The sequence below is a fragment of the Cupressus sempervirens genome, chromosome 5, assembly GCF_028749045.1.
Source record: "Cupressus sempervirens isolate cs-2001-9-10 chromosome 5, ASM2874904v1, whole genome shotgun sequence".
Classification (NCBI taxonomy): domain Eukaryota; kingdom Viridiplantae; phylum Streptophyta; class Pinopsida; order Cupressales; family Cupressaceae; genus Cupressus; species Cupressus sempervirens.
This window is the reverse complement of record NC_143122.1, coordinates 446,412,604-446,556,782: the sequence shown is the minus strand read 5'-3', so window position 1 is coordinate 446,556,782 and position 144,179 is coordinate 446,412,604. Positions and strand designations below refer to the sequence as shown.

The following is a 144,179-nucleotide window of genomic DNA, read 5'->3' as shown; positions in this document are numbered from 1 at the left end:
TTAAAAAGGATTTACAAATAAGACTATTAACTCCACTCCGTTAAGAGGTTTCTTGCTACAATTTCTAAAGAGTAACAATTTAGTGATATGATAAATAATGCAACTAATTGTTAGAAATAGAAAATATTGAGAGGGTTGATGGGGGGGAGTGAATAACAACATTTCACAAACTTTTTCCCAACTATGGATATCTTTTATAACCTTAAGAAATGCACATGTGGATATACTAAAAAGTATACATAACAGTAACACAATGCTACTCATAACACCATTATTTGTTAAATAGGGAAACCCTAGCCAAGGGAAAACCCCAGTGGGGATGGTTCCCACAAAATGATCCACTAATAAAAAGTATCTTGTGAAAGATCTTGACCCTGTTAGGAGTCTATTACAGTCATGTAGTGTCTTGGTCCTTGCTAGAAGCCTCAACACTATTAGGAGTTATCATTACAAATACAAAATGTATGCAAGATGAACCCAGTGCCCAAACATACATTATACAATAATATTCTATACACAAAAGGTATAGATACAAAAACCTCTTGTCAATGTTGATATCTTCAATATCTAATTTGACCTTTGTAGATCAATGTACAATCTTCACATATACCATCTCTTACCTCTCTCAACATCAAATTTGCATCATAAAACAATAGCATTACAATCACAAAAGCATCACAAAAATACTGCACAACTTCACATATGAAGTTTTGTTATACCAAGTTATTATGTTTTGTCAGCCTTCATGTCTTTACACATGTCCCAAATTACAAAAATATACTTTTCTCACTTAGGGTTAACATCTAAAATGTCGTCCCTACCTAGTTAAGTAAGTGTTTTTCTAAGAAAAATAATTCCTTAAAATACCTCTTCTCTTAACTTTGTCATGTTCTGCAAGCACAAACCTACAATCACTAAATCCTTGATATCTTTGCCTATATTGCTCATACTGACTCGCCCTCTCACATGCATGATCTTTATACCTTGTTCTTTCTTCCCTCAATTGTGCACATTCCAATTCACAGTCTATGAACTTTGCAAGCCAAAACTATATTTGTGCTTACAATTAAATTATGTGATAGACAATTTTCTAAGTTATCAACCCAAAATTGTATCTTCATAATATGTTGACTTTATACAAGCAATATGTTTCCATAAATGACAACCTAAATACATTTTCGTATTCTTCTCTTAGCCAAATTTCCAATGATCTCCCCCTTTGGCATTGATGGAAACATATGGGAAAATTGGCTAAGTCCCAAAAACTCAAAATTTCAAAATTTGTGAAGTTCTTTACATGTCATACAAAATTTAAAATGTGGACTAGTTTCTATTTTACATACCATATTTATATTTGTATATCTCCTTATTACAATATTAGTCCCCTTTTGACTATACTATGCCATATACCTCTTCATACATATAACATTTACAATATTCCATACACAATCACTCCCCTTTTGACATCAATGACAAAGGTGAGTCAAAAACTATATACGAGTCAAAATTTTGGATCTACCTTCTCACCTGTATGCTGACTAGTTTGATATGTGTGTAATGCAATTAGAAAATTTTGTCTTTAAGTTCTTGAATTCCCTTTCCCATGAGTATTGGACAACTTTTGATATACTAATAAGGGTGCATAGTCCATAGGATGCTACTCCAACTGCATTCAAGTTTGAATATACAAATTTCTGATAAAATGTCTTAGCTTTAAGGCATTCATCCAGCTATTTATGAATATGATTGATTTTCAAAGTGAGATATTCTCTCAACAATGAAAACCTCTTGACTATCCTCTCTCTTATCAACTCTATCAAACTTATACCATCACTGACCTTCCCAATTCTACTTTTGAAATCTTCAATCTGCATATTGGCTGACTATAACTCAATTCCAATATTTTGTAACTCTTCTTGTTTTCCTTTTAGCTCTTTAGTGATATCATTAAATAAATTGTATGACAAGGCACACTGTCCATACAAGGTCTTTCCCTCAGTTAAGTGTCTTCTTAACTCTTTAATGCAAGAGTCAAGACTCACTAAGTCTCCAATGATGTTCTTACATATAGTATAAAAATTTTTTGCATCATGCTTTATTAATGCCTTAGTAGATGAAATTTTCTCAAGAGTGTTGAACTGATTGTCAAAAAAAATTATCACCTCTTCAATTTTTTTCTCTGGTTCTAATTCAATGACCTTTATTCAAATGATATCTTGCAATTTTTTTGTCACTCTTTCAAGAACTTCTTGAGTCCTCTTTATGCCTTTGGTCTTCTCCACAACTTTACTGGTGGAAAGTGTTGCTATCTAGTTGAATATATCAATCTCAGGATCACCAATAGGAGTCAAAGGTGCATTATTCATCATGTTAGCTAAGAATAACTCCCTTGGTGTCTTTGGTGTGCTTATGCTAGGAATTTATGAACTTGGTGCCTTTGTGGGAGTGACTAACTCAATTTACAAATTTTGATTGTTCTTGTGTTCTTTGCTCTATCTTTCCTATTTTGTCACTATCTTATCTGTTTCATCTTCTCTTTTTCTAGTGCCTTCTAACAATGTCTCTACTGGCTACATGATTGCTTCCTCTTTCTCTATCTTGGTATGTCTCAATTATGGTGTGAAATGAGAAGTCTCTTGAAAAATTATTTTCCATTTATTTTATAACTTCTTATCAACCCTCTTAAACTCATCTGCTAAGGTAGCTAGGTCTTCCTTCTCATTCTTATTTTCTTCTCCTTCCTTCTTTTTGTCTCCTTTCTCATCTTTTTCTTCCTTATGTTCATCCCCAGAGCTTGTGTATCTAACCAAATTTTCAACAATAGGTCCATAATCCTTAAAAGGATCTTTTGATTCATCAACAATAATATTGGTGTTTTTAATGTTCATTGTGTCAATTACAATTGTCATCTGTGGTGTCTTTGATGTAGGCATCTATGAAATTATGTCACCTTCTACATCTTTCATCTATGTATCCTTTGTTGTAGCTATAGTAGTAGTAGTAATTGTAGGATCGTCTCCCCCTAACTTCATGCTCTCTTCTTCCTGACTAGGTTTGGGTATATCAGACATTATTTTATCTTATGAATTCATGTGTGCCTTTGTCAAAGAATCTTTAAACTCTAGCATAACCTTAACAACTACCTTCTCTATTCTTTATTATCTTCCTCATAGAATTATGATTTCTCTTTCTTTTTCCGCTATAATGGTTCTAAACTTTTCATAATCCTTTGAAAGTATTCCTCATTCTCAATTTCACATAGTTTTATGACAACTCTCTCCCTTTTTAATTTATCTTCTTCCTTAACTCTCTTTTTCCTATTTTTCAATCTTTCATATAAATCATTAGGAATTTTTCCATGAATATTTACAAACTTCTTCTTGAACAAAATCATTTATTTGATTATTGAATGTTCTAATTACAATTTTTGAAAACTACCGTATAAATGGTAAAAAAATTCAACTTCATTAAATTTCCCTCTTTAATGATCATACAATTCATGTTTTCTATCTTTGGATTCCATTTATTTCTACTTTCAGTTGTAGCCTCAAGTTTTTCTTTTTCTTTCATCTCTTCCTCTATTTTAGTTACTTTTTCTTGTGATTTATCTTCCTCAGTTTCAGTTTCTTTCTTTTTTTACTTGCCCACATACGTAACTATAGTTTTATGTCTATTTCCTGAACCTATGGAAATTTATTTTACCCACTTGTGTTTAGGAGGTTTTATTGTCTCTTGTTTTACTTCAATTAACCTCACAAACCTTCTTGTGTTGCTAGGTTTCACTATGCTAACATCTTCCTCTTCACTAGGATAATTTGGTGGAGATGGGACAAAATATGGTTGTATCGTGCAACTACTACATAGGGTGAAATGGATGACTACATAGATAAAACTACAACTGTGACTCTCTTAGTAGATACACTTTCAATTGCTAATGCCTTTGCAATTAAAATCTTAGATTGTTCATTTTTTTTCATCTCTTTTGCTATCCCCATAGATTCTTTGAATTCTTCCTTGTTCATACCAATTTCTTTCGACATTTCATTTATTTTCTTGTCTACTTTCTTCTTAATTTCTTTGTTGTATAACTAAATTTCCACTTCTATTACTTTATCTTCATAGGTGACACTCTTCATCCTTCTTAGATTGAATACTTGTCTACTCATACCCTTCAATCAATTCCTCTTTCATCTCATATCCCATAGGGTCAATGATTTTCAATCATTGTTTAACTACTTCCATACAAGTTACATGTGTCTCTACCATAAAAAAATCTCATCCTTGTATTTTTCTACTACAACGGGTGGAATTCTAAATCTCGATTTAATCTCTACTTGGAAAATTTTCATCATTCTTGAAATATCTTCTATGTTTCTTTCTTCTTGCTATTTTCTATAATAGTGGGTAACCAATTCCATTGTGCATATGTTGGAGTTCCATTCATAATCATGCATTCTAGGAAATTTTTTCATCACTTGACAGAACAAATGCATTAACAAAGACTCAAATATGAATGTTGCATTTTATGTTGTCAACTATCCACTACATAAGAATCTCACACATGTTAACTCTATCTCTTCCTATAATAATCATGAAAGATGCATAGATGAATCAAGTAGGTATAGAGTTAATTCTTGTTTTGTAGTTCATTTTGTAGCTAATTGTCTTGCTAATCAACCTCACATCAACTTGTTTGATCTTATCTACTTTCATGTTTCTTCCATCAAATGTTGATCCAATGTTTTTTTCAACCAATGTATTAACATTCTTTTCATTTACTAGTTTATTGTCATCATTTCTACACACTCTTTCAGATTTTCCTTTTGACTATCACTACTATTTTCATTCCTTCTGACATTTTTCACATTCCTTCTAAAGTTTGGTGTTCTCATATTGGTCCTCATGTTGTTTGGCATTATTATATCGTTCATTCTATAAAATATTGTTGTGTGTCCTAAATTATTAAAAATTCGACATGCTATTGCATTGCTTCCATATCTAGGTCACGACTGATTGATATGTAATCTATAATCCCTAGTAATATGTCCAAAGTTGTTGCACTTATAACACATAATTATATTTCTCATGACATTGGTTCCTTCAATAGGTCTAGTAGCTCTAAGGTTAGTACCTTGATACACATTATTATTAAATCTAGGTTTTCTACATTCACTAGCTCTATGTTCATAAGAATAACAATTATAACAATAACCAAAAATAAGGTTATTATAGTTACATGTACATTCATTCTTCATATGACCGAATTCATCGCATGCATAACATTTTCCAATAAATTTCCTCCTTACTCGTTTAGGTGGATCAAATTGTTTAATTAAATCTTCAAATTCATTCGACTCAACCTTGTTTAGATCTTCTTGTTCTTTATATTGTTGGATCACAAGGTTTGGTTCCTTTGTAACCTCAAATCCCTTTGATGATTCACCATCATAGTATCCAAGAATAATCTTATCATAGGAAGGTCTTTATACCATGATCTTCTCATCAAGATTTTTACTACTTGAATACAACTTCTCAAGATATTTCTTTGTTTGTGTAATTTCTCCTTTCACAATGGTATTTTACTTCTCAAGCTCTTCATATTGTAGCTTTGAATATTCAAGTTTAGATGTCATCTTGGTAAGTTTGGATTTCAGATCTACATTCTTAGATCTCAATCTGATTCAGTCTTCTTGTCATCATCCTCCCAACTCAATTTTAGGTTCATAATCTTCACCTCATGTTTTAGGATCTCATTTTCTTTCTTAAGCCTTGAACGTCATTACTGTCATTGATATGATCATTAAACTCTTTCTTAGATCTGATAAATTCAAGCTTATCTTTAGCTTCTAAATGTAATAATTTGTATTTTCATATTTATCCTTAAGAATATCTCTTCCTTCTGTGAGTACATCAAGTTACTCAAGAGCTTCTTCCATGTTCTTTTGTAACTATTTTATATCCATAGAGATCTTACTCAAGTTTTTAGGCCTTCTCTGAGTAACTGTGATCAGATATCAATTGTTAGAAATAGGAAATACTAAGAAGGGTGAATCAATATTCCACAAGATTTTTCCCAACTATGGATATCTTTTTAACCTTGAAACATGCAAATGTGAATATACTGAAAAGTAAACATAATAGTAACACAATACAACTCATAATACCATTATTTGTTAAATAGGGAGACATTGGTCAAGGGAAAACCCCGGTGGGGATGACACCCACAAAATGATCCACTAATCAAAATTATATTCTAAAAGATATTGACCCTGTTAGGAGTCTATTCCATATGTATAGTGTCTCGGTCCTTGTTAGAGGACTAGGCCTTGTTAGAATCCTCAATCGAATCAGGATTTATTATTAAAAATGCAAAATTTATGCAAGATGAGCTCACTTCCCAGACATGCAATATACAATAATATTATGTATGCAAAAGGTATAGATATAAAAACCTCTTTTCAATGTTGATATCTTCAGTATCTAATTTGACCTTTGTAGCTCATTGTACAATCTTTGCATATACTATCTCTTACTACTCTCAAAATCAAATTTGCATCATAAAACAATAGTATTACAATCACAAAAACATTACACAACTTCACATCTAAAGTTATGTCCTTTATATGAAACTATTATGTTATGTCGGCCTTCATATCTTCACATATATCCCAAAATACAAAATCATACTTTTCTCACTTATGGTTAACATCTAGGGTGTCATCCCTAATTGGTTAAGTAATTTTTTTACTAAACAAAAAAATTCCTTCACTTAAAATATCTATTTCCTTAACTTTGTCTTGTTCTACCTATGCAAACCTACAATCACTAAATCCTTAATATCTTTGCCTATACTGCTCATAATGACTTGCACTCCCTTATGAAATATCCTTATGCCTTGTTCTTTCTTCCCTCAACTACACACATGCCAATTTTTAGTGTGTCAACTTTGCAAGCCAAAACTATTTATCTGTGATGAAAGTTAAATTATGTGATACTTAGACAATTATCTAAGTTATCAACCCAAATTGTATCTCTCTTATATTCTAACTTCATACAACTAATATGCTTCCATAAATGAAAACCTAAATACATTTTCATATTTTTCTCTTAGCCAAATTGTGAACACCACCTTTTTGTTTAAGATCTCCATTGCACACATCATTTGTCCCAATTTATTCCACTTCGGTTGATCCACTCACGCACATCAAATTAGTACTTCGCTTGCTTGATCTTGCAATATAGTTCTACTCAATATCCTCTTCTATATTCACCTTCACAAATGAATTTGATAAGAATTAGTAAACATCTCTTTCATCCCTTAGATGGATTGATTATTTCCACTTAATCAGATTCTCCAATGTTCTTTGTGCTTAATCACAACTGTCTAATCATCTTCCAACTTGGATACATTGAATTTAGACACTTGATCAACACAGTTTATCCTCAAAATTTGAGCTCTTTTTTAATTCATTGAATCTCCACCATCATATCATAACTAATTCAATCTCTTTATTAAATTCGCTTATTTACTTTATCCTTATGTTAGAAACTTCTCAATCAAAGCATATTTGTGCCAAATATTAGCCTCAAATCAATTCTTCCATAAATTGTTCCTCTTTCCCTTGCTCGATTAACATTGTGTTCACTCGATCAATGCTAAGCTTAGTTAACACTATACTTTTTTGGTCAATACTGCTTAGTCTTCACTTTCTTAACATGTGTTCAATGACTACTAGTCTTTCATTTACTGACCTAACTGACTAGCTCAATGCAACTCATTGTTTCTTTACCTTTACACTTCATAACTTTTTTCCTTCCTTTCCAATCAAAATAAATTGCTTGTGTAACATCTCAACACTTAATCAAATCATGTAAAATAGTCAAATTGATATTATCTTTCCAAAGTCTAACTCATCAAGTTCCCATTGAAATTCACATACATATAAACTCTTTGTTCCATTCTATTTCTCCTTCCTCATTATTTCTACCAACCTCTATTAGCATTAATGTTGATGTATTCCTATTGGGGAGTATCCTAGTAGTGCTAGAGACATGATTCAGAGGATGCATGTTGTATTTATGATAGAGTTTGTCATTGATGTCAACATACTGATTATTATGTCAAGACTAGTAGAGTAGCAGACATAGTTTTTCTTTGCACGGTTTGAGGAATGTAGATGAGATTTTGAGAACTTGGGATAATATTCTACAGAGTGTTTTAATGTTATGATTAAGAGTATGCACAAAAATATGAAGATTGGATATAATTATGATGATTTCAGTGAAGGTAGTATTTAGACAAAGTTGTTGGGAAGTGGTTACTAATGTCTTGATTATATCTTCTAATAGAATTGGAATCTAGTTAAGCAGCCTTGGAAAAAGGTAGAATACATGATGAAGATGTTGTTGTCAAATACACATATCTAGACTAGCGTCGAGTGAAGAGTTATGAAGACTGTAAGATGACAGTTTGTTTGTAATTGTAAATAATGTAATATTGTAATGTAATGTGTAAATGTAATATATTAAGTTGGTCCTATACTATCATTGTAAATTAGGAAATCCTCAAAGCCACCTAAATTATTTTTTTAAGGATTTGGTATAAAGGAAAGATGTTTCCTTGGTTGTAGTCATTAGTGAGGTCATTTTATGCTATCTGAACTTGAGAGTGAGATCTAGTGAGGATTGTACTGTGTGAAATTACATGCAAATATCTTTTGGATTAGAGAAGTGGTTGGTGTAGTTAGGGCATGGTGAGCTTACAAGGAACCGTATCTTTATAATTTTTTTATTCAGTGAGTATAGTACAAAGGCTATTTAGATAGTGGGTTCAATGGTCTTCCTATCAATTTCTAACAAGGTTGGAATCTCCTAATAGAGATCCAAAGTCTCTTAATAGGGACTAATAGGTACTGAATGTATTTCATTAACTCCTAACATAGTCCATCCTCTTACAAGGAACTTTTATATTAGTACATCATTTTTTGGGTACCATCCCCATCGAGGTTTTCCCTCTAATCAAGTTTTTCCCTAGTTAAGAGAGTTAGTGTTATTGTGTGTGGTTATCTTTTTGTAGTTATTACATCTAGTGTTTACATATTTAAGAATTAATAAAGATATTAAGAGTTTTTTTTTAACTGAATAACAGATTCCCCCCACCCCCTTCCTCTTAGTTATCTTGGTAAACTTTACTTTCTAAAAATTGGTATAAGAGCATCAGGTCCTTGAAGGAAAAGCTTAACAACTTAAGGAGATCTATGACACATTTTAGGAAAGTTTGGAATTTGATGAAGTTAATTATGACAATTGGAAAGAGAAGATGCAGACACATTTTCTATGCATGGGTCTACGATATTGGTTGATTACTAAAATTCTAAAAGATGTGACTGAAGAAGACAAGCTTGAAGGTTGTGCAAAAGCTCAAAAAGATGTTGTCATGTTCAAAATGCTTGCGAGAGAAGCTCTATTATCAACTATTCTTGAAAATAAATTTTCTCAGGTAAAAACTTTAATATTAGCTCATGAAATTTGGAAATATTTACAAAGTACATTTGAAGGTGATAATCAAGATCAGAAGGTTAGATTACAGAATTGGTTATGCTTATTTCAAGATGCTCAAATGATGGAAGATGAATTTGTGAGAAGCTATTTTGGTAGAATATTAGAGATTTTTACAAGGATTAAAACTTGTGTAGGAAAGAAATTAGAAGATGAAGTTGTATGGAAGATATTGAAGACTTTGACACTTGCATATAGATAGGCAACACAAATGATTGAACAAGTCATACCTTTGACAAAAGACTTTCCAAGAAAAATACTTCTTAGGAGATTACAACCAATAGAGATGTGGATGAGACAGAGTGTGGAGAACTTCCTAGAGTTGAAACTTATTTTAGCACATTGAGTGTTGATCTTATGTTGACAAGGAGTGGAAGTATGATTAAAGATCATTCCAATAGCAGCCAAACAAAAGTTGAAGAAGACAAGAATATTGAGGAAGGTATTTCCATGCTTATGAAAAGAGAACCTAAAGGTAACAAAATCTTTAAATGTGGACTTGCAATGAATATGGTCATTATTCTTCCAAATTTCCTAAGAGAGTAAACAAGTATAAGATTAGTGACAAATCAAGAATGCCTAAGGATTTCCATTTTGCAAATAATGAGGAATTTCATGCTAGATTAGAAGAATTCTTGAGTGAAAGTGATGAAGAGAATAACAAAATAGGATTTTTTGCTAGTAAGGAAGAAAGCCCTGAAAAAGAAGTAGGGCAAAAAAAACATCAGTATCACAAGTTGAAAAGATGAAATCTGATTAGATTATTGATGGTGGTTGTTCCCATCACATGACTAGAGATATGAACAAGTTTGTTGAATTCAACTCTGATGGAGGAATTGTTATAGTTGGAAATAATGCAGCTTGGTATATAAAAGAAAAATAATCTATTACACTTGATTAAAAGACTAACATTGATGATGTTTACTTTGTGGATGGTTTGTAACATTATCTTTTGAGTGTTGGATAGCTAGTGGACAATGGTTATGTGTTGTAGTTTACATAGAAGACTTGCATTATCACAGAAAAAAATGGTTCATTGATTGGTACTAGTACAAGGACAAGAGGTAATGTATTTCAATTCAATCCTACTGAGATGACATGTTTAGTTTCTAAAGTTAATCATAGTTGGTTCTAGCATAAGATATTTTGTTATAAGGATGCTAAAAATTCATACACAATCTAAGCTAGAAACACATACAAGAATTATAATGGATTGTGGAAATCTAATGCTATGAACTTTGATAATATTGTGAAGGTCACTACTACATTTCTAGTTAGAGAGTTGCCTAAGATTGTGAAATATACTAATGTGATGTGTAAGGAATGTGTAATGGAAAAATAGAATAAAAGCTCATTTCCAAGAAATAAATTTACTAGATTTGCAAAATTGGAGATTGTGCACACAGATTTGAGTGGTCCTACTAAGAAAAGATCATTCTATGTTGAAAGGTATTTCACGATTCTTGTTGATGATTTCACTAGAATGGTGTGGGTAGCATTTCTTAGAGAGAAATATGAAGCTTTTGAAAAGTTAAATATATTTAAGAGTAGATATGAAAATAAATATGGTTTGAAGATTAGATGTTTGAGATTTGATAAAGGAGGAGAGTTTACTTCAAATGATTTTAACAAATTTTGTGAAGATAATGGTACAAAGAGATAGCTTCCAGCTTGTAAAATTCCTAAACAAATGGGATAGAAAAAAAGGAGGAAGAAAATAGTGACAGAAGAAGAAAAATTGATGATGTTTGAGAACAATGTATCTAAGATCTTTTGGAGAGAAGTGGTGAATACTGTAGTATACACTATGAATAAAGTATAAATCAGACAAGGCACTAGTAAGATGCCTTATGAATTTTGGTTTGGACATACCCCTTCTATAAAATATTTTAGAATCTTTGGAAGTAAATGTTACATTAAGAGAGATGATGATATTGAAAAGTTTGATTCAAGAAGTGATGGAGGTATGTTTCTTAGACTTTCATTGAAAAATAAGGAATATAGATATTTTAATCAGAGAACTAAGACTATTGTTGAGAGCACAAATGTGAGAGTTGAAATTAGAATTGAAGTGGTGACACCTAACAAAAACTTGATAAAGAATCATCGTGTTGATCATATTATTGGAAGAAAAGACACATGAGTTATGGCAAGAAACAAGGTACAAGAAGAACTATGCTTAATTTTTCAAGTTGAATCTAAAAGTGTTGATGAAGATAGTAAAGATGATTTTTGGATTAAAGCTATGAAATAAGGAAGTTAGAGAAGATTGAGAAGAACAATACATGAGAATTGGTTCCTAGACCCAAGGATAAAATTGTTATTGGAACTAAGTGGGTATATAGAAATAAGATGAATGAATAAAGTGAGGTTCTAAGAAACAAAGCAAGATTGGTATGTAAAGGTGATTCATAGCAAGAAGGAAATGATTTTGAGGAAACATTTTCACATGTTGCTAGATTAGAAGCAGTAAGAATGTTTATGGCATATGAAGATAACCAAATTTTTTAAGTGTGTCAAATGAATGCCAGATCATCTTTTCTAAATGGTGAATTAGAAGAAGAGGTTTATATTGAGTAGCCTAAGGGATTTATTTTGACATATAAAGAGGACATGGTTTTTAAATTGAAGAAAGCATTGTATAGATTGAAACAAGAAAGTAGAGCCTAGTATGTGAGATTTGATAAGTATTTGATAAATATGAGATTTGTAAAAGGTAATGTTGATAGTAACTTGTATTTGAAAATGATTGACAATGGCGTACCAATTGTTGAGGTATTTTTAGATGACATAATCTTTGGAGGAGATGATGAAGCATTTGCAAAACAAATGAAGAAAGAATTTGAGATGATATGATTGGTGTGATGAAGTATTTTTTGGGATTATAGGCTCTTCAGAAGAAAGACAACATTTTTATATCACAAGATAAGTACCTAAAGGACTTGTTCAAAATATTTGGTTTGGAAAGTTGTAAACATGTTGGAATACCTATGATTGTGAGTATTAAATTTGGACCTCTAATTCAACCACACACTTCAACATTATCATTATTTTTCAGTAACATCTTGAAATGAACATGAGATTATTCATTTGGTATGTCTGCATAAGGTGATATGTTGCCTTCTAACTAGTTGGAGTATTACTATGTGCTCCTAGAATCAAGAGTTCAATAACTAGACCAAACTAGTACGAAGGATTTGAATGAATGTAAATGCAAGATTAATCTATTTTTTGATACTTTTTGTATGCAAAGATATGAATTGATCTAGATGATATTCGAATTAATCTAAGAACAATAATAAAAAAAATTAAGCTAAATGAATGCATTGTAATCTAGATGATGAGCATTGAAAAAGAATAGAGATTCGAATGCAAAATGCTTGAGTGATCAATCCAACATTGGTTCTATACTCTTTAATTGTATCCTCTTCAAATGGCAGGTCAGGGATCTATTTTATAGATACTTGGACCCAATCAACAGTCAAGATTAAACTGAGTGTATGCTTCAAATCAATTGAGAGATTGAGTCCTCATTTTTTTATGGAGTTGAATGAGATGAAATATGGGATAACATTGATCCATTCAAATATGAGCTCATTTTTATTATTCTAATTAATTAAACAATTACTTTCAATAATTATGATGACTATATTTGATTAAATCAATATATTTAATTCCATTTTCATGTGAGATGAATTAGGAAAGAATATTGATCCATTCAAACATGACATCATAATCTAATATCCTAATTAATTAAATAATTAGTTTCAACACTTATGATGTGTATATTTAATTAAATAAATGATTTTAATTCCTTTTTATGCGCATTAGCTAAAGAGAGTGTTGGATTTAATTTAATTAAAGTACTTAGGACTTATAATTAAGTTGATTCAATTATAAGATTAATTTAGCCAATTTCAATCAATATTTTGGAATTAAATAAAGTATGTGATTAATAGAAATTTTCTACATTTGACACTTAGGTCAAGTAAAGATGATTAGAACCAGAAATGCATGACTTAATTGATCAAGAAATATATGTTGTGAGATTTATTCACCAAAATTAGTTCAGAATGCCAATGTGCCAATTTAGGGGTATTACATTTTCCCCTCTTTCAATAAATGTATGAGTAGCACATTGATTCAAATAAATTGAAAGTCTAAAGTATAGAACAAGAACTAAGTTTGATTTTGAGATTGATGACAAGGAAACCAATTGATGATATTTTTAGGGTTATCTCCAGAATGAAGCCTAACCCTCCAAAGTCCAGATAGAACACCTAGATACTAGTCTTAATAGAACAAAGGTTGTTAAAATTTATAGGATTGTTCCAAGAAAAAAACTTGATCCTCAAGAATCAAAGTTAGAATGCCTTGATACCTATCCATTAAAAGATGACAAGATTGATCATGATTCATAGGATTATGTCTAGAACGAGGCTTAATCCTCAAAAGTCAAGGTTGAAATGCCTCGATACCTATGCATTAAATATTGATTGAAAGAAAGCTTAGAATTATCTTCAAAATGAAGCTTAATCCTCCAGAGTCCATATAGAACACCTGAATACTAGTCCATAAAGAAAAAGGTAACAAGACCTAATCATGAGTGATAGGATTATCCCCAGAATGCGGCTTAATCCTTAAGAGTCTATAAAGAACATCTAGATACATGTTCATCAAGCTATGAAAAGGACTGTTATGAGGTTGATCAGTTGATCAATAAGTAAGATTAAATAGCATATGATGCCAGATAAAGGGAACAATGATGCCTTGAGTGATGAGATGCCCCTAACGATTAAGACATTATATTCAAATTAAGTTGAAGCTAGATTTGAAAGATTTAATGATGTAATCATTCTTCCCCCTCAGGAGAAAAATCGAAAGATGACACATCCAAGCAATACAATTTGAAGATAATGGTGTGATCAAATATTTAGAAGAATATAGAATAGAGTAGAAGAGCATTTAGAAAATTTTGAGTTGATTCAAAGTGATTGAGAGGTCCAGTTGACCAAGTTTGAACATAGTTGACCAAAGTGATTTTTTGTTTTTGCAAATTTTGAAAATTTTGAGAATATGGTAAATTGAGAATATTTGAATATTCATAGAGTATCAGAAAGATAGATTGCACAAGTGTTCGATCATGTCACTCCCAAAATTTTCAAATAAGCTTTTTAGCTATTTAAGCATGTCAAATTTTGATTTTGATCCCAAAACTAAGATCAAAGTGATCCATTTAGCCAGGGGGTGATTTTCACGTCCATTAGAGCATTTTTAAAAATGAGGTCAAAACCTATATAAGAGCCCAAAGGGTCATTTTGAAATCATTTGATCATTTGTCTTTTGTGGAGAAGGAGCTTTAAGGAAAAAATGGTGGTCCCCATGCACTCTCATCATTTCAAGTGATCCAGACAACATAGTCAGCCAACAAACTATGGACCACCTGTGAGTAGTCAACAAACCTCTTATTCACTTCAAATTTGATGCATTTAGATAGATTTTTCATTAAATTTTGGTCATTTAGATTTCAATTGTCTTGGGGTCTTCAGTACTTGAGAACTCATTTTCTCCCACAAGCCCTACAGGATCTCATGCAAACAAGTCTTATTACAACACAATCTTGCATGCATGTCACGGATTCTGCGTGTTAGACATGCCCTTGTCTCACACATGAAACCCTTAGATAGGGTTTATTTTTGCATGTCTTAAGGAAATCTCGCATGAAGTTAATTTTTTGTGCAACTTACAGATTCCTTGTGTGAGGATATACCTCCTGTGCATAAGATTCAGAGAAGTTTTGAGTTAGTTTGATGTAAAATTGTATGTTTTTCATCCTTTTTGCATCGTCATGAGTTTGTTTAGCATGTTTTTAGCATGTTTGTGTAATAGTAGTATGAAAATAGTGTGTTTTTGTTGTGAGAACATATTGATCGTGCTATGTTGTTTTTGTGTTTGCAGGTTGACTTTTTGGATGTTGGTTTTAGATCACATTATCCAACCATCAGGGCACTGATCAGACAACTTATTGCATTCAAGTTGACCCACATTGATTCACTTGATCTCTCATATTTATGTGATATCCCTAACATTAATCATGACTTACTGACTACATTGGTGGAGCATTTCCATTTAGAGACAGATACTTTCCACTTCCCCTTGGAGAGATGATCATCACATTGGAGGATATCTACAGGATTCTATAGATCCCATTCCATGGGCCTTGGATAGAGTATGATACACAACCATGACTGGGGACATTGGCAATGAAGGCCATATTCTAGAACAATATCATTATGGGTAGGGTGATCCCCTAGAAGGAATTGGTATAGGTTTATGGTCCTATACATAGATTGGAAGTGGTGTTAGGAGCTTTCCTTGGTTGCTACCTGATGCCTACTAGAGGCCAACATAGACTAGAGTGTGTATGGGGTTACATGTTGCAGTGGATGTTAGAGAAACCAACACATTTTAAGTGGGGTCGATGTATTTTGGCCCACATGTTCCATGAGATGCATGAGATCATCTATAGAGAGATGAAGAGCATAGCGACAAGGGTTTATGTTCTGCAAATATAGGCATGGGAGAATTTTCCTATCACTAGACTAATATGTGAGGACATGAGACAACCTCATGAGCCCTATATTTGAAGATATAGGGGGAAGATGACCCAACTACACTAGGTAAGACTGAGTAGTAGAGAACTCAGCTAGGTGACCTTGTAGTGATTGTATAGAGGCCCTAGCAAGAGATAGAGGCATGGGATGATGCTCGAGCATAGCTCAGTTATATGTTCACTTCTTGGCCACTATCATTCATGTTATTGAGAGGTTTCCACTGACACACATGTGGTCACAATATGGTCATCCATAGGACATCACTTAGGAGTATTGTGCATGCACCTACTTCACCAAGGAGGTGAAGAAGGGTTGGTCAGTGAGATTGGACCCTAGGAGGTTAATGATAGATGTTTAAGGGCTTACACTAACCCACTGGGATTATATGCTAGATATAGTTGATGGGGGATGACTCTAGAGTTTAAGGAGCATTTTGTGAGTCATCCCTTCCCTTGTTTCACAGATCTAGTGGGGATGGTAGTACTAGTGCAGCCAGTGTGGGCTCCTCAATAGGTAACACAATAGTAGGGGCCTTGAAAAAGGACTACACAAATTCTTATTCTACCTTGATAGAGAAGGGGAGATCTAGGTGTTGGTAGGAGTGGGTTGGATTAGAGGAGACCTCGTGGAGAGATGGGAACCTTGGGTTCTGTTGGCCTGGTTTTTCACTAGATATTCTCAATACACTCTGTAGTGAAAAAACCATTAGTCCCATGTGTTTAAAATTTTGAAATGTGTCAAAACCCTAGTTGAAATTATTAAAATTTTGTTAAACACTTTTCATGTGCCCTAGCTTTTCAAATTTTTAGAAAGTAGGTTTTATAAAAAATTATGCAGGAAGGTTGTTACCCTAAGGTTTTATTTTACCACTTTTCCTCTATTTATTTTAAGTTACTTTTTTAAAATTTAGAAAACCTTCATTATAAACCTTGTTCTAACAATGTTTTTACCTTTGTTATTTCCTTAGTACTCTACAAAATATCTTAACCATTGTGGTTTACTCTTGTCAACTGTTGATCTTTGAAAGATCAATGATGAGCACATACCCACATTGAGAATTTTCTTGACCTTTAGCAAATGTAGGAATGTGCATGTCTGACACGTCACATTTGGTGGCATCTACCTTAAAATGTGTTGCAAAGAAGTGGGGGTGTCAGAACATTCTTAGAGTTGCTAGAGCGCATTGAAATTTTCAATCAATTTCATTGGTCGAGCTGAGTAGTGGGGTCATCTTTTTGTATCATATCATTGAGTCATTGAACTTGGGAAGATCTACAGTTGGCATATTACTGCTTCATGAAGATGCATGAAGTTTAGTTGAAGTGGAGAAGTGCCTACTTTCCACATGTACTCAATAATGTCATGCCTCTCAATTTAAAAGGGTGTTAAATTAGTTGACGACCATCAAAACATGTTGGATAAAGTACATCATTCTATTGGTTGACTTTGTTGACTGGGTTGTAAAAAAGATAAAGTGTATAACACCATTGATCTTTGAAAGATCAATACAAGGTACTTGACCACAATATGAAAATGACTAAATTTTAACTAATGCAGTAAAGTGCATGCTTTTCATGTGGACAAGTAGGGTTGGTTACTCAGAAGGTTTCCTAGTCATGCCAGGGTGGAAGAGCATGGTGATATGGAAAATGATTGGTGGGAAAATCCATGTGTTTGCCGAGCTGGATAGTGATTGTACCAGTAGGCCCATAATTTTGAAGCCAAAATTATAAACTTAGCAATATTTTTCATGATCATCGATCTTTGGAAGATCCATGACCAATGCTTCACCGCTTTGTGAAAGTGTTCAAACTTAATGAAATGTGGCAATGTGCCCTGTTCACACGTGACAATTTCTAAAAGGAGTTAGTGCGTCCTTTTTTATTTTAAACTAAGTCATTTGATGCTTGATGATCAATGGTTAAAATTTAAACTTCATGGCACGATGCAAAATTTTGACTATTAGAATATTAATTCTGATGAATGCCACTTCATGTGAGCTTAATGCTGTAGTAAAATTCCAAATTCACCATTATTGAGCCATAACATTGCAAAATTATCATAGCACAAATATTTCCAAAGCTAAGGGAAAGAGTTTTCAAGGTTTTCAATACATCACAGAGTGATTTAAAGAGAGAAAGGGACAAGAAAAGGTGGGTAAGACATTTGAACTTCTAAAAATTAAGAAATTGTAATTGCACTAGGGTGAACCACAAAAATGCCTCCACACAAGGATTTCTTTGGAAAAGTAGATTACTTAAAGAGGGTAGTTAACGATGACTTTTTAGAACAAATATCGATGTCAATGAATGAATTAGCTAGGGGTAGAGAATTGATTCCAAAAAGCCCTAGGTTACTAGTTGGCAAGGGTTTCTATGAAAAAGCAAATTGGTTAAGGGATACAAAGCTATCTATGGGAGGATTAAAGCTTTTTGGAAAATGGTTTGCAGAAAGGAAATTGGATACTCCAGTAAGTAATTTCAAGGAATTCGACATAGGTAAATTGATTGTCCCTAGAGTCTTCTTCAATGATGATCTACTGGGAGACATGGCAAAGAAGTATAATCTAATTACTAGAGTGGTATAGAACCATGTAGGAGATAACCTTTTTAGGGTTTCACCTGAATTGATCATAGAGGTTTTCAAGCTAAATCCTAATCATGTTATTAATGAGAAAATTGACATGGAAGACCTCCAAGCTAGATATGATGCACAAAGGATGTATCTAAGGGGAGGGCCATTACACCAACATTTTGTTAAAATTGGATCATTGGTCACACAAAATACTCGAGCCCTTGTTGAAATTTTTTTATAACCCTAGGGCACAGGCCTTGTACTTTTCTCTTTGCAAGATTTTTGGTATGGATGAACAAGATCACCTTCCAAGTTCTATTGTTCTTATTATTGCTCAAACTCTTCAATATGGAATGATTTCAATCCTTGATTTTGCTACTTTTTTGGTTGAAGAAATTCATGATGGCTTGATTGGAATAGAAAAGGCTAAAGTTGACAAGCCCTTCTATTGGTATTCTATGTTGATGTATATTTGTTTATACAAAGGAGTTACTTTTTTCTCCAAGAGATGAAACTAGAATTAGAAAGAGATGGAGAGAGACTCCCTATTCAGTTATAGAGTGTAGACATGACATGGGAAGTAAATGATGCCAACTTTTTTAGATTTGACAGTTACTTTGCCTCTAGGCTTAGAATGTTGCTAGTAGGGGAGAGCCCTAGAATACCACAACCTCTATTAGAGTTGATAAGACCTAAGGGCCATATTAGAGGATTGTTGGTAAGCCATAATTGGGGTGATATAGTTATGTATCCTATTTTTAGAGTTTATGGCTTTTTGGGAAAACCACGTGTTGCCATACTAGGTGCCTTTGAAAGTGGGGATTGCTAAATTATTATGGAAAATTGGATCAGTTGAGGAGAGGGATTTGCTTGGTAAATCTAAAGGTACTTTCTTTCCAATGATTACTATTATTCACAATTTTTTTTTTGTCAAAAAGGGATGGAGGAACTTGGGAAAATTCTTAGATAAATATCAGATGACTCAATCCCATGTCCACTTTTTAGATTATGAAGGATTTTATGACCTCCTTAGAGAAAGGAGTAAAGCCAAAGCTCAGAAGAAAATTGTATACTTTCTTGGCGATATAATTAGGAATAGGTTCTCTTTACAAGAACAAGAGCTTAGGAAAGAGAAATGGATAGTATATAGTAAATTTCTAGATTTTATAAATGCTTTTGAACCAAATCATGATCCTCTATCATATAGAAAGAATTGGGGAATGAAGATAGATGTGTTAATGGATAATTTTGCTAGGATTATGCAAACACTGAATGAGAAGAAAGAAATCATAACAAAAGAATACCCAAACAAGGCTATTGATGTTGAGAGGAGGATGGCCAACAGAATGATTATGACCCTGGAGCAGTATACGTTGCAAAAACATGTCGGGTATGTGGTGGCCAAGAATATACAGGATGTTCCCCCATACAAGAGGGAAAGGTTTGAAAGCCCACCTAACACACATGTTTCAAAGAAGCAGAGATTAGAAAAAGGGTCATCTTCTCATGTGGAAGAATATTCACCTACCCAAACTCTACTTAGAATAGATGATGAAGCATCTTTGAGAGAACAACTGAGGCAAATTGGAGGGGAAAGGGACATTGTGGTCATAATTGCTAACATTGAAGGAGGAGAACCTAAAGAGCCTCATGTACCATCTTTTGATCTTACTATTGTAGATTATTGAGGTAAGGAAATAGACCCTATGATAGCACAAGCCACCCAAAAATTCATTGATGATGAAAATTTTGTAAAGACTAGAATTTTTGCCCAATTTTCGTGGAGAAGAAATATTGGTAATTTTGAGAATAAGTGCAAATTAATAAAAGTAGAGCAACCTAATAAGTTGGACTCTAAAATTGAAGAAGAAGTTAGAGCTAACTTCATGGAGGAATTTGCACAATTAACCCCTAAAGGGGGAAGGCAATCATTGAAAGATTCAAGATTTTTAATCTTTCCTGAGTGGGACATAGCCAATGTTATGATTTTTTATTCTATTCGGAAGGCAAAAGATACTCAATTTAAAACTAAGGAAGAGATCCTATAGGCACATAGAGGATTAAAGTATAGCAATGATCACCAAGTATTGGTGATATGGTCTATTAAAAAGAGAGATAAAACTAGGCTATAGGAAATTTCAAGTGCTGAGCATACAGGTAGCCTCATGGTCTATGTAGTAGATGAGGTTGACAGTGAAAAAGTGTCTAAGATGACTAGGGAAATGATGGACTTTAGGGTGGTGGTTGCTGAAAAAGATACAAATAAATTCTTGGAGCCCAAAGCCAAGTTTAAAGAAATATTGAAAGCATACGAGGAAAGAGGGAACACGATGCATCAATTGGAGACCCAAGTAGCCCAAATGGACAAGCAACTAGGAAAGAGAAAAGTGGGAGAGTCAAGCCAGCCCCGAATTACTTATCCCTATCCACCAGTTGAACCATTTAAATCAACTCCTTTAATAGAAATACTAGATACTCTAGAAAGGCTAGAATCTTATATTGTAGAAGATTTTGAAAAAGAAAAGAGTAAACTATGGGCATTACATGTGGAGCTAAATATTCAGTATGAGGATAAGTTATGGAAAGCCATCATGTATTTAGTAAATAAAATTGATTGGCCATAATTTTATGAGAAATTAATAAAGGCAATAAATATATGGGATGAGAGAAAAAAAAATGATGAAGTCGTAAAGACAATTGTCAACAAATGGAGTAGAAGGAATAAAGGTGTTACTCTTCTATGTTTTTATGTTATCAGTTTTATCTTGTGAATATATAGAAAAGACTTATGATATGACCAATGATCTCTCAAAATTTGATGATGAAAGAGTTGAATTGCAAAAGAGGATCATAAATTATCTTGACAAGTACAAAAGTATTAATTTTGAACTATTCCAACATGCCATAGATAAAAGGGATAAGTTGAAAAATAAGGAGGAATGGGCACATGAATTGAATGACCTATTATGCCTTCAAATGAATAAGGTCATAAATGAGAAAGGAAATGCATGGTGTTCAGCTACAACTGAAGAAGTTGTAAAAGTGCAATTATTTTATGATTCTTTGAGGAGAGATTTTGGTGAAATTGATAAAATTAGAGAATATGTAATTAAAAAGCAGCATGATATTCTAAATTTTAATTGGCCAGATGTTACACTTTTTGATAAGTGGATGGCAGATTTTGTTCATTCAAAATAGTTGGAACTTGAGAATACGAATTTGACATTGTAATCATAAGAATATGAATTTGACATTTGTCTTAGTTTTTTTGGAATTAGATGTAACCATTAAAGCACAAGAAGTTAGAATGACTAGAATATTTGTTCCTTTTAATGTAGCAAGCGAACATAAGCATCAGAACATAAATGCTAGGATGATGAGAATGTTTATTGCATACAAATACACTAGACACATGAGAGATCCTTCTCATGCTAAGTAATTAGTAAGTATTTTGTTCGCAATGACCCTTGCATTCGTAAACATTCAACAAACATGATGAAGATAGGAAGAAAATAGCGTTTTAAGATATGTGAAAATCACAAGCATCTACTTGGACACTGATGCTAATCGCTACGCCCTAGAAACTGTAGAGAAGAATCCCTCCTTTCAGAACCTCCTCCTTTTTGAAAATTCCTTCCTTCTCCAAAATTTGCGGTCCATTAAAAAAAATGAACCCCCAAGTTGTGATATGGAGTTCTCTCCCAAAAATTGGGGCACTAATTGTGCATTCACCCTAGAGAACTCCTTGCTCACCACTCTTAACTCAAAATTCACTTTTATTTATCTTTCTTTTTATCTTTTCCATGCACATTGATTAATTAATTAAATTACTTTATTCTACTTTTTACTTGACTTCTATTTTAATTGATTTATTAAATTTAATCTCATGCGCACTTTATACAAATAAAATATCTTTATTAAATATACTTGTTTTATCTTTTTAATTAATTTCTTATATTTTAATCTCATGCACGCATCATGCGAACTTAAAAATTTTAATAAATTAATATATTTTCACTTTTAAATTTATTTTCGAAACTTAATTAATAAAATATTTATTAACTTAAATAATAATATTATTTAGCATTTATTTAAGAATGAACTCTAAATATATTATTATTAAATTAAATAAATATTATCACATTCTAAAATTATCCTTATAACTTTTATCTTCAAATTTAATTCTTTTATTTAATTAATTTCTCAATTAATTAAACATAATTAAATATTTAAAATACCATAATAATTTTCCATTAAATTAAATCATTAATTTAATCTTTTAATTAGACATAATTAATAGAATATTTACCAAAGACTCATAAGACAACATATGAAAACCCATCATAGTAAAACACATACAAACTTGAACTAAAGGGTTATAATCATGAATTAACATCATCTGACGCATTCGGAGGGTACTCAACTCAAATACTTGTCCTAATTTTCAATTAGGAAAAATGGCTTAAAGGTTTAGGATTTGGACTCAAGAATTTATCTCCCCTCTCTTACCATTGAGATAATGCGATAATGTATGCTCATCTTGGCAATTTAGGGAAGTCGATACTTGGTACCTGCAACCTACATATAATCATTATGCATGCATGAAATATAGAGTACCAAGTAATCTCATCATATAATAAATTGGATGTAAAAACAATATCTAATAATCTTTTAAAAATGCCACTAATCATAAGCATACAACTAGCCTAAAAGAGTTCGATAATGATAACATAAATGTGAACTAGGGGCAGGCACTACATCCACCCCTCTAGACTTAGGCTTACTCCTGGAAGCCTACAAGGATGGTAAATCTAAGAACTCACTCTGCAGGTCCCATTAGACCCTTTCCCCCTGTAGGAGAATATGACTCCACTGAGAACACTACAAGAATAATATCTGAGATAACAAGGTACTATGATAACCATATAACATACTACTTTCAGTCACATAGAGCAATATGATTCTGGTTTAATAGTAAATTGAAAAACATATTGATCCAACATTCATTCTTTAAAAAAATATTGAAATAGATCCCCAAACACTCTAAACAAGAATAACATAATGTTCACAAAGATAATCAAAGGCATACTACTTAAGCATAGATGAAAGATACATGTTTTGAAAATAGAATAAGTTTCAACTTTTAGTTTTGCCTATATTTAGGTTTATGTATAGTTTCAATTTTGAAGTCTAAGTGTTGAAGTATGAAAAATATACAACTAAAAGTTTAAGTTCTATGTCAGTTCAACTAGTTCAAGTTTCAGTTTAAAGTTGATATACACAACAGTTCGAAGTTTCATTTTTGTTCAACTAGTTAACACTAGTGGCATTTTGATATACCCAAAGCTCCCAATGTAGAAACTCGGGCTCTGATACCAGATGTAACGCCCTGCCAAGGGATACAAAAGAATTAACCTAAAGTTTTACTAAGTTTGCCAAACATTTTTTTATTAAAAAAAAACAAGAAAGATAATCATACACATCAAACACATAGTAGCGGAAGCAATAACATACAATCAACTAAAAGCATACATAATAGGTTACATTCCTTAAGGATCCCAAGACGTTGAGTCACATGTAAATTAATTAATTCTAAGTCTAACAACTACCACATCCACATGAAAGAATAATTAGAAAGTCCAAAGTCTATAATATACATTTGTTTTGAATGCCTCTTGGCAAATGAAACTGGGAATGCTCAATCAACCACTATACATGTCATAATGTATGAAAGGCTAAAAGAATATACATATGTAGAAATAAGGATACATCCTCCTCCTCGAATCCATGATACAAGTACAATAAAATAAATGAAACCATCCACTATACATGATACATCCATCCATCATAAAAGATATAAATATCCAACATGAAATACAACTATCCATCATAAAACACAACTAACTAAGTACGCGGTTCCTCCCAATCGTTAATAGCATCATAAGACCAGTGTGGGCCCTAGCCATCCCTCGCACGTAACATCCCAAACCATCGATCAGATCGTTGGTACTATCGTAATAGGGACGTCACTACTAAACATACTACAACATAAACATAAAAAAATCTAACATGCTAGAATAAAGCATAAGATGATCCTACAAAGTAGATAACATCACCTATCACATGTTAATCATCAATATAAGGAAATGCGTTAGTAAATAACATCATCTAACATGATAAAAAAAAATCCCACGAAGCACCAACCACAGTGATTATGAACGGATCTCAATGATAAGAGTGAAAAAGCACTACCACCCGACTGCATGGAACCTAAATGGCCCATTCCCACCACACTAAGGAGATAGTCTCAAGTCCCAAACAGGATATCAAATCACATATCACAAATACTCTCTAAGTCTAGGAAATCCTAAAAGTATTCTAACTCAAAGGTTCTAATAAAGAATGACATCTAATCCTAGAGGCACACAAGACACATAGGGAACCTACTATGTAAGAGAGCAAGTGTCATCGCATGAATCATGTAGGACTTACCCTGGCAGTTTCTTAGGACTCCAAGGTCTCTATTGATCCCCATGCAACCACTAGGATCCCCTCGTACTAACAAGGCATACTACAAAATGCAAGGTCGCAACCAAGCATTCTCTCTACTCCCATCCTAGTCTGTACTAGCACTTGAGGCATGGGTGAGAACATACAATTATCTTATTAGGTTCATTTTAATCCCCATTTAGTGTAATGTTTTTACTTATTAAAAAAACTTACAATAGGTTACCCCTAGGACCACTTAAGGTCCCCAGCCCCCATTGTAAGCCACTTCTCGACACTACAAGTAGATAACCTACCCTAGGCTCATAAAATCACAAATCAAAGAATCATAATATATCACCTTAGTCTTGTACAAGTGACTAGAAAGCACCATAATATAATCATAATAATCACATCAATTCTCTGTGAGCAACTGGAAAGCATCAAAGATAGATCACAATATCCATCGATTCTCAACGAGCAACCAGAAAGTATCCCAAAATAATACTGTTCAAAGACTCCAAAATGGTCAAGTCAAACATGTCACAACATGACATCACCAAGATCAAGAAAACACTTCAGTCCCATCAAGGTGACTAGAAAGTAACCCAAGTATAACTGATCGAGTACTCAAAAATTGTTAAATCAAATATCTCAAAACATAAGTCTCGCTAATCCATAAGGCACTGAAAACAATAATCAGCAATATAAACACACTCAACATAGATCATACCATCACATAACATGGTTGGGTTAAAAAGATCGAGATCAAAACATCATAACATCACAGTCACATAACTCTCGAGCCTTTGGTAACAACCTAAACTAGTCAACACCTAATCAACCCCAAAACCCCAATCATAAACATCGCATAGAAGACAAGGTGTAAGTTCATATTTTTTCTTGTTTTAAATCACATGGTTGGGTTAAAAGATAAAGGTTTCAATTTTGGTTCCAATGTATATTCCAAGTAAATAATCTTACAGTTTACCCTTACAAATAACCCATTCTTGTTTTTAAATAATTCACAACGTTGCTGATTTTCAATGTAATAATCTATGGCTTTATTTTTATTTTTAAATCTGTATTTTAATACTTAATCAATTATCTTTCATTATTAATTAATCCTAGTTAAATAAAGTTTAACTAAATTAATTAATAATCTCCTATCTTAAAAAGATCCATATTAATATTAGTTAATACTTTATTTATTAATTAATATTAATATAAATGCTTATTAATTACTTAATAATAAATATTAACAAGTTTATTAATAATAATATAAAATTGTATATTAATAAATGAATTAATAATAATAAGCATACTAATAAAAATTATTAATAAATAACATAATAATTTAAAATTTATAAATTTTAAATTTAATATAATCTAATTTTAACTTTTTAATAAAACTTGAAAAAAACTTGCAGCTTTAAATATACGTCGACCCTTATAAAGGGTGGTTGTCGTGCGTGGCAAGCCTGCTGATGTAGGGCTTGTGGCAACTTCGCTAACACAGTCCTTGCACCAGCAGTGACTGTTGGTGACTTAAATGCCAAAGGGGGGTGGGGGAGGTGGTTGCCCCCACCTCCCACTTATTATTTTTAAAATTTCTTTTTTATATATAAGAAATTTTATGATAACATTTTAAAATATATATATATATATATTTGATTAAATCTGTATAACAATAACCCCCCATTTAAAATTAATTTAAAATATATATTTTTTAATAACAATCCTGACTAATCTCTGATAGGAAGAATACGGCCAACTGGTCAAAATTTTCCATTTAAATTTTTGATTTCAAAACAAACCCTTCTCGATAATTTCCCATTCCTTAATCTACTAAAAGAGGGTTATATAGATCTTATGATTTTTCAATAAACAAAGATTTAATATTCATAACAGGAATGCATATTATTGAAACCATTCATCACAAGAATTCCTCAGAAAACATTCAACAGACATGATGAAGACAGGAAAAAAAGAGCATGTTAAGATATGTGAAAATCACAAGCGTCTACCTAGACACTAATGCTAATTGCTATGCCCCAAAAATTGTAGAGAAGAATCTCTCCTTTCAGAACATCCTCCTTTTTGAAAATTCCTTCCTTCTCCAAAATTCGCGGTCCATTGAAAAAAATGAACCCTTAAGAACTAAACCATCTCTATAATGAACCCTTTAGAACTAACTCATGTACCATAGCTCAAGATCCATATCCATGAAAGATAAACATAAATATAATGTACCTAAGAGAAACAATGGGTTATACCTCTCAAGTAAAAAAACTGTCGAGTGGACCAAGAGTGGGGAATGAGAATGCTCATCAAGATAGCCAAGTCTCCAAGAAAGACTCAACTAAGAACAATCTCCTCTAAAGTCCATATAAGGTGAATGCCCCTTAAACTTCCTGTTGAAACCATCAACCGTCCCAACAAATACTTCTCTAATCCAAGAGAAATCAACATCACCACTATCTCTAAGTATCCATGGGCACCTATAACCAATAAATACATGCAAACTCCAAATGCAACATAGCAATATCATGAAGTATCCAGCAAATGATCAATGTACTCAATACCAAGAAACTAAACTAAGATCAATGTCAAAGTTCCAACCATGGCCTTAGGAACATAAACATGACAACATGATCTTACCATCTCAAAAGAGACAACATGTTCCACATGAACATACTATAACATGTCAAAAAAATCTAAACGTGTATCAAGAGTATACCATGACATAATAATGAAACCATCCTCACACCAAGGATAACATGTCAAATAAAAGCATAAACCACACTTTTACCAAGAACCTCACAAGTCCTCAAGATGCAATCATATCCACACAACATGAATACAAACCATGTCCACATACCATGAAGAACCATCTACACACACCATGAAGATAAAAAGTGCACCATGAAAATGTCATAGATGCTTCTGCAAAAACAAGATCTAGGAGAAACCTCGAACATGGGTAAACACTCAATAAGTATATCAATGCTAACAACTCCCACTCAACTGTGGTACCAAGTCACCCATGGAATCATAAATCCATCTCCTACATAAAGATCCTCCAGGTCTATAGACACAACCAAAGTGTCAGTACCAAGTGAAAACCAAGATCTCCAAACCCAAAAGGTACAAACCAAGAACTAATCCTACACTACCACCTCATCACTATCACAAGCTGCCACTAAACCGTGTATCCAAGCTATCCATGACATCATGATGAAAAAACCATCCTCTAACTATGAAAATAAACCAAGGCATCAAAACATCAAAGAACTCAAAGTGCACATCATGAGCTCCTCAAAAGAAACCAAATAGCCATGATCCTCAACCAAGAAGACATACCACCATAACTAAATCAGGAATCCAAACCAATGAACATCAAGGATGTACCTATATATCCAATTATGTCATACCAAAATCCATGGCACCATGATAACATCTATGAACCAAGAAGGGTGAGTGCACTAAGATGGTGTACAAAAAGAGGGGTATAAGTGGACACCTTTCTTTTGGAATTAGGTAAACTTGAACTTGGATGAGACATTTGACGGTCATCCACTAAAAATGACAAGATGTATAAAACATATAAATTGTATGACTCTGAATCTTCTTTCTAAATCACTAGAGTTTTTAAAAATTGGATAAGATTAGGTGGATCAAACCTTGCACACATACAAAATAATCCTTGATTTTTTAGAAAACATAACATAGTTGTTTTCGTGTGCAACACAAAAAATTGAGTTATATTTAGTATCTTGCATATCCCTTTGGTAGGATGATAGTTGAGATTCATATCTAAAAGTTGTGTATTTTTTTCTAATTTTATGATGAGTATTTTATTTATTATGAATTATTGAACTCACTACATCTTGAAATTTTGGTACTTGTTCATATGTTTAGCATAACTTGTATCAAAATAATAAAAAATGAAAACTTTTTTTTAAAAGTGTATAGAATAAAGTGTAGAATACTAATATATAATTTATTTTGAATTTGGTTAAGTATATAAAAATTTATTAAAAAATGGTAGAAATATTTCCATGAGGAATGTCAAGGCATTGGTAGAAGTAATTAAAGTTTACAATGTTAATGTTGTCCAAAAAAGGAAAAATTTATATGGTTAGAAAACTAAGAAGACCTGTAAGATTATGGTGGTGATTTTAGAGATACCCACTCATTAGAAAACCTAATGAAGGCAAAGACAAGAATTCATCTTAGAAGATGAAAAAAAATTTAAAGGGAAAAAATTGGAGGGAAAACATTCTCCCAAGCCTTTGGGTCATTTCCCTCTGCTACCAAGGCATAACCCAATCAGGTTATGAAATGAAAAACTACATTCAAAACCTGATCGGGTTTTGAAGAACTAAAAGTAGGCTCTACTCCGAAGGTCATAACTTTCACATACGAAGTCTAATTGACTTCGTTCAAAATATGTTAGAAAGATATTGAAGAGACCTACAACATTATGTAGAAATCAATCCTATGTCATCAAAATTTTATTTTCCATCAATTTGAATTAAGCATAATCTAAAACAGGTAGTCATTGTTTTCCAAATGCATAATCAATATTTAAACACGAATACTAACATTGTGTTAATTATCTCTCTCTCTCAAAAAAACATACACACAATCACTCACTAACTAAATAAATCCTAAGATATATCTCTTACTTTTCCTTACCTCTCACATTCTTTAACTAACTAATAACCTCTCTCTCTCTATCTAACTTGTTACCCTTAATCTCTCTCTCCTACATCCCTCTCTATCCATCACTTCATCTCTCTCACTCTCTCCATCTCTATCTCACTTTCTTTTATTCTATCCCCTCTCCCTCTTCCTATCCCCTTCTCTCTCTCTATCATATCCCCTAATCTCTCTCTCTCTCTCTATATATATATATATCCTATTCACTAATCTCTCTCTCCTATGTCCTCTCCACCACTTCATCCCTCTCTCACTCTCTCTTATCCTATCTCATCTCCCTCTTCCTATCCCCCACTCTCTCTCTCTCTCTCTCTCTCTCTCTCTCTCTCTCTCTCTCTCTCTCTCTCTCTCTACGTGAAGTTCCCATTCAATGATCAGAGGTCAAGGAGAGAGAGGGGGATTAGGGATTATGGGTCATAGAGAGAGGGAGAGGGAGAAAGAGAGTAGGGGATAGGATAAGAGAGCGAGAGAGAGATAGAGAGAGAAAGAGATAGCGGGATAGAATGAAGAGAGTGAGAGGGGATTGTACATGGATAGAGAGAGTGAGAAATATGGAGAGAATAGGTTAGGATGGAGAGAAAGGGGGGAGAGAGAGATACTGAGAGAGAGGGGGGGGGATAGGATGGAAAGAGTGAGAAATATGGAGAGAGAGAGAGAGAGAGAGAGAGAGAGAGAGAGAGAGAGAGAGGGTGGGATAGGATAGAGAGTAAGAGAGACAAGGGAATATGTGTGTGTGTGTGTGTGTGTGTGTGTGTGTGTGTGTGTGTGTGTGAGAGAGAGAGAGAGAGAGGTTAGGAGTTAGTGTGAGAATGAGAGAAGCTAAGAGTTAGCGAGAGACAAATTAGGAGTTAGTGAGTGAATGAGTGAGTGATTTTGTGTGTGAAAAAGGGATAGAGGGAGTGAGAGAGATGATAGGAAGATAAAAACTATCATAACCTACCTATTCGCCCCATGTTTGGAAAATAATGACTATTTATTTTAGACCATGATTGATTATAATGGGTGGAAAATAAAATATTGATTACCTAATATTATTTTAGTTGCATCATTTTGTAGATCTCTTCAATATCTTTCTAACACATTTCAAACAGAGTCAATCGGAGTCTGGATGTGAAAGTTATGGCTTCCGGAGTGGACCCTATTTGTAGTGCCCACCTATAGTTTGCTTTTCCATTATATTTACCAAACTCTTTTATGCCTATTTCATGGATGTATTAGTTTCAAGTATATTATTTCATAACTTAGACTAGACATATATCAACAATGATTACTTAGTTGACTATATTTCATGTGTTGTTTAATGATTATGGTTACTGGTGCATTAATGATGCTTTAATGATTCGTAGTTAATAATATGATTTCTTTCATAGCAATGTCAAATGATTCTTTAATGACAATTACTTCATATTTGTAACGATGCATTATTTTATCTAAGCATTTGATGTTTGACTTATAATTATTATGGTTCTTACCCCATACTTGCATGGTATGGTGCATGTGTCTGTTTTATCTTTTTATTTGTCGTGTTTGATGTGGTTAAGGGAGGGAGTCGTGGCCACTTGCTAGTCAAGATCTACACAATGTACCACTCCCTGTCATTGCCTATTTAGTTTAGATATATTTATATACATGTACATGCTCATCTTTTATGCAGAATGTAAGTGCCGAACATCGACTTCCTTGAATTGCCAAGATGAGCGTGCCCTATCACAATAACTCAATGGTAAGAATGGGGAGATAATGTTCAGGTCCAATCCCAAAGATAGCCTAAATACTTGTCTTGCAAGGAGGACTCGTAACTGACTTTCCACCCTTTATTAAAACCTATGAGTTTATCTTTATTTGTGTTGTTTGATTTTGAGTTTCGATCTGTTTTGGTAATGTTGCTTTTATGTGAATTTCGCTATGTGATTTATTTGGTAAATGATTTAATTATAATATTTTGGTTAATCATATAATATTGAGAATTATTAAATATTATTTGATTAAAAAATAAAGTAATAAAGCATGAGAATATTTAATTTATTTAAAAACTAATTAAATATGTGCTTTAATTTAAAAGTCTTAATTTAGAAAATTGGTTAAAGAGAAATTATAATATGATGATATTTAATTAATTAAATATGTACTTTAGTTTAAAAGATTTAATTTAAGAAGTTGAACAAAAATAGATAATTAAAATATTAAAATATTAAAAATTTAATATTGCTTTATTATAATTATTTATTTAATAATTAAATTAGAGTTGCATTTAAAAATGAGCTTTGATTATTATTATTAATTTAAATAATAAACTATGTTGTAATTAGTGCTTGCACTAATTAATAAGTGGAGGAAAATAAAATATAAAAGAATATTTTAATTAATTTTTTTTTTAAATGTGCATGAAAGAATTAAATTTAGAAGATTTGATTAAAGTTATAATTTAGGCATATTTATATTTATTTTATTTAATAATGATTTATTTAGGAGTTTTATTTTTAATAAACTCTAAATAATATTATTGGTAAAATTAATAAGTATTATATTAAAAAATGTCGCATGATTTAATAAAGGAGAGAAAGCTTTAATATAATAAAGTCTATTTTAATTAAATTGCATAAAGTGTGTGCATGAAAATTAAAATATAGTAATTAAAGACAAATAGTTTTTGTATGATTGCATGATCAAACCCCTAATTTGGGTGGAAAAACTCTTTATTAAGAAAATTAGAGCTCATTTCTAGATACACAGGTTTTGGGGAGCAAAATTCGAAATTGGATCAAAAGAATTGTTGAAAGTTTCAGGAGGTCAAGATTTGCATTCATTCACAAATTGTCTCAGATTTTAGCTGTGATTTTGAGGTAGGGATTGAAAACCCATTGTAGAATTTTATTGAAAGATCTGTCTACTTTGTATCTTCCTAAGTGTTTGCATATTGCTTATTAATTTACTATATTGATTATTGAATAAGAAATTATGTTGTAGATTCTGAAAAAGGGAAACTTATTAATCAACATAACTTGATTGCAGAAAAATTGTAGAAAATTATTACAACTATATTCTTTTAAACTCATTTAGATAATACAAGGAAAATTTGATTATTGAAATGTAGAAAAAAATAATAAGTTGAACAGTTAGGGTTTCAACTTTAAATTTGTCATCAGAACTATGTGATTATCATGAATTTTCTAAACATAAATGAATATTCTTCTTATATCTAAAATAATTTAATTGCAATGTTTATTGGAAAAAGGAAAAAATATTAATTGAGAGGAAAGCATGTTTTAATTGAACTTATGCATGCATGTGAAAACAATTATGCTAAAAATAGAAAGCTAAGTATAGTGTGGTTGCATGCATGTGAAAACAAATATTCTAAAAATAGAAAACTAAGTGTAGTATGCTTGCATCATTTGAGAGATCAAAGACATGCAAAAATACTAATTGTATGTTTATTTTTATTTTATAAAAATATTATTTAATTTTTAGATTTATTTATTTAAAAATTTAATTAATTAATTAAAAATAAATTAGTTAATTAAAAATAAAAAAACTTAAATTATTTATTAATTTCTAAAAATTTAAATAAATATTATTCATTTATACAAAGTGAATTTTAGTAATATTAGTGATTTTTTAAATCTAATTAAACTCTTAGCTACATATAAATAATTTAATATTTATTAATGCAAGAGAGAAGTTAATAAATAAATATTTATAATTGTATTTCATTTTAAGAGATGTTGTGGTAGAGTCCACTTTCTAATCATTTAGTTAATAACTATTTGACTTTATGAGATAAATTATAAATAATTAAATTAAATTTATAATTTTATCTCTAATTGCATTATGAATCAAAGGAAAAAAAATATTAATATTAGACTTAAATAAAAGTCATATTAATATTTTAGAAATTAAAATTAATAACAATATTTAAATATAATAATATACATTTAGGTTATTAATTAAATCATTTATGATTTAAGATTATTTAAATTAATAACATGATAATATTGTATGATATTTTATATGCACAAAAAGATTGGATATTTAAATATTTATTATTTTAAATAAGTATATCAGCATAACAATTTCTATTAACATATATATTCTTACTTTATTTCTAAACACATCCTTATGACCCAAACTAAACAAGAGAAATCGGTGGATTTAAATCACATGGCTGAAAACTATGTGTTTTCTAATATTCTATTTTAGTCTTGTGATGTTTATTCATGATGATTTTTCTTTGTGAGTTGTTTAATTGGCCAAGTTAGGATGTGAACTAGAGGCGGTTTTTGAGATTTCTTTTATGATTATTTGACTAGATGTCATGATGAACTTTATTAGTTGAATTGAGATTTATGTTTTATGAGTTTTGTGCTATTGAGCGATTTTGAGAACTTGGGTTTTGAGAACTAATGTTATTTTTTTGGGTTGCCTGTTAAGAAACCAAATTCAATCAATATTATTTTTTGTGGTATGGGACACTATTGTGGTTTGTGATTTTTGAGAAGGTAGTCTAGGAGCATGTCTATGAGAGTGGCTTGCAAGGGGCGTCGGGGTCCAAAGTGGTTGCCAGGGTAACTCATTGTAAGTTGTGTAACAAGTGATAACACAGTAATTAAAATATCTTGCCTAGCTCTTTGCTTTGATATACATTAAAAAGATAAGTTAGATATTTTTCCTCATCCATGCCTTGAGTGCTTGTACAGACCAAGGATGAGATGGAGATGATACCTTGAGAGGTATGACTAGTTTTCTCATCATCACGAGAGGGTATTCTGGTTTCGCATAGAGTCACTAGGGGGTTGGGGTCCTAAGAGACTGCTAGAGTAACTCTAGATTTGGCTCATATGATGAAACTTTATAGTATGTAGTCTAAGTCTCCTTTATGGTTATATATATATATAATTAGGATTAAACCACGAACAAAAATAACAATTACATGCAAATATAACCAATAGTAGAAAATAATAGATCACACAGAAAAGAACACAAGACACCAAGATTTAATGTGGTTCACCCAATCCCTAGGCTACGTCCACCAAACAACAAGTCTGATATTATTACAATCCAATGATTATAATCTGATTACAATCTGTAATCCCTTATAGCTCAATACTGCCGCAAGAACCAACTTCACATCACTACCATGAAACAATCCCTAACCCTAAGCTCTTTTATACAAGTATATTTACTACTTTAGGGTTATAATTAATAATTACATGTCGGCCCAAAAATTTGATAAAATAGGACCCAAAAAATTTTATTTATGAAGTATATACAGTACTTTCTTGATCAGTCACCACAATCTAACAATCTCCCACTTGGGGACTGATCATGCTCCACACTAAACAATAATCTCCCACTTGGAGATTGATCTGTAGCTATGCCGCTACTCTATGAGGCTCCCACTAGATCAAACCACCCTGGACTCTGCTATTCTTTTATTGATGTTTAGTCTAGAAGATCAACTAAAGCTAAAGAGGAGTTCAACTTATCCCTTGTTACTACCTTGGTCAACAAATCTATTGGATTGTCATTTATATATATCTTCTCCAGCTTTAACTGTCCATCCTCCAAAACTAACTGAATGAAATGGTACCACAACTATATGTGTTTGGTCTTTGAATGAAGAGTTGAATTCTTTGCAAGATGAATGGCACTTTGACTATTTGTAAACAAATAATTATCTTTCTAAGGATGTCCGAATTCTTCTAAGAAGAACTGAAGCCATATCATCTCCTTGGCTGCCTCTGTAGTAGCAACATACTCTTCCTCTGTAGTGGATAGAGCATTAATCTTCGGTAACCTAGAAACCCAGCTCACAGCTACCCCACCAACAATAAAGACATAACCTGTAGTACTTTGCCTGGTATCAATATCCCCTACCAAATCTGAGTCAACATAGCCCTGTAAATTAGTAGTAGAGCCCCCAAAGTGTAGACACTTATTGGATGTTCCTCTCAAACATCTGAGAATCCATTTGACTACATTTCAATGCTCAATTCTTGGATGACTCATATACCTGCTAACAACTCCCACTGCATGTGCAATAGCTGGCCTAATGCATACCATGGCATACATCAAGCTTCCTAAAGGTCAAGCATAGGGTACCTTAGACATCTTATCCTCCTTTTTCTTGTGTCTTAAGACACATCTCCTTAGTCAACTTCAAATGACCAGGTAAAGGTGTGCTGACAGCTTTAGCATTCTCCATAGAGAAACGTTGCAACACCTTCTCAACATAATCAACCTGAGATAGTGTCAATGTTCTATTTTTCCTATCTCTACAAATCTTCATACCAAGGATTTGTTTTGCTACCCCCATATCCTTCATAGCAAATGCATGTGCTAACTGGCTTTTCAACCCCTTAATATGATCCATGTTAGACCCAACTACAAGCATATCATCAACATATAAACATAAAATAATGTAGCTATCATCATCCAACCTCTTAAAATAAACACAATAATCTAAATGACACCTTTTATAGCCATGCTCATGCATAAACCTGTCAAATTTTAGATACCATTGCCGAGGTGCTTGCTTCAAGCCATATAAACTTTTCCTCAATTTCCACACTAAGTTCTCCTTACCTTTGACCTCAAATCCCCATGGTTGAGCCATATATATTTCTTCATCCAAATCACCATGAAGGAAGGTTTTTTTAACATCAAGCTGCTCTAAATGCAAATTTTCAATAGCCACAAGACTTAAAATAGTACGGATAGAAGTCATCTTAACAACAGGAGAAAATATATCATCAAAATCAATTCTTTTTTTCTGTGCAAATCCTTTCACAACTAACCTGACTTTAAATCTTTTCTTACCTCCTTCCTCTTATTTCAATTTGTAAACCCACTTATTCTGTAAATCTTTTTTACCTATAGGCAACTTGCACAAATCCCATGTCTTATTCTTCAGCAAAGATTCTATTTCATCTTTCATTGCAAACTCCCATTGAATCTTAGTATCCCCCTGCACAGCTTCATCATAACTTTTGGGTTCACCAGCATCAGTAAGTAAAATAGAATACAAAGAGGGAGAAAATCTTTGTGGAGGTCTAATTTGCCTTGTTCACAATTTAACATTCACGGTGTGTGTGGTATTTGTTGTTGCGATTGTTGCACATAATGAGAAATGACTAGAACATCAACTTTTGGAGTAACATCCAACACTACATAATCATCTTCTTTCTTCTCATGTTGCTGCAATAGATCTTTGTACAACACTCTCTCATTGAGTATGGCATCCCTGCTTCTTACAATTTTATGATTTTCAAAATTCCAAAGCCTATAACCAAATTCATTAATGCCATATCCAAAAAATACACATTTCTTTGACTTAGCTTCTAGCTTGGTTCTATTTTCAGAATCTATGTGAGCAACTCCTTCACAACTGAAGGTCTTGAGAAAAGAATAACTCACCTTCTTACTAGTCCATACCTCCTCTGGAATACCACAGCTCCAAGGAGTAGAGGGACCTCTATTAATCAAATATACAGTAGTATTGATAGCCTCCATCCATATGTGTACGGGCAACCCAACATGCAACCTCATGCTCCTTGTGCATTCCATTATAGTCTTGTTCATGCGTTTAGCCACTCCATTTTCCTGTGGAGTCCTTGGAATAGTTTTTTGTCTACGAATACCATTAGTGGAGCAATAATCTTCAAATTCATGACTGCAATACTCACCACCATTATCAGATTTGATACATTTTAATTTTTTACCAGTCTCATTTTCAACCAAGCATTTCCATTTCTTAAAAGTTTGAAATACATCAGATTTTTGTCTAAGGAAATAAACCCATACCTTTCTAGTTGTTTCATCAATAAATGTAACATAGTAATGAGAGCCTTCAAGGGAAGATACCTGACTTGGTCCCCATACATCGGTATGCACAAGCTCTAATTTCTCCTTTTTATTTTCCTTCCTAGTCTTTGCAAAACTCACTCTCTTTTGTTTTCCATACACATAACTTTCACAGAAATCTATATTAACACATTTCAGACCTAGTAAAACTTTCTTTAAATGAAGTACTTTCATACCTTTCTCACTCATGTGCCCAATTCTATTGTGCCACAATGTTGTATCAAAATCTATAGCAACTATTTGTTCTCCCTGCTCAACTGCAGCAATTGTTCCTGAACATTCATTTTTCTCTAAAAAAATTAAAGTACAAGAAACAATATGACCTGTAAAAAGATATAAGGTGCCTACTTTCATAGCTTTTGCTACTACAAGGGAACCTTTTGAGACCTTCTAATTTTTATCAGTAAAGTAACTACACAACCCTCATCACCGAGTTGCCCTGCTGAAATTAAATTCCTACTCAACCTTGGAACATGTTTTACCTCATGTAGTAGCCAATGATTCCTAATTTGCAACTTAATCTTAATTTTTTCATTTTCAACAATCTGATAGGGTTCATTATCCCCCAAATAAACAAGCCCAAAATAACCCTAAAGCGGTAAAAATACTTGTATAAAAGAGCTTAGGGTTAAGGATTGTTTCATGGTAGTGATGCGAAGTTAGTTCTTATGGCAGTATTGAGCTGTAAGGGATTACAAATTGTAATCAGGTTATAATCATTGGATCATAATAATATCAGACTTGTTTGGTGGACGTAGCCCAGGGATTGGGTGAATCACCTTAAATCTTGGTGTCTTGTGTTCTTTTTTGTGTGATCTATTATTTTTTGTTATTGGTTATATTTGCATGTAATTGTTATTTCTGTCTGTGGTTTAATCCTAACATATATTTTCCTCTAGTGGTGTACTTGTTGGATATTACTTTTGATGGTGTATTTATTGTTAGTTGTTACTCATTGATTGGATGTCATTTATTGTTGATAGTTGAATTTTATTAATCAATGAGCAGTTATTCATTGGTAGTGTTTTTATTTTTGGAGTTAGTGATCAGTAGTTTACTTTTATTGATGACATTTTTTATCTATTAGTCATTGTGCTTGTGACACTTGAAATTGATTTTGAGGTGGTTGTATATTTTTTGTCTTGGTATTTGTATGTTGACTTGGTATGAGATGTTAGTATTGGATGAGTGTCCTTTTGATTTTGATTATCTCTTCTTCTTGAGTAGTTTGTGTTATCCTTGAGGTAGATTTGGCTATCAGGATTCCTCACCTAGGATTATTTTATGATTTGATTATTTGTGTGTAGATCGTACATTATCTCTCTTGCATGGTGGGAGTGGGAGCCTGATTAGGTGACCACATAGTCGAGAGGTAGCGTATTCTTACCATTTGGGTCCCCCTCGGATTGACAGATCTTGGATGCTCCTTGCCATAGTGATACCATTATCATTCTGCTCTTATCTTGAATACTTCTATTCATTTGATGTATCTATGTATTATGTGTTTTGAGATCCTATGGGATATTGTATTGTATATTGATGTACTTGTATCTATTTTCACATACCCTATGACATGTGCAATGGATGTTATTCATTAGATCTACTTTCATATTATTAGTTGTATTTATGCATTTGTTTATTTATATGATTATGTATGTGTTTATTCATTTTAGTATTATGGAGAATGTAATTGAGACTTAAACTTATTAATAAAATCTTCTTAAATGTAAAGGAACCCTTAAGGAATTGTTCAACTATATTTGTAATTGATTACATGTTCTTGATGTGTATGTATATATTGTTTCTGCGTTATTATTACTTTGATGATTGTTTAAATTTTTTTTTAAAAATAGTTTAGTAAACTTTGTAACATATTAGGTTTATTTCTTTTGGGTTCCCAAGAAGAGCTTTACACTATTTTTATTTCTTCAAAACCCAATCGGGTTTTGAATAGATTTTTCATCCTAGAAACATAACTGGGTTTCAAAACCAGATCGGGTTTCCTTTTTTATGCTTTTTTTCTAGGCTTGGTAACCAAGCCTAGCCACTTTTTAAAATTTTGTATAACCCAATCGGGGGGTGTCCACTTTTTTGTACACCGTCTTGGTGCACTTACCCAAAAACTAACTCTCATAGTGTCCAACTTGCCAGCATAAAATAGTCAACCACAATCCTCCACCATGACTTTACCTGGTAACAACACCTCATCGCTTCTACATGAAGATAAATTAGACAATCACGTGACTTAAGGCATAGACAACCCAAATCTAAGCCACCAATCTAAATATGCATCAAAATGAAAGATCAATGGGCAAAGACAACCCATAACCAAGATATAAATGCAACTTGTAATTATAGACCGCTTACAATAGTGCACAACTTGTAGACCCAACAAGTGATCATACATATCCAAACCAAATACTAATAACCATATCATCATGAGACCAATCTAAAATATGAAGTATACAATGACATCAAATCCAAATCTCCAAAATATACAATGTCATAAACTCACAATATTTTTGATTAGGTAAAACAGGTTTTACAGGGATCTTGAAACCCAAAGCATAAACTCACAATGTTACCATAGTCAATATATATATATATATATATATATATATATATATATATATCATAAACCATTCAGATCAATATATCACCAAATAAACCATGCCAAACCTACACCAAATCTAAACCAATATGTAGATCTCTCCAAGAGATTTTTGTTGACTATTCAAAATCCAAAATCCTACTCTGTATGCCCAAGTTATGTCCTAATTTATTCTCAAAATAAACATCTAACTTTTGAGCTCTTACAACCTCACAAAATGTCAAAATCACAAAACCAAACCTACACCATCTTTTAGTTGTTGAAAATATTAATTTCTACTAATTGTTCGATGCTTCTAGATTATTAGGTTTAGGTTTAGGGTGTGCGAGCTAAAGTATTTTCTAGAAGTTGGGTCAGTCGTAGCATTTTCTAGAAACATGTAGATATTTGTCCCTTGTCGGCTAATGTAGATGTTTCCAAAAATAAACTAACACCTCTATAAATAGAGGCATCATGTAATGCAATCGGCAATGGGGCAAACGATGAATGAAATATAATATAGTTTATTGTGTGGCAGCACATTGTGTTCTGTGTTTGGTATTTTGTATTGTTTTGTGTTTTGTATTGTTTTGTCCTCTACCCATCCAACAGATTGGTATCAGAGCTAGGTCGGATAGTTCTTGGACACATTTTAGATTGTGATAAAAGAGCAAGTGGTGTGTTGGTACTGCTAAATTGTGGGGGATTGTTTGTGTTATGAGAAGGATAATCATTTTGAAGAAGACCACATAGGAAGTGTTGAGCAAGAAAGAGGGCAAGTTAGCAAAAAAGGTATGGTCTGAATTCTTGTAGTTATTTAATGGCATTTGAGAAATTATACTTTTTTCTATAAAAGAAAGGAAGATCATAGTCAGAAAATGGTGTTAACTAAGAAGTGAGAAGTTTAGCTGTCTAAAGGTTTGTTTCAAGCTGTTTGAAGATTGAATTCTGGAAGTAAAAAAGTATTTAGAATTTTCCAAAAAAAATAGAGTAAAGTGTGTTTAATTGTTGAGTTCAATGGGAAAATATGGTAGAGTTCAAAAAGAGAAGACAAACAAGTTAGAAGAAGAACTAGTGATGGTGAAGAAAGAAAATGCCAAATTATTGTGTGAAAAAGATATTTTGCAGAAGGAATTGGAAAAAGTAAGAAATGAAATGGGAGAAGAAAAATCTAAATTGTTAAATGAAATTAGTATCCATATAGAGGCAATTGAAGAGCTAGAGGATAGGTTAAAATTTGTGGAAGAAGTACATAATTGGCAGGTGAAGGAAACATGTAAGCTTAGAGAGAAAAATAAAGAATTAGAAGAAAAGTTAAATTTGTTTAATGATGTTGAGAAAATGAACAAAGATTTAGAAGAAAATGTGAAGAAATTGGAAGAGAAAAATAGTATGCTAAAGAAGGATCTATCTACTTTGAAACAAGAGAAAGTAAAACCATTTGTATGTGATGTATCTTGTGACACAAATGATTTGAGTGAATGTGATTTTTCTGAAACTGAAAGTGTTTGTGATGAAAAGTGTAAGAAAGTAAATGACAAGAAGTTTGTAGGTTATGTTTTTTATGATAATAATAGTATTGGTTTGAAGATTATGAAAAGAATGGGTTTCAAAGGTAAAGGTTTAGGAAAGGATGAACAGGGATTAAGGAATGGGATTGAGACTACAGTCAGGTCAAAATATGCAGGTCTTGGATATGATGCAAGTAGTGAAAAGATGAATAAAAGTTCAAGAGAATCAATTGAAAGCATAAAGATTGCACAATGTTCACACTGTAATAGGAAAGGGCATACAAAGGATAGATGTTGGGATTTAAATCCATGTAATATTTGTGGCTTGAAAAATCATTGTGATAAGAGATGTTGGAATAAAGAGTGCAATAAAGATTTTATGGCTAGTTGTATCAAAATGGATTGTGGATGGAACTATGAACCAAATTGGCAGAAAATTGCAGGAATGATCATAGGGTTATTCAAGTATAAATGTTCAAGCATAAGGAAGACTTCAGTACCAGTGGGAAACAGATCCGCAAGGCATCAAAGGGGCAAAAAGTTATTGGCATTTGTGACAAATCAGGCAACATTCTTAGTGGATCTTATGAAAAGAGGAAATTGTTGGTAGTGAATCATTTGTAGAAATTAAAGGCCGCAGCCTTGGAAGACACTATTCACGAAGGCATTAATTGATATGAAGATTTTTTGAAAAATAGCTTTTTGGGATTTGGATTTGTATGCAATGTAATTTGATAGTAGAAATTAGGGGGGAGTGTTGGAAATATTAATTTCTACTAATTGTTCGATGCTTCTAGATTATTAGGTTTAGGTTTAGGGTGTGCTAGCTAAAGTATTTTCTAGAAGTTGGGTCAGCCGTAGCATTTTCTAGAAACATGTAGATATTTGTCCCTTGTCGGCTAATGTAGATGTTTCCAGAAATAAACTAAGACCTCTATAAATAGAGGCATCATGTAATGCAATCGGCAATGGGGCAAACGATGAATGAAATATAATATAGTTCATTGTGTGGCAACACATTGTGTTCTGTGTTTGGTATTTTGTATTGTTCTGCGTTTTGTATTGTTTTGTCTTTATTATTTTTTGTCCTCTACCCATCCAACAGTAGTGCTCTGAATTAGCTTTCCAATGCCTATAAGAAGTGTAAAATCCAATCTCTTGACAAAAATTTATGGTCATTTACCAAGACAACATTTTTACCATTTTCAGTGCGAATTTTTTTTTTGTTATGAAAATTTCGACAGGATTAAATTTGATGGTCATCATGAGCTGAAACAAAAAAACTATTTCATTTCCTCTACCAAACTAGGGCATATTATATATCAAAATTTATGGAAATATTAACCTAGATCCAACGGTGAGGTCTATTTTTGCCCAAAAGGTCATTTGTGCAAGCTCCCCCTAAAACCCCCATTTAAATGAAACATCTGGAAAACCCTTTTGCCTAACAATTTTACATGCCCAAAACCTACCAACATCCCATCATAACAGAAAACCCAAAACCTTTAGATTTGTAGTAAAAAAACTCATATATCGTGCCCTCTCTTTTATCCTCTCATGCATTCCCATGGACTCAATTTAGGTTTACAATAACAAGACGATAGCTCTGATACCACTTGTAAGGAAACTTGCAACCAAAAAATATAACTATTTCTACATAACCCACAATAGATTTGAAACAAATAAGCAATTAAACTCCACATGTAAGAGAATAAACAACATACCCACAAAAATTGTAACACAAGATATACCTTGGGAAACCCTTGTTGAGGGAAAAACCCAGCCTCCAAAAGCATCCATCACCATGTATTATTTAGCAAAAAAAATCATTGCAATACAACCATGGAAGCCTTCAAAGTCATAGCCACAACCAATAAATTCATGTGAAAAAGCATGAATCCACACATCCCATGTCATGCTTACAACCTTCACAAATGCTTCCTTGGCTAACCTGACAACCCTTGTCCCACTCAACTCTTGTCTTTTCACCTTATTATCTTTTTCACATCAACAACTACACTTGTGGTTGCTTATATAGTATCAAATCCCACAAGACCACCAATTGGTATTGCATAAACCATGCGCTACCTAACCCATTGACCCCACATTTGATATATGACATTTAATTTATTTTTCCTCAATATTAAATAATTACATGAAATATTATCACAATGTTACAATACAACTCATTGAATATATCCCATGGGAATCTTTACATGTTGCATATCCATCTGGGTGCTCCTAGATACAACATTACATAATCAAATAAAATAATACAATATAAATAGTATTATGCAATGTGTGCAACACCCATGATCTCAACAATAGATTGAAGTATTCCTTGTATCCCTCTTATTTGACCGATGTTTTGAGCTAGAGGCATTTCCATTATAACTTGAACCTTTTTTGGATCTACCTTGATTCCCTTTGCAGACACAATGTACCCAAGTAGTTTCCCTGATGGGATACCAAAGGCACATTTCTCAGGATTTAATCTGAGACTAAATTTCTCCATACAATCTAGGATAGGTCCTAGATCTTGAAGATGAGTGCTTCGTTGCATACTCTTGACCAAGATATCATCAACATAGTCTTACATCAATTTATACATCATGTCATGGAATATTATCATAACTACATGTTGATATGTTGCGCCATCATTTTTAAAACCAAATGGCATTACATTCTAGCAAAAAGTACCCCACACACAAGTGAAAGTAGCCTTCTCTTGATCTTCGAGCACAATTTTGTGTTGATTGTAACCAGAGGAACCATCCATTAACAAGTACATTTCATATCTAGTCATCATGTCCACTATCATATCAATGCTAGGTAGTGGAAAATCATCCTTGGGACATCCTTTGTTGAGATCCTTGAACACAACACAGACTCTGATAGATTTGTCATGCTTTAAGATGAGAACTATATTTGATATCCATTCAGCATAATCAATGGCATGAATGAAACCAACTTTCAAGAGTTTTCCAATTCAACTTTAACAAGAAGTGTCACACGAGGGCACGCATCTTTCTGAGTTTTTTGTTTAACAAATTTCACCCCTGGTGCAATAGAAAAATGATGCATGATAACATTAGTATCTAGACAAGGCATATTTGAGTATGTCCATGTAAATTTGATCTTTTTTTCATGGAAGAAAGTAACAAATTCTTCTTTTTCTTTAGTAATTAAAGATTGTGCAAACTATATGTTATGAGAATGTTCCTCAATTCCTAGATTGATTGGTTGTGTTGGTTTTATCAGACTGGTGATCGCTTCTAAAAATGACTTGGAAGTGCATCAAATATCTCATCATTAGCTACCTTAGAGAGGTTTTCAGCTTCAAATATGTCTTTTGTTTTTACTATTTTTGGTTCTGATACTGCCACAAAGTGTTTCCCGTCATCAAAATGCCTATTCCTTTTCCTTTTCATTGTATGACTGAGATATTTGATGTCAACTTTAGTCATATTGACAATGTGCTCACTGGTGGAAGATGTTACCAGCTCAACATCATGTAGGTAGCTAGTGAGAGAATAACCATTCTAGAAAATGGGGAATTCACAAGATGTATTGTTTGAGTTCTAATCTATTAACTTGGATAAGTAGCTGAAAGAGAAGAGGCAGGTTCAATTGTGTTCATAGTATAGTCATCAAATGCATGGGCAAGTAATTCGAGACCTAAAGTGATTTTGACCAAAGTTATGTTTGAATTCCTTTGGGCTCTAATGATATCGATTAAAGACATGTTCTAACATGTGGTACAAAGTCATCAGGCTCTACAAAGAATGTAGCAAGATCTATTAGAATAGGATAAGGAAAGGTATCCTCATCATCAGAACATTTTGCTTGGTTGTCAAACTCAGTTTGCTACTCATGTGTTTGGATGAACTATCAGATTTAGGTATAAATGTGTTGATCCCTAGATGAAAGGGAACTTTCTTAAAGCCTAGGCATATTGTACCACAAGGTTGTCCAGACTTTTCTTTGGTTGGATTGACCAATCCTTTGTTGTTATGTCCTATAGGACCATTGCCTTTGTAGCCAAAGCATTTTATCAGTTGAAGACCTAGTCCATACTTTTCAGGAGTTATTTCATGAGATTGATCTGTGAGATCAATTGGAACTTCTTTGTATAACCAAGAAAAAATAGCTATGTTTTCATCTTTGTCTTCTAGAGGTAAAATGGCCTTTACAAAGGAACCATTGAATACAATCTTAGGTGATACCACAAAAGGTCTCTTCATTTCAATGGTCTCCCATAATGACAGGGAGATTTAGGAAGAGATGTCAAAGACAAAACTGGTTCAATATGATATGCATCCATTCCAGTTTCTATTAGCTTAAGAGTCTTTTCCATTTCTTTAAGCTTTTTGACATGATCGCCTTTGGACTCTCTATTAGTAGGAATAATTTTTTTAGCAAACTCGAGCAAGTTACATGTGTAACTGGTATTAGAAGGTATAGTAACTTATGATCCTTGAAACAGAAATATCACGTATTGATGATATGTTGAAGGTATTATTGGCATTTCATATATCCATGGCCTTCCTAAAAATATGGTGTATGCTAAAGGAATATCAAGGACATGGCAGATAACATCTCATTCTACAAGACCAACTCAAAGAGCTAACACAAGAAGACCTAAGGATTTCTATTCTACCTCATCATATGCTTTGATGGTAATTTTGTGGCAAGGATCAATAGACTCTTCATCATAACCCAATTGTTTGAGAAAAGTAGTAGAATAGATATTAAGACCAAATCCATTGTCTATAAGTACACAGTGGACTTTTTTTGATGTATCATGAATTCAATACGCAATGGTTGATTATGAGGATGACTCAAAGAATTATTGTCCTCTTCACAAAGGGAAAAATAATAAGGTGAGGTCAAGTGACCTACCATGGATTGAAACCTCTCAAGATCAAGATCTTGAGGTACACTTGTCTTAATGGGGACTTTTTTAAGAATCTGCCTATGAGCTGGAAAGATTTTAAGTAGTTCAAAGATAGTCTTAGGTTTCGTATTGTCATTTTTCCCTTTATTTATGATAACATAATAGTGTTCAAAGTCCAAAGGTTCAACCATATTGATTACATTATCATCATTCGTACACACACAGTTGACCTTGTTATTATTATTTTGTTTAGAACTTTCTCCCTTGTCATAAGGAATAAATGGTTCCTTAAAAGCTTTATGATCTAAATTCTTGTTATGTCCACCCACAACTATTTCACCATCATCAATAAGATCTTGAACCTTATGCCTCGGGTTAATACAATTATTTGTTTAATGGCCTTTATTTTGATGGTATTCACAATATGCATTCACATTCCACCATGTAGGTCATGGTTTCGATCATAAGAACGAGAATTATCAAGTGGAGTAACAATCTGATTTTTTAGTAGAGGCTTGTAGACTACTTCAAGAGGCTCACCCAAAGGTGTGTATCCACGTTTAGGTCAAGAAACCTAAGATGAGTTATTAGCTTTGTTTCCAAATGTATTGTTGTCCATAGTAATTTGTTCAATGGTTTTACAAACATGAAAGTTATCTGTGAGATTAAAAGATGCTTTAGGAAGTTCGGGAGTAATATTGTCCACCACTCCATCATGTACTACCTCTCAATTTTTGTTAACATACTTGGATTTGTCTTTGCTAGAGGTAGACCCTTGTTTGATGTCTTTTTGAAGGATTAATTCACCTTTCTTTACCATCAAATCCTCTATTTGGATACCTTGTGTACTCATGTCTTTGAAGGTATGTGGACCTTAAAGTTGTATTTTGTATCCAAAATCAGGTAAAAGATTAGCCATGAAGATATCAAGTTTTTCAGTCTCAAGTATTTTACGTGAATATTTGGTGTACAATTGTGTCTATCTTTGGAAAAACATTAGGAATGGTTCTCCCACTCTTTGTTTAAGGTTACGAAGATGTTATGTGAGTATTGTTGTATGAACATATTAGAAATCTCATCAAAAGTCTTAATTTGAGTAGAAAACCATGAAAACCACTCCATGGCTTGACAACCCAGACTTTGTGGGAGAAAACACATGAGATATATTTAATTGTGTATTAACTCCATGGACAAAGCACCAAACTCCCTCAAGTGATCTTGGGAATCAGGTCTTCCTAAGTACTTTTTGTATTTGGGTAGGTCAACTCCTCTAGGAAAAGGAGGCATGTACAAGTCCTTATCAAAAGAAAATAGATAAATAGCGCCTAGTATGTATTGTTTAGCCTGTTTATCTCTGTCTTTCAACATTTGGGCCAATTTCTCTTGCATGGTTTAGCATTTTTTTTGTAACTTGGAGGTTTTAGATTCCTCTTCCTATATGACAATTGTTTCAACATTATATTTTTAGGGTAGTTTTCCTCCTTCTTGAGCGAGTTTGACGAAATATTTCTCTTTCTCACCATTGAGTAATATTTCCATAATTTATCATAAGTGTTTATCGTTATGACATTTCTCTATCTTCTAGGGGTATCTCTTTAGTATCCCCATAATCATTTGTATAGGTGTAAGGATCCTTGAGCCTTTCATTTCTTTGGAATTCCTCTATATTTGCTCTCCTACTATTTTCACATGTTTCATCTTCCATTCTAGTGGTGTAGAAGTTTTTAGTTTGTTTAAGACATATAGATGTTTCAAATAGAAGTTAAATTGTTCTATTTAAAGATGTAAGTGTCTTGTCAATAGTTGGATGTTCTTGAAATAACAGACTCCTAACTTGTTACAAGTTTATGGAAAAAACTCGTCAAGTGCTATGTGGACCAACACATCAAGGAGACCGTAAGGATACTTCATTGAACTCAGAGTGTATGTATAACTGGGAATGACCTCTACCATAATTCCTTCTTCTATCTCTATCTCATCTAGGTCTATGAGGAGGAAACTTGTTTCCACTCCTAATTGCAACAGTCATAGACAATGACTTATGACAAAGTTAAAACAAGGACCATACTTAGAACATTGTCTCAAAGTAAGTAAGTGAATAGAATAAAATATGTGTACGGGGGAAAGATATGGAATAGATGATATAAGAGGGAATATAGGACCTATCCTTAACCCAAATTCCCAAAAGGAATGATCCCAATTGATCAATCACAAAGAAGTTATCAATGCACAAATGAATCAAACAATGAAGAATATGAAAAAGGAGGAAATCCTATAATCTACTATAGAAAGTATGTGCTTTGAAATCTTGAATGAATAGAAGAAAAATACTAACCTCAAAGTAGGGTGAATCTATAAAATGCTAATTTCTAATGTTTTTGTATAGTTTTGGGAATTCTACAAACTACTCCCGACTGGAAATGCCAAGACGAAGAAAACCCAAAAATCTTTTGTCCTTCTGAGAGTAGGTCGACCTTGACCAAGATAGTAGGGAAAAATCTTACCCTGGGGCATAATTGTACCCCAAAAATTTGACCTTAACCTTCACTTCTTTGATGAAAATTCTATTCATGAATCTCACAAGTTCGACGAAAAGGGTATCTAAATCTGCACTTTAATTCGATGTCCAGTACCTACAAGAAAAATGGTATTTTTGTTGAGATGAGGGGTTTGCCTCCTGGTTTAGAATCAACCTTAATAATGGAACTGAAATAGAGAATGTTAGCAATTAGTAGAAGTAAATCTAAAAATGAAGCTATGATATGCAATAGATATGCAATTGTATTTGAAATGTAAAAAAGCATGTTGATATGAAAGCTTGAACATAACATTAGCAAATGTAAATCAAAACCTCCATGATTGTATGTTTGGAATCCACCTTGAAAGAAGAATGAATAGATATAGAATATGAACAAAGGATCTTGAAGGAAGATCACACCACCATGATGGCTAGATCTAGGGTTTGAATGATGAATCTTGAATCCTTGAACCAAATCCCTTCAAAGGCTTGAATGCTTGAATCCTTGATCTTCAATGAAAAACTTGAATTCTTGAATGGTAGAATGTGGATGCTTGATCATATAAATTTGTCTCCAAATTGTCTCCTTATGAAAAGTAGGTAGTCACTCATAGAAAGTGGATGTGTGAAATCATGGTTAGATAAAATAAGAGAAGAAGGTTTCCTTATATAGAGATCTAGGGCACAGACTTCTAGAGAAGGCCAACATTGGAGAATTAAATCCCAATTAACCTTAACCCATAGAAATGGAATTAGATTAAATGCAATTTAGGAGTTTACTATTCTAAACTTGAAACAATCGACCCAGAAGTGAGAAAATGAAACTTTTTGAAGCCTGATATCCCAAAACTCCTGGAACTTGAAAATTAGACATGGGATCAAGGACGAGGTCAACCCTGCCCTAGGTTAGGGTCAAGGTTAATGTTGACCTTGACACTTTAGGTCGTCCTTGACCCAAAAAGTCTCAGTCTTCAATTTCATAGATAAAGTTGTCACAAAAAGGTTGAAAATAGGGAGAGAGAAGTAGAATAGGGGAAAACAACCATATCCATGCAAAGACCCATTCAAGGTGCTTGACATGACCCTAGACCACTTACTCAGAGGGCTAAACACTCTTGACATGGAAGTTGTTCCATTTTAAGATGATATAGTAAGTAATCAATAAGAGTGATGTACACTAGGGTATGAGTAATCAAAGAAATGGCTAGAACAGCCAAGAGTTTAGACTATCATGACACAAGGTACGATAAACACAATACAAAAAATAAGATAGAAAAGTAACAAGACAAGTTCATATGCAGGTCACAAGTGATCAACTAAGTAAGTTTTCTTAGTTTTAGATTGTTGCAAATAAAGGAATGACTTAGTGTACCTAGATAAACACCAGATTTATATTGAGTTTTGACATAGAGGCTAAAAATAGCTCATTGTTTTTGGACAATTCCTGACAAAATCGTGCAATAAAATGACATTGAAGTGAGTAAATATTCTAAATAAAATGAGTAAATTCATCTGGCAGACAAGTTTTAAGAAATTTAAATAGTACAATGACTAGTTCTCGCATGAAGATCCTATCAGACTTATGCGAGGAAGCATGTAGATCCGTGCAAGGAAAGGGAACAATAATTCCCTAATCCTTTTCTCATGCAAATTTTTGCAACAAACTACGCAAGGAAGTAACAGATAACAAGTTCAATCATCTTTTATCAATTTTGGATAGATTGGTAGTGTATTGGTAGAATCTTGTGCAAGGATTCTAAGACTCCCATACGAGGAAGTATAGAGGACCGTGCAAGAAAGTACTGACTAACAAACCCAAAGGTCCTGACTGACATAAAATTTTTCAATAAAGCAAGTGAGTAAACTTGATAAATTGACAGGTTTTGAACCAAATTTGAAGAGACTTTGATAAGTTTTGACAAGTTTTGGACAGAGTACAAACAATGTGTGTAGTTTTCAGTCAAATTTGGACATTGTTTTCAAATTTTGACATCATTTTGGATTGAGTTGACAAGTAGAAATTTTATTTTTAGACAAAGGGACACAAGCAATAGTCATAAATAATCTAACAAAGGACAAAGTAACTCAGAGGGATGGGGAATTTTGACCTTTTGCTTGGAAAGTTTAGACAATTGTAGACTCTACAAAGATACTCATTTATCCCTAAAAATGATAATGGTAGATGCAACAATATCTTTGTCTTACAACTTGTGTGCATACGTTCACCTTACATAGTCAAATCACCCCACTAGAGGGCACCTATATTTTTAATGTATTCCAAGGACTCAATAACATATATGTTCAAAGGTTACCCTTGAGGCAGGGGCCACTATCATATACCACCTTCCAACATCCAGGTAGATGCCTATGGTGAGGATCTACAAGAGTGATTTTCTCCCCCTCCTTACAAAAAGATTATGTCCCCTTTCGAAGGTGAATTGGGTAGCAACTAACCACAAAGTCTTTAATAGGCTTCAATTTACATTAATTGCTAGTGGCCTCATAAATGAGGTTAAGGCTAGTAGCCTACACTGACACCTAAAAGTTTACAAACTTGACTAGAAAGACTAGGGGCAGTGTTGCCCAGTGCAACAGATAGAGCCTCCTATTAATATGAAATATCAGAATCAAGAGAAATAAATTAACATGGCTTTGAAGTTTTTGACTCTACAAAGATTAATGTCATTTGATTTCCACAATCCATTAGCATTACATAAGAATTTTTTTGCAATTTGATTGTGTTTGAATTTTAGGCATCAACATTTCGGATCACACACAATGATCCATCATCAAGATGAAGGAGAGTGAAAGAGAATAGAAAAACAAGTGAGGTAGAATCATCTACAAAGATTATTTATTATAGTGAGGTGAAATCATAAGCATTAGGTGTGTGCTCACTTGGGTCATTCCCAAAGGTTGGATCACTTTGACAGGCCCTCTAAAGGTTGACTCCAACTTTTCTCAAATTCAAGGGTCCAAGTTTTTTATTTTCCCAAAGGGAAAAGAGCATTCTTCTCCACCTTTTCACCTCACCCAAACACACAAAACATATTCATCACTGAGCTAGCTTATCAATCCCAACTCGTCTTATTTTGGGGTTCTGATTATCCCAAAAGGAAAAGATCATTATCCCTTCATTAAATGATTCATTTGGAAGAACCACAACCTTTCTTGCCTCCCTTGGGTATCGTCTTCCAAAGGCATCTAGGTTTCTAATTTACTCTTGGGCATCACTTCCAAGTACCAAATAATATAATCCCCTGTTCCTTTGTCTAGAGCCCTATGAAGTTCACAAACCCTATTAAACTATGTGTATTGAAAAGCATGTTAACAAACATATTGTTTGAGTGGGTTTGAATTGTTCTTTGACAATTGGGTCTGTGAAAATCATTCTGTAATCAAACCATTACTAAAGTTTGAATGTTAATTTCAAGGTGTCCTTGACAATCATCCTGCAAACCACTGTTATGCTATTTTAGAAATCAAAAATTAAATAATAAGTACTTTAGAAAAAGAGGTTAGAACAAAACCAAGAATGATAGATTGTAAAAATGAAAATTTTTAAATGTTCTATTGACAAGTCTCGCACGAGACTTTGCACCAAGTTGCATGAGGAAGTGCTTTTTGTTAAGTGAGAGAATGCTCTCATCACACATGCATATGTAATTTCATGCGAGGACGTACAAGGAATGGTGCGAGATTTTATATTTCTCATGCAAGAAATTTTCTTTGCACACAAGAATTTGTTGTTTTGTATAGACTAGAATCTAGAATGTGTAACGCCCCACCAAGGGATCCAAAAGAATTAACCTAAAGTTTCACTAAGTTTGCTAAACAATTTTTATTTTTTTTTAAAGTAAGAAAGTATAACATACACATCAAACACATAGTAGCGGAAGAAATAACATGTAATCATCAACAAACATACATCACAAGTTACATTCCTTAAGGATCCCAAGACGTTGAGTCACATTTAAATTTAATTAATTCTAAGTCTAAAAACTACTACATCCACACGAAAGAATAATAAGAAAGTCCAATGTCCATAAAATACATTTGCTCTGAATGCCTCTTGGCAATTTAATTCGGAATGCTCAATCATCCACTGTACATGTCACAAGTTATGAAAGGCTTAAAAGAATATACATTTGTTAAAGTAGAAATACATCACCCTCTAATCCAAGATACAAAGTACAATGAAATAAATGAAATCATTAACCATAAATGATACATCCATACATCCATAATGATAAAACATCCATCATAAGATGTAACCATCTATCATAATAATTCAGGAATAGAATAAAGGTAAATTCCAACCAAGAAAGCTGCAGCCACGGTGACCACGGATGGATCTCAATGGTAAGAGTAAAAAGCACTACCACCCGATCGCGTGGAACCTAAATGGTCCACTCCCACCACACTAAGGAGATAGTCTCAAGTCCCAAAAAAGGTATCAAAACACAAAACACAAGTACTCTCTAAGTCTGGGAAATCCTAAAAGTATACTAACTCAAAGGTTCCAACATAGATAGACATCTAGACCCAGAGGCACCACAAAGACACGTAGGAAACCTGTTATGCAAGCGGGAAAGTGTCATCGCAAAAGTCACGTAGAAGTTACCCGAGCAATCCCTTAGGAATCTCGGGTCCCTAGTGATCCTTGCGGCCACTAGTATCCTCTCATATTGACGAGGCATACTACGGAATGCAAGGTCGTAACCAAGCATTCTCTCTACCCCATCCTAGCCTGTACTAGCACTCAAGGCATGGGAGAGAACATACAGTTATCTTAGTAGGTTCATTTAAGTCAATATTTAGGTGAGATGTTTTCACTTGTTAAAACAACTTACAATGGGTTACTCCAGGCAGCCTCTTAGGGCCCCGATCCCCATTGCAAGCCACTTCCCAACACTACACATAGATAACCTACCCTAGGCTCATGAAATCACAAATCAAAGAATCATAATAAAATCACCTCAATCATATATAAGCGACTGAAAGCATCATAAATATAATTCACAATAATCACATCAGTTCTCCATGAGCAACTGATAAGCATCAAATAATAATCATGATGACCACAACAGTTCTCTATCAGCAACTGAAGGCATTCATGATAAATCACAATACTGATCGAAGACTCCAAAATGGTCAAGTCACACATGTCACAACATGACATCATCAAGAGCAAAACAAACACTTCAGTCCTCTCAAAGTGACTAGAAGGTAATCCGAGTATAATTGATCGAGACTCAAAAATGGTTATCAAATATAACTGATCGATGACTCAAAAATGATTAAGTCAAGTATCTCAATACATACACCTCAGCTTCACACAAGGAACTAGAAAGCAACCACAACTAGTAAAAAAAAACATCCATCATAGAGCATACTAAGCACATCACCAAGGTTGGGTTTAAAAGATCGAGATCAAAAACAACTTAACATCACATTCACATAATCCTCGAGCCTCTGGTAACAACCTAGGACTGGTCAACGCTAGGACAAAACCTAAAACCCCCATAATACAGATAACACATAGAAATATAGAATAGTCTCACAATTTGATTTAATCTTAATAATATAATGTTAATTCAAATGTACGGGTTTCTATTCTCGTTTCCAGTGTATAATCTAGGTACTTATGATTTACAATAAATCCCTTAACCTATTCTTATATTTAATTAGGATCAAGCTAAAATCCTAATTTGGTTTTAAAACAATTTTCTAAAATGATCTAAAGACAAGATACTTATCAAAATAAGTAATTTATAAATTTACAATTTTCATTTAACTATATTCATCAATGGTTAATTTTAATTAAACTAATGTTTAATTAAATTAACTAATGATAATCAACTAAGTTCTTATATTACCAACTCTAGAATTATCAATTATTAATAATTAATATAATTACTAATAATTTTATTAAATAAAATAAACTTATTTTAAATACATTACTATTTAAATAAACAATAATAAAACTTTGTTAATACTTTCATTTAAATAATAATTAAGAATTATTAATAATCTTATTAATAATTTTATTTAATAATAATTAATAATATCATTAAAATCTTTTAATAAATATTATTAATTAAAATAATAACTAAATACAATTAATATTATTAAAAATTATAACAAATCACCATCTAATAAACATGGAACTGGCGCCCTAATAAAACAGAGCCGTGCGGCCCCGTCACAGGGTACCGCAGGCTTTAAAAGTCGTGCGGTCCCCTGCTGACGCAGGTTGCCACCGGCAATGTCAATTCGCTGGGGGGGGGAAAAAAAGGTAAGGCCCCTCCCCATTGCGTTTATGTTGTTTTTTTATATTATCATTTTTTTTTAAAAAGAAACTTTTTAAATTTAATTAAAATCGTCTCATTCTTGTTTAAAATTTAATAAGAAATGTTTATTATTATTATATAAATATTTTATAAATAATTATTTTTAATTATTTTTATTATTATTATTTATAATTATTTTTATTATTATTATTATTTTTTATAACATTCACAAATATGACAAAAAGAGGGGTAAAAATTTATTAAGACGGAAAGGAATACAACAAGGAGAGCTCAACAAGGAGCTCGATCCTGAGCAACAGATCATCAAATTCTTGCACCATCTCAAAGGACAGTTGCCCCCTATCCCTAATATTCCAACCCGGATCATGACTAGAAGCCCATTTGGCTAAACAATCAGCAGGTCTATTCCATTCTCGCGGAATATACTTGAACCTAATGAATTGAAAAGAGGAAGAGAAGAAAAGAATCTGCTTAACAACAGTGGCCAGCTGCCAACTAACATCCTCAAGCTCTTGCGAAGAAAGCATGTTCACCACCACCTGGGAATCAGACTCACAAATAATCTTACTCCATCCCCACAAGCAACACTGTTCCACAGCATATAAAATAGCCTGAGCTTCCATGAGATTGTTAGTATAATCACCCTTATGAATTGAGAAGAAAAATTTAACATTCCCAGAACTACAATGAGCCACTCTGCCAATACCAGCCGGACCAGGATTCCCATGAGAAGAACCATCAGTGTTAATTTTCAGAACTCCACAGGGAGGAGGAGTCCAGTGCCCATCCCTGTTAACCTGACCCTTCCTCTGATGGTGAAGTTGCCTGGACATAGAAGGAAACCTATGAGCCGCAACCCCATCCTGCAGATGAAAATTGAGGCGATTACAGATAGCAAGATCAACCGGATCCATACCCCCATCAAGCTCACACTTCACAAGAATAGTTTCCTGGAGAGAATGTGATATTTTCCACCAAAGATGCAAAACACCACGCCAAACATCTTGGAATATGCGACGATTCCTCTCCAACCAGATATGCCAAAGCATGAAAGATGGGCCAGCAATCCAAGCAGCATGGAGAGAAGAAGACTTGGAGGGAGCACTACCCAAGCAAGCCCAGAACTCAGGCAAAGAGGAAGCATGCCGACAAGAGAAACCCCAAGCGCTCCACCAAAGGTGCCATATCTGAGTAGAATAGGAGCAATGAAAGAACAGATGTGAGACAGACTCCTCTCCATTACCACACAAAACACAATAAGAGGCGCCCTGAAATCCACGTTTACAAAGATTATCCCAAGTAAGACAACGGTTGTGAGCCACTAGCCACATGAAAAAATTGCACTTGGACCAAGAAACTTTATTCCAGACTTGCTTCCACCAAGGGACCTCAGCATCCCCAAATAATTGTCTAGTTATCTCCTGATACCCAGCAGAGACATGATATTTACTAGACAAGGTACTGCCCCAAGCCAATACATCTGGACCAAGCAAAGAGGAACACTCTCTAGAGGCTAGAATTTGAGAAAGCTCCTGACGATCCATGTCTGTACCTCCAGGAGGTCAATCAGAGGAATGCTTCCATCTATAACCAACAACAGGTCCCAATTGATAAGGAGTCTTGTAATGAGCGACTTTATCCCATCCAACGGCAAGAAAAGAGTCACAAAGAGGCTGAAGATGAGGGTATATGGATAACATGGAAGGGAATCCATCCCAAGCATTAGACCAAAACAAAGCCTGAGAACCTCCTTTACATATCCAGAACAGACCCCTCTTCACCAACATCGCACCTGTCTTCAAAGTATGCCAAACCATTGAGCCACGACCTTCAAGAGGAAGTGCAGAAACAGAGCAAGGATCAGCACCATGAAAATATTTATGAGTGATAATACGAGCCCAAAGTTGATGCTGTCCAGAGCACCATCGCCAATAAAGTTTAGCAGCCAAAGCTTGTCTACTCAATAGAGCAGAACGAAGACCAAGACCACCCTCCTTTTTAGGCCTACAAACAGTTGCCCAATTAACCAAGCTCCATTTAGTACTACGCAAATTACCACTCCAAAGGAATTGTCGAGAAAAAGCATCAAACTCTTTGAGAAAGTAAATAGGTGCAGCATGAACCATGCTTCTATAAGTAGGAAGAGCTTGGATAACAACTTGAAGAAGAGTAACCCGGGCAGCAGTGGAAAGCCATCTATGAGTCCAATGATTTACCTTATCCTGAAGCTTGGTAATCAAATTTTTCCAGAAGAGACGTGGCTGCCTAGAAACAGCAATAGGAATGCCAAGATAAGTCAAAGGAAGTGAACCTATCTAAAACCGTAGGATACCAACAATCTTGCGCTGAATAGAATCAGGAGTGTTAAAAAAGTAAATGAAAGATTTGTGCTCATTAACTTTCTAGCCTGAAGCTGCCAAATAAATGTCCAAAGCATGTCGAAAGGCTTCAGCTTCCTTGATCCTAGCAAGACCGCCAAGAGCAGAATCATCAACAAATTGAAGATGGGAAAGAGAAGGTAAGCCATTACTCCACCGCCAGCCTTGAATAGAATTCTGGGACACCTGATGCTTAATGAATCTACCCAAGCCTTCAGCCATGATGATGAATAGATATGGGGAGAGAGGGTCACCCTAGTGGAGGCCTCTAGAAGCACCAAATAGTTGTGAAGGTTGACCATTAATAAGAATAGAAAAAGAGGCAGAAGTAACGCAACTCATAATCCAACTCACCCAGTCAGAGCTAAATCCAAAAGAAAGAAGAATACTCCTTAGGAAGATCCATTTAACTCTATCATAGGCCTTAGCCATATCCAGCTTAACAAACATGGCTCTCTCCCTTGAAGTAGCCATAGAGTGAATAGCCTCAGTAGCAATAACCACCCCATCCAAAATTTGTCTTCCAGCAACAAAACCACCTTGTTCTTCTGAGATAATAATAGGAAGCCACCTTTTAAGTCTCTCAGCATTCAGCTTAGTAATAACTTTGTAGATCACATTACATAAGGCAATTGGTCTAAAAAACTCCAATTGATTAGCACCCTCTCTCTTAGGAATAAGAGTCAAGAATGTAGAGTTCAAAGCTCGAAGCATCTGCTTGCTAGCATAGGATTCTTTAACCACCTCCAACAAATCATGATTAATGATGTCCCAAAATTCTTGAAAGAATTCAACTGGAAAACCATCACGACCAGGAGCCTTCCCCTTAGGCATGCCAAAGACCACCGCCTCCAGCTCTTCCAAAGAGATAGGATGCATGAGATAATCATTCATTTCCTGAGTGATAAGGGAAGGAATACAGGACAAAATAATATTTTCTTCATTATCAACAGGAGGAGAGTCCTCAGAGAAGAGGGTAGAGAAGTACAAAATAGCCTCCTAGAACAAAGATGGCAAAGAATTCAGTTGGATACCTTGAGAATTAACCAAAGAAGAGATAGTGCTTTGATTCTGGCAAGATTGCACTGTTTTATCGAAAAAGGTAATGTTTCGATCACCTTCCTGGAGCCAATCAACTCGAGCCTTTTGCTTCCAAAAAATTTCCTCTCGAAGTTCCCATTCTTCTAGAGCTCTAGAAGCAAGGGATTCAACCTGGCCAAGATCCTCTGAGAAACCTCGATCTCTAATCTCCCTTGTGATGACATCAAGATTTTCTTGAGCAAGCCTCTTCATAAAGTGAAGATTCCCAAAGCATTCCCTATTCCATATCTTGAGCTACCTTTTAACATATTGAAGCCTTTTAGAAAATGAGAACATTGCAGTACCATATGCAGGGGCACCATCATTCCACCAACAAAAAACAAATCATGAAGAGAGGAGTCACGAAGCCACATCAATTGGAACTTAAAAGGAGGATGCTTCGGAACATAAGCCCCTATAGCGAAAAATTTGATTGGCCAATGATCTGAACCCCTCCAACCAAGGATTTCTGAAGAGATAGTAAGGGTGCCACTAAGCCAGAAGCAAGAAACAAGAAATCTATCCAGGTGTTCTGAGATAGCAGCAACACCAGTCCTGTGATTATTCCAGGTATAGAGGCCATTAGAAGGCTTAACATCAGAGAGATGCAAAAGAGATATGTGTTGCCGAAGAAGAGCAGAAGAAGGCCCCAATCTAGCCAAACCACCATGCTTCTCTTCCAGACTTAAAACTGAATTGAAGTCCCCTGCTAACACCCAAGGATGATAAGGATGACAATTTCTAACATATTAAATATGTTCCCAAAGTTCCTCCTTTCCCACAAGATCAACAGGCGCATACACATTAGTAACCATGATTATCTCTCCTGAGTCTAGAGCAAAAGGTACCATAGAGAGAGCTGAGCGAGAAGACATCCAGCCAAGAGGAGAAATTTTTTGAGGATCCCAAAATATAGCTAAACCACCAACACTTCCTGTTGCCCCAACACACTGGCATTGGCCACGAGACCAAATACTAGAGGCATGTTGGACCATAGACTCCACAGAGAGCTTAGTCTCTTGGATACAAAAAACATCAGGACTATGATCAACCACCAAGTTATGAATAGCCTTTTGTCTAGGGATGCTATTCAACCCCCTTACATTCCATGAGAGAATAGTCATCATTGGGTAGATTTGGGAAAATGAGAATCCAAAGGTTTCACTGAACCAGACTCAATCAATATATCTCCTGTGAGTTTAATCTTCTCTTGGTCTGTTTTGCGCCCACTCCTTGGAGGGGGAGAAGAAGAAGCCCGCTTAAAGGGTCGAGGCAGCAACCCCAAGGGGAGAGGAGATCCCTTGCCCTTACCTGATGGTAGCACATCCTTAACCAAGTCAGCCAAAAGAACATCATCATCTTCCAACACTGCAGGAGTCACCAGAGCCGTTGTCACAGGAGCTACAGGAACCTCACAATTCTGATATACTACAACTTGAGATGCCCCACAAGAATCATTAGGAACAGATCTCTCATCTGGGCAAGCTGGATCAGAAGAGATAGGAGGAGGAATACCCTCCTCTAGAACCATACTATCCAGCACCTCAAAACCGTTAAAACCTAAATCAGATAATCTTTCTTTCAAAGGCCTCTTTTGACCACGTCCCTTAGCTCGAGGACGAACAGGGGTAAATCCATCCTTATCCTGCATTGGAGCCTTACCCTTACCTGTAGCATCTTGTGGATTCATCCCCTTGGTAGTATTAACCATTTGAGATTGTCCTTTCCCTGTAGTATCTGCCAAACCACCAAAAATTCCAGCTGTAGACTGATCCACTCCTTTGAAACTCAAGTTACGGGGGAACTGCCGCAGTAAATGACCATACTCATGACAAATCCGGCAACAGAAAGGGAGGGATTCATAATCTAACTGCTGCACCCAAGAAGAATCCCCTAGATAAATTTCCAAAGAATCTGGTAATGGGTTATTCAAATTAATTTCAACACAAATTCTAGCAAAAGAAATAACCTTTTTATCGAGGGTTTGATGTGCGATCGCAGCTGGCTTCCCCAACAAAGCAGCAATTTGTCGAAGGATGTCTTCATGCCAAAATTCCAAGGGAAGACGAGGCAAGCGAACCCAAACTGGCACTGTTGAAGGGAGATCCTCAGTAGAATTAAAACCTGAATGCCAAGGTTTGAAAAATAACCCCACATTGTTGTAGAAATAAGGGCCTCCTTCAAAAACACGATCACGATCAGACATGCAAGAGAATACAACAAAAAAATAATTATTCCCTGCCAACATAATCTCCATATCGCCTTCCACCTGCCAAGAGCGGCGGATCCATGCCTCAAGAGCGGATAGGGAAATTCGGATTCCAAGAAATTTTCATATCAAAGCATGCTTGGTCCAATAATCAATGTCCTCCATTATAGCCGTTGGAGGAATAACTAGAACAGGGCGATCATGGATACGCGGAAGACAACCATTAACTTTTTTCAGCTTGGAGCTCTCCCCTGAATAAAACGATTCAGATTGCATTGCATGCATAGTTGGAGAAGAACCATCTGTTCTCACCAACAGAGAAGAAATCCCAGGCCCTGCCATGCAAACAATAAAACCCCCAATCCAAAATTGACTGCAGAAGATCTCCAAAAACACCGACGCAAATTATGTCCAGTAGCTAACAATCCAAACAAAACAGAAAAATAATAAAGATCAAACACCAAGAACAGGCTAGGGGAAAAACCCTAGCCCAGCTGGCAGCCAACGCTACTCAGAGACTCCATCGCCAATTCTGATGTTCTCATAAAATGGATTAGGGTTAAGGATTTCATAATTTATGGTGATCATAACATTCACAAATATAATCAGATAGAGGAAATAATATTAACCATTCGAATTTCAATCTACAATTTTCATTTATGAGTTTAGAATTTAACCCTTCCCTGATTAAATTCATATTTAATTAATCTATCAAATAAGAATTCCTAATCACTCTTCTAATTTTTACGTATGCCGAATATATTGACAAGCATTTAATAATTTACAATATTGAAACATTTAAGCTTTCATCACAGAGAATTTGGATATACAATCCACAGACACGAAGAAGACAGAACATATTAAATTTCTTAAATCAATTAGGGGTGAAGATACCAGACCCTACCTGAACTTGATGCTAATACGCAAACCCCAAAAACTATAAGAGAACTCACTCCTCTTCAATAACTTTCTTCTGAAATCTTTCCTAGAATTCTCCTTCTGAAATTTGCTTCCAAAGTTCTTCCCCAAAATTCCTGTCTCTAAAATTTACGGTCCAAAAATTTTCTCTTCAAAATTCACCACCTCTGAAAAATGAACCCCCAAATTGTGATAAGGAGTTTTCTCCTCAAATCGGGGCACTAATTGTGCGTTCACCCGAGAAGACTCTTTGCTCAACTGAGTTAACTCAAAATTAACTCTTTATCAATTCTTTGCTTTCTCTTTTAATGCACCTTAAATGAATTATTAAATAACTTTATTTAATATTCCACTTGACTTCTATTTTAAATTAATTTATTACTTTAATCTCATGTGCACTTTATGAAATTAAAATAACATTATTATTTTCTATTATTTTATCTTTTAATTTATTTCTTTTATTTTCAACTCAAGCTCACATCATGCGATCTGGAAACCTTTAATAATTTAATGTCTTTCAACTTCTAATTTATTTTAGAAACTTAATTGATAAAATATTTAATTAATTTAAATAACAATACTATTTAGCATTTATTTAAAAATGAACTCTAAATATATTATTATTAAATTAAATAAATATTATCACGTTCTAAATTTATCCTTAACTTTAATCTCCAAATTTAATTCTTTTTATTTAATTAATTTCTCAATTAATTAAATATAATTAAATATTAAAATATCATAATAATCTTCTATTAAATTAAATCATTAATTAATCCTTTTAATTAGAATTAATTAATAGAAAACACATCAAGGACTCATAAGGTAACATACGAAAACCCATCATAGAAAAATTCATACTAAATCAAACAAAAAGGGTTATAATCATGAAATAACATCATTTGATGTATTCAGAGGGTACTTAATTCAGATACTTGCCCTAATTATCAATTAGGACAATTGGCTAAAGGGTTTAGGAATTGGACTTAAGAGTTTATCTCCCCTCTCTTACCATTGAGACAATGCGATAGGGTACGCTCATCCTGGCAATTCAGGGAAGTCGATACCCGGTACCTGCAACCTGCATAAAATCCACACATGTACAAACACAATATTCTAAGCTAAACAGACAATGGCAAGAAGTGGTGCATCGTGTAGATCCCAACTAGCAAGTGACTACGACTCCCTTCCTTAACCACATCAAAAACACCATACATAAAGAAAAAAAACACGCACACCATACACATGCAGTATGGGGTAAGTATCCATAGGAAAGCACATGTGGTGATAAACCATCTAACTAATCATCATCGATAATTGAAAACATTGAATAATCATCATACATGCATGAAATATAGAGTACCAAGTAATCTCATCATATAATAAATTGAGTGTAAAACAACATCTGATAATCTGAAAGTAATGCTACTAAACATCAAGTATAAAATTGGCCTAAAAGAGTTTGGCAATTAAAAGAAAATGTGAACTAGGGGCAGGCACTATAGAATGTCAAAAATATAGATAAATGATGCCAAACTTTAGATTTTTCTACCCCACAATGGGTGCAAGAAATATGAGTGTTAAATATGGGCCACTAATTCAACCACACACTTCAACATGATCATTATTTGTCAGTAATATCCTTAAATGAACATGAGATTATTCATTTGACATGTCTGCACAATACAATATGTTACCTTCTAAATAGATGGGGTTTTGTTATACACTCTTAGAATCAAGAGCTCGGTAACCAAACAAAACTAGTACGAAGGATTTGAATGAATGCAAATGCAACATTAATCTATACTTTTGAGATTTTTTGTACGCAAAGATATGAATTAATCTAGATGATATTCGAATTAATCTAGATGATATTCGAATTAATCTAAGAATAATAATAAGAAAATTAAGCTAAATGAATGCATTGTAATCTAGATGATGACCATATAAAAAGAAATAGAGATTCAAATGCAAAATGATTGAATGATCAATCCAACTATGGTTCAATACTCTTCACTTGCATCCTCTTCAAATGAGAGGCCAGTGGTCTCTTTTATAGAATCTTGGACCCAATCAATGATCAAGATTAAACCAACTGTATGGTTCAAATCGAATGAGAGATTTGAGTCCTCCATTTTTTATGGAGTTGAATGAAATGAAATAGGGGATAATATTGATCCATTCAGTTAAAGTACTCAAGACTTATAATTAAACTAATTCAATTAGGAGATTGATTTTAGCCAATTTTAATCAATATTTAGGAATTAAATAAAGTATGTGATTAATATAGATTAGGGATTTTCTACATTTGATGCTTAGGTCAAGTAAAGATGATTAGAACTAGAGAAATTCCTAGTACAATAGGACTTAATTGGTCAAGAAATATATGTTCTGATATTGATGCTCTGAAATTGGTTTAGAATGCCAATGTACCAATTTAGGCGTATTACAATGGTAACTGGTCACAAATTGTCTAGCAAAGATGAAACCCCTACTATTGAGAAGAGAAAGTATAGATATAGGATTGGTGGATTGCAATACTTGAAACACGCTAGACTTGATATAGGTAATGTAGTTGGAATTGTGGCAAGATTTCAGGTAGACCCTAAAGAGTTACATTATGTAGTAGTTTATTTTTTAATAGATATTTGAAGGGTACGCCTGACTATGGATTATGGTATGATAGATTGAATGGGTTTACCTTATGTGGATACATTGATGTGGATTTGGAAGGAAGTGTAGATGATAGAAAAAATGTGGATCATTCTTCTTGGGATGAAGATTGGTTGCTTGGCTAAGAAAGAACCAAGATTGTATTTCATAAAATATGGAAAAAAATAGAGTATGTAGCAATAGAAAATAGTTGTAATAAGATTATTTGGATGAAAAAAATGATGAAATACTTTGGGATTGAGTTTATAGAACATGTTATCATACATTATGATACATAAGTACAGTGAGTATTTCAAAGAATCTAGTGCTACATTCAAAGGAAAAGCATATATCTATTAAGTATCACTTTTTGAGAGAAAAAGTTGTAGAGAGAGATCAGATTAGAGTATGTTAACAAAAAGGAGAAGATAGCAGACATATTTACAAAACCTTTGGTGAAGGACACATTTGAGTACTTGAGAGGTATGTTTGGGGTTATGCCCCAACCTACTTTTGAGTAGTTGATACATAGATTGCTTCAATTCAATGGTAATCTAGAGCATTACTTCTTTTATCTGGATTGGATGCTTGATGTTTCATCTATGGGGGAGTATCTATGTTTGAGTTGAGTCATGAAGGACTCTTGGTAACTAGTATTTAATAGTGTCTTTGGACACTTGAGCTTATTACATATATGATGTAGAGAATTGACATAATGATACCTTTTCCATTGATATCAATGGAGGAGAGTAGTACATGAAAAACATCCTTGTACATTTATTAATATCAATGGGGGAGAGATACACATGAAAAATCATTTGATATGAATGTTTGGAGAGTACTTTGTATCATTGTATATTGATATCAATGGGAGAGAGAGATTGATGTCCTTTGGGGGAGAGATTTGATTGATGAAGAGGATTTGAAAATATGTGTCACATCTCGCCCTAGAACCTTTTCTTTTCTTGCTTATGTGGCCATGTTGACTTGGTCAAATGAATTAGACTTAATTAAAAGATAAATGAAAATTAATGTTTTAGATTTCTAAACTGAAATGATTTATTTATGATGGATATGTATGAGTTATTACATTCGATGATGATGTTATTAGATGTAATCATGATGTCATGCTTATAGTTCTGATTCAGTTAATGTTATTTCTTAATGATGATGTAATTAAGTTGTTAATAACAATCGATACTGACTCCTTGTTGTGGTTGCGAGTGTTTGAGTGGATGCAGGGATTGTTATGATAGAAGTGTGGTTGAGGTAGAGAAGGCTAGCCTCTTGGAAGGGGATGTGTCAGATGATCGTGCGACCACACACACGTCACTTAGGATTCATATGTTTGTTTATTTTTACGCTACATTACTGATGTTAACTTTGAAATATTGGGAATGAATTTAGAAATAACATTTGATTTAATTGAGATATTTTTTAATGTGCAAATAGAAAAGAAATATATTAAGTTACTGACGAAAGAGTTTTGTTTAATGATTAATTTTGTATATATTAGAAAAGCTCCAATTGTGGATAATGTATATAGGACCTTATAGAGAATTCTTTATTATTGTTCCTTAACGACTCTAACTCTATATGTATATTGGAATAAATTGTTTAAAAGGGGTGTTCTTTTTAAAAGACATTTGGTAAAAATCAAACAAGATTATATTATCCTTGTTGGCATAATGCAAACACACGTGATATTTCCATTGTTTAGAGTTGAGTGTGGACATTAGGTTAGTTATACACCTTATTGGGGGAAGAGTTGTTTTAAAATAGGGTTTTGAGAAAAAAAACACACACAGCTAATAGGTAAGAGGAAGGGCACAACAGGAAGAAGAAGCAGCTATAGCAGCCACATTTGGGGAATGACACTCAAGGAAGAGGTAGTGGGAGCAGATGCAGCAACTAGCATCTTCAAATTTTAGGTTCCTTCTTATTTAAACATTTCCTCTGTTACACTTCGCAATGTGTGTGAAAAACCTTGGAAATGATTTGCTTAATGAGTGATAGTTTTGTAAATTGTATGCCCTATTTTTCTAAGTCGTGTTGGTACCAGCAAACATTGAATTAATATATACGACTGGACTGAAAATTATTAGAAAAACCACAACTTTTCTTGAAATAGGGTATGAATAAATGGTATTTAAAACGTCTTGTGATACCTTGAAATGTTAATGCTATTCTTGATGTTGTATTTAGACATTTTTGCTGTCACCATTATTGATGTAGCGTTAAAACATAATGTTGATACCTTGATAAATGTTAATGCTTTAAACGTCATGGTTGTTAATTGAATATCTGTTAATGTTGTTATCTCTAAATGAATTTGCCTTTACCTATGAAGATGCTTTACTGTAGGAATATTTATAAAATGTATTCTGGTTTCGGGGCTTTGATCTAAGTTTAGGAACATTGATATGGGTCTAGATTTACTACTTAAGGGAGCTTACGTTGAAACCAGATTGTTGTCATTGTATTGATGTTACCTTAAACTTGATGGAACTATATTGTTATGAGTTAAGAAATTTGGAAATGAAGTTTTATTTTATTCATTCTTATTAGAATAAATATGTTATCCTTCAGTAGTTTAGGAGGTTAGATCATCTGAATTTAAACTGTTGCTTTCCTATACCTCATAACCATTTTATGATTTCGAGTTGTCATTCACCAGTGCTTCCCTTATGGTGTTTCAAACTGTTATTTCACCAATGTATCATATTCTATTATAATTAGATTGGCAGCTCATTAAGTGTAAGAGAGTGTAAAATCCACTGTATCATCTATGGATTGAAGTATTTTTTTTTTAAATTCTTTATTTTAATCTCTAAGACAGATGCTTGAAAAATGTATTCTAAGACATTTCAAACTTTTCTTTAAATACATGTGTTAAAAATTTATGTTATCAGCATTTAACCTTTAACTCTAGATTAGAAGTTTCCTAAACCATGGAGTTAGAGAATATAAATGTTAAATGGATAGTGATGGTTTAAACTTGGAATCAGCAAAAAGCTTCCAAATTGATATCTTGGTTGTCTTCTTGTCTATTACCAGCATGTCTAGCCATTTAAACACAGTTATATATATAGCTTAAGGCAACCATAATGGATATTTTTCTGAATGCTTATATACATATACCTATTCAGCAATTAAATAGTGGTTGAATCTTAAGTATAGATGAATAAATGTGAACGCTTGCTTAGTTAGGCTAAACTATACAAACATAGAAGTCTGAAGTGTTTCATTTCAGTAGTTTTGTGATTAGCTAATATTGAGCTATAAATCTGATTTATTTGAACACTTGTTGTTAAAAGTGTATATCCCCTCATGTTTGAGCGTAATGTAGTGATTATAGGACAAATAGGTGGATATCTTCATGTTTAGTTTCCCTATCTGCCAGTACTATAGAATGGTTACATGTTGCTTTGTTTCTTCTACAGGTAATTTTGGATTTTGAAAGTGCTTGGCCAAGCCATTTTGTTTTCCAAATATTGCATATATGTTCATGGTTATGCTTATTTGGTTTATACTACATATGTGTAGATGTGTAGTTTATTTTTATTTCCCAACTGCATTCTGTGTTTAGACTACTAGGCACATGGTTGCAATGTAGAAATGTTACACGATCGCACCAAATACATCGGATCCATCCTGTTCCAAGAAACTAGGTTTCTCGTGCCAGGGTTGGGGAATTCTTCGTGTCAAGAAGAATCCTAAGGGAGTACTTCACTCTGTGGTTGGTGAGGTTAAAGCACCTGGGCCACACTTCCGTCTCAGGAAGTAGGTGGGAGACGTCCTACAACTTTAGAGACTTGTTTCACTGAAGAACACATTGGCAATGTCATCTTAGTTCGATTGTCTTGCTCATCATTTGAGATGTACTTATTTTACAACATTGTAACTCGTGTTATGAACAGCTGGAAAGATGATGCTTAAATTGTAATACAAGTAAATGTTGTATGTTTGATTAGAAAATTGTAATGATTATATGCAACTATTGAAATGATGTAAGTTGGATCAGCAATCTGTAATGATGTATGTCATGACATGGTTGTATGTAAAAAGAATTGATGATGATCATTTTAATGATGTTATCATGATTTTGTTAATGAATAGTCTTGACTTTTCCAACCTTTATGTTTTTGGATCTTTTTCGCATTTTATGGATAATGATGATGTGGCATAGTTAGTCTAGAACTAGTTCTTTACAATATGTTGATAAATGGGGGAGATTAACACCTTCCTTATGCATGAAGATTATAATATAGTTGGCATTCATGGACAACATGAATGGGGGAGCAGTTGCAATAGAGAAATTTGGTATTCATGGAACTTAGATATTTTTCATCTATGTTTCCATCAATGGCAAAGGGGGAGATGATAGGATGAATGTTGATGGTATTCCTCTAGGGGAGTATCCTAATAGTGCTAGAGACATGATTCAAAGGTTTTTTTTGCATTTATGACAAAGCTTATCATTGATGTCAACATACGAGTTATTCTGTGAAGACTAGCAGAGCAATAGATTGAGTTTGGCTTCACGCAGTTCGAGAAATCAAGATGGGCTTATAAAAACTTGGGATAATGTTCTACAAATTGTGTTGATGCTACAACTAAGAGTGCATGCATAAATATGACACCAAACAAAGTTATGATGATGTTAGTAAAGAAGGTGTTAAGACAGAGTTTCTAGGAAGCAATTACTAATGTTTTGATTATATCTCCTAATAGAGATGGAGTCTAGTTAAGCAAACTTGGAAAGAGATAGAAGACATTATGAAGATGTTGTGGTCAAATGTGCACATCCATATGAACATTGAGTGAAGAGTTATGAAGACTACGAACCTAAAGTTTATTTATAATTGTGAATAATGTATTATTGTTATGTAATGTGTGAATGTAATATCTTAAGTTGGTCTTATTTTATTATTGTAAATTGGGAAAGCCTCTAGGCTGACTCAATCATTTGTTTTAGGACTTGGTATAAAGGAAAGATGTTTTCCTTGGTTGTAATCGTCAATGAGATCATTTTTATGATATGCAAACTTGAGAGTGAGATCCAATGAGGATTGTATTGTGCAAACTTACATGAAAATATCTTTTGGCTTGGAGAAGTAGGTGGTGTAGTTGAGGTACAATAAGCTTACAAGGAACTATATTTGGAAAAGAAGTTGTTGTTGGATAGTGTTGATATACAATTGTATTATTCAATGAGGATAGTACAAAGGCTATTTGGAAAGTTGGTTTAGTGATCTTCCTATCAACTCCTAATAGGTTTGGCACAACTCCTAATAGGATTGGAATCTCCTAACAAGGATTCAAAGTCTCCTAACAAGGACCGATATGTATTGAATGTATTTCATTGACTCCTAACAAGGTTCATCCTCTCACAAAGAACATTTATAGTAGTACATCATTTTGTGTGTACCATCCCCACTAGGGTATTCCCTCTTATCAAGGGTTTCCCTAGTTAACATATCTAGTGTTATTGTGTATGGTTATCTTTCATTGTTTATTGCATCTACTGTTTACATATTTTAGTGGACTTTACTTTCTAACAACCTCTTCATCAATCAACACTAAATCCTTCAGATGATTTGATACCTTACCTAATTAGCATAATGTCTTACCTTTTCAGGCTTGACATCAATGACACATAAAACCTAATCTAACTACCCCATGTATATTACAATCTCCTTTATCTTCAACATGATCAATTGGGGCTAACAATTGATGTTCAATATCATTTCTATGACATAGTAGAGGATGAGAGGGTGGATGTTAGAGAAATATGACAACTTATCATATGTTAGAAATGTATCCATAAAACAAGTGGTTGTAGTAAAGTATAAGTGGTTCTATGAGTGAGCGAACCTCTAGGATTCTATCAGCTAGTTCATAATTTTGGTACTCCTTTTTCTCCTGCACATTTTTTTATAAGAGATTTTAGGAAATATGTATCAACCTTTCTACTAATGTCAAAAGATAAATTAGGTTAAAATTTTTAAAACTTAATTTTGGGCTATAGAGCTCATTTTGGCCAAGACAAGTAATTGTATTATATGTAGTGTTTCTTCTTGGGTACCTTGCTTGTAATTTTCTTTTTAGATCTACACTTGTCTCCTAAAAAGACTTCCTAATTATCTTATTTATAAAAAGTTATGGCCTTTGAAATTGGGTCTCTCACATTAAAAGAATACAAACTATTAATGACACATAAAAGGAGTTGTAATAAGAAGCTACATTTATGTACTAACTTATGATGTGTGATGAAATTATGCTAGGTAAATTATATAGTCTATTTTTCTTATATGGATTCATCTTGTGGTCTAGGTGTTAAAATTCTCAATTATGTATTTGTTTGCACATATTAAGTGGCTTTAGCTCTTGGGTTCCTAACTACCATAATTTTACAATTTATCTTATTTCTTTGGTGTTTGACATGGAAGTTTTATAATGAATTTTGTGCTTGTATTATGTTATGGGAATTATTCCATTATTTTGACTAATTATACTCTTATAAAGACTTGGACACTATAAGAATATTGTAACATTTGATTAGTGAATAAAAGTTGAGATTTGTTTGGAGTATTACTTTTCTCCTTAAAGTATTTTCCCTTGTAGTCACTCTTGTACGAAATGTTAGTTTTATTTTTATTCCCTTACGGCTATATGATTTCATTGTTTATAGATACTTCCTCTCATAAATTAGGGTAAGAAGTATACTATGTGTCTATGCCTTTTATCAAATGACTTGGTGGTTTTGAGAAATAAAAAACATTGAAAATTATTATTCTAGTTGCTTGAAGTGGCATGTTCCCATCGTTTCCCTTGAGTTAAGCCTTGTGAATTGATAACAAATTTAATAAAGTTGAAAGACAACAAACACACACAAAAAATAAATACAACATACATCTCTACAATGATGTTGACTTGTATTTGGTGTTCAATACAATGAATGTTGGAAGGACGCGATACATGAGCTAATATTTTATATGCGTTGATACAAATCTAATGTAGATATTTTAATAATAATCGTCAAGTGATCTTTTTGGCATATAAGTGTAGAAGCTTTTTTTGAAGGGTAGATGAGATACAAACTCCTTATAGAATGATGGAAATGTAATGTAATGTAATTTTATAATTGTATAAGGTGTACCATTTGAAATATTTTTTATAAGAAATAATGAATAACAAATAATAAAGGTAAGTCAAATTGGACCCAAAAGACCACTGACAAACCAAATCAAAGCTACATCTATGATTCTAAGACAAATCAAGACTGCACCTAAAATTTAACAACTTAAAAGAGAAAACTACAGTCTAATATTTAAAATGATGTATATAAATAACATTTTAATGTAAATTGTAGTATTAATATTCCCCATCCCCCACCCCACACACAAAATTAAAAAAAGGCTCCTAAGATAATATAAAGCAATAGATAAAAAATGAAAATTTAAAAAATAATCATCCTCACTTCATAATACATTTTGAAGAATGTATCATAGTTTAAAAATAGGTAGTGTGTTTGGACATGATAGAGTTGTGTTTGGATACGACAGAATTTTAATGAGCTTTCGAGGAGCTGTGAACCATTTCTCATGGGGCCCAAACAAAAGTGATAAGAATTTCAGTCCACTTTGTCTTGGGCATTTGAAGAGGACAAATAGACTTGGTGAGTGGCCCTCCTAATTCCATTCAATGCCAACTGTCCACTTTAAATAAAATATCCTCAACGACCGGTAGTTTTGAATTATTCTATGCAAATTGGTCGATTGCATTGCATGTACGAAAGGAAGAAAAAGCTGTCAGTGTATGTCTCCGTTATACCCAAACAATAGCGAATGAATGTAAGGAAAATGTCCCACATCAAACAAATGTAGGCATAGAATACCATGCTTATTCAAATAAAATTATTTTCTATCCTGCGATGCCATAGCTAAATATTGAAGGATATTGTTTGTTTTCTTATAATTGATGCGATGGACCTAGCAATTATTATTATCTTATTATTTTTAGTTATTTTTTTAGTTCTTTAATGAGAAGATAAGAATGAGTTCTTGTAGCCATTTATTGACACGGAGAGTAATGTTAAAGAATTATGTCGAGTTAGTTTTTTTTCCTATAAGTATTTATTTTATTGAAGTCATTTGTGTCCGTTTGGCAACGGGAATACGAGTGGAATAGGCATATGTAAATTCTTAAAATTTTGAATTCTCCGTTTGGGTGCACCAAATCAGAATTGCGAATTGGAATAAAATAGGAATACTTATTCCAATTTTGGCCCAAAAATAAACATTTGCAATTCCACCTAAATACGTGGAATTAGAATATGTATTCCTATTTCAGTTTTATTTATTTTAGAAAACATAAATTTTTGGGTCCGTGAATTCCCCATCAAATTCCAGCTGAACCAAACAAAAAATAGGAATATGTATCCCTATTTTCTATTCCAGAATATCAATTCCTATTCTCATATTTGTAATCCCGCAACCAAACGGGTAGATAATAAATCTAGTCTCATTCTTCTAGACTTATTGTTTTTATATTTACTAAAGTACAATTGGAGATCAACCATCATTTCGATAGGGATTACATTTCAGTTGTTCTTAAATCTTTACGTTTGAATCAATTTTAGATAATATAAGAATGTATGATATGATAGTTTTTATAAGTTCTTATTGAATTGTTTTGTTATTAGACATTCCTTGTATTCTTATTTGTATATTGCTGCAATATTGTTAGGGGTCATTTGGTTGGTGGCATAGGAATTGAAAATTAGAATAGAAAATGGAAATGAGCATGGGAATGGAAAATGACAATTCCACTCCTGTTTGGTTCACCTAAAATATTAAATTGTCATGTTTTGATTTAACAATGTTGTTTATCCAATACATTCAAACATGCCTTCTCTTCCAAACCCATGTGGACGACTTCTTCTCTTATGTAGAACATCTTGCCGAAACATTGTATAAAATACTGGTAAAATTGTATCCTTTGGATGGTCGATTAACAATTGATCCTTTGCATAGCGAGATAACATCCTTTGCAACAATTTACATCATTTGCTCCATTTCTGTATAGACCCAATTCATCACCCGTGGATCGATTCTCAACACTTATTACGACCACTACCATTCCAAGAGTCTACCATTCCACATTGAGATACAACAAGAAGTCAAAATGGATTTGAAAAAAAAATCAAATAAGCAAAAGTCAAAATGAGAATAGGAATAGCTATTCCAATAACAAGTATTTTTTGGAATGGGCATATGCTCATTTTGAGGGAAAAATGGGAATGCATATTGTTATTCCCAATTCTGATTTGGTGTAGCAAACAGAGAATACAAAACATAATCTTAATTTCCTATTCATATTCTAGCAACCAAACATGCCCTTAAGGTTTAGACTTGATGACATTTGTACTTGTAATGGCTCACATATTGATGTAATTGGTGTTCCTTGTGATCAACATTGTACTTGGACAATAATTTGATTGCCTTTCATTATGTAATTTTTTTTTCCTCTTTGTTTGATATAATTGAGAAAATTGACCAATGATGACTTTTTGAATACATCATTTATCATGTGTGTCAATCAATATAAAAGCTATTGTAATCTATATTTGCAATTCAAGAACATAAACAATAGTTAATGCCATACAAATATCAATGAATGTGAAGGATTTGTCTAATGACAAAATTCTCACTTACACACAGTCTTTTCACCTATTATTTGGTGGCAATGTCTTTGAATACCAATCATAAGATAAAGGGCTGATACTAAGATATAACAAATGTATGAGCTAAATTTGAACAAAACAATATCATGATATGTGTCAGCATTTAGGCCTATCCATTATATTTATAAATTTTTAGGATTGTCATTAGTATAATTTAGTTTAGTATCTTGATTTTATGTTTTTGAAAAAAAAGCAACAGCAAGAGGGTGTTGGCTCATGGTGCAATCAAGCGCACACATGATTTTATCTTAATTTTATGTTGTGTGTGTGTACATACATACATACATACATACATATATATAGTTCTAACCAAAAAATTATGTTTAGTGATCTTTATTTTTGCAAGGATGATATTAAACCCATAACTCAATCTTAGATTGTGATGTCCTCGTGTGGATGTTTTCTATATTGTTGATTTCTTCTATGCTTGCTTGCCAATAAATATTTTAGATATTTTAAACAAAGTGATTCTTAAAAGAACCTTAAAGATTTATTGTGTTCAAAGGAAAGATGTACTACTTCCTCAGTAATAGTTAGCTCCCTTTATTGGTGCACAATAAGTAAAAACAGAATAATTAGAAAATATTTAAGTGTTTAAGATGAGAGTGTAGAGAAATATATACCATTTTGAGTGTTTTTTTTTTTAAAGGGGTAAATGCTTTGACCTGGAGCCATGAACCAGTGAGGCCACAAAGGGGGGACCTCATTACCGTTAGATTTGAACCTTAATGGCAAGAATAACAACTCAACAACTTAACCATCACAACATGCCACTATTGGCTATACCATTTTGAGTGTTGGTGATATTCTTATGACAATATTTTTCTATGATATGGGTTGATATTGAGTGTTAGCAAGATCAACCTTAAATGATAACTAATAACTAAATATTCCTTTTTAAAAAAAATCTAAAATATTAATTGTGTTTTCCATATACATGTATTGATGTGGACTATACACATTAGAATTGTGCGCATTGAGAGTGAGAATAGAATTCAAAATGGTTGAACAAAATCACAGTGTAATTCATACTATGTGTATGGTAGGGAAATGGATAGAGAAATGCAACATACAATGTGTTAAGTGAATAGTTTTTCGTTTCATTAAATGCACATTAGGAAGGAAGGATGCCCTCAATAGGCTCAAGAAGTGACCCAAGCTCTAATTAGGGAAAAGGTTTTTCCTTCACCAAATAATGTAATTAAAATGAAATTAGAATATTTAAGTGATATAATAGATCTAATAGAAAAGTTATTGAAAATATATTGTAATCAATAGATATTGAGATTGAAATAGATAGAAAAAATTTAAAAGATAAAACATACCCACTCCAAAAATTTGAGCAAAAAATGTTCAAGGCACATTGAAAATTATAATGATTCTATGAGTATATGTTCAGTGTGGTGACGTGTTCCCAATTTTATTAGTTCAAATTTTCATATTACTTGTGTTTGTTCATGTTCTTTCTAGAAAAGATTTGATGCTTTGTAACCAATTTCGTCAATAGAAAATGGGAAAAGGTTGGGAAAATAGGTTTTCCTTAGTTAACCAATATTTAGGCATTAACCTTGAATATGATAGAAATTTTATAAAAGAAATACTGCAAAAAGGCAAATGGTTGATTTTCCTTTCATAAAGCCCTCATGCATGGATGTGAAACTGCTCAAATACATGAAGATGCTTAAATGTGCTTGGATTCTAAAGAATTGAACTTGGAATGTGATGTAGAATCAAGGATTCCCTCTAAAATTCATAGATCCATGATTTCTACCCCAAGATCTAGAATGTAGATATATTTGATAACCATATTTAAAGAGGAGAGAGAAGGATAAATGAATGGTTCTTCTTTCTTGATTAAAAATTTCTCTAGCTAGGTATGATGGGGGAAAAGTTGCATCAATTGGAAAATATTAACTTTGATTTGATGGATATTGAAGAGATGGAGACTTAGAAACTTAGAGATCTTAAATTGGACGCCTGTCTTCAAATCTTGAAATCAAATCCTCAATTTCTCAACTTGATTATTAGATTGCTTAATGGGTCGCTTGCACTTGATTATGTCTTACCAAATGACAGAAAAGGAGGTCCTTTATACTTTCTCAATTTTAGATTCAAATTTAATTTAAGATGTCTAAAATTAAAAATCTTGAAAGAATACCTCAATTTAGGAATCCAAGATTCTTTTTTGGAATACGAATTGAAAATTAGAATAGAAAACGAGAATGAGAATGGGAATGGAAAATGACAATTCCAGTCCTGTTTGGTTCACCTAAAATATTAAACTGTAATAATTTGATTTAAAAATATTGTTCGTACAATACATTCAAACATGCCTCCTCTTCCAAACCCATGTGGTCGACTTCTTCTCTTACGTAGAACATCTTGCTGAAACATTGTATAAAATATTGGTAAAATTGTATCCTATGGCTGGCTGATTAATAATTGATCCTTTGGATAGCGGGATAACATCCTCTAGAACAATTTTCATCATCTGCTCCATTTCTGTACATACCCAATTCATCACCCGTGGATCAATTCTCAACACTTATTACGACCACTACCATTCCACATAGAAATACAACAAGAAGTCAAAATGGATTTGAAAAAATTATCAAATAAGAAAAATTCAAAATGAGAATAGGAATAGTTATTCCAATAACAAGTATTTTTGGAATGGGCATATGCTCATTTTGAGGGCAAAATGGGAATGCATATTGCTATTCCCAATTGTGATTTGGTGTAGCAAACAGAGAATACAAAACATAATCTTAATTTCCTATTCCTATTCTAGCAACCAAACATGCCCTTAAGGTTTAGACTTGATGACATTTGTACGTGTAATGGATCACATATTGATGTAATTGGTGTTCCTTGTGATCAACATTGTACTTGGACAATAATTTGATTACCTTTCATTATGTAATTTTTTTTTCTCTTTATTTGATATAATTGAGAAAATTGACCAATGATGATTTTTTTAATACATCATTTATCATGTGTGTCAATCAATATAAAAGCTATTGTAATCTATATTTGTATTTCAAGAACATAAACAATAGTTAATGCCATACAATTACTAATGAATGTGAAGGATTCATCTAATGACAAAATTCTCACTTACCCACAATATTTTCACCTATTATTTGGTGGCAATGTCTTTGAATACTAGTCATAAGATAAAGGGTTGATACTAAGATATAACGAATTTATGAACTAAATTCAAACTAAATAATATCATGATATGTGTCAGCATTTAGACCTATCCATTATATTTATAAATTTGTAGGCTTGTCATTAGTATAATTTAGTTTAGTATCTTGATTTTATGTTTTTGAAAAAAAAAGTAGTAGCAAGAGGGTGTTGGCTCATGGTGCAATCAAGCACACATGATTTTATCTTAATTTTATGTTTTTTTTTTTTTTTTTTTGTGTGTGTAGATATATATGTATATATATACATACATATCTATATACATACATACATATACATACATACATACATACACACATAAATAAAACATACCCACTCCAAAAATTTGAGCAAAAAGTTTTTGGGACACATTGAAAATTATAATGATTCTATGAGTATATGTTGAGTGTGGTGACGTGTTCCTGATTTTATTAGTTAAAATTTTCATATTACCTGTGTTTGTTCATGTTCTTACCAGAAAAGATTTGATGCTTTGTAACCAGTTTCGTCAATAGAAAGTAGGGAAAAGGTTGGGAAAAGGGGTTTTCCTTAGTTAACCAATATTTAGGAATTAACCTTGAATATGATAGAAATTTCATAAAGGAAATACTACAAAAAGGCAAATGGTTGATTTTCCTTTCATAAAGCCCTCATGCATGGATGTGAAATTGCTCAAATACATGAAGATTCTTGAATGTACTTGGATTCTAAAGAGTTGAACTTAGAATGTGATGCAAAATCAAGGATTCCCTCTAAAATTCATAGATCCATGATTTCTACCCCAAGATCTAGAATGTAGATATGTTTGATAACCATATTTAAAGAGGAGAGAGAAGGATAAATGAATGGTTCTTCTTTCTTGATTAAGAATTTCTCTAGCTAGCTATGATGGGAGAAAAAGTTGCATTGATTGGAAAATATTAACTTTGATTTGATGGATATTGAAGATATGGAGACTTAGAAACTTAGAGATCTTAAATTGGATGCTTGTCTTCAAATCTTGAAATCAAATCCTCAATTTCTCAAATTGATTATTAGATTGCTTAATGGGTCACTTGCACTTGATTATATCTTACCAAATAAGAGAAAAAGAGGTCCTTTATACTTTCTCAATTCTAGATTCAAATTTAATCTAGGGTGGCTAAAATTAAAAATCTTGAAAGAAGACCTCAATTTAGGACTCCAAGAATTTTTTTTGCATGTAACCCCAATGAAGGGCATATGCACCATGATGGTGTGCAAAAAAATAGACACCATACAAAAATTCAAAAGTACATATAACATGATTGTGTTATGTGTACTTTCAATCAAATTTCAAAAGGGGCATTGCCTCGTTAACGAGCCAAGGAAAAAACATTGAAAAAAATTAAAATTTTACATAATGCATTCACGTTATGCTTAACAAAACACGATCCTGTTATTAAGAACAAGAAGCACTGCTTCTTGTTCTCCATAACTCCATCAGACTATGAAGAACTAGAAGCAATGAAAGTGATATATATATATATATATATATATAGAGAGAGAGAGAGAGAGAGAGAGCATGTGTGTGTGTGTGTGTGTGTGTGTTCACATTGCTATATGGATAATTCCGCACCACTTGTCACTTTTCTATCTGAATTTTTTTTTTGAGTGCATGTGCACTATAGACCTTCTGTCACTACTTGGGCTACTAGTAGATGGTGAGTATTCATCATCATCATAATCTAACAGAAGCTCACATGCATATCTTAGTTCTTTCCTTTGTTGTTTTCTCCTTTCTAGCTCTTTGGGTCATTATCTATAACTTATGTCATGGGTCCAAGAAGCTCTTCCCACTCTTTTTCGTTAACCAGGTGGGCTTTGTCTCTTAAGCTAGAGTAATTGGTTAATAGTTTCATTCTTAACATAATTCATAATCATATTCTCCATAGCTAGTTTTCTTCTTGATCATTGCAATATTTTCTCCTGAACTGAACATTTTGTAATCAATTGATATACAATCACAATTTTTTCTTTGCCAATCCTGTAAGCATATGATTGAGCCTTTAGATCCATAAAAGAGTTGAAATCTAGATTTGGTAGAATAATAACTTATTAGATCCCTAATTTTAAAACTTCATCACCTAGTAAATTTTCAAGTTTGAATGGCATCATTTGATAGTTTTCATTGGCACCAAGAACTTCTGAAATAATTAGAATTTTAAGGCAACCATCCTCATCATCCTCATTAGATGAAGGTCTGAACTACTTTCTAGTTATTATTTATCCAATGATTCTGAAGGGAATAACATTCTTATCAACAAATTCAGTTGCCAAGCATATATTTTCCTTTTGGTTGTGTGGATCAAATAATAGTAGCAAAATCCTCTTGATGTATTTTTCCCAACATACAGAAGAATGTACAGCCACTATAATGTGCTATGTCTTATCATCTTCAGAAACTATTTTCAGAGTGTACATAACTACAATGGGTTTATCGACTTCACAAGCTATAGACTCCAAAAGACTTCTAACAATCCAATGCCTTCTATCTGTTGATAATCTGAACGATGGATAGGCAAGACATCAAGGATAATCATATACAAGCCTTTTTTAATAGACCTTCTCCTAATGAAAGTCTATGCAAATAGATACCAATTGAAACAGACACCTTCTTTTTCTCTAGTGCTTGTGATAGTTTTCAAGCTCTAAGAGTATTATACATTGACGAGCTTTGATGATCCCTTAAATTGTTGAGACTGGGAAGACCTAGTAACATTCACCTTGGTTCCAATTAACACATGATATGCATGTGAACCTAGATGTCAAAGGATGATGATGAATACTCACCATCTACTAGTAGCTCAAGTAGTGACAGAAGGTATTTAGTGCACATGTACTTAGAAATAATATTTTAAAGGATCTTATGATGACTCATGAGATTGTTGAGACTAGGAAGACCTAGTTAACATTTACCATGGTTGTACTTAACACATGATATGTATGTGAGCATATGTTAGATGATGATGATCAATACTCACTATCTACTAGTAGCTCAAGTATTGACAGATCCTCGATGCCAGATCTAATGGGATCTTAAGGGGTCCTAATGTCTCTTTCAATAGACTAGGACCCCTCATGAGCCCTTTCAATACATTAGAGCCAACAAGACTCTGGAAGCACTTATATTTGTCAATAGAGGATATACGACCATTGGATTTTCAATAATCTTAGATATCTCACCTCAATTGATGTCATGTTGGTTTTGAAGCGTTCTCCCAACTAGACCTCCTTGTCCTTTTATAGTACCTACATGAAAATAGAAATCAAAAGTTCAATGATAAGCTCTACAAATACCTTAAAAAAGAAGGTGCACTAAGACACAACTTAATGTGATCTTATGAAAAAATATAGGAGGGATGAAAACAAATAAAGCATTCTTATTGTTAGAAACCATATTAAACCTTGCTTGATTCAAGAAATGTTATATTTTTATCTTGACTTGATACCTATATCCATCTCTACAAGTCTATTCATGTTCTTTCTCTTGCCACTCTGAAGAATTTTGTGGAATAGGATTCAATGGTTGTACAGAAGCTTCATGAGAAATCCAAAATAAATATTTATTTCTCATAAATAACACTATTTAACCCATACTACATGCCCCATTAACATGCAGAGTCATAACTACATACTTAAACGCCAAATACTTATACAAACATTTGTTACAATGGCAACAAGCTCATATTTAAAAGTGCCAAAATGATTGCAACATATGAAATTAAGTGTATGGTATATAATATTGGCTACATTTCCATGCCCTCCAAATCTAGTGGTGGTGGCATATTAATGGGCTCTAATGATTCCTAAGATTGTTGTGACTTGGAAGACCTAGTTAACATTCACCTTGGTTGCACTTAACACACGATATGCATGTGAGCCTATGCCAAATGATGATGATGAATACTCACCATATACTATTAGCTCAAGTAGTGACAGACGGTCTTTAGTGCACATGTACTTAGAAAACTTGTGATGAAGATGACACCTACAACTATTGTACTATCGTGGAAACATTGTGATGAAAATGACACCTCTAACTACTAGTTTTTCATGGAAATTTTTTGATTAAGATGACACCTACATTCACCAAGGCGCTTATCAACATGTTTCATTGTTTCAAGATCTACACTAAATTGGCTATCAATGTCGAGCATCCATTTTTATCTCATCTTAGGAAAAAGCTCCAATAATTTGTCAAGCCATTCAAGAATAATATTGCTTTAGGTCTCTGTGTTTTTCATGATGATGCACCCTTGGCTTAATTTTAGACCCTTCTTCTTCCTATTCTTGACATACACACAAAAACCTATTACTAAAATTTCCTACATGGTAAAAATCATAGAGAAAGTTGAGTTATTTAATGAATCCACATACCTCAAATCCTTCACAGGAAACCCCCATCATTTCTTTAGAATATGATTTATCTTCTGGTTCAACCACAAGAATCTATCTCATATATCTTAGCCTTACATTGTATTGTTGTATTACAATTAGGTCTGCCCAATAAGGGTCACCATTTGGATGAACAACAACCTGAATGATTCAAAACCTCACAAATTGAGTTCCAGAAGATAAACTTTCCTTGATAGAATTGGCATTTGAATCTTTGTATAAAACCCATTGTGCATTGTCCCTCCAATCATTTATTTGATGAAATTAATCCATTTTTAGGTATTTGTTTCATTAATTGGGCCTAATTAGGCCTATACTCAAAACAATTGACTATACTTTTACATAGACATAACACACTCATGTTATGTCTAGTAAAGTCATACTAGACATAATGTCTATTAGACATAACGCGGTCACATTATGTCTAGTATGATAACTTAGTCATACAAATAATAACATGATCATGTTTTGTTAATAAAAAGTGTGATCATGTTTAGGCTTGGAAATAGGCTTATTTAATTACCCAAAGGCTTGTGTTGATGTTTTCCCTCCATTTTTCATTGGTTTAGACATTTTTTCAACTTCTATGATAAATTTTCTTCTTTGACTTCATTGGGTTTGCAAATGGTGAAGTGGGTATCTCTAAAATTACCACCACAATCTCACACATTTTCTTACCTTTCTAACCATATAATTTTTTTAATTTTTGGACAAGATTAGCATTGTGAAATCAAATTTTCTATATTAGTCTCTTGACAACCCTCTTAGACATACGTCTACCATTTTCTTAATAACTTTTGATCTACTTAACCAAATCGAAAATAAATTACATATTATTGTTCTACGCTTTATTCTATTCACTTTTTTTTTTGAAGTGTTGATTTTAGATTATTTTGATGTAAGTCATGCCCACCGCACGAACATGTACCAAAATTTTAGGATAGAGTCACTTTAAAAAATCATAGGAAAGAAACTACTCATCAAACAATTATGAAAAAATACACAACTTCTAGATCTCACTCTTACCTATCACCCTACCAAAGGGTTTTATAAAATGCTAAACATAACTATATGTTTGGTTGAGCACGTGGAAACAACTATGTTAAATTTTTCAACAAAAAATAGAAACAATTTTTTTGTACGCGCAGGGTTTGAACCTCTTCATCTTGTCCATTTAAAAAAAACCTTAGTAGTTTATAAACTATATTCAAAGTACTACAATTTTTGTATTTTACACATTCACTCATTTTGAGTGTGTGACCCTTAGATGGCTCTTCCAAGATTAGGCTTACCTAATTTTTTAAAAAATTATGTTTAGTGTAGTGCCCATAAAGTTGATCCAAAGAAAAAATTAAAGGTACTAAAAATTATTTGGTATAAGAGACATATCTAACAAGTACTTCAAGTAATATACTTGCGATTGAAAGTTTTTATTAGTTTCAATTGAAACTACTTGATACAATTTCTAGGTGATGTATTTTTCTATTTCTTTCAATATTTCAATACATTGTTTACAATGAAATATTGCATATTGAAAGAAATAGAAAAATACGTGACTAGGTATTGGAGTAAGAGAGTGATGTTGATGCAAGATAGTTTTGTGCCCATTAGGAATATGATGTTGGGCAAAGATTTATCTTCTTATACTTTATCTTTCATTAGGAAATGAAATAAAATCAATTGTATTATTTAAGTAGGGATTATACATATATACATACATACATATTGTTAGTGAACAGTTTTTCCTTTCTTAAAATGAAGTATGCAAAGTAATTAACAAGGAAAATTTTCACAACAATTGAGTTCCTTTGATTGAACTCTCTATGTTTTGAGGCACAACTCCCTCCTTAAATGATGAGCAATAATTTCTTTTATTTCAAAAGAATTGAACAAATGAGATTTTTTAACCAGAAAGAACTAAGGCTTTAAAAATACTTTTCCATCTCTTATGCAAAATTATTGTGAAGAGAATGTTGTTTCAATAATAAGCCCAAAGACTTGATTGAATAGATAGTAGAAAATGAAACTAAAGGTGATTGATTCCACTGAACAATATAAATTGAGAACCATTTATAGAATAGAGCACATCATCATTAATCACAATCAAGAAAATATTCCTTATGAAATGAATTCATATTACCAAAAGCATATGATCAAAAATGACCAACAATGTGTAACTAGTATCAAAAGATTTATGTTTCTATTTCTTCATCCACGTAAATGGCATTATAAAAATGGTTCAGTTTGAACCCGCCTTAACAACTTAAGTTCCTATAGAAAAAGCACCAGAGTATCAATACCAAAAACATTTAGTCTTACAATATATAACCATGCAAGGCTTATAAAATAGTTATGAAACTAACTCTAGTCGGAGTTGATAAAACTAAGCCTAGAACCATAAAGCAACAAATTTAAGAAACTAAAAGATTAAACAACTGAAGGCTTAGTTCTAAGCTAAGCAGTTGTAATATTGATTAGATTTCTTGGTTGTCCTTGCCCGAAAGTCGCATTTCCACCTGTATCTTTCCAATCCTTATAGGCAACTTCAAAATCCATAATCTCCTTCTGTTGTAGAATTCCCAATTGTTCTATTCTCACCTTCTAGATGGTGATGACCCAACGAGCATGCTTTAGCTTCTTAATTTGCATCATTAGATAGTTGTCACTGATTAGGATCATTGAATTTGTTTGGGCAATGACCACGAAACTCATAGAAAAGACTTCTTTGGCATCCTTGAGAGCTCATAGCTTGTCTTGGCAAGTTGTTTCTATCTCATTCAAGTCCTTACGAGAATGATCTTTGTTCCCTAAGATCTCAACATTGATACACTTCACATCATTGTGTAAGATTTCTTCTAGACAATTAAGTTCTTTGAATAGCTCTAAACACTCTTCTAGACATTGTTCAATGACCATGTTCCTCCATTCCAGGTTGGTTTTGGAGACATATAAGAAATCTGCATCAATCCCAAAGTTCTACTTTTCAACCAGAAAAATATCTGCTCCATACTCTTGAACTTTTGTGATGTGGGCCATGACGTCCTCCCATTTCTCTTTTTCTTTAGCACAGGAACTTAACTTTGCTTCCAAATTGGCCATCATTTGTTTAGCCTTCACCTTCATTTTGGCTAAGTGAGCTATGTGTCTAACTTCATGGGAAACTACTAACTCAAACCATTCATCAAAGACTTTAGAGATTGACCTATCTCTTTTCACTTGGTCGATGAATTATTGATTAGTTGGGGAAGTCATATCGATCATGGAAATAGCTTGGGGTTGGTATTCAGATTCTTCATTTTGTATATTGTGGATGTACTCTACTAGCATGTGGATAGACTATTTCAGCTCTTTCTTCTCCTTCTAATTCTTCTAGATATGACTGGTGACCTTGGTGTGTCCTACATCCAAGCTTTTCATATCCATGGCTCTGGAGGCTAGCCTAAGAACTCTTTTCTCTATAGTGTAGTCTTGAGGTGTGATGTCCTCTAGAGTTTTGTCTTTGGAATGCTTGAACATGTCATTAAATCCCTTGTCTGTTCATCAACCCTGAGTATAATTTCTATATTTGGCCTTTTGATTTTGGTTGTCTTTCCCAAACATTTCCCAACCATGTCCTCGACTAAAATGCTTATAGGCACCATGCTCCTTTTCTTGTTCATTGATACATCAAACCAATTTGGTACTGAGGAGATGCCTTTGGATGGAGGGGTTTGTAAAGTAGAGGAGGCATAATTGGTAATCATTGAACCTGATGCATTAACATCACCTGTCGTTAGTTGATCACTCAGATCCATAGCTTCTTGTATTATTTCTTCAAAAGGTTTTGTCACAACTTCGACCTTGATTGGGTCTATATAGGTATCTTTCACAATAAACTTTTGTGCTTTCTCCTTCTTGGTGTGAGAGTGAATTTTTCTTGTCGGTCTTATGTGTTGAACTGAACTTTGAACCTTGGGTGCAACTTCAACTTCAAGGTTAAAAATACCTGCACAAGAAAAGGTGACACTCTTATCAATATCATGAATAGAAAAAAGTGAGCTAGAACTCATGAAGGCTTCTCATGAGGCTCGCTGTGCATTTTCATGTTTGACTGCCTTTTCTCTTTTAACCTATTTTTAGTTCTCACAATGATTGGGTCAGTCCTAGCCTGTAAGTCGTCTTCCTCAGGAGAATCCCAGTCTATTTCTCGCGGAGGGAAGGCTTCAATCTGAGCTATATATAAAGGATCAACCACTTCTTCATCTTTATCTTCCCTTACCCCTTTTACATTCATCTGAAGTTTAAATTATTTTATCTACTTCAAGGTGAGTTAGACCACCACCTCTTCCTGACTTCAAAATCATCATCATAGTCAGCCCAGAAGTCTTCTAAATGAGGGACATGTGAGAACTTTGGTCATAACTCAAATAGGGGCTGAGAAAAATCTTTATCATCAGAATCAAGGTGAATCGTATAGGTCTCTAGGTTTGTCAAATTTAGTTCATGTTCGAGATCAAAGGCATCTTTTATAGTTTTGCACTTGTAGTGGCCAAGTTCTATAGAAAAGGTAGAGCTAGAACCTCTTTGAACCTTGCAGCTTCTATCAACCTTTGCTACTTGTTTGCAGACTTCTATTAGAACATATCATTCTAAGCAATGCTTGGGCAATTTAAGTGGTTTTCCTTTGTACCCACTAACTCGGATGTATGTGAACTTAGAGAATTGGGCAAAGAAACTATCATAGATCTATATGAATTGTGCAGCCTCTTCTATCAATCTTTTATGTTCCTTTCCTTATAGCTCGAAGACCAACTTAGCAAGAAAAGTGTCTTGTACTCTCTTGAAATCATCCTGATTCTTTTCTCTTTGCAAATAGAGGAAGTATTAATATATAGGCATATCATTTACCCAATCAATATGAGGAAGTCTAACCCATTCTTTACAACATGCTAGTACATAGAACAAGCATGAGCTCATATAGAAACCAGACACTCTAGATGCTTGGGAAAGTTCTTCATGCAATCTATTGGCTATGATTTCTACCCAATCAATGCATTTATTTTTATCATTCAGGATGGCTTGGACAAAGAAATACATCCAATTCTACTAGTGAAAGGCATGTTGATTTCCTTTTACCCTATTTAGGAGGGTAATCACATCTTTTATATCAAGAATCATGTGTTCTCTTTTCAACAAGTGAGGAAGATGAGACCCTCCTTTCTCTGGTTTGAGTAACTAGTTTTTGGCAATGACATTATTGAATGTGTTTGGGTCTGCCGAAAACTTAATGTTTGAGAGAGCAATTGTCCAAGCTTCATATTCTTCATGCAATGGAATCCTCAAAGCACCCATGATTGTAACCCTATTCACATAAACAAGAACTTCTCCGAGATAAGTCCTAATGCACCTTTGGGTAACATCATATCTATTCCTTCATTCTAAAATGAGTTCTGAGCAAAGTACCAATTCTACAAAACTGGTGACTTGCAACAATCCACTATTAGCTATATTTTTAATAATGGAACCAGGTTTTGGCTTGGAGAATCTAGTCAATAGCTTGTTAATGTCCTCATCAGCAAGGAAGGTACCCTTTAGTGTGGGAAAGAAATTGGTAAGGGAGGTGACATGCTTTTCTTTTGGTAACTTTGGGTGAGAACCAACCATGGAAACAAAACTTAATGTTCAATCATTATCAAAAACTAGTTAAGAACAAAAGATAATGGAGGAGGTTAACAGGGTTACTCACTTAAAGTGAAAGAAGTAACAATAACCATTGAGGAGGCAAAAGAAACTCACCGTGTTGGAGAAACAACAATGTACTTCCATGAACAATTTTGTTGCAGACCGCTTATGACTCCATACAAGGGTGAGTATTTACCCTATTGTTTTTATATTAATGAAAAAGGAAAACAACCTAGAAAAGCCTTTAAATGGATACTCGCATCATAACTTGATATGGGAAGTACTGATTTGATGGGAGCATTAAATCATTTGATGAGAGTATTTTCCTTTGCACGTAACAAATCTTTTCGCCACTTTTCATACCAATCATTTATCACTAGGTTTCACTTCAACCTTTTTAGAAAGATTCAAATGCATCTCTATAATGCCACTTGCCAATCTCCGTGAATGTTTTGGGCTTGTGAACTGAGACCTTAAACTATTTAGAAGTTTGAGATTTCAAGTTCAAAGCCGAGATTATAGGAATTTAAGCATATGAAACTACCATTAAGTTCATCAAGAAAAACATGAATGACAAATCATGAAGTTTGAAAGAAAATGATTGTTCGAAGTTTAGTTTCAAAAATGCCCAATATTCAACAAATTTTATTGCTAATGCCGAGCCTAGGCAACCATTTGGACACATTGGTTGAATTTTGAACTTCGAACTTAATTAGTTCAGAGTTCAAGTTTGGGGAAAAGAAAAGAAAATATTTTCACATACAGACCTGGTAGGAAAAGGAACTAGTGAACTTGAACATTGAACTAAATTGAGTTCAAGGTTCAAAGTTCAAAACTCGGCCTAGAAAGCAAGCCACTGAAAATCATTGAGCAAAATTATATGAGACTTTTACATGGGTAATACATACATACATAAATATATAAATAAATACATACATACATACATGTACCAAATTTATGTATGCATGTGTGTGTACATATAGATGCATAATTACATAGCTATGATAGTAATAGAAGTAAAATGTTAAATTCGTCATGTATTAGGTGTATGAAAATATCACATATTTTAGATATTTAGTCAATATGATAAAAATATGAGATAATTTAATATGAAGTGTGTGCTAGGAAAGGGTATAAGTAGATGGTAGCAATAAAAAATAGGATTTGATTATTAGAAATGACATGTGATAGGTGTATTAACCAAATCCCACAAAAAATATGTAAAAACACTTTGAATTTGTGGGCCTCCATTATGTTTTGTAAAAGTAGAGTAAGTAGAGAAAGAGATGGGTGCATCTACAAGGTTATATATAAGTTTTAAATATTATATTATGTTATTTGGTTATTATTATGATTTCATTTATAATCAATATTGGGTTTAGTTATATTGGTTTTGTAGTTTGTTTATTTATTTGACGAAAGGGAAAAATGGAAGAATAAAAGAGTAGGGAATATCTAATATTGTATATTTTGCACGCTCAATCTATAAAAAGTTAAAATTGATGATATATTACTTTAAAAAAGTATGGCTACAATAAATAGTGTGATATTGAGCACATTCATTAAAAATATTAAACAAATACTTCTAACTCATTTAAAAATCTTATAATATCAAGCTTGGTAATGATAAAATGCTAGATATGCATTATGTCTTAAATATAGAATAATCTACAACAAACATGAAATGGATCATTCTTAGAGGAATATAATATTATTATTATCCATATATTAATCAAAATTGAAGAAACCAATGGGAAGTGAAGATATTTCACTAACTTTCCATTTTATCAAATTCAAGTGTGCAACTACAAGATCAATTGGTTGATTCTTATAGATAACATGCTCCATGATGATTTAGTTGTGTGATGTTATTTATTCTTTTTGAAACCTATATACTAGTTTACAAACTTTTGACAACTTCGTATCATATCATGAAACCAAGTAAGTGTGTTAACCCACTAAATGTACTTTTTATAACATGCTTCTATAAAAAGACTCCTTGAGGTCCCATTTTCTTTATTGTTTCCCCCTCTTCTATGTGGCATAAGCTTTTTATTGTTAAAACAACCAAAATTTATCAATGATCATATAAAAAAAAAACACAATCAAATAAAATCTTCTTCTGATGAGATAGATTTTATTGTCCCATTGTTGGTTGTCACTAGTAAAAACAAAGTGAAGTTGCAAAAAAGATTTATGCAAGTGTATGAAAATCTAAAAAATAAATTTATCAATAGAAGATTATGTCATCATATATTCAACATTCATAAAGAAATCAATGAACTATAAGAGACATTGAAATTATGTAGAAAAATCCTCCAAAAAAAACACAGTGGGAAAGAGGGCAATATATCATTAAGTTTTAATGAAGAGATATACAATAATACACAAGTTACTACTATATATTTTTTCTTTTATAGATAATGGGTTGAAGCCTTAATTACTTATTATTATTTTTTGAGATTAATTATTATTATTATGCTTTAAGATTGAGTAGACTTGAACCCAAGAACTCCTATATGAGAGGCTCACAAGTTACTATTGTGTTGTAGGATCTTGCCTAGTTACTAATATAATTTGATCAACTTAGCAACACATATGTTACTTGTAAGAATTTAACTCATTAATGCTACCATCTCATGACTCCAATTTATATAGATTTGTGAGAGGGAAAACCATTATAGCATCTGAAAACAAGAGGCAAGAATGGCTATGTAGATCACACAATGAACAACCTTCCAATTTTTGGTACCAAACTTATGACTTAATGCCAAACTCCCAAAAATGTATGGCTTGAAGGTCTCTTGTTTCATTTTAACTCATCTCCACAATGAATACATGTTCACTTCTTGTTAGAGTAATAAGACATTTCCTTATTAATTAAATCATTTTGATTTAATTATTAAGTCACTTATTATCTCTAGTTTACTTAAGATAAACTTTAGGCATATAATAATTAATTATTTTATTATTATCATGCAACCTAGGTTTTACCTGTCAGGGTTTTGATCTCCTTTATAAGGACGATCTCTCTTTGTAATTTATTCATTCACTTTTGATAATAGCAATCTCTCTTTTTGCTCATCAAGAATGTCTCATCTATAGATCTGACAGTTCTAGCCTCCATAGCTTCTTGTTTCTCTCTTCTATGATAGGTGTTTACATGCAGGTGATGCTTGGGAGCTGTGGGGTTGATCTTTCATCAACTTCAACATGGTATTAGAGCTTTAGATCTTTATGCCCCTGTTCTGTTTATGAGAAGTTTGTCTTTCCTTTTAGATCTATGTTTTTTGTTCTGAGGATTTTATTTTTCAGAGTTTTTTTTGTATTGAATTTTTTTTTTGGGTGGGGGGGGGGTGTTTCACCATTTTTCAGTGTACTTTGAGCCTAAACAGACATCGTCGTTGAGCTTAGAGTGCCCAAAATCCCTTATTTTCATATAAAATTTGTCCAATTTGGACACAATTGGAATTTGAGGCTAAAAATTATTGCTCCCAAATTGGGCACATTTCCTAAGGCAATGATTTTTTATTTTTACACACAAATCAATATTTTTTGTTTCACAAATTGAGATTTTTTGGCACATTTCCCAAGGTGGTGATTTTCTATTTTGCCATGCAAATTGTGATTTTTGGAACGTTTCCCTAGGTGACAATTTTGTGATTTTTGGTACAAAAATTGAGATTTTTTTAGCACACAAATTGAGATAGTTTTGGTACGAACCTTGCATGCTTCTTGATTCAATTTCTAGTACTGGAGGGCACACTTTTCAAGTCATTTTGGCACGGATCCCAAGGTGGTACCTTTTTGGCTTTTCTAGCACTTCTTTGGGACCTACCTATAGTTTTTTGGCCACAACTTGCTCGTCCAAACTTCATTTTTCGATCCAAAAGAAGCGTCAGAAAACTAGTTTCAAGCCCATCGTGATGGTGTAGTTTATTTGGATTTTTGATGTTGTTTAGTGGCCTATTTTGGCTGTCAAAGTTAAAAGTTCTATTTTGCACTCTGAGAGACATATTTTGAGACATTCTGCTTTCCAGATTCTACTCCAGGCACATCCCATTCTATTTTTTATTTTTCTACATTCTTATGGATATCTTGGTTGTTTCTAGTCTGAGGATCAATTTTTTTTGTTTCATATGATTTTTCATGGGTTGTACTATCTCTTGTATCATCCTTATGTCTCTTTTGATCTTTGTTGACATCATTTTGTAGTATTTTTGCAAACGCACTAAGATAAATGTCACTCTATTGCATTTTGGGATCTTTGACATCTTTGTGTTTTATTGTACTCGCACTACACTATAAAGTGCCTTGGGGGGTTTCATGTTGGCCATATTCATCATCTTCCTTTCTCAAGTGAGTGTTCCTTCCACGACATTAGCCTTATGATGTATCGATGACACGTGCCTTTATAGGTGTTTGTACTTCTTTTCCACACTCGATGTTCCTGGTTCTTCTTTCTATAGGAGATATTGCATTATGTTGGTTCTATTACTTTCTTAGTTTGATGGAGTGAGCTATGTATCAGTACTTGATCCTATGTACTAGGCAATTGCAGTGGCTGGATACCTATACATTTCATCGAGATGGATCATTTACCATATAGACATTCTTTCATTCCTATTTTTGGAAGCCATGAAGATACCTTCCATCTTCGATTGATCAACTCTTCAGACTTAGTCTTCTCTACCTGGTCATGTTCTATATAGTGGAGGTTCTTCATATCAGTAGTTAGATAGTGTTTACAGCTTCATGCTTCGATGGTGTTCTTCATGATCTTCTTTTGTTCATATCTTTTAGAACATTTTTTCCATCTTTTTTTGGAGTAGGGTTTTTCCCATGTGGTTTTCTCTATTTCTCCTCTTTACAGAGATTTGGTTGTGCTTGGGTACCTTATTAGGCCTTGTTGTCGGGACTCGATTTGCTTTTAGCATAGTTTTTAGGTTTTTAGCTACTCCCTAAGTTTATCTTAAGGGGGGGTGTTAGAGCAATTTGATTTAATTATTAAGTCACTTATTATCTCTAGTTTCCTTAAGTTAAATTTTAGGTATATAATAATTAATTCTTTTATTAATTATTATCATGTAACCTAGATTTCATCCTATTAGGGTTTTAATCTCCTTTTATAAGGATTGATCTCTTTATAATTTATTTATTCACTTTTGATAATAGCAATTTCTCTTTTTGCTCATCAAAAATGTCTCATCTATGGATCAGGCAATTTCAGCCTCTATAGCTTTTGCTTCTCTCTTTCTATGACAGGTGTTTGCATGCAGGTGATTCTTGGGAGCTGTGGGGTTGATCTTTCATCAACTTCAATACTTCTTAAAGATGCAATTATGATTTGTCATTTAATACAAATATTGAAGATTTTCTCTCATGATCCTTAGAACACTTTCCAAGGAACTATACAAGTTGGAGTTTTGAGGGGAAAATGATTAAAATTAAGGTGACATTAACCTATCAATTTTATGGTATATTACATAGTTCCAATATCTTTGGAAAATATTCCTAGGCACTAAGGGTGTATTTGGAGAATGGATTCTAATATTGATTTAGTATTTTTTTTTTGTAATGGTTCAATTGTGGACAAAAAAAAATTAATTAAAGAAACCATACCAAAATATAAGACTTTTGGAATGGAGTATCATCTTTGAACAACAAGCTTAGCACAAAGACAACTTTACAATTTAACAAAATTAGCCCATAGAATATTAATATGGCTTTCCTAATTTAAACTGAAGACTTCTTCATAAATATGCGTATTCATTTTATTAGATTATACTATATTAGCTTTAGAATAGAGCCAATAAAATTATAATATTTGATATGAGGATTAGTCAAACTTTCTCATCTATTTTTTAAGTCAAACTCATCGACCCATGTTTTATTAGTAACAATCCATAACAACTTTTTTCATGAAAAATGAATGAAACACTTAACAAGTTAGCACTCATTGCATCTTGATGATGTTCACACAATGCCACTACAACTCTACAACTTTAACCTTAAATTTTCTTCAAGACTCTCACATTCCCTCAAACAAAGTCCACAGAATCAGCTCACCTTAAATATAGGGTGGAACTTGGAATGCACTTGCCATCCTCCATCGTGGTAAGGAGTGTGAAATGGGAGAGAGTCAATAAAAGTATCGGGTACAAATGTTGCGAGGAGAGAGTGAGAATTTGGCAATAATGCATCTATACCTTGCTTGAACAACACACCGTCTTCACTAATGTCTACAAGGTGGTATTTAGGTGGAAGCATCGCCGAAACTGTGGTCTCTTTTCCAATTGACACCTTTCCTCAACTTGGTAACAGCTGGCCAAAACCGACTTCACAATTAACGACTTGGACCCCACGTTGGAAAGAAGAGGAGAGGAAATCGAGAATGTGGGCGTTAAAACGGTGAACTACCGGAAACTTGCATCCGCCCCCGGTTTGGAATCGGCTATAAATTGAGGCACTGATCTCCGCTCGGTTTGACATCAAAGCCAATCAAGCAAAATAGAAATAGAGTTGAATGGCTTCTGCAAAGAGTCGATCCAGTGCCCCTGTTCTTCCCCTTTCCTTCCAGCGCTCCCTCTCTCCCTCCCGCCATTTCTTATCTGCAAAGCTTTACAATTCTTCTCCTGTACTCAATTTCGATCTAGCCAGATCTGTGTCGCCAAAGAAGAATCTGCAGGATCGCTCACCGGTCCGTTCGGCCCCGCCCGTGGCCGGGCAGCGGGCAGGAGCTCCGTCTGGTTCAGCGAGGAAGATGTGCCTCTGCTCGCCCAGCACTCATCCAGGCGCCTTCCGTTGTAAGCTTCACAGAAATTCTTCTCCTTCTTCTTCGTCTTCTTCCAATTCTCAGCTGCATATGCGCAGATCGGCCATGAAGAACTCGCTTGTAAGAATCGGGAGCGTGGAAGGAGGAGAATGGATGAAGAAAGCCCTCTCTGCGCTCATTCGCCCCTCTTCTCACCAGGTACGAAGGAGAACGGAGTTCCAACGGCAGCCGAGCAGGCTTCGCCATATGACCACGGCGGAAGTCGTGGCCGTTTCCTGAGGGCCAGGCCGGAACCCTCTCCACACAGCTCACGTTTTTTCTCGTTCGAGGAAAACGTTACAGCATCGCATAGCAACAAGCAGCAGGCAGCGCGGAGTTCCCGATCTTTTGATTTTCAAGCTTAGGGTTTGGTCATATAAATTGACTTAACTGATACAAACCCTCAAATATCGCAGCCTGGCGAATTGCGTCGATACATCGATATTCAGGAAAGCTAAAGCATTCCGCTGCCAGAAAAGAGAACTTTAAATAACAGTTAAAGTTTGTAAAGTGTATACAATATTCACTTTCAATTCCATTTCCTGTCAGGATTTTCATTTTCAGTTATTTATGAATAGCTAAATTGTTAAGCCAAATATACAAGGATGGTTTAATAATCGGTTAATAAGTCGAGAACACCAAATCATTTCAAATACATACGAGATAATACAGAAGAATTTATTGAGGCCTATTCAGAGCGCAAGTTTGTGAATACGTAACGAATTATATGCGGGGTTTAAATTCCCGTCATTTCACTGAACTCTGTTTAGCTTTCACCAAAGCTGCTCTGACCGAGGTACGTGCAGGTCACTGTTCAAGTTATATATTTTCTTATTTGTGTTCTGTTTTGACGATTATAGATTGTGCTATATGAGAAATTAATGGCCTTATTTCTGAAGGTAGATGACATGTTTGCATTGTTTGTAACTCAGGTTTGGCTGGCTGCTTTCGGCAGGTAAAGCGGTCTTGCCATCAACGGGATTTTAACAACTACCAAAAATGATGTTAATAAAACTCAGAAGAAAATTTACATAAAAAATGAAGCAAACATCATCTTTGACCGTTTTTAATATATTGGTAAAAAACAACGGCCAGAAGAATAACAGCTACAGCACAGTGGCTTTAGATACATTGGAACAACAACAGTGGACATAGGAACAACTGGTAAAAGATTAACATCTACAACAAATTCCTTAAGAAACAGTTCCATGTCCGAACGATAGAAATCAGAAATGCATAAGAAAACAACAAAAAGGCAGTAAATGGGAGCGTAAAGGAATTTGATTTACTTGGACCAATTTCCAGAAGGGTGGAAAAAGGATATACCATATACTTGATCGATTTTATGTGAGTAGAAACTCATTCAGCTTCAGGAAAGACGGGGGGATTTTCTCTAAGCACATCCTTGCTCAAAGATGAAGATACTAGATATGCTACTTTGGTCATTAGATGGTACAACCACGGTATAGAATGGAAAAACAAACAGCCATACTACAGAAAAACATTCTACTGCTATTGAACTTTCCAAGTATTGGGTTAAGAGAGAGCCAAGGACCATAGGAGGAAGGAGTATAGGCTCCGCAAGACTCTAGTTGGCGCTGAAAAAGATATGCAATCAAACCCCTCGAACATGGAAGTTCCTGCCAGAGATTCACTGAGATGTCTACAGAACATCAAGGTTCTTCAGGGGCCAAGACAAGAGCAAGGATAAATTGGTTGGAACATGGAGAAGAGGCTCCAAATGCTTTTTTCAAATATTAAAGTACAAAGAGGATAAAGATAAAATAGATCATAAATGGGATGAGGGAAAAAGGCATCAATGATTAAAAAGTATCCTAAAAGCCATAGTTCGATACCATGCCAAACTATTCTCATTTGAAGAAGCAAGGGGTGCTATGGAGAAATCTCAAGACCTGATCATAAGGCTCGTTCGTAGAAAAGTGGAAGAGGAAGCCAAACTTAAACTAGATTAACCTATGTTCAAGGAAGAAATCATAATATAATGAAATTGACCAATGATAATAAGGTCTTGGGGTCAAATGCCCTCCCAATTAAATTCTACAAATCAAACATTGACTCCCACATTAAGTTCTACAAATCAAATATAGATTGTATCTGGATGGATTTAATGATGTTACATGAAGCAGCTATGGAAGAGGGCTTACTATAAATTACTATAAACACATGTATAGTTAAACTTATACCCAAAGATGGTGATAAGTCTTTTATATGAAGCAGCTATGGAAGAGGGCTTACTATAAACACATGTATAGTTAAACTTATACCCAAAGATGGTGATAAGTCTTTGATCAAGAGTTGGAGGTCGATAACCCTTCTTAATGTATCATACTCTTAAGACAAAGGCCAAAATTCTAGCCTTAAGACTTTAAAACATTCTCCCCAAGGTGATCAATTCTACTCAAACTCAGTTTGTAAAAGGGAGGTATATTTTAGAAAAACTTATTATTGACTATGAGGCCATGGACTGGGTGAAGTATTTAGAGCAACAAGTTGCTATGTTTCTTATGGACTATGAGAAAGAACATGACAGGATAGAGTGGAGGTACATTATGTTGATGCTAGAAAGTTTGGGATTCCCACCTTTATTTAACAAAATGATATACACTCTCATGAGAGGCACAAGTGCAACAGTAGAAACTCTCATGAGAGGTGGAAGTGCAATTGTAGAAATCAATGGAAATAGATCTGAACCTTTCCCCCTATTCAAATCTATTAGGCAAGGATACCCCCTTGCCCTAGTTTTGTTTGTCATAGCGGCTTATTCTGTACACTACATAGTAAGGGATGATTCACTATCAACAAGGGTCAAAGGGATCACTCTCCCCAATTAGGAAGAGCTTTAAAATGTACAATTTTCTAATGACACAACATTACTTATTGCACTCTAAAAAAAGAACATAGATATTAAGAATAACATAGATAGCCTCACTGCTTATATTGATATCTTTTTCTCTACCTTAGACAACAAAGCATCAATAACTAAATCTATCATGTTACGTTGGGATGAACATCCCCCAGTTTGGTATGATAGATTTGGTTTTTCCTGGGGTGGCCCTAACCACATTGTTAGGTATTTGGATATCACGTTCTCTATTTCCCCAAATATCAACTCAGTGTAGGATTTTGTTACAAGCAAAACTGATAAGAAGCTGGCTAAATGTAACAATAGATATCTATCATTAGCAGAAAGGTTATAGGTATGTTAAAATATACTATCAACTTACATTGCCTATTACTCCTTTTCTTGGTTGGCTAATCATTCTCAAATAAATTATGTTCAAAAGATTATTAGAGATTTTCTCTACATAGATGGAAAAGACAACAACAAAAAGCATGTTATTAGAAGGGAATGGTGCGCGAGAAGGAAGGAGATCAAATGATTGGGCTTGAAAGACCTCAGATGGCAAGGTATTCCCCTTGCAGTCAAATGGATAGCCAAGGCTACCTAGGGAGAAGAACCATGGGAAATTCTTATAAGAAACAACATTATGAGAGGTGTTCCCTCTGATGGCAAGACATAGAAATGATTGCACATTAATGACCTCCTCTCAAGCAGGTCGAAGGATCTCAAGTTTTTCAATCAATATGGAAGGGCCAACAACATATGAGACACTTAGTTGCTGGAAATAGTCTACTAGATAATTAAGAATTTCAAGGTCTGTGCTAACAAATCAATATGATGGAAGTTAGAAAGAAATGGAAAACCATTAGCCTTGTTTTAAGGATGTTCAACTAAACAATGATCCAAGCTAGGAATTAATTGTTTTGGTGATCTAATTGTTGATAATAGAATCATTTGTTGGGACGAGATGATGTCCAAATATGACATACCCAATACTCAAACGAGAACCTACTTTATGCCGACAAAAGCTTGTGAGATTCTTAAACTGCCCAAGCACCGTGGAGAGATCTTAGATAGACTACCCCCATTGAAGTGGCTTGATGGTTCCCCTTTGTATTCTACCAAGGAAAAACCTATTTAAATCTATTATTTGATCCCTTTCTATCATTGATCACCTTAACCTCAAACGGAACTCCGACGTCTCTCCTCAACAACTAACTAAAATAATAACTTATCCCTAGCATAGGCCTATTGAACCCAAGATTCAATGTTTCTTCTGACAATTTCTTTTGCACAAACTACCCTTTTCTATCCCAAATGGCAACTCTTATATTTGCATTGTTTGCCAACAACTAGAATTATCTTCCATGTGATTCTTGATTGCCCCTTTTCCAACGGGGTCTAGGGTATCTTTGGTATTGATATTAATTAAGATTTATACATTGTTGATTTTTTTTGGTTACCTATCAGATATTTCAAAATAGCTCAACTCTTTTTGGTCTGTATATTCTCTTCTATTGCTTTGGTGTATCTAGTTGCTTAGGAATGAGGACGTATTCAAAGGTTTTTAATGAGTCTCTATGGAGACTCATTTACTCTCATCTCTCCTTGAAGGCCTCTTTGACATTCCAAGTGAAATATCATTAGCTAATTAAGGTTGTAAGAGACTGTACCAATGCTCCCAAGAAGGAGGGCATACCATATGAGATGTAAACCAAAGAGTAGCCAGAGTTTAATTCTGATTGCACACTAAAGGAGTTCCTTGAACTAATAGACAAGAAAAAGAAGAGAGCTTCATCTTCCAACAAATATCAACAACAAACATCATGGGAGACAAACAATGCTAGAAATAGAGAGGTTGGACTCGAAACAGAAAGGAACAATGTACTAATAGTTGGAGTGGGAAACCCAACCAACAACAATAGAGACAATGTGAAACTGGAGAACAGACAACTGACAAGATGGAAGACCAAAGAGATCCCATTCTTACTGATGGGAGATTGTCCACGACCACCTGCTCTACCATCTACAACATTGTCCAACAACCTCCTCAATGTCATAATTGAGGACAACCTTAGACTTATATGGGCGAAGGGACCACTCCCTTGGGCCACATGGTTCAAAATAGTTCAATACGTTGATATTGATTATAGTAGTTTTTCTACAACTCAGTGTAATGTCTAGTCAAATCTATATGACCTAGTACATTTGAAAATTGTATAATTTGTGTTTTTGCTACTAATAACTAGTAAAATGCTCGACTACAAAATGGTTGTAAAAGACCAATTCTCTATATTATAATCAATAGAAGAAGAAAAATATAGTAAGAAAATTGATACTTTTGAAAATAGTAAAATTACTATTTGGAAAATATTTATAAAAGAAGATTTCTTTTACGATATATATATATATATATATATATATATATATATATATATATATATATATAAACATATAAACTTAACCATAATTATAATAATAACTTCAAACCTTAATCATAAGCATATCCATAACCAACAAATCTAATCCTAGTCAACGTTATGCTATCCATTAGACTCTAATCTTAACCTCATCCATACTGTACCATGAACCACAACAAATATGATCTAAAAATAGAACCCTAACCATTATCCTGACCATGAACCTAATCCCAAGGGTAACTATGATGTCAACTCTATCCCCAACCAAAACTATCAAACTTAACTTTAACCTTAACTAAATATGAGCCATTATATCATCAACCTCAACCCTAATCATGTGCATAATCCTAATTGTTATGTAAAACATTACACCAATGCTAACTATATTCCTAATCTTGAGCTTAAACCTAGATTATATTTGTGGTTTATATAAAGTACATAATATGTGGTAAATATATATGAATACTATATGACACATTTTTACAAATAATTCTATATTTTATGCAATAATAAATTACATCTCCAATCAATTTGACAATTTTTTTTGAATAATGTTGATAGAAATTAAACATATATATAAGGTTTTGTGTACACCCCCTATCACTATGAAAATTTCCATTATCCAAACACTTAGATTTATAATATTTATAGGTACAATTCTATTTGTTTTCATAACTTTATTATCTTTTATCATAATTCCTATCTCTAACCATAATTTTGACCTTAAACCTTAGATTAACCCTAAGGATAATTCTATTTCTAAGGTCTTATCTCAAATCCTAACCATTTTTTTCACCATAATTAGCTTTGTAGCCCTCACATTAATCCTAATCATATACTATCCTTAATCCTAATTGTTAAACATAAGCCTTATTCTTAACCGTAGACCCTAACCCTAACAATAATACAAATCATGTACTTGATGGTCAACCCCCTTGTTTTGGTTGCTATTAATATTAAAATAACAATAGAAATCATGCTTTAAACCTTGGTCCTAATCATAATCCTAATTAAAATTTTAATCCTAAATGCTTAACATTAATCCTAACCCTATTAAAAACCTTAACACGAAGAATAATACCAACACTTTAACCCCAACAATAATCCTAATCCTAAAGCTTAATCTTAATCATACACGTTATCAAAATACTATAATTCTATATATGACATTAACCCTAACCCTAACAATAATCTTAATCCTAACTATAATAGTATCAATAATTTAAACCCTTACCTTGATTGTAAACCTAAATTTAACAATAACTATAATATTAAGGTTGACTATAAACTAATCTACATCCTAACCCTACTTATGACTTTAATCTTACCTGAATTGTGACACTATTATTAACCCTAACCTCAACCCTAAATGTAACACTAACCATGATACTAATCATGACTAAACCTTACATCGTAACTCTAACCACTACCCCAATCTTACTCTAACTCGACCCCTAATACTAACCATAATCCTAAGCCTAAGAACAACACTATGATACCATCCTTCCTCTAAAGCTTACATCATAACTTTAACCATGACCCCAATCTTACTAACCTCAAACCCTTACCCCAAGTGTAACCTTAAATGTAATACAAATTATAATACTAATCCTAAATTTAAACCCATGATGCAAATGATAATCTTACTCATGACCCTAACCATCACTCTAATTCTAACCCTTACTCTCAACCCTTACCCTAACCTGAGCACGAATTCTTACCCTAATCCTTATCCTAACTCTATTGTAATCCTAGGCCTCATCTTAACTCTAATTCTAACCCTAAGTCCTAATGCTACATTGTTGTCTTAAATACAATCTTAATCTTAACCCTAACCCTAACTGTAACTCTAATCCTACTTCTAACCCTAACATATGATATTATAATCCATTTTATGCTATATATATAACCCAATGCCAAATTTGAAAAAATAGAAGGTAGGTAGAGAAATTATTTGTAAACAAAATATTTTCAATTGATTATATATATACCAAAATTTGAAAAAATAGAAGCTAGGAGAAGATAGGTAAATAAATTATTTTTAAACAAAATATTTTCAACTGAATCACGTCATAAATCTAGGGCAAATGGAAATTGAAAGTAGAAAGGTGCATAGTCTAATATTTAGAAAAATTCTCTTTTCTCTCTAGCATCCTGATGATGGATCATGTAGTATGATCCGAAACGTTGATGTAAAAAACTGTACACAATCAAATCCAAAAATTTGTGAGCACAAAGAAGTCCACTATCAAAGTAATTTGTACCGAAGCCAATGTGGCCGGGAAAAAAGGGATAATGCGCAATAATGCAAATTACCCTATTTTTAGTATTTGTCGAGAAGGTGCTCTTAGCTGGAAGAATCGTCCATCTCGAAAGACCGGCTTCCCGGGCATCAATTATGGGCCCCACCCCGCCTTTTATGTTGCAAAGTAGTTGGAGGGCTTCCACAACACTCTCTTCGATTTGAAAGCGGAGATATTTTATCTCCAAAAGATATTATGTGAAAATCTGCCTAAAATCTATTGCAATGGTGAATGGATAAGCATTAATTTTTTTTTGCAATTTTGAATGGATAAATTTTAAAAATATATATATTAAGGGAGACGCACGGTAACAAGTGGCGAACAGCTGTGTTGCCTTAAATAACTTGGGCCCATCAGTTTGGATAGGTGAGGAAGCCCTAGAAAGTGGGCCTCAAGCGGTAAACTACTCATATCTACAAACCGCCCCTGGTTTTGAAATGGCCTATTTATTGAGGCATCGATTTCCACTCGGTTTGACACTAAACGCAACCAAGTAGAATAGAAGTAGAAATTTTAATGGCTTCTGCAAAGAGTAGTTACAGTTCACCTGTTCTCCCGCTTTCCCTTCAGCGCTCCCTCTCTCCCACCCGCCATTCCTTCTCCGCAAAGCTTTACAATTCTTCCCCTCTCATCAGCTTCGAACTAGCCAGATCCAGGTCGCCAAAGAGAAATTTGCAGGCCCGCTCACCAGTCTGTTCGGCTCCGCCCATGGCCGGGCAGCGGGCAACCGTTCCGTCTGCCTCAGTGAGGAAAATGTGCCTCTGCTCTCCCAGTACTCATCCAGGCTCCTTCCGTTGTAAGCTCCACAGAAATTGCCCCCCTTCTTCTTCCTCTTCTTCCAATTCTCAGCTGCATATGCGCAGATCGGCCATGAAGAACTCTCTCGTAAGAATCGGGAGCGTGGAAGGAGGAGAATGGATGAAGAAAGCCCTCTCTGCGCTCATTCGCCCCTCTTCTCACCAGGTACGGAGGAGAACGGAGTTCCACCCGCAGCTCAGCAGGCTCCGTCATATGACCACGGCGGAAGTCGAGGCCGTTTCCTGAGGGCGAGGCCGTTGAGTGCTCTACAAATTGTGTGCCTCGCTCAGTCGAGGAAAGGGCCACAGCAGCGCATGACAGCACGCTGGCGCGCGGCCTTTTGATGTGTCCTGGTTAGGGTTTGTTTTTGTGAATATGGAGTAAACTGACGCAAACCCTCAAATACCACCGAGAAGATGGCTAAAATAATCTGTTGACAGAAACAGAGAACTATAAATATCAATTAAAGTCTGTTAAGTGCAGAAACAGAGAACTATAAATATCAGTTAAAGTCTATTAAGTGTATATAATATTCGCTTTCACGTCCATTTCCTCTGTGGTCTCAGGATTTTCAGTTATTTACGAATGAGTAAACTGGTAATAACTGGTATAATAATAACTGGTAATAACAATGCCTGACGATATAGAGCATTATAACGCCTGTTCAGAACGCCGTTTAATTAACTGTCGGACTGCAAGCGAATATGTTTATGGACTACACGTGGGATTAAAGGTTTCCTGGCATATGTTACAGAATTTACATTTAACCGTCGGCTTGCAAGCAAGCGAATATATATGGGGTTAAAATATTCCCGTCGCATGCTACAGAACTTCCGTTTGACCGAGGTACGTGCAAGCGACTTTTTCAGTCTGGAATTTTACATTTGCTTTCTGTTTAATGGAATATACCTAGATTATGCCCTTCTGGAAAATGAAGAGCTTAATTGTTGAAGGTCGCTGACTTGTTTGCAAAGTCTGTCGCGCGGGTTCGCTGAATTTCACAACTACTCAAATAGCAGTGCTATATATGTATATTTATTTATTTTTTCTCTGAAAGGTTGTGGAAGGTCAATTAGATATTTTTGATCTATTACTTCGAGTAATATAAAATTTGTTGATAAGGAATATCAAGGTTCTAAGAATTGAGAGAAAAAATTCAAGGATTGAGAGAAAGAGGAGATAGGAATAGAAAAATGGAAGATGCATTCACGGGTTGAGATTGAAGGGAAAGTATAACGGGGTGGGGCGGGGTTGGGGAAGAGAGCGTAAAATAGATGTTGATAGAGTGAAAAGAATAAAAAAGGATAAAAGGAGATGTATAGGAACAATGGACAAAAGATTGGAAGATGTGTTAATGGACAAAGAGATTGAAGGAGAGAATAACATCTAGATTTAGGGAAGGGGATAGGGAAAGAGAGAATTTATATTATATGAAATATATAATAATAAATTAAAATCAAATTAACTTTTTGAACTTCTATAGATCATTTTAGAATACTAACATAAATATATTTATAATTATAATATTATTTATATAAAAAATAAATATAATATTGAAATTATAATCATATTTTTTTAATATTAAAACTACAATCATAATTTTCTTTTTAGTAAAATAGTTCATTCAATGTTGATTTCAAAAAATTCCTTACATAACTATATAGTGATCTTTTATTTTGTTATATTCACATAGGCCAAGTCTATATAGTGATCTTTTATTTTGTTATATTCACATAGGCCTAGTCTTTATACCTCTTTTTATACAAAATTAATACTATTTAATTAACAAATTTACCCATGTATGCTAAACATATAATATATATTCATAGAATATGTCATACTTACTTTCCCCTTTGATTCTCTTTATTTGTTGCACTTCCCAACATCTATCTTTTTCAACCTCCATGATCGTTCAACTTCTCTAATATAAAGTAAGGTTATTCTTAAATGTCTTTTTATAGGAAAAAATTTAAGCTTGAGACAAATAAATCAATTGATGGCACTCTTGAATGTCTTTTTTGTACCAAAAAAATTAAGCTTGGAAAAAATAAATCAAGTTTGATGTTTATATTCAAAGTAATTCTCCAACACACCTTGAATTTTTTTCAACTGTACAATAATAATTTGACTTTGTTCTGTGTTTTGTGCATTTTGTCAAGTTAGCCTGTCACATGAAAATATGGGATCATTGATGCTAGTTTTTAAAATTCAATCTCTTGCCAATTAAAGAGATCAAGTTTCCACAATTCATTGAATTACAATACTTCTAGATACAATTGTATTAAGATTTTTACCATCAATGTTTCAAATGTATGTGATCCATCACAACTCTCTTTCATCATGATGATGGATCACGTAGTGTGATGATGGTAAAAATCTTAACACAATCAAATCTAGAACTAATAACTCTTGCTCTCTTTCATCCCAATGATGGATCACATAGTGTGATTCAAAATATTGATGCTAAAAATCTTAACACAATCAAATCTAAAAACCAATAACTCTTCCTCTCTTTCATTCTGTTGATAGATCACATAACGTAATTCGAAATATAAATGATAAAATCTCAACACAATCAAATTCAAAAACTGATCACTCTCTAATTAATTTTCTGTCTTCAAAGAAATCCTTCATCACAGACTTTAAACCCTTCTTTACCAATGACCCACGATCCCTCTCCAAAATCTATTGACTATGCTACCCTTAACTTGCTACTGTACTTTACCTCCTTCCTCTTTACTTGCCCTGTTCTACAATTTTCTTGACCGACTTATTTTTGTCTTGCTGAAGAGGACAATGCCTCCTTGCCTTCTCCCCACTTTTTAACAAGCTTGACACTTTTCTATCTACCTCCTCATACATACTGCAATAACTATTGAGATTTCATTTGAATCGAATCCTCTCATTGTATGCCTAAAATGCCTTGCCGAACTGCTTACGAATCCTCCCACACTTGTCCATCGTTCCCTTCAACAAATTCACCACCCAATCTCCAACTACATCTACCACCATATTTGCCTATTGAAATCTTTGAATGGAGACAGCTTAGTTTTTATTACTAATTTTTAATGAATTTTTTGATTTTTCAACCCTAAATTGACCATTAGTAATGAAATTTGTGAGTCAGCCTTTTAGTTGTATGCTTGTGCTTTAGTGTTGAATATATTATTAGTTTTCATATTGATTATATTGTTTAGCCGCATCTTAAACAACATAACTAACTTCAAAATATTCTAGATCCTTTGTATACACCATCAAAATTATTTTGATTCTTATGGAATCCACTCTACACTCTTACACCTACTAGAAGATGGATTAATCCATGACTTTTAAATTGAAAGAGAAATATAATGATGATTATTACATTCATTTACTATATTTCTAATTGATTTTTTAAATAAAATTTAATAATTTATGATACATTAAATAACTCCCTTTAGATTGTTGTAGCTGCCCTCACCATATGATTTTGCCAAAATAATTCTCAAATCCATTATATTAGAAAATGAAAACCTACTGGTAAAATTAATCAAAACACAAGAAGAAACAATGAACATGAAGAACGAATGACATCAATTCAATCATCTTGCCTAGGTATGGATGTTAAGATAGTGGTACATATGCTCTAACAAATCATTTACTTTAAATAAATAAACAACTTTAGCATAATGAAGTACATCACACATCAAAGTATTTATTATATTTACGAGGTCTTTTGGTTCATGATTGTGGATGCATTTAAATTGTAGATTGAATATAGAATAAATATATTTCAGGTCAATATATAAATCATTTAATAGCTTGTATTCTATTACAAGTTTGTATATCTTGTTTGCTATTTGAATTTACATATGTTATATATGCTTGAAAATGTACAAAACTATTTGAAAGCTTAAAAGATGTGTAATAGATTAATTACAAATTTACCATTTTCTTATGTCAAATACATTCATTCCACAATATTTAAATATAAAAAATGCATCCATGTATATTATTTTTGTTTTATGTTTAGAACATGGAGTGTTATGAACCTAAATTTAACGCTCAAGAAACTCAAGTGAAAAATTAGTTAGTAGTTTCACAAGTTCTAAAGAGTATGCCAACTCAAATGAATTTTTAGAAATATTCATGGAAAAATTGACAAAGTTTAGCTCTACATTTTAAACAAATAATTAATGAAATCAAAGATACTAGTCTTATCATTGTAATAGTTGAAGAAGCATAAATTGCACATACTAAAACACATTATGTTTATTCATACAATTTTTTTTCCCAAACACAAATATCAACAATAGAATTGAAATGTTTGAATATTGTATTAATATAGAACTAAACTTCAAAGCTAATGTATTCTTAGACCATAATGTGAACATGATAATGTAGATTTATGATGATCTTAATATTCCAACCATCAACGGCAATACAAATAAAACATCTGAAGATTGTTCACATCTTAATTTTAGCATTTATCTCTAGTTAATTCAAACCCAGCTATTTACCTACATATGATAATTGACATAGTATGGCTTATTTCCTTCCCAATATACCTATCAAACTAGTTAAGAGTGTAGTCACCACCTAATAAAAACAAGAGGACCCTTTGACTTAGAGTAGAAGGGAATATGAAGGGCCAATCATGAGCGCCCATGGTTTGAAGAGTGAGCTGGTCACCATGTTTTTCCTCTCAATGTCATATCTCCATCCAATTTGTCTTTTAATGGGGGAAAAGTGTTTTAGATAAGTGCGATGAGTGTGAAGAGGGGAACATTTCATGTTGAAAGGATGAGATCGTAAGGCATTCCAACTCAAACTCTTTTTGTGTTAAGGTAACCCCACATAAGTATCGACAAATTGCCCCATCACATCTGCTTTTAAAGCAAACAAATCGTCTTTTGGGAAAGTTTGAAAATTTGGCACCCACTAGCTAACCGAGAATTATTACTTTAACAAACTTTAAATATTCCATACAATTAACACCACCAAATCACGAGTATTGGGAGAAAATTTAAAATAGATCACGTACTTAATGTTAATAGAAATCGACAAATTTGAAAATTTTCCCGACTATAGAAAAGGAGAATAACATTCTTTCATTTCAAGGAATGTAATAAAATTGGTATTGAAATATGATATAAAAATGCTATAAATGATAATAAAGGCAATGAGTAGATAATATTATATTATATTATAATAATGAGGGTAATGAGTAGGTAATGAGTAGATAATGGTGATGTTATTATTATTAAAATATTATATTTATTATTGTTATTATTTTTTATCAATTAAAAAGAGTTTATTGTCTTGTTTTAGTTCAATCATACACGTATAGTCTTAAATTTTGCATCTAAGGTTTTGAATCTCTTTCTAATCATGAATCTTATGTATAACATTAAATTATGTGTTTCAAGACTTTACATTCTTGTCTAGTTATATCTATTAAAAAAAATGGTACTTAAAATTGTTATTGAGACTTGTCATTAATTATATCAGATCTCCACAATTCAAGACAAAGTTGTTACTATGTTTATGGAATTAGATTGTGTATCGACAATCAAATGTTATGCCCTCCTAGAGTCATAGCCATTGATAATTTCCTCCCCACTGGTGCCACCTTTCGTCTTGAGTTTGTGGGTGGTAGCTATGCCCCTACTCCACAACCCTCACCATGCCAAACCCCAGTCAAGAGTAGGAAAAACAAAGCCTTGGTTTTGGAGCCGGCTGCTAATAAAAAAGTTAAAATTGATAAAAAGGTGGAGGTGGAGATTGGGGACTCAGATGATGAGTGTTGTGGGAACAAAAGAAGATCGGGTAGGCTTGCTAAGACCAAGGGTAGATTTAAACAAATGGCCAGACACTCTCAGGAGGAGGAGGAAGAAGGGACAAATTTAGAGGAGAGTGCTAAGACCTGAGGGAATGATAAGGAGAAGTTGAAGGAGGATATTGGTAACAAAGAGGAGGAGAAATGGGATGACACTTTTGATGACACCTATGATTTTGAGGCAAAAAACCCTACCAAAGACCCTTCCCACGACCCCACCCATATTTCTACCACTTTCACCCTATTATCTGTTGCTAACCAGATAGACCCCAAGTCTGCCAAAGCCTCCCCTGACACTATTTATTCCTCTGTAAGCCCTGATGGTCTGGAAATCTTAATGCTCCCCACTAACAATCTAGATGTGTAGGATAAGAGGAAGTCCCCTATGAATTGTACCAAAGAACTAAAGATAGGTAGTATGGAGGAGGTGGTTGTTACTCTCAAAGACATCCAAGAGACTGAAGGATTGGTGTTAGGCACCAGAGGCAAAGTTCACCCTCTTCACCAATTTCTCCTTGAAGGTGACACATGCGGTGACGACCACCCTCTAGCTATTGTCTTATGAGAAGGAGGAGGAAGGCCTGGGTAAAGATGATTCAAAATTGCTCTACAATTTCCTTACAGAGGATTGGGCTAAGGTTCTGCTGGTTGGGAAAGGCAAGAAGAAAGATTCTAGTTAGTGGCCTTTCCAGTGCCTAGTGTCTTTTGGTTACCTTCTAGTAGTTTCTTTCCATCTAGTTTAGATGGTTTTGGTTTTTCGGTGGAACTTGGGTTTGGGCTGGGGGTGATGCAATGCACTAACCACCTACATGCCTTTTGTTAATCTGTTAAACTTTGTTAGTTTTAAGAACATGAACTCTAGTACCTTTATTTTACTGTTGTTTTTTATATAATGCATTAAAGGGTATGTTTGGTATTGTGTTAGTTTTTTGTTGGTAGTTACATCACTGTTGTATGGGGCCAACCCCTTGTTTTGGCTACTTTTATATAAAAAAAATCAAATGTTAAAAAGTTATACACAATTCGTGAAGCATACTAATAAAAGTTGTCATGCCTGAGAAAGGAAATTAATTAACTCCTCCATTTGCACCTTAAATTAGCCTCGTAATTGACAAGTTTCATGTATGTTGTAGAAGTTTCTCAATTTGATTCTATAAAAAAATTCCATCAATGTTTCGATTCACATTACGTGCTCCATCAGCATAATAAATTTTTAATATAGATACTAATTTTTTTTTCTTGTGATTTTAGATACTTGTATAATGTTATTTTATGTCTTGATATCATAAATAGTCATTTCAAAAAAGCATCTATCGTAAGAAAAAATTAAAATAATGATAAAAATTACTTAATAATTCCTTAAGAAAATGTAGTTCTTGTATACAAAAATAATGTAATATTTATAAGTAGAAAAAATGGGTGCATGTGATTGCTTCAATAAGCAACAATGTGCTTTAGAGATCATTAAGTAAGATGAATGGGAAAATAAATCAAGATCATAAAACTAGGAGAACCTTCCATTTATATAACAAACCTCTTATGCATTATATACTAAAATCACAATTGACATTCTTGTGAAAAGCTTGTTTCATTCCAATTTGTCAACCCTCCTCTTTTATGCTTATTCTAGTACATTTAACCCTATCTTGTCCCTATTAACACATATTCCAATAAGGCTAGTCATTTATGCCTATACATTCACCCATTCCCACACATTCATTTAACTCCTTGATGGTAGCATTTTTCTGTGTGAAGACCTGATGTGTAAGATTGAACCCTGCACACATAATTGAGTCAAAATAAAATTTTTAAATTTCAAAAATGTGTTGACTCATACACAATTCACTAGCCATTTTGGTCTAAGTTGGTACACACTTGCATGATTAATTGCTATTAATTTAAATACATCAAAACATTCAGGGCATTTGCATTACTAAATTGTGTTGTCTTTAACCATTTATATGAGCATGCAGTCAGTCTAATCAAGATGACTAGCTTAGAAGAGCATGAGGCAATCTTCCGAGGGTAATAAGAAAGGAGCAAAAACTACAATAGACCACAAAGGAGAAAAAAGAAAAAAAGAAAGTGCTTGAGTAATGTTGTACATCAAGGGTCAAATTTGCGTAGTGTGTGACTGATCGAAACCTATGAAATTGATCAAAATAATTATTTGAGTTTGCAAAGAACACCACAACTTGAAATAACAAGAACATATGTACTATATTTAACAAAGAAATTTTTTATGTTGTATCATACGATAAAAAAATAATTTCATAGAATTTTGGAACTCAAATACTTGGGGTAGATAGATGCAGTGTTGGATAAGATCAGTGCTCACTGAAGCATTCTTGTCTCTCAACGGTATTACCTTAGCTTGGGAAGGGGGTTTATGAGGGTAGTTCATTGGTTTCCACTTATCATCTTAGTGGAACTAGAAGAGCTAAAGGGTAAGATGGGCAATATTGTTTATGAGCCTCATGTTCCTAAAAAAAGTAGTTGCTTTGCTTCCATTTCCCACTATGGAATAGTTTCACGGGTATAAGGCATGTGGAAGCTTCTAGATTTTGGAATGTAAAAATGTGGTTCTAAAAGATCCAGAGTTTCCTACACTGCCTCATTGTGGAGAAGACTAGAGTGTGGATGATGAACACGATGTGGAGGAGATTGCCAATGGACCTGTCCACCAACATTGTAAAGGAGACTATGCAGTTTAAGCTCAGAGGACACATGCAAGGAAAATGAAGAAAGAAGCATAAGAGCAACATCTTCCTATCAACCAGAACAACTTCTTCTTCAAGGACATTTGCAACCCTAAGCCCTAGAAGAAGGTTTGCCTCTCTTAATGCTAGCAACACTGTTCTTGGGGGTGTGGAGGGTATTGTTACTTTTTTGATGTCTTTCCCGTGTCTAGTTAATTAATGGTGTGAATATTATTTGTATTGTTGGTAGCTTTTGTTGGCATATGTATAGCTCTCTAACAAATTTTGATACTTTACCAATATAATGTCAACATTGTAGCGATCTGTCATGTATGGTTTTGGGGATGCTTAAGTTCTAACTTAGTAACTGAACTCAACTATTTATATAAAACATATGTTTATGGTAAGAGACGTACTATATAATGTGAGTTGTTAGTGTTTATAATTCTAACCATCAATTTAGTTCAGTGATCAGTCTTGATGATGATCCTTCAATTTTGATTGTGACTTTTCCCAAACTAATGTTGTTAATTGGATAGTCTCATGTTAACTGCTCATGCATGATTGCTAATACTGAAACTCTTCACTATAATTTGCTCATGTTAAAGGTGGTTTCAATTTGTATAAATTATGCATAATGTAATCATTATTAATCAATGAGAAAGAGCACAATGTAGTGCATAATTTTTTATTGTCAACATCTCTATTTTTTTTCTTCTTCAATTCTGCAATATTGTTTTTTTTTTCTTTTAGCTAGATCTTACAGTTGTACAAAAGTTTGCATGAGCTAGGGAAAGAAACATATAATATAATTAGCATAAAAGAAAACATAAAAGCAACATTATGTAAAAATTGAATATATATATATACACTTATTTTTTCAATAAAGATTTAGACATGTGATCAAGCAACATATGCACAAAGCTTGTCAATATATCAGCCCAACTAAAACCTCTTCAAAAAAACAAACGAAACCCAAAAAAAACATAAAAATAAATTAATATTAATTAGTCAACTTGATTAAATATATTTAAATATTCATTTGATTATATTTTCTAATCAAATTGTAATTCAAATCATACCATAATTTTGGATAAAATTTATTCATGGGGACGTAGAATGGTGGCTTTGACTAGGAATTGACGTAGCCAACACGAGATAACTAGACCACAGCTTCGTGGGAGGATTAAAAGTCGGGGTCTACATTATAATGCCTCCAAATAAGATGCGATGTTATTAAATTATATAAAATCTTCGTTTTCCGATAAATGAATGGAGATTCAGATCATATCTTTTCAAGATTTCATACGTCGAATATCCACAAAAGTTCGACTTTGCAATCTTTTAAAAATAAACAAAGATATAAAATTAAACAAGAAACAATATTTGTTAACTCTGATTAGGTCAATCAAGATTAAGACTTGCATCGAATGTGGGGACGCCTTTCAGCCTAAAATTGACACGGCTGTAATCCTTTGAGGCTATCAACACCACAACTTGGACTTATTATTATACTAAATTTTGGTTATAAAACTTATTTTGCAAGGAGATCCATGTGTTTAATGAGCCCTAACATCATCTTAGCCAACCACATAAAAAACAAGGTCTTATTTTTCAAAATTGAGATGATAATATTTATTTATTTTGAGTTTTAGTGGTGCTTAAGTATTGGGTATATAAATATATAATTTTCAAAAGTTTTTATATATATTTTAATATTTGTTTAAAGATAGTTATGATGAAGGTATACATGGAATGTTTTTTAAAAATGGATATGTTTTGAACTCACCATCATTCATGTATTTACAACATGAACTTCATCATTATATATGGAATTCTTTTTTGTTTAAATTGGAACATGATTTTAATCTTATTTGGTCTTATCTATATTTGATTTTAAAAAGTGATTCTAATCTAAGTTAGTTATCTTGTAGAGAATGATAAAATACACATGGCATGAGTTTTGTTATAGTTGGAACATATTTGAGTCTTACTTAATCCCATCTAAATTTTCTCTTAAGAAATGATTCTAATTCAAGTTAATTATAGTTTTTATTGAAGTTGGAACGTAATTTGAGTTTTACTTAATCCCATCTATATTTATTCTTAAGTAATGATTCTAATTTAAGTTGATTATCTTTTATACAATGGAAACTATACAAGTGACATGATTTATATTGAATTGAAACATAATTTGAGTCTTACTTAATCTCATCAATATTTATTCTTAAGAAATGACTCAAATATAAGTTAGATGCCTTTTACACAATGACAAATATACTATACCCCTACACAAATGTTACATTTATTTATTATTCAATGATTAGAATCATTCATTCCTTTTAAAAGAAGATTTCATAAACATTCTTTCAATATTTGCTACTAAAGAAACATTTAATATTTTATTTTCATGTTTGCCTCTAAAGATTTCATGACTTTCTTTCACTTTGAGAAAAGTTTCCTAATATTTCTTCCCCAATAATTTTGTTGTCATTCTTAATAGCTTAAGTTGAATTTGCATCACAACCCACAAAAAATAATTAGTAAAATAAGTATGGATGAACATTATGAATCATCAAAAATGAGTAAAGTTCGCCAAATAAGGAGAGCTACAATGGTAAATCCACTATAAATCAACATAAAAAGTGTAGGAGGGCTACAAAAGGAAAAAAATCCAAGGTCTAAGAGTACTTTCAAGTTGTTAAAACTGTGTGTCCCATATTTCTTCAAGAGGACTTTGAGGACTTTAATGGATTTGATTGAGGCACATTCATTAATGTCCCTACGAACCCATTTCCCCTTTAGTCAACAATTTGTGATTTCAAATAAGAGTTGTAGGCATTGCATTCAGTGGAATAGCTTATGCTCGCTACCATATATGATAAGATTACCATAGATTGTTGAATATAAGTGTTGGTCATAATTGCATTGAGAGGCATTCTATAATATGACAAATATGGAGATTAAAAAAATAATTTGACTATTTAACACTTCTACCTATAGAACTCAAGCCTTGGTGTGTAATATTTCAATTTTAAAATAATCTTATTTTTATCTTTATATATACACTTATTAGATGTTTACATTTTTAAATATTTTAATTTATTATAATTTATGTATATCTTTAGTCTAGTGGTAAAGTTGATTGATTTGAAATGAAGTTCAATCAGATTCTGCTCCAATATGTAAAGATGAAGATCTAACCCTCCTAACCAAAAAAAATCTAATCCTAATTATTTACTAACAGCTCATATTGAATTGTTAAATGAATCTGATTGTGTATAAAACCATTAAAATAATAGTGATGTCATTTTTCAATCAAGAAACATTCTTTTCTCCTAGCATCACTAAAGGTACTAGTAATTATCTCTTTCCCCATATAATCATAGTATAGTATTGTGATTCAGCTTTAAGTAACAACAACGTGTGCCCGCAAGAAAGGGATAACACCTGTCGTGATCGCAAAAACGGATACAGCTAACAATTTCTGTTGTAGCGTGGGGATAACCAGTGGAGCCACTCAAACTGCCGGTACACCGGTTCGAACTTCAACAACGGCGGGCGGAAAATAACAGACTATAAATAACAATTCTAAAATACCAAACTTTTAATAACAATAACAATTGTAGAACTCTAATGAATTCAACCGGGTCCCCCGTTTTCTCCGTCAAACCAGGAAGTCAAGCGGTCTGCCATGGAACTGGTCTCGCCGGCTATGACGAACACGGGCTATAAATTGAGGCATTCAGCTCTCCTCGGTTTGACACAACAGCTAAAAATCAATGGCTTCTTCAAAGTCTGGACACAGCGCCCCTGTTCTGCCTCTCGCCAGCTTAAATCTTCATCGCTCCCAACCCCCGACCCGCCATTTTTACTCCTCTTCCTCTTCCTCCAACTTGTCTCCCAGACGTTGCCGTTCTTCGCCTGTGAAGTTCGATTTGGCACCAAAGAGAAATCTTTACGCCCGATCCCCTGTTTCGCCAAAGGCCCTGCAGAGAGCAGGCGTTCCGTCTGGTTCAGCGAGGAAGATGTGCCTCTGCTCGCCGAGTAATCATCCTGGCGCCTTCCGCTGTAATCTTCATAGAAATTGCCCCCGTTTCTCCGCGCCTTCAAATGCTCAGCTGCAGATCCGCAGATCCGCCATGAAGAATTCGCTTGTGAGAATCGGCGGCGTGGAAGGAGGAGAATGGATGAAGAAAGCCCTCTCTGCGCTTATTCGTCCTTCATCTCATCAATTGCGGAGGAGAACGTCATTTAGCCCCAAGCCTAGCAGGCTCCGCCATGTCACCAGAGCCGATGACCTGGCTCTCTCTTAAACCCTTGCTCGTTCCTCCGCTAATTCTGCATACATTTTTTCTCACGTTTTGGCCGGTCCAGATCTAAACAGCAGCCGCAGCAGCAGCATACAGTGCCAGAACGGCTCGCCGTGTTCTTATTTTTTATTTAACCTAGGGTTTGCTCATATTGCTCCACGAAATTGCATGGACTGCTGATACAGACTTTATCTAGCTACAGATGTTATTGAAGCCCCGCAGAGTGTATATTTAAATATTAATGTCAATTGATCTGGACTGTAAAATGTACATGAATCCTCCATTATTACTCAAATTCCAGGTTTTGTTCCCCTGGCGACTATCATTAATAACTTGAAATCATACAGGAAAATATTTATCATCTGTACAACTAAACTTCTGCAAACGATAAATTAACAAATGCCATATAATTTCAAATTTGGGGCAGAATCTGTCAATCATAAGTAACGGGAAATGTATAATAATTTCTTGTTAAAGTATGAAATCACCGTACGCTTATTTCTGCGACGACTGAAATTTTAGATGGCAGGAAATGAATAATTGCTGGTTTTAGTACTGGCACTGAAAGTAAGGGATTGATTTTTCTTTGAAGGATTCCGATTTCCCTTTGCGTTATACGTTGCCGACTGGATTCCGGAAAAGCTATCGGACGGATGTATTTGCAGGTAAAGCCCTTTGGAATTTCTTTTATTTATATTTTGACTTTTTCTTCTATATAGATACCAAACATTTTGACAGCATATAGAGGCTGGAAGCCTGGAGCTCTATAAGTGATTCTATGTGGGGTCATTTTGAGGTTAAAAAGGTTTTTCACTGTCGAACTTTCGAGAAACACAAAATTAGCTAAAACTCCATCTTAATTTTGAAGTTGTTTAAAGTTACAGGCAAGAGGACCTAGTTGTTGAGCACCCTTCCTTGGTGCATCTCAAAATAAATTTCTCATTTTTTTGTGATAGTAGCTTACTTGCCAAGTCCCTTAATTATAACTAAGGTTTCGGAGTCACATCATCAAATATGATGCCACATCAGCATGCTTTTTGCCAAAGTGTCTAAAATAGGCCAAAAAAAAATGTGAGACCAATCAAGTGCATTGGAGACTCCCATACTTGTGCAGCTGATGTGGCATCACACTATTGGTTATTTTTCTAAGAAAAGGTACACTTTTCATTCAACTAAGGGTAGTCATCATTAGCAAGAACAACTATTGGTACAATCTTGTCAAAAATGTTGGATATTAAATCAAAAAGTGTGGGTGTTATAATGGGTACTCTCGAAATTCCCAAAAAATCAAAACAACTGATGATAGTGGTTTTAGTGTTTTTTACATAGATTTTGAAACCACATAACATGAACAAGAAGGAATTTATGCAAACTAAAGATTGAACTACTACTGAAATAATATTAGTCTTCAAACTAATAAAATTAAGTACAAAGCAAACCCACTAATTTCTCTAGTATCATAAAATCAAATACATAACAAACTCTTCAACTCACTAATTACACCCAATCTGCCTGTAGCAAGAAATGCGCCCAAGCTATCTGTTAATGAAGTTGATAACAATGAATTCCAAAGGCCAAACCCTAAGGAAATGACTTCTGGAATGTCACAAGAGATGATAGACATCCTCTAATGCTCAAAACAGATCTGTAAGTCATACATCTATTTTCTTCTTGTATCCAACCTCATCTTACAATAGCCACAAGCTCTCCTTATATTCCTACTTCATAAGGTCGACCACTTTTCACAAGCAATGTGGCACAATTAAAATTAAATTAAATTAAAAGGAAAGGCTAACGATCACACAACTAGACAATTGCTAAAGTGGGGACATTACAGGTGTTAAGTTAACAACTCCTATCACAAACATTGGAACGTGCTCAAGTAGTGGGTCCTCTCACCTATGTTAATGTGCACTATTAGGGGTCTAATAACCATGATAGAGTTTTGTCATAGATACTTTCTAATATATCTTTGGTTGGTCAGATTCTAAACTCTTCTTTTTTCATACATTAATTATTTAAAGGGTGCTCTTCCCTGATCCTTAGTTGAAGGATCTATCTACATTGTTGGATTGTTATTGGGGCTAGAAAGAATGTGTGGCATAGTAATATGAATATTGTTAGGGGAAGAATTATAAGAAAGGCAACACCATTGTGAGTCAATTTTAGATCGTGGACTCATTTTTCCTATATCAAGAAACTAGATGTAGACGCTTAAAATCGTCCCTAAAGACTATATTAATTTATTAATATTGCCTGTGACATTGTAATTAATTATTAATTAATTAATTATATTGCTCACATTCTTCTACTTATTTAATTAAATTATTTTAACTAAATGAGTTCATTTTCCTAAGTATTTAAATACTCCTATCTTTAATGTGTTAAATTAATTTAACACATGATCCTCCATCATCCCTTTTTTAAAATAAATTTTGTTTATTTAATCTTCACATCCTATTAATTCCTCTAAACCCATGATTAAATTAAATTTTATTTAATTTAATCTTAAGCCTAACCTAATGCCTAGCCTACACCCATCATTTTCATCCTCTTAAGCCTACTTCTTCTTTAATCTCACTTAATCATTCTTAATCTCCTTCCTAATCCCCCTCATTAGCCTAAGAGTGTGCTCACACGTGTGAGATGGCATGCCTACACACTCTCCTTTGCACTTTTGTCTTCCACTCTTCTTTTCAAGTTTGCTCACACATGTGTGAGCAAACTTTGAATTTTTGACTACTTGCATGGCTTGCATGTCATCTTATGTGGCACCTACATAGATGCCACCTCACCAAGCCCTCCCTCAAGCCTATAAATAGAAGCCTTGTCTCAAGCATTTGCATCTCTCATTATTGCATTGTTATCATGTTGGTTTGAGATTTGAGCTTTCATTGTAGTTGAGTTTGCATATTAGTTTGAGCTTTCATAGTAGCTTATAGTAGTTTTCATGGTAATTTTTAGGTGCATACTAACCATTTGGTAGCTAGTTTAGCTTCTCATTTGCATTATTAGTTTAGTTTGCTTGCATTTTCTTATCTCCATTTCATTTGCATCTTAGTTTACCTTGCATATTAGTGTAGTTTCTCTTTATTGTATTTCATATCATCATTATTGAATGCCTTCAAGTATGTCTTTCTCCATAGCCATTTCTTGAGGTGTTCTTCATTTCATTGCAGCTTAGGTTCATATTTCATCATCAGTCACATTTGCACATCCACACTTAAGAGATTCACTACATTGTTGTGTTTGGGAGAGCACACCAAACATACCCCCCATCTTAACACACTAACAAAGCCTCTCATGGGTGCCTTTGTTGAGCTGTAGAGGTGGCTGGAGGATTTGGTTTGTTGGTTGCTTAGAGTTGTAAAACTCAAGCAAGCATTAGTTAGTTAATGGTCTTTCGTTTTGTTGAGTCTTTGATGCATATTTGAGGTTTTTTAACTAATGTTTGTTTGTTGATTCGTGCTCCCAACAGGTCACATTTTCTAGCACACATTTTGGCATGCCCGATGGGACCCACGTCCCTGATTTCATTCCAAAAATTTGCGAGCAAACCTCATTTAGTCGTAAAAAACTTCGCAGCATCATTTTCGTGGGCCATAGTGTCATCTGCGCAGATCAGCGTCTCCGCTTTCTAGCGTCTTTGCCGCAGTTCAAAAACTCACTTTATCACTTGCATTTTTATTTTAGCGTCTGCGTAGGAAGCATTCTATCATTTAGGTTTTTAATCTGTCTGCGAATTTTCACTTGTCGTTCATGAAGTTCATTCTGTCGTCTGTGAGGTATAGTGTGTCGTCTGTGAATACTTTTCTATCGTCTGCGTTGTGTGCAAGTCTTAGTTTGTCATCTTTGAATTTCAGTGTCTCTGCATTTTACATTGTCATCTGCATCTGACACGCAAATTAGTCTGCTTAAAATTGTGCTAAGTGTCTTTTGTCGTCTACGTTGTTTAGCGTCTACGAATTTTTTCATCTACGCAATTTGTCGTTTGCATACATTGGCCTCTGTGCCTGCATTTTGGTGTCTCCGTTTTGTGACAGAATTGTGCAATGTTGAACAATATTTTTTGTTAACATATTGACTTGCAAGTTTTTACTGACAGTTTTAATGCAGAGAATTAACTTTAAAAAACCTAATTTAAAGCAAAACTAATAGTGATTTTTATCACTAAGGGAGATTTGTAGTGATTTTTATCACTTAAACTTAAGGGCTAATGAACTTGTATGGATTAAACACTTTCATTTGAATGCATGAATGTTTAGGTTAGCCAACATTTGGACTTGGTGCTTAAAATTGACATGAATGTTTAGGTTAGCCAACATTTGAACTTGGTGCTTAAAATTGACATGAATGTTTAGGTTAGCCAACATTTGGACTTGGTGCTTAAAATTGACATGAATGTTTAGGTTAGCCCACATTTGGACTTAGTGCATAAAATTGACATGAATGTTTAGGATAGAAACAACATTTGGTTTTGGTGCTTAAAAAAAATTCACACCATCTTGAATGCATTAAGGGACATTGGACATGTATGCCTAGGCTAGATCACATTTGGATTTGGTGCTTAAAATGAAGTCATACACTCTTGAATGCCCTAAAGTAAATTGACTTTATTTTTCGCATTTATTTTTTCAACATTTTATTTTCACACACTCGCTTTACTTTCTTGTTGATGAATCTGTGTTTTCATTTACATTGGCGCTATTTCAAGTTGGAAAGAACCTTGCATGTTTTTAATCATGAGTGTCTTCAAGTGGATAGAAAACTTAAAGCTTCATTGGGAAAGAACAAGTGTTTTTTAAATCCCAAGACCACTTACGTATTCTCTCCCCTCGCGTCTTCAGGTGATCTTGGGTGCATAAGAAATACGTGGTTTTGTTTTTCTTTTTTTTAGGAGGCCTGCTTGGATATTTCATCACCCCTTGGGACGACCTCAATTCCAGTGTTCTGGCATAGTATAAATAGTGGGAGGTGAATCGAAAGACACCTCTCTTGGAAGTGGAATATTGTCACTCTTGGCTAAGCCCCAAAAAACTTGATACCTTTGGGAAGTGGAGGAGATTTGGGTTACCGTCTCCCCGTGATTGTGTGACATTATTTCCTTTCATCTATAGATTTGGGCCTCACGTACCTTATGTATATCGAGGACGCCCTTTAGATAAGCCTTGTTCATCCTAGTGATAGCCTTATTAGGGTTGTTGGTGTGTTCAGTGTGATTGTTCAAACATTCAAAATTAAAGCCAAAACATCAAACAAGTTCTAGAACAAGTGAAATTGTGAGGTAAACTTTCATTGAGTAAGATAGGTTAAGTGAGGTCTTCTTGACTCACGGTTACTTTTGGTAGCTTGCATTGAGTCTACATTTTGAAATTGGTTGTCTAGTCACATCTTATTGCAAAATTTTTGGTGCTTGAAATTTGGGTCTTGTTTTATTCCTGCCATGACCGATAAAGTCAACCAAGTCAAGCATGAGAAAGTGAAATTTTCTAAACCACCCGTTTACAAGGAAAGGAAGAACCTAGCATATGGTGACAAGCAATTCCAATACGCTATCAAAGACATCCAAAAGGAAGAAGCTAGACAGGACTGCTATGATAGAATTGAATACAATGGAAAACTTTGAAATTGGTCTGCCTTCCCAAGAGTGAACCCAAGGTTGTTATTTCCAGTGAACGAGGATTGAGTTAATCGCATAAGTGACCATAATATCTTCCATCTTCTATATTTACCTCCATTTTCCAAACTTCTAGTCTTCCATTTTCAAATCTTCTTCTAAGAGCTTAAACCTTAAAACATCTTTTGACATTGCAACATTAGACCTTTCATCCATAAGCAAACGTTTATCCTAATCACACTTACTTATTCGGGATCACAAGTCCATCTCCAAATAGTGAGTAATCAACTTGGTATCCTATCTTTCCTAAAGATCACTTGACTATCTTTGGTAGGAGAAAGATACTACTATCCTCTAATCACACTTTGTTTGCTAAACTAAGGTCTTTTTGTTCACACTTGGGTAATTGACCCTTTAATCACATAAGGTTAACAGCTCTCATCCTCATTTTCTTTTTCTTCCATAATCTTCCACCTATTGGCTTGGTCACTCTTGTATGGTACACACACGATCATGAAGGTTCACATTTAATCCCGTGTCACGTTTGTGGGAATCATTGAGGCAATCAGAGATGGAGAATCCTTTTCCTCCACTCACAACTTCATTAGGGAGCACAATTCCCTCTAGTTCGAACCTTGGTATGCCTAACTCAACATCTGTGCAAGAACTAGAAGATCCCTTCCGTAACACAACTTTGGGGGGTAATGACGAAGAAGTATACAAAGATGAAGATCCTATTGACCCCAACGATGTACCTAGTGATGTTAGGACATTCCTTGTGGATCCCTACAATGTGGAAATGATGGAGAAATCCATTAGGGCAAACAAAACTGAGATATTCTTAAATTTGGTCAAGAATGGTGCTAATGTTCCTCCAAGCTTTGATAAGAACACTTTATTTAGACAAATTACAAAAGGTGGTGCTCCTGTAGTGCCTACTTCAAACACAGCTTCAACTTCTAGCAAAGGGAAAGAAACCATTGTAACAACTAGTGCTATGCCTACATCTAGCACTTCAACACAACCCACATTTCAATTGAGTGTAGAACATATTCAAAAAATCATTAGTGCCATGCCCAATGTTACCACACATGCTAGTATTCCACAATCTACCTTGACAACTTCAACTGTGGGATGCTTAGGCATTGGACAAGTACCTACTCAACCAATGCACTCCTCTTATTTACAAGTGCCAACCACTATGGTAAAGACATCCGTGCCAATTCCCACAACTGCATATCAATACATTGGCCAAAGTGGAGTACTTCCACCACCTCACTCTACATTTGGAACTCCCTACAATTTAGGGGGTGGATTTATGAGCTCCCAACAATCACAAGTGCAACCCAATCAAGATTTGGCACAACAACTCCAAGAATTACGAAATTTGGTCCTTAACATGAACAACAAAGGGGCGAAGGATGTCTCTTTTGAGGAAATTTGTCCTTTTCCATTTGATAAATCCATCAATATGGTACCATTCCCACCCGGTTTCAAAATTCCTAAATTTGACAAGTATACGGGAGAGACATGCCCCATCACACATCTCAAAGAATTTTCCATTTTGTGCCAAGAAGTAGCCTATAGTGATGATTATCTTAAGAGGCTCTTTGCACGAAGTCTTGGAGGCCTTGCACTTGAGTGGTTAATGAATTTACCTAAGGGCTCCTTTACTTCCTTCAATGATTTAACAAGCAAATTTATAGCACAATACTCTTACAACATTGAACACCATGCCTCATTGAGTGACTTGTGCAACACAAAAAAACGAAATGGAGAAACTTTTTCCAACTTCTTACAAAGGTGGAGACGTCTTGCTAATCATATGCCATATAAAATTGAAGATTCCCACCTTGTGGATATATTCATTAAGAACTTGATATCTGAAATGTCTTTCCACATGAAGATGGCTAGCCCCGAAGACTTTGCCACTTTAGTCAAGAAGGGTAAGAACATTGAAAATGGACTTTTGGAAAAAAGGTACCATTAAGCATTATAATTCATCATCCTCGTACAATGAGTCAAACAACAATAGCAAACCCAAATTCTGGTCCAAGAATAAGGGTGTTACACATGATGGTGTTACTGATGTCAAAAATCTTCAAGGAGGGAACAACAACAACTACCGCAATCAAAACAACAACCATTCGAATCATGGCAATCAAGGCAATCAGCAATCCCGTAATCAAACACAATTTTTTCCACGCAAATATTACAACCATGACTATGATCGCAATAGGAAGTTCACTAACTTTCGTGAACCTTTGGAGGCCATCTTTCAAAAATTAGTGGATCACAACTTGATGGTATTTCTTAAAACACATCCTTTTGATGAAAATCAACCAAAGTCAAAGTGGTATAGGGAAAAAGAATATTGTAAATACCACCGTATCAAAGGACATGACACCAACAAATGTATCAAGCTCAAAGTTTTTATCCAAAATCTTGTTGATGATGGGGAAATTGAAGTAGAAGGAGGTCCAACCTCTAAAAATGCTAAATTAAAGATATTTAAAAAACCATTTCCCAATCACAACAATGATAACAACACTACCAACAATGTGAATCAAGCTTCCACATCAAATGCATTACCTTATGATTATTCTACTAATCACATATTAGGATTTGACTCCTTGTGTGGTAAGATAGAAACTAGCGATATATGTGGATTTGACTCCTTGTGTGGTCGCATTTAAGAGGTAGACACTCATGTGAATACCCTTGTCTTACTAGTAGCTGATTATTATGCAACCACTCGACGGGGAAGACTCGCTTTGCAAGCTGCCACTCCCAATAACACTAATCCATCAATGCCACTTACGCCTGCTATGCCATCCACCTCACAAAGGCCCGCTTCTCGCTACGATGTGTTGTCCCAGCTAGGTAAGACTCCTGCACAAATATCCATTCTTGAGCTTCTTACCACATCACTTATCCATAAAGAGATCTTGGAAAAGGCTCTCCTAGAGTCTCGTGTTTCTGAAAATATTAATGCATCCCAATTCACCACTATGATTGGAAACCTTGCCGCCCAACAACACCTTGTCTTCACAGACAAAGATTTCTAAGGTCATAATCCACACCATAATATGTCGCTCCACATTGAAGTCCTCATACAACGACATAAAATAAAAAGAGTCCTTATAGACAATGGATTTGGTTTGAACCTTTGTACAGTAAAAATGATTCATTTCTTGGGACTTCCGGAGGACCTTCTAGATGTCAATAAAAGGATTACAATAAAAGCATATGATGAAAGGGAAAGAGAATCAAAAGGAGTCATCATGTTATCTCTCAAGGTTGGAATAGCCATCATAAATACCGAATGCCATGTCCTAGATTTGGATTTGCTATAGAACATCTTGCTTGGTACACCATGGATATACACACTCAAAGTGGTACCATCCACATATCATCAATGCTTAAAATTTTCTCACCAAGAAAGAGAGGTCACAATCCTGGGAGATCCTACCCCTTTTGAATTTTGTAAAAGATTCAAAGGTGCACCAGCAAATTTTTGTCCAATTAGTGAGTTTGCTAAGGTTATACCTAAGCCTCTCACCATAAAAGAATCTCCTCCCACAACAGTACCAGAGGTAGCCAATGAGAATTCAAATTCCCGCAAGGGAAAAGAGAAGGTTTAAGATACTAAAATTAACACCATAGGGAAGAAGGTTACTTTTGCTGATTTAGGAATGGGAGAGTATAAGTTTGAAAATGCCTTGTGTGTTGGACAACTACCACTCTCCCCTCATTCCTTTGGAAAACCTTCTCAATTATCACCTTCTACTAATATGGAAACCATGCAAGTTAGCAAGACAACATTTGAGCATTGGGGTTCACTTAGTGATGAGCACATGGAAGATAATATCCTAGATTGGCTATATTTTGATGGCAAAGATGAACCTGTGGAGTTTCCTAAGGATAGATATGTTAAGGCACCTCCCATTATTGAAAGCATGGGATATCATGGTACCGGCCTTGGACCAAACGAAAATGGAATTAGACAACCCCTAGAGGCTAATAGCTATCCTAAAGGACATGGTTTGGGTTCCCTCAAACCTTAGGTGACCTTTGCTGACAATTATTTGGCCGAACCTAAATCTAAGATTGAAGAGGAGGAATTCTTCGAAGTACCTTTCCAATACATTGAAGATGACCTAGATAACTATGTCCACACCATTACCATAGATGACCTTTCATCCATTGATCTACCTCTCACCAATCCCAACATGATAGACTGGGACCTTCAAGATACACCACCGGCTCTTGACATTTGTAAGACTGAGGAAGCAATGATGGCACTTTTTGGCCTTAAGAATCTCTGAGATTACGAACATGAGATCCAGTACAATAAGGAAGCCTACTTTGGTAGCCAAGTCAACTCTCTTAGTCGCAAAAGTGAAAAAGAAAATAAAAATGGAAAAATAAAAGAAACATCCTCTAGTGAAAACTCTTCTAGGGCACTTTTAGATGAAGAAAAAGATAAAATAAAGGATGCATCTTCTGGTGAAAACCTCTTAGAGGTGCCAGAAGAGGGAGAGCTTGACTTTCCATTTAGATCTTTGCCACCAGAAAAGTCATCTATTTTGAATGAAGACACAATTCCAGTCAACTTGGGTACAGAGGATAATCCACAAATCACCTACATTACGACTACCTTGAATCCTGAAGAGCAAAAGGCAATGATTGAATTCTTTAAAAAGGGAAAAATCAATTTTGCATGGACATATAAAGACATGCCTGGCTTAGACATAGATTTGGTTGTGCATCATTTGATAGTTGATCCCAAGATTAAACTAGTAAAGAAAAAGTTGCGCAAAATGCACCCTAAGGTAGCACTCCTAGTCAAAGAAGAGTTGCAGAAAATGTTAGAGGCAAAGTTCATCCATCCTATTGACTATCCTGAGTGGGTCTCCAACATTGTTCCTATAGGGAAAGCATCTGGGGGCATCCATGTTTGTTCATATTTTTGAGATTTAAATCTTACACGTCCTAAGGATGATTTTCCACTTCCTAACATAGACATCATAGTGGATTTGACTATTGGACACAAGATGTTGTCTTTGATGGATGGATTTTCTAGTTATAACCAAATTAGAATTGTAGAAGAAGATCAACATAAAATGACATTTACCACCCCATGGGGAACCTTTTGTTATCAAGTCCTGCCTTTTGGCTTAAAAAATGTCGGCACCACTTATCAATGCGCAATGACTACCATATTCCATGATCTTCTACATGTCATAATGGAGGACTATGTTGATGATATCCTAGGAAAATCCAAGACAAGAGAATCCCACATTGATTTCCTTACCACTATTTTTGATAGGTTGGAGAAATATAAAGTGTGCCTTAATCCTAAGAAGTGTGTATTTGGGGTCAAATCAGACAAATTTTTAGGCTACATTGTGTCAAGAAGAGGTATTGAGGTAGATCCAGCGAAAGTGAAAGCCATCATGAATATGCCTCCACCTACCACATTGAAACAACTCCACATTTTTCAAGGAAAGTTACAATCTGTTAGGAGATTTATGTCACAACTAGCAGATAAAGTCCACCCTCTTCAGCATTTGCTTCACAAGGGAAACAAGTTTCAATGGGATTGTCTATGCCAAAAAGCATTTGAACAAATTAAGACATATTTGGCTAATCCTCCAGTTGCAGGACGACCATTGATCCTATACATTTTAGCTACTTTAGTTGCCCTAGGAGCACTTTTGGCATAGTTAGATGACAATGGGAATGAGCAAGCTATATATTACCTCAGTTGAACAGTAGTTGGCTATGAGTTAAACTACATTGCTATTGAGAGAGCATGTTTGACTATAGTCTTTTGTACGCAAAAGCTATGTCATTATATGCTTAATCATACTACATACCTCATTGCCAAGATAGATCCACTCAAATATTTTTTATCAAAAGCCGCCCTCATTGGTCAAGTAGCAAAATGGGTCTTAATTTTAAGTGAATTCGACATTGTTTATAAGGATCATAAGGCCATTAAAGGACAAGTAATTGCAGATCAGCTTGCTGAAGCTCCTCTTCAAGGTGACCATCCCATTGTGGCCGATTTTCCAGATGACACAATTATGACCCTAGCCCCTACTACACCATGGAAATTATTTTTTGATGGATCCTTTACACAAAAGGGATCAGGGGCAGGAATTTTGTTTGTGACACCAAAAGGGGACCTCATTCCTAAGTCTTATAAAATCTCATTCCCTTGCACAAACAATATAGTTGAGTATGAAGGTTTAGCCACAAGACTACATCAAGCTATTAGATGGAATATCAAAAACCTTCTGTCTTTGGAGACTCACAATTGGTCATTAAACAAGTCACAGATGAATATCACACCAAGGATGAGAAATTGTTGCCCTACCGCAGAATAGCTGAGGATCTTAAGCAGCATTTTACAAAGATTTTTTTTCAGCAGATTCTAAGGGCTAATAATAAAGCAGCAGATGCCATGGCTACTATTGCCTCTATGATTGCCATGCCAAAATATAGTCCTAAATGTGAGTTTCTTGTTGAGAATCTTTTTACTCTTGCTTATGAGAAAACTAATTCAGAGTTGGTGTGTGAGATTGTTGGTCCCGAGTCTCCATGGTACACCAACATCTTTGCCTATTTACATCACAAAACCATTCCCATAGCCCTCACCCCAAACCAAAGCAAAACCTTCATTTTCCAAACCGCCTGATATACCATCCTAAGTGACACAATTTTTTGAAAAAACTTTGATGGAACCCTCCTTCGATGTCTCAATTCGGATGAAGCCAGAATGACGTTAGAAGAGGTTCACCAAGGGATTTGTGGTGCCCACTCTAGCGGCCTTACATTAGCAAAAAATCTTCTTAGGATAGGTTACTATTGGCCCACTATGGAAGTAGATGCATATCATTTTGTGAAGAGATGTGTTCCTTGTCAACAACATGGTGATTTGATACATGCTCCCACCCAAGACCTCTAGCCCACCATCACCCCATGGCCCTTTTCCCGTTGGGGATTCGATCTTGTTGGTCAAGTATACCCAAATTCCTTAAATGGCCACAAGTACATTATTGCCACCACTGAGTATTTCATGAAGTGGGTCGAAGCCATCCAATTAACCTACACAACTAGAAAATAGATTTCCAAGTTCATCTTGAACTACATTATTTGTCGTTTTGGTATACCTCAACATATCATGACTGATAATGGAACCCCCTTCAAAAATCAAGAGGTTGCCAAATTGTGTAGGAAATTTGGAATTACCCAGCATTTTTCCACCATATACTACCCCCAAGGCAATGGCCAAGCTGAAGCTACCAATAAAACCCTTTCGAAAATCTTAAAGAAAACTGTTGATGCAGCTGGCCGCGATTGGCACCTCCAAATTGCTCCCACCCTTTGGGCCTACTGCACCTCCATCCGTACCCCCACAGGAGCCACCCCATTTTCCCTTGTTTATGGTTCTAAATCCATCTTACCCATCAAAATTGAGCTCCCTTCCCTGAGAATCTCTCTCAAGAATCTGATATCTGAAGAAGAATATTGAGTTTCTCATTTGCAAGAGCTGACACTCCTGGATGAGAGGTGCCTCAATGCCCTAAACCACCTCCGCGTGTATCAAAATTGCCTTCAACTTCAGTATCATAAGAAAGTCAAGCCACGAGAATTTGAAGTGGGTGACTTAGTTTTGCAATATAATATGAGGAATCTCCAGAACCGTGAAAAGAAAGGAAAGTTTGAGGCTAATTGGCTAGGTCCATTTATCATTATAGCCAAATATGGTTTTGGGGCATATCACATTGCTACTCTAGAGGGAGATCCGCTCCCTGAGCCTGTAAATATTCAGCATCTCAAGCGATTCTATGCTTGAGCCTTTGTAGTTCTTGTATAGTGTTTATAGTCTCGCAAAAATCCAAAAAAAATCAAAAAATCAGAAAAATCCAAAAAAATTCATAAAATGTTCCTGAAAAAAGCCCTAAAAAGAAGAAAAATGTTCTTGAAAAAAGTATGGTTTGATCCATTGTCTATAAGGCTCGTTTCGCTTCACTCCATTCCACCATTCCATTTCCCTTGTGCCAAGTCTTATCTAGCTCTTTGTGTTTCATACATCCAATAGAAGACCTTTTATCTACGAGGCTTCGCTTCACCTCCATCTTTTGAAAGACCTCTGGTCTGCGAGGCATTTTTCCATCAAGTGATTGTCAATTCCATTACACTGAGCTTTTTCACAACAATGACCACACTTGGACTTACACAAAATAACCATTTGAGACTTAATAATTCAAGAAAATTGTTCGCTTCACAGCCCTTGCCAGAAGCGCACGATTTTATGATCATTTCCATTTCAATTTGACACACTTTTATAGGATGAGTCCTTCCTATAGGCGACATTGCGACATTCACTTCTAGACCTAAGGTTCTTGGCAGGAACTATGGACTAAATGACTACTTGGTCATGAGGTCTCTTTGTGGTTGATTTTATTTTTGTGTGTTAGTGAAAGCTTTTTATGGTGCACCTTGATCTTCCATATTTTGGTCGTACCTGAATGGCTCTCATTGATTACACGTATTGTTTGTGGTATGATCTGTTTCTTTTGAGGCTTTATTTCATATGTGTTAGTTTCAAGTTATGTTAATGCGTTGTGTAATGGGGACAATGGGTTAGCACACTTTCCACCAAAGATCCCTAAAAAGACTTTTGGGTGTGCCCAGACCTCTCCATGGTGTATACAACATTTGATCCATCATGACTATGCAAACTACACCTATCATCCTAAAGTCTCCATGGTTTTGTGCGTCTAGTCCACGCAAAAGAGTCATGTCATGTAGGCTTTTATAGCATATAATGCATAAACTCATTTGCAAAATCAACTTAAGGTGTGCTCTCCATATGAACACAATAGAATCTCTTGATATCATGTAGTTAGGATGCATGTAGTATAGGGTTTCATTTGAGTCATGCTTGAGATAAGGTTCTATTTATTTCCCCCCTCCTATGCTACACTGCTGGGTTTCTATGAGTAACAGTTTTGACAGATATTTATTCATTAGTTCATTTCCATTAGGAGGCATTAACTTCTCATTATTGCATTCATTCATTTTCCATTACATTAGTGTTCATTTGATTCATCTCATTTGGTGTTCATTAGGCATTTTTAGTTCATTTTATTATATTGCATTAGATCATTCCATTAGTTGCATATATTCATTTTAGTCATCACATCTAGGGGCATATACATCATAATCACATCTCACATATATATAGTGCATCCATGTAAAGTAAAGAAATGCATACATCTTATAATCGCCCACTAATCTGCATCACACACATGTTAGGCATCATACATATATCATATAGAAACATCACATCCTACATCATAAGTGTCAATATCATAGGCATCACATAAATCCATACATATGCATCACATACATTAATACACATATAGAGCCATCGAATCATGTCATATCAAAAATTAATGTCTGTACAGTCCATCTACAAATCATATAGAATCATTTAGTACAAATACATCATCAAAAACTCATTGCATCTACACATATCTGTCAAAATATGATCACTCTACAAAATTTGGAAGCCATGCTATGAGGGGCCTGCCCCCCCTATGTCACCTCCTCGAGGTGGTCGGCCCTGTCCAACTAACTACTCTAATCTGACTCTACCCTCAGTGGTCCATGAGCTGGCCCTCCTCTCAAAATCAGGTTGTTGTTGGTCGCTAGGTACGACATCATGATATAACGACCTGTAATAGGTTGCCTCTTGTATTGCTCGTGCCTTAGATCGCCTGGCTAAGATGGCCTCCTGCATCATTGTGACACTAGCCCCTGACTGTACCATCTGCTTGGCAATATCTCGCTGCCAACGATACTCATCAATCTGTGCCTGGTGTTTCCCTCGCTCGGCATGTAGGGTGGCCACCTCCCCCTGCAGTCTCTCCTGCTCCTCCATGTCCACATGGATCTCCATGTCCATGAACTCTCCCGCATCCACTTGTGCCTGTAAGGCTGCTAAGGCCTCCTACACATTGTCCGCCCCGACCCTCTAAACCTATAGCTCTGCCTGGAGGCAGGCTACCTCTGTTTGCAAGCTGTCCCTCTTGGCCCTGACCATGTTTAGGTCCTCTCCATGTACGCATCCCTGTGGAGGTGCTTGTGGTGGTGCCTGGGGCTATGCCTGTGCCTGTGCCTAGGGTGTTATCTGTGGTGGCCCCTATACTGGTGCTGGCCCTGACCCTCTCCTCGCTCGAGCTTTGCGCCCTCGCGATCCCTCCTATGCCCCTTGTGCCGGTGGTGGCATCATAACTGCCTACCCACTGTCCCTTGCTCCATCCCCCTCCCCCTGTGGTTGCTTTTCTGGTGGAGGCACCCCAAGCACTGTGAATCTGACTCGCTGGTGGGCTGCCCACCACTGTGCATATGCCGGTGTCACACTTGCATCTCCCTTGTCCTGTCCATGTAACCACGACACTGCTGGCATGGATACCCATGATATGCAGGCCAATCGAAAGTTGGTTCAGTGCCCCCATAGCCGACCAGACTCTTGAGACACCATAAGATATAAGAATCTGTCTGGTACCACATCCTGTGTCCTCCCAAATTGTCGTTGCACCCAAGAAGGCATGTAGCGCATGATCACGTGCATGGACCTCCTAATGATCCAACAGTTAGTCTGTGTGTATGGGAGGTACATATGATCCTCTGTGTCATCCTCGCCACCTACTGCTAGTGTCCACCCCCACCGCTCTACCCCTAATATGGAGTCCACTCGAACATGATAATCTCATCGATATAGCGGTGCTAGAACCCCACTAACTTTGTGGCTGTATACTGAATCAGAGGCTGCTATCTGTAGGAAAATGGCTTCCCAAGTTGCCTGGTCTCCCATCGAGTGATGGGTCATGTGACCCCATTGTGCTCCCATGACCAGACCATTAGTAGCATCAGTCCTAGTCCTATAGTGTGCAGGGTCTGATATGCACACATGTGCAAATCGTGATATAACTCAGCCAAGATCGTTTGTCCCCAGCAATAGACCTCTCCCTCCTCCTGTAGCAAGGTGCTCAGCACCCGCGCCCAACCAATCGGCCACTCGCGTCCTACATGATCTGGCAGCATCTACCATATCAGTGAGGCTAGGTATACTGCCAGCCTCGGTAGCCTCTGCTCTAGAGCTCATCTCCATGATAACCACGATTACTGGATGGGTAATCGCTATCGCCGTCTGTCGAAGCACACCCTCAAGAATAGATCAGAACCCTATAGTACATACTCTAGGTATGAGCCTTTGATTGGCACTTGCAAAATCCACCACACATCCAAGAGTGTGACTGTAGCCTCCCCCGTCGGCAGATGGAAGCTCCCTGTCAGTGTGTACCATCACTTTATGAGTGTCGATAGCTGCGCTGAGTCGGCCCTTAGGTCTAACCACTCATGAACATGCTCTAAGCTGCACAATCGCACATGTCCCCAATCCGCATCCGTCAGTCTCTCCTAGATCACCATGGTCGAAGGGTAGTGCTCTCTCAACCTGAATACCACCGTGTCATCCTATAACATAGACATGCAGAGAGTCATTCTTTTTAGCCTATGTTGTCCCTAGAATGAGGCATCTTCCCTTGCCTCCTACCGATTTATCCCAATCAGCAGAGTCGCTAATCGACGAAGACGTCGATATGTGCAAACGTTGGTCAACGAAAACGTCGATCTTCGTAGACACTAATTGGTGCAGACGTCGATTAGCATAGATGATAAATCTTTTCTCATCTGCAGAGACGATGACATGTGTTCTATCGTCTCTGTTTGCCCTAGCCTACCCTTTCCCATTTGTGAAGACGATAGGATGGAAACTATCATTTCTACGGAGTCCATTCCCTTTTCGGGCATCTGTGCAGACGACAGGGTCAACCCTGTCATCTCCATGGATGCTGGCATTGGTCTCGCTTTTTCATTTGCGCAAATGACAGGGTGTAGACTGTTGTCTTCGCCCTAACAGTGTCTTTGCCGCATTTATTATGCAATAGATGTGCCTAACTTGGCCTTGTCTACCAAAACATGAAGAGGATCAAATGACTTACTAGTGGGCCCATCTCGGCTGGTCGCTGGTACTCTTGAACACGCTCACCAAGCTGTAATCGATCAATGGGGTCCATGATTGCTCTGGATGCTCTGCTCGTGGTGTGACAATGACCTTCTTTGGGCCCCTCGGAGGCTTATATAAGCCCCTCGTGAACCCTGTTTGAGTCCATGTCTTCCCTAAGCTTTGTCCATCCCCTATTTACCCGCAAGTCATGTAAATGTTGTCATTTATTCTCAATTTTCTCCTTTTTTTCTTTTCTTAAGACCTTTTCTTGAAAATTGCCCAAAATTTTTTTTTTGCGCAATTTTCATGAGGGGGCACCCTCCTCCTCTGTTGTCGTCATAGGAATCCCACCTTCTCTGGGGCAACTTATATTTTTTTTTCTTTGATATGATGCTATTCCGACATCACATAAAAAAGGGGCAAAATGTAGACACTTAAAATCATCCCTAAAGACTATATTAATTTATTAATATTGCCCGTGACATTGTAATTAATTATTAATCAATTAATTATATTGCTCGCATTCTTCTACTTATTTAATTAAATTATTTTAATTAAATGAGTTCATTTTCCTATGTATTTAAGTACTCCCAGCCTTAATGCGTTAAATTAATTTAACACATGATCGTCCATCATCCCCTTTTTAAAATAATTTTTGTTTATTTAATCCTCACATCCTATTAATTCCTCTAAACCCATGATTAAATTAAATTTCATTTAATTTAATCTTAAGCCTAACCTAGAGCCTAGCCTACACCCATCATTTTCATCCTCTTAAGCCTACTTCTTCTCTAATCCCACTTAATCATTCTTAATCTCCTTCCTAATCCCCCTTATTAGCCTAAGAGTGTGCTCACACATGTGTGAGATGGCATGCCTACACACTCCCTTTTGCACTCTTGTCTTCCACTCTTCTTCTCAAGTTTGCTCACACTTTGAATTTTTGACTACTTGCATGGCTTGCATGTTACCTTATGTGGCACCTACATGGATGCGATTTCACCAAGCCCTCCCTCAAGCCTATAAATAGAGGCCTTGTCTCAAGCATTTGCATCTCTCATTATTGCATTGTTATCATGTTGGTTTGAGATTTGAGCTTTCATTGTAGTTGAGTTTGCATGTTAGTTTGAGCTTTCATAGTAGTTTTCATGGTGATTTTTAGTTGCATACTAACCATTTGGTAACTAGTTTAGCTTCTCATTTGCATTATTACTCTAGTTTGCTTGCATTTTCTCATCTCCATTTCATTTGCATCTTAGTTTAACTTGCATATTAGCATAGTTTCTCTTTATTGCATTTCATATCATCATTATTGAATGCCTTTAAGTATGGCTTTCTCCATAGCCATTTTTTGAGGTGTTCTTCATTTCATTGTAGCTTAGGTCCATATTTTATCATCACTCACATTTGTACATCCACACTCAAGAGATTCACTACATTGTTGTGTTTGGGAGAGCACACCAAACATACCCCCCATCCTAACACACCAACATGGCCTCTCATGGGTGCCTTTGTTGAGCTGTACAGGTGGCTGGAGGATTTGGTTTGTTGGTTTCTTAGAGTTTCAAAACTCAAGCAAGCATTAGTTAGTTAATGGTCTTTCATTTTTTTGAGTCTTTGATGCATATTTGAGGTTTTTTAACTAATGTTTGTTTGTTGATTCGTGCTCCCAACAGGTCACATTTTCTAGCACACATTTTGGCATGCCTGGTGGGACCCACGTCCCTAATTTCATTCCAAAAATTCATGAGAAAACCTCATTTAGTCATAGAAATTCTCGCAGTGTCGTTTCTGCGGGCCACAGTGTTGTCTATGCATGTCATTTGCATAGATTAGTGTTTCCATAGACAAGTGTCTCCGTTTTCCAACGTCTTCGCCGCAGTTCAAAAACCCACTTTATCACTATGCAACACAATTTATAAAATTTATTCTAAAATTCTACCTAATAGACTAAAATTAATTTTGCTTAAGATTATATCAAAAGAACAGATAGGCTTTGTGCCGAGCAAATCCATCTTAGATGGCATCATTATCATATAGGAGGTCATACATTCAGCTCTTAAGAATAAGGAAGCATGTATGGTCATGAAGTTAGACATTCAGAAAGCATATGACATTGTTGACTGGCAATTCCTATGCAAAATGTTAGAAGCTTTTGGTTTCTCCTGTCAATGGATCAATCTCATCTTTAATTGTATTTCCACTACTAGGATTTTGGTCCTTGTCAATGGGTCGCCTAAAGGTTTCTTTGAAGTCTCAAGGGGAATAAGACAAGGGAATCTGTTATCCCCGTTCCTCTTCATTATCATGGTTGAAGCTTTTGGAAGAGCTATTACAAAAGCTTATAAGAACAAAGACATCAAAGGGGTGACTGTCACTAGGAATATGCCTAATATTACTCACCAACAATATGCAGATGATACGAGCTTACTAGGAGAAAGTTCACAAAAGGAGGCAATTAATTACAAATCAATCATTGATGGCTATATGAAAGCTTCCAGGCAAAAAGTTAATGAAGCTAAATCTGAAATATTTTTTCTCAATACGAAGTCCAAAAGATGGAAAATCAAATTTGTCAAATAATGGGATATAGAAAAGGTCTCTTCCCATATAAGTATCTTGGTATAGATTTGGAAAGGAGCTCGAAATCAAGAAAGGTATGGCATAATACCTTGGAAAAAATGGAAGCTAGGATTTGTAATTGGAAAGACAAATGGCTCAAAGCAAGTAAGAGTATCAAGATAAGATTGGTCTCATCTACAATTCTGACCTATCCTCTTTCCTGTCTCCCTCTTTCGAAACATCTTTTCCATAAGTTTGAAGCTAAACTGAGAGACTTTCTTTGGAAAGACTATGAAGAATCCAAAAAACTAGCACTCATTAAATGGGATAAAGTTTGTAAACCAAAGGATCTTGGTGTTTTAGGCATCAAGAACCTTTTATGGCAAAACAAAGCACTAGAGGCTAAACTGGTTTGGTGTCTATATTCTGATAGTGAGAAGAAATGGGTTAAAATTTTGTTTAATAAGTATCTTAATGTAGATGATCCAAGTTTGATTTTTAGAATGAAGTCGCTCTTGAAGGGTTTATAAAGTTGGAACTTCATGAGTAAGTGTCGACACTTAGTAAGAAAATTTTTAACTTGGGATGTCGGGAATGGAGAAGAAGCTCTTTTTTGGGAAGACTCTTGGGATGGACTCCCACCTATAGACAATGGTCTTGTCCCACTCAGTCTCAAACAAAAACTTATTAATCACTAGGGAAGGAAAGTTAGAGATTATAAGTCAAAGTCCAATTCTGATAAAAAGTCCACTTGGAGTTGGAAATCTTTGGATGGAATAGATTTGGATTTCAAGGAGGTTATGGCATATAAAAAGATCATCTCTACCAGGGTGATCAAACAATCAGAGAGGAAGGATAAATTTATTTGGGCGGCATCTAATGATGGAAAATATAACATAAAAATCGATATAAAGCCCTCATCAACTCCAAAAGGTGGGAGGAAGTGGAGATTCCTCTTCATCTATGTTGGGACTCTACCTGCTTACCAAAAGCATGTTTTTTCTTAGGGTTAGCATTCCAAAATAGGATTCTGACGGCAGATAGACTCAAGAGAATTGGCTTGGTAGGCCCGTCAAGATGCTTTCTTCGCAAAAGCAACTGTGAAGATGTTGACCATCTACTCTACAATTGTCCTTATTCACATAAGTGCTGGGAATGGCTCATTCACAAACTCGGTTCTCTCCATTCCCTAGAAATTTTAAGGATTTTCTCATTGGTTAGCCAACTAACATTTGTAAGGGTATTTATAGTAAACTTTGGACTATTAGCCCATCTATTCTCATGTGGGAAATTTGTAAAGAAAGAAATAGGACTTTCTACGATATAGAGATGAAGGAAAAAGAATTGATTCTAAAGATAGAAGCTAGCATAGTAGAAAACATTAATTCCTACCTTAGGAAATCTAGAATGGTAGAAGGCTCCTTCTCTGTTTGGGGTGGCTCAATCAAGAAGCTCTAGCCCAAATTGATTAATCCCCCATTGGTATACCCTAAGGTGGACAAGGAGGCCAGAAGGAATTGCAAGTGGTCTCCCCCTCTAAAGGGTTAGACCAAGCTTAATTTCAACGAAGCTACTAGAGGCAACCCAAGGGTGGCTAGAATACGTGCATCGTTAACGATGATTCAGGTAACTAGCTAGCCAAAAAGGCTAAGCCCATTAATCCTACCCCCAATAACTTAGCAAAATTCTTAGCCTTGGAAAAAGGTCTGAATAGTTGTCTTCAGTTAGGTATTTCTAAGCTAATTATTGAGGGCGATTCACAAATCGTTTTAAATGCTATTAGGAAGCGCTCAACTCCTAATTGGAGTCTTAACTCAAGATTACAAGAAGCAATCCTCTTGCTTGACAAATTCAAAGATACAAGGATTTGTCATATTTATAGAGAAGGTAATGCGAAGGCAGATTTATTAGCAAATAAAGGGGCTGATGGTATTAATTTGTCCAAGTTTCGATCTTAGGCTCTTTCCTTAATTTTGAAAACCTTCATATCTTAAGTTATTTTAATAAGTATAAAAGGAGGGAACCTAGTAATTTCATTATCTACCCTCGATTTTATGTTTTCTTAGGTGTGTTTTGCTTGTTATTAGAGTTTGTGTATTTTATTGATATGTTATTATAGGTTACGAGGTTTTCTTAGGCCACAAGATAATGCATGGCATTAGGGGTCTTCGAGCTCCATTATATCTTCACAAGGTAAACACAAATCCATGAACCAAGACAGAGCATTCATTAGTATTAGTGGATTAAGTCTTAAGTAGATGACAGCTTGTCGTTTCATTATGAGGTGGTGATGGGTAGTTTTTATCTTTTATACCGGCTTCGAGTTCATTTGAGATACTTCGCTTTTAGATCATTGTCTTTTTCTCCTTGAATTGTCATTGTCAGGGAGGATTTGTTGCAGTCAACATGGATACCAATATCTGCGTATCTCATTCATCTAAAGTGAGAACAATGGCTTTTATTGGGAATGTAAAGCCAGAACAATGGAACAATATTCTCAAACCTATTGATGGCATGACAAGAATTGTTGTTAGCCGAGCAATTGGAGGAGTATTCAAGTATGACCACTCTTGGAGAATGAATAGCGACGTTATTGGAATTTTTATAGGCTACATGGAAAGAATAGTTTTTAGAAAGTGGGCTATGATCCAATTGTGTTTGAATATTTTCCAATCAACTTGGTGTAAAGGCATTGAGGAGGCCATAATGGGTCTTGATGAGGACTTATGTCTTCCACTCCCTGAAATGTATATGAAGCACCCTTTGGGGAACCTGATCATTGCTAATATTCCTAAGCGCTCTGCCTTAGTCATTAGAGATAGGTTTGCCTTCGACATGGCTTGGCCCAAAATGGAACATTGCTTCCATTTTTTAATGGGGTGGAGGAAGATAGCGCCGGTGATTGGACACAAGTAGCTAGTTAATTACCTCAAGATTCATAAGGCATACGTCCACTCGGGGGTAATGTTTGAAAATCTCAACAAAGTGAATTTCAGTACTCCGAATATTGAGAAGACAAGCAAGGAGAAGTTTTCTTTCGAGTTTCCTCCTTTTTTCAAGGCAAAAAACCCAAGTGATGTTGTCAAAGTAATTATGATCTACTAGAAAAAGTAATGGAGGTTCTTGCAAGGTTGGATTTTTTTGTCATCTTCATTTCGGTCTTTTCATTAGCTCAAATGGTGATTAGGGGCGAGATGTTTTGCTTTGTTTCATGTCAGATGAAGTCCCTGTATTTTGGGTTTTAGTATCTTTCAGCAGCAGTAGTTTAGTGTTCATTTTGTAAATAATTTGTATTCTTGGATGTATCTTAGTCTTTTTGGTTATGCTTCTAATATTTAGATAAATTGGAAAGGATTCAGGATTCTTTATTTAGTACTTCAAGACTAGTTACCTATCTACTCTGTAAATCGGCTTAATTTTTTAAAGATTAATATAAAACTGGTTAGTAGTATAATAATTTTAGTTTTGCAATGGATTAATTGTGCTTACTCTAGTGCATAGCTTTGGTATTACTGGATTGGCTTTGGGAGGTGTATTCCAAGATGGGCACGGTAGGACTTTATCTCCCATTTAGTAAGTGGTAATGAGGTTTATGGATATTTCTGGTTTTTGAAGAGTTAGAAGTGGGCTTTTTGATTGCTATGATATTTCCCTGTTAGAGATCTGTCATCTTAATTTCATGGTGACTCTAGATCCCCTTTAGTGATATTTTCAATAGATTAGTATTTTGTTTAATGCATTTATCTTTGACTTTCTTGAGTTTTGATCAAGTTGCAATTCTAGTTATTTTAATGTAGATTTTATTTGATTTGTCTATTATAGGATGATGGTTAGTCATTTGTATTTTAATGGGGCACTTTTTTGTGGCTATTCATATCTGGCAACCTTTTAGGTTGCTCGAGTCAGAGTATGTAACGAGTCATGGCTCTAACAGAGTGTGAATTTCTTTCTCAACATTTATATTGCATTTTGTAATTGTCATTCCTATTCTTATGGTATTTATTTGTAAGATTGGTGTAAATTTTGATGCTTTGTGTATTTGATTGGTTCTCAGTCTCATCATGCTGGAGTTTATATGGTTTAGCTAAATAGAGGATATCAAAGTGCATTAACCAGACAATATTCTTCTTCGGTTGATTTATAACAAGATAAATTTAAGGATTTCTAACATTTCAGCCATAGTTGTATGTTCTCTTTTATATTAGTCAATTAATATTAATATAACCCGGAATTCTAATCCTTTCGATGGCCCTAGTTGGCTGGTCTTTTCTTTTTAGTTTTATATGTTCACTAACTTTGTTGATTGACAAGTTTAGTATGCAGAAAGTGTGTTCAATGTGGATGGTTTTGTCAGCTCACAGGTGGTCTTCGATTATTGAACAGGCATTATATGACAGATGTAATGACAATGTATTCAAAACCGATGTAATCTAGTAGGGGTATGCCCCTATAATGTTTGTAATTTAAATTAGTGGAGATTTTACTCGGGTATGACCCTTTTAAAATGTAATAATACAGGACGTTTGTTCCAAGTTAGACTAGAGGTTTTCTTCTCCGTTCTTTCCTACCAGTGCCCGTTTGAATGGAGAAAAACTATTGTAACTTATTTTTTAAATTAATAAAAAATTATCAAAGCCTTGGCCGTTTACCGATAATTTAAAAAAAAATCTATTTGTTTAAAAAAGTGAAATAAATTATATTTTTCATTAACTTTAATGAATAAAATAAAAATGAAAATAAATTAACCATTTTACCATTATTGAAAAAATTAACCAAAAAATAATAAATTTTTTTTAATAATTAAGAAAAATATTTTTTAAAATACAAAATTTCGCTTTATTCCTATTTCATTTTAATGGATTAACATATTCCCATCGAATTCCAAGTGAACCAAACAAAATTGGAATTACCTTTTTCTATTCTCATTTCCCATTTCCAATCCTACTCTAATTTTCAATCCCTATGTTTGCAGACTAAAAATCTTTTGGCATCCATGATCCTCAATTGACAAGCAATATGTCAACAATCATGCATTATGTTAGGATTGAATGTGGATTTGATGATTGCGTTATGATGGAAAATCTACTAAGAATAGTTTTTTAACTTGTGGTTTCACATTAACTAGTAATCATTACTTGACCGCTTCCACCGCAGGGAGTGACAACGAAATTTCAATTCTTCAAGCTACAATATATTTGGTGGAAAGAGTTTGCGGTACTCTCATTAAAAAACAGTTGCAATGTCACCAAAAATTAAGGATGATCTGCCGAATATAAAGACCCCACTAATCTTGCATGAGTTTCCAACAAAATATCTCAATGCTGATAACAAACTCTCTCTTTTTAACTCGCCAAGTGGACCCCCTTAATAGTTTGTAATAGTAAGAAACCAAATAGTTTGGAGAGCTGAGATAAAAATTCATGGATACACAGAGAGATGCACATTTTTTGAACTTGATAAGATGCATGCTGTGTACAGTTTGTATTCATCATATTATGCCACGTCATTTAAAACTTTGTGCTGCTTTCGACCATGTGGTCACATGTAGTCGATTCTAATGATTGATAGGGAGCGAATATGTACTCAAATTTTATAATTCTAGGGGAGGGTGGCTCTATCTAAGCCACATATCTTGCAAGAGACGTGTACCATCCTCTATGGTATCCTCGAATCCTCGTTGATTTCTGAAAAGGGAGGTGCTAGAAAAAGCTAAACAAGAAACTAAATTCAATAATAACACAATATACTCTATAATTAATCTGACAACTATACCAAAATAAAATATGAATAATTCTTTAAGAACTATATTTTCTCCTAGTTTAAGAATGGAAATTGTTTCCTTTTAAAATTTCTTATTTCCACTAATTTTAGGTCCTTATTATGCACACTTCTTAAAGTCTGGATTTAGTTTATCATGGCTTTGTTTTTAACTAAGTTAAAATTTTATAAATTTTTGGTATGAATAAGTAAATGATCAAATAATGAAATAAATTCTATCAAGATGAATTGTTGAATAATTGTAACTTATTATTTAAAATATTGGTAAAATAAATTTAAAAATGAAGGGGATTTAATTGATTTATTAGAAGTTAGAATGATAAAATTTGATACAATTAAATTAAATTTTAAAAAAAATAGATTTAATCTAAGAGATTAAAAAATTTATAGGTTAATTCCCTTCAAGGTGGATAATAGAAATTTTAAAGTACTATAAAACATTTAAAATTTAAAGCTACAATTTAACAAATCTTTAGATATTAAAGTTATATATTAAGAACATATGTACACAGCAACAAAATAAACAACTCAAAAATAATGCACTCTCCAATTTTATTTAAAATAATATTATAAAAATAACATTACAACTTTATATTACATATTTCAACTATAGTCGCAATAACTTTAAAATAATATGATAAATATCATGAAAATGAACAAGTGGTAAATATTAAAATACCTTAAAAATATCAACTTTTTAAAATTAATAAATAAGCAATTTAACAAATTAACTATTAAAAGTGTGTACAACTTTGACAAAAAAAAATATTTTACACTTTTCAAAATTAATCATCATATAGTATTAAAATAAAATTTATATAATTTAAATAAAAATACAAGTTTCAATTACACTTTTCAATTGGTTGCATACTAATATTCAAATATATAATTAATTAAATTAATTTTAAAAATAGAAAACTTTATTAATAGAGTAATTTAAAAAATATAATAGAGTCAATGAACCCTTGGCCTCGTGAAGAAGTTGAATGGCTCACAAAGTGGTTCACAAAGAGCCCACCAAGGATCTTGATGCCCCTTATCCTTAACTCTAAGTTGAAGAAGCTCACATCAAAAAAGAAAGATATACAAGATAAATCTTATTCAAAATGAACATTGGTAAATATCAAGTAGAAGTATACATCAAATTGAAGTTTAAAAATTAATAAATAAATTCCAATTTGACAATTAAATAATAAAAATATATATTAAAAATGTGTAAATCTTGTACAAATAAACAACAAAATTATACTTTTCAATTTATTCAAATAAATTTAACTTATAATTACTCTTTCTCAACTTTTCCCATAGTAAGATTTATATAAAGTCATATAATATAAAAAATAATATACTTTAAAAAGTAGTGTATAATTTATATAGTATAATATTGAACTGCACTTCTTCACTTTAGAGAACACTTAAAAGTACTCTTATGAGATAGACAATTTTTTATTAAAAACGACTATAACTTATTATCTAGACCATTGTCCTGTTTTGGTCCACCATGTGCCCTAACACAATAAAAGTTCACTTACAACCTCGTGGTCCCTTAATTTATAATTTAGCCAGCGTAATTGTTATTTAATTAAACCATTTAATTCATATCGCTGCCTTTAAAAACAATTAAAAGATTCGTAAACCCAACCTAGAAAAATTGTAAACCACAATTTTTATAAAATAAAACAGAACAGAGAGAATCAAATTCCTGCCCTGGTCCACGCTGGCGCAGTGGCCATCAATATATCTTTTAAGACTGTTGTCAGTTTGCTGGTGTACATGATACTTCTGCTACCTTTGTCTAAACAAATCGAATCCGAGTGACAATTGAAACACTCGAGTAAATTCCGATTTCCAATATCTGCCTTCCACGAACGGTTCATAAGAAAATTTACAACTCATAACAAATGGGATGACCAAAAATCGAATTTGTTTTCTTTCAGATTTCTGAAATTATAGTAAAAAATTTCTCTTGATTTCGATGTCTCACAGTAATCTCTTGATTTCGATGTTTCACAGTGATTATTTCCTCTTGATTTCCATTACAAAACATAGAGAGCATGTTTTCAATTTTTTCAATTTTAGCTATTCCTAAACAAATTGCTAACAATTTATTTTATCAATGTCTTGACAATTATTGCAAGTTACCGAAATAAGTTTGTTCATGAAAGACTAAAAAATAGCAGCACAGGTTTAAGCAATCTAAAC

General features: G+C 34.1%; 3 protein-coding genes and 1 long non-coding RNA gene across 4 annotated transcripts; 3 read left to right on the top strand and 1 right to left on the bottom strand.

Moving 5' to 3' along the window:
• Nucleotides 1–64,686: 64,686 nt before the first annotated feature.
• LOC149556707 (uncharacterized) lies at nt 64,687–95,272 on the top strand. The gene is made up of 4 exons (XM_089829961.1): nt 64,687–64,833; nt 94,226–94,354; nt 94,558–94,707; nt 94,775–95,272. Exons 1-4 carry the CDS (start codon nt 64,687–64,689, stop codon nt 95,078–95,080), a joined length of 732 nt encoding a protein of 243 aa, XP_089686087.1. The 3' UTR covers nt 95,081–95,272.
• Nucleotides 95,273–102,760: 7,488 nt separating this feature from the next.
• On the top strand, nt 102,761–103,647 carry LOC149556706 (uncharacterized). Its single transcript, XM_089831174.1, has one exon. The coding sequence runs from the start codon at nt 102,818–102,820 to the stop codon at nt 103,343–103,345; it is 528 nt and encodes a 175-aa protein (XP_089687300.1). The 5' UTR covers nt 102,761–102,817; the 3' UTR covers nt 103,346–103,647.
• A 6,763-nt stretch (nt 103,648–110,410) lies between these two features.
• Nucleotides 110,411–117,502, bottom strand: LOC149556704 (uncharacterized). Its single transcript, XR_016352372.1, has 2 exons — nt 117,424–117,502; nt 110,411–110,694 (listed from the first exon to the last, which is right to left on the bottom strand). It is a non-coding gene; the product is annotated as an uncharacterized LOC149556704 (long non-coding RNA).
• LOC149556705 (uncharacterized) lies at nt 115,232–116,224 on the top strand. The gene has a single exon (XM_089831170.1). The coding sequence runs from the start codon at nt 115,399–115,401 to the stop codon at nt 115,930–115,932; it is 534 nt and encodes a 177-aa protein (XP_089687296.1). The 5' UTR covers nt 115,232–115,398; the 3' UTR covers nt 115,933–116,224.
• Nucleotides 117,503–144,179: the final 26,677 nt, after the last annotated feature.

Bases quoted from the DNA above. Each gene is read 5' to 3' on its own strand.
- LOC149556705 (XM_089831170.1), top strand. From the start codon at position 115,399: ATGGCTTCTTCAAAGTCTGGACACAGCGCCCCTGTTCTGCCTCTCGCC.
- LOC149556706 (XM_089831174.1), top strand. From the start codon at position 102,818: ATGGCTTCTGCAAAGAGTAGTTACAGTTCACCTGTTCTCCCGCTTTCC.
- LOC149556707 (XM_089829961.1), top strand. From the start codon at position 64,687: ATGGTAACTGGTCACAAATTGTCTAGCAAAGATGAAACCCCTACTATT. The intron at 64,834-94,225 runs GTAGACCCTAAA...ACTTGGTAACAG, and splicing joins GAATTGTGGCAAGATTTCAG to CTGGCCAAAACCGACTTCAC. The intron at 94,708-94,774 runs GTAAGCTTCACA...GCATATGCGCAG, and splicing joins TCATCCAGGCGCCTTCCGTT to ATCGGCCATGAAGAACTCGC.